This window comes from Toxorhynchites rutilus, chromosome 1 (genome assembly GCF_029784135.1).
Source record: "Toxorhynchites rutilus septentrionalis strain SRP chromosome 1, ASM2978413v1, whole genome shotgun sequence".
In the NCBI taxonomy this organism is placed as follows: domain Eukaryota; kingdom Metazoa; phylum Arthropoda; class Insecta; order Diptera; family Culicidae; genus Toxorhynchites; species Toxorhynchites rutilus.
In genome coordinates, this window is record NC_073744.1 from 136,312,578 (window position 1) to 136,456,756 (window position 144,179).

General features: G+C 39.3%; 1 protein-coding gene across 1 annotated transcript; it reads right to left on the reverse strand.

Annotated features, from left to right (window-relative positions):
* Nucleotides 1-16,984: 16,984 nt before the first annotated feature.
* Nucleotides 16,985-73,236, reverse strand: LOC129761466 (tyramine/octopamine receptor-like). Its single transcript, XM_055759190.1, has 3 exons — nucleotides 73,075-73,236; nucleotides 54,151-54,309; nucleotides 16,985-42,736 (listed from the first exon to the last, which is right to left on the reverse strand). Exons 1-3 carry the CDS (start codon nucleotides 73,234-73,236, stop codon nucleotides 41,699-41,701), a joined length of 1,359 nt encoding a protein of 452 aa, XP_055615165.1. The 3' UTR covers nucleotides 16,985-41,698.
* Between the last annotated feature and the right edge of the window lie 70,943 nt (nucleotides 73,237-144,179).

The window sequence follows — 144,179 nt, forward strand, 5'->3', positions numbered from 1 at the left end:
ATAATAGCAGAGGCGCTCGTCGAAATGGATTTCCGTCATTTTTATCTGCTCTGGGCCACCGCCGCCACCTTCTCGGCTGCCTCTCTGGCTCTGCGTTATCCGAGCCGCTGCGCATCGCAACCTCCAATGATCGACATTCGCTGGGGAGAGCTGTGGCGACAATATCTGCGGAGTACACCTCACCGAACCCAATTTCCGGGAACAACATATCGTGTGGCCGGGGTGCAAAAATAAATCAGTCGCACGGCAGCACACAATAGCCCGAAAAAATTTATGCAAACACCAGAATAATTTTTCAATTTTTTTCCTGTTGCTGTCATCGGATGTCGGAGTAAGTCGGTGGGTGTGTGCTGCTTGGCTATATGTGTCCCCGAGTCGAAATTGATTGGATTTGGGGGCAACGAAAAAATGTTCTTATCCATGGGAGAGTTGGTTTGTTTATTTTTGTTCTCAGTATACCTGCTTTGTAGGCCAAGTTTATCTAGTAAATTGCTTGGGAGCGTATATTCTATCAATCAATTTGATTGTTTCGACTTCACAATCGAGATTTCATTTCGTGGAGAATCTCACGTCACCGAGAATTCGAAAGAATTCCTATCGCCTCGCTGTTCCATCGTAGAGTCATTCCCTTCACGCTTTGCAGTTTCCTTTTTCGGCGAAATTCGATTGAGATAAATGCCAAAACATCATTTTTCCTCTCGAGTGATCTTTCCGACGTCTGAATACGCCAATTCGCATCAAGCGAGATGGACTGGCCAGCAACATCTTGGAGAAGGAGCAAACAGAGAGTCAGAGCGCCACGAGAAGAGGAGAAGCATCCTCTTACAGCACAGCGTTACAAACACAATAAAAATTATTTTCTCCTCTCACTCGAAAGAGATAACACCGATGACCGGCGTTTGAGCAGAAAAAAAAATCTGAAGTGTACTTCCAAACCGTCAGACTTTGCAGAAGATTTGCTGCTTCGGAACCCGTCTCCTCCTAACCTTCCCCCGACGGATCGCTTCAGGCGATGAGAGTCATTTTAGAGTGTCGATTCCCGACAGCCCGATCCTAGATAGCGAAGGTGGCTGGCACATTTTCCCCCGCCTACCGGCCAACACTTAGGGGTCGGTTGGGAAAGCAACTGACACATAGCGAAGGCACCTGTAACCATACCAAAGTTCTGCACCTCCCCCAAGTCCCATTCCAGCGGGCGAATTTGCTCTGCGATTGACGTCGATTGCATGGGGAAGGGAGGCGCCTGCTGAAGGTTGTTATGTTTCAAGTGGAACATTGAAGTGAAGAACCATTACGAACGCATTGCTACTCAATCTAGCGGCATAAGGAATCATCTTCTCATTGGGACGGGGTACGACGTCTTGGGGGTAATTGAATGCAGTGAGAATGGTAATAAATGTTTACTTTTGTACGCAAGATTCAGCAATATGATTTGGAGCCTTTAACGATTCATAAGTTCGTAGCGAAGCGCGTAAATCGGATTAAATAACAATAAAATGATAATTCAGTTGTCTTTAGTAGTGCTATTATCAAGCAAGCTCGTGTTAAGCAATTGGGCACCGAAGGTAGACTGTACAGGTTTTCTTAAGCGAGCAAAAGTTCAGATTTATCATTGAAGAGTGATTCAGAGTAACTGTCAGTCCCAAAAACTTTTATATAAAAGAAACGCTTTTAATTATTTACATTGTACGTTTGTTGACGTAGAACTACGTCTTTCAGGAAGGGTGCGAAATCAGAAAAAAGGTCACGTTTTTATGAAATAAAGTTAACGTAAATACCTATTTTCACTGTGAACGAATTCTCATGATTTGCATACCAATCGAATCGGAATTCTCTAAGATTTGTTTGATATGCTATACATTACAATTCGCTAATCTCTAAACGGTTTAAATTCATGAAAACTGGAAGAACTTCCTTTTTCCCATACATTTGTTCTGCCGATTTGTGTGCTATCCGTATTTCGAATGCTTATAACTCGAACATTTCTTAATAGATCGGAAAGATGTTTGCATCAATTGATAGGAAATATTTCTACGCGTCTATCACAATTAATAAAATCTTATTTTTCATGAGATGAACAATTGAAAAACTGTAGAATATCAAGCGTTACTTAAACACTCTAACTACCAAGTTTTGATTGGCCCGATTTACGGTTTCCCCAACACAGACTTCCAAATCGATGTACCTGTGGAGATCCGCTAAACATGTAAGTCGGGGGTATTTTTGTTCCCTTCGAGCTGTATTTCCCTAACACGGGCTTCAAAATCCACATGCCTGGGGGAATCCGCTTTGTCAAAACATGCAAGTCGTGGGTACTTTTTTCCCACTGAGCTGTGTTTCCCTAACACGGACTTCAAAATGTATGTGCCTGAGGGAATCCGCTTTGCGAATACATGCAGGTCGGGTTTTTTTTGGTGTTGAGTACTTTTGTACTCGCTTGTCGTTGTGCAGACCGGAATATGTTTCCCCAAAAAGTACTTTTAAACTGAGAATCCTGGGAAAATCGTCATTTCAGATACTAGAGGTGAATGAACTTTCGCGGTTCGAAAACTACGTAAACATGAGATGTGTAGTATTTTCAGAGAGAAATGTAAAATACAATGATCATTTTTTCACATATTTTTATTGTCCTAGGCATACATTTATGAGAAGTCGTAGAGTTCTCTGCATCTCTCTTAAGTAAATGTCGAACTAACGTTCCTTCCCTTTCCTTAGCAGTTGCAAGGACGTGGCCAGGACAATTCTTAACTGTTGGAGAAAACATGCCTCCATCTAAGAGATATTACTAATCATCAGCAACGGATGGAGGCTAGCTTTTAACTAAATAGTTCTGAATTCGTACCACCTACGATATTGTGCGACTTGCTCAATGCTAATGCTAATGCTATTTTGGTAGTCCTAGGCATCATATCAAACGTAAAAGGACGTTCATCAAATTTATTTATAACGAAGAACATAATAGATTATGTTATGACAAATTTCGATGTATTCTAAAATAATATTCGAAGTGGTAAACAAGTCGATTGCATAATATAATTGCGTAGTTCTACGACGAAAATATGCGGTCGTGTCTTAGATACAACCCCTTACAATTTTTTAGACAAGTTAGATATAATCGTTGGTTACAGGTGCAGTTTGGGCTCCACCCAAATTCCATATATATATATATATATATATATATATATATATATATATATATATATATATATATATATATATATATATATATATATATATATATAAATAAATTCATTCCTAGCCGCTGGTTGCTGGATAATATTGTTCCACTCACAAACGGTTTGAGTCCTTGGTAAACAACGCCCACCGCGACTCACTGTTCAGTTCACGGGCTTTATTTCCGAATACACTACACGTGAAAACAATGCACAATGGTCCAGGAGTTGCATTTAAGTGAAAATTGGCAAACTTTTATATTTCAAATTTTACATGCAAATTGTCTTCGAAAATATTTTAGAGCTTATTAATACAAACATTTTTCGATGCAGAACTTGTCAATATCTCAACTTTACTCTAAGTTGTTGATATTTCTTCCCAAAAAACATGCTCTTTTCATTAGTTTGTAATTCTTTCTGGAGCAATCGTAAATGAAGTTTATTGGCGGCATTTAAAAGAGCATATTTTACTCTACATGATGTGTGATTTTCAAAACTATGTTATTTTTTGTGTTTGAGTAAATTAAAATTGAAATCATGGGTTTTTGGGTAAAAAACCATCAATAACTTTGAGTAGGATTAAGATATAGACAAGTTCTGCATCTCAAGATGTTGGTATCGATAAGCTCTAGAAGTCATACGAAGACAGACAGAAAAAAGGCGCTATATCGGTTATTTCAAGAGATAGAGAAATACTTTGTTCTACAAAGATGCCTCAAATAATTGGAGCTACAACATTGTCGAGCTATGCTTACCCCTATCTATAAAGATAAGAAAGTTAGATTTTTTATTTCATCGACAATTTTGGTCACCCTTTTTTTAGCAACATAAAAACGAGCGCTCTATCATGAGTAACAACTTTGTCTAAGACAGTTTTTGTCTAGAGAATAACTGTCAAGCTCTAAATGCTAATTCCCACATAAATGTACAACCTTGTTCCGGATTGCACGCCACTGTAAACATTTGGTAGAATTCATTATGAATACATCGAGTTCATCCACCGGTGTTATTCTGGTTTACACTTCATGATCTCGTTTGTGTAAACAGAGCGATTCCTCGTGCTCATCAAAATCGCCGATCATACACTCTCCCGAAAAGTTGGCATATATGACGAGCTTTTTGGTAACCATCAATATTTAGTAAATTTTTGCAGTACGAATTCTTCGTACATATTACGCGATAACAATAGTAAACAAATGTCGAATCGGCCAGTATAACCCATTATAAGCAGTCGGTTCAACGTTGGTTTAACATAAACCCTAAAAAGTTTATGTTAACCCAACCTTTATGCATATATTGTTATGAATATTTTTTTGTATGCATCCTTATTCATTTATTGAACTATCCAATCTATTTAAATTATTTATTGTATCTAAACTATCGACAACTGATTCTGCATCGATCGGGCCTGAGCCACGGCTACAAATTAGGAAAAAATACACAATCATTACTACAAATAGCTATGACAGACTACTCAATTCTCACTATTATCCTCTCCCAGCCAAACACATTCGGGAAATATCACGAAGCTGACGAATCCCAGGCGGCATTAAGTGAGGCCAGCTCTATGCCCCGTTGCAACATTGACTTGACGCGCAGCAAAACGTTTATGAAATTGTCCTTGACCAAATTCAACAGCATAAAGGTGGAACTAGGACTCGACATGGCTCGTTTTTGTGTCTCGAAGTACCCAGATTCCTTATTATTGAAGTAATGTCTTCGTATTCTCCCGCAGCAGACGAGCGAGAATCATTGCTATCCAATATGTATCAATATTAATTAAAGAATATAAATTGAATTGATTTTCAAAAAAAATATACTTACCTGTCCCGAATCGGGGTTAATTCGACCTTCTTCTGCGAAGAAATCAATATCGGAAAGTAGTGCCCTTCAACTCAATTTACAACTCGGTAATTAGGCTAATAATGTTATATTTACATTTTCTTCGCGGTTGTCAGTAAGGGGTTGTCCACATACCAAGTGGACAACTTTCGGGGGGGGGGGGGGGGGGTGTTTAGGGGTTACGAAAATAGGTATAGATAATGTCCACGTGGACACGTTAAATACATAATTTGAAGCAAAATTACATCTGTATTTAACAATAATTAAAATTTATTTTGCATTTCCGAGAAATTTATTGGTATTTATCAAAAAAAATATTGAGCTGTCTGATAGTGCTTCCCGGACCAAATTCCATATTTTCCATATCGTTGAACATCTTTGCTAAAATTTGTTTGAGTGATTGGAAAATTATTCTGTATTTTGTGTTCATACCAAGCAACCAGTCGATAGATCCCAACACGTACAGTACGCTAACGAACTAAACGAATCAAAATCAGTGATCCAGTGATTACCCATCATGATAGGCGTCCTGTTCCACCAGAATAATACCAAATCTAATGTCTCTTTGACAGTACGGAAAAAATCTTGGAGTTGGGCTGCTCCCACCGTATTTTTCAGATATTGCGTCTTCAGATTATTTGGGCTGATGGGCAAAATAATTGAAAAACAAGAATTTCGACTCATTGGATAGATTAAAAATCACGTTGCACAAAAAAAAAATAAAGAAGTTCTGCGATGATGGAATTTTCAAGTTGCATGAAGGATGACAAAAGATTGCATCAGATATTAGGCACTGACTAACGTGTATTAATTTGAGTAATTTAGGTGCTGATCAAATCAAAACTACATAACATCACATAGAATTTTAATATCTTGAACAGAGTGATGATATCCGTATCTATTTTTTATGACACTGAGGTCTTGTTTTGACTAACTGAATTCCACCAACGAAATCCTTGATTTCATTGTTTGATTTTCTCCAAAACTTAAGCAGCTCAGCCTGTATACGCCAGTTCATGCTACAAAATGTCCGAGATAAAATTCACAAGTGATGCTTTAATATAACGTAAATATAACGTAAGATAACGTAATAACAACGTATATGGAGTTTTGAAGAAACTAAGGAGTTATACAAATAACTCCACGGGCAATGTTGGGAAACAAATAAAAAAAATTAAGTACAAACCGTTACTATTAATAAATAAATGTTATACTTTTTCCAATAAAAAAACATAGTATACAAAATAGAAACAAACTAAAAATAAATTTTACGCGCAGTTCAATTACTTTTCCGATTTTTATTCAACAATAGGGGGAAGGGTATTGAAAATGTCCACGTTTGTCCACGGAGAAAGGAGGGCGTCTAAAATCGTACTTTTTCTGTCCACGTGGTATGTGGACATGATGATGATGATGATGATGATGATGATGATGGTCCCGCCACCTTCCCCTACAAAGACGAGTTATCTAGAAGATAATATTTTGACGTAGGACTACGTCTAACCGGAAGATATAGGGGGTGAAATGGAAATCTAGGCACTGAACAAGTAGGAAAAAATGCAAGATTTGGAACGCTTATAACTCGAGCATTTCTCAATAGATCGCAAAGGTTTTTGCATCAATTGATAGGAAATATATCTACGCATCTATCATAACGAATAACATTTCATTTTTCTTGAGATAAATAATTGAATAATTGTGAAATATCAAGCATTGTCAAAATGCACTATGTGCCCATTTTTGATTGGTCCATTTTGTGCTCCTCAAATCGTATCGACAAAAACAGGCAACCAGAGCAGCAGCGAAATAGAATGAAGCACGATTGGAAAAGAAAAAGAAAAAAATGAACGAAACATTGGTCGCGGTCTCACACATGCGTAATTCTCGAGCCAGCCAGTCAGCTTAAAAATCCCCGCTCCGCTGCCGTAACGATCATTCTTTGTGTGGACACCGACTGGACAACATCGTTGCTGGACGGCGAGGGATCGAGTGCCTTTCTCAAGGCAAGAGGGCGGAGGTGGTAGCGCTGGAGTAGAATAGAGTAGAGTTTTCAAAGGGCCTTTCTCAAGGCTAGAGACGAATGAACTGCAAAAGTTTAAAGTCTCTATAATACAATACCTTCCTTCCTTCCGTAACGATCATTCTCATTCAAACCGTACACCACATCAGTTCGCATCACAACACATCAACAAACCAACCCAAGCAGCCATGTCTGGACATGGCAAAGGAGGAAAAGTGAAGGGAAAGGCAAAATCCCGCTCGAACCGCGTTGGTCTGGAGTTCCCCGCAAGGGTAGCTAGGCCGAGCGCGTTAGTACCAGTGCACCAGTCCACCTAGTCGGCGTTATATAGTTTCGGCCGCCGAAGTGATCGAGTTAGCTGGCAAAGCTGCTCGCGACGATAAGAAAACCCGCATTCGGAACAGAACAAATTCGGTTCGGTGGACATCAAGACAACAGGCAGTTGCAGCGAGTGGCGAGTGGCAAACGCAATCGCAAAACGGCAGCAGGTAGCAGAAGAAAAAAGTTTGTTCTTGGTGGCAAATCCAGAACAAGGCGGCATCGAGGGCGTTCGAAATGGTTTTTTTCAAAACCAAAACCACGTATGTGAATTTGGCAGTTGTTCTGAGCTTATTGATAGTTGGGGACTTTCCTGATTATTCAATTCAATTCAATCACCAATTCTTGAATTGTTTCCAGATTGAAAGTACAGTAATTTACAATTAGTTCGACATTTAGCTAATTGGACGGACACGGTCCCAACAGCGATTATAGAGTTTCGGCCGTCGGAGTGCCTTGCAAAGCTGCTCACGACAATCAGAAAACCCGCATCAAGAACAGAGCAGCTTCGGTTCGGCGCTCATCAAGGCAACATTTAGTTTCAGTGAGTGGCAAAGTGTTTCTCCGGCACGTCGCATTAAATGTAATTTACTGAACAACATGTCCCAAGCTGGATGGGAAAAAAATTTCCAACTGTGAAAGCTGTGGCGAGTGGCAAACGCAATAGCTAAACAGGAAGGTTTAACCGAACAAGATGGGAATATCGAGTGATAACAAAAACACAACACCAAAGGTTGTTTTCAGAACCATCAACATATTCATAAAGAGTAAACAGTAAACTAATCCATTTTTCAGGTAGATAGGTAGGTATTCACGTAGGAGAAGAAAATAAAACAATATATTTAAAATATATATTTAACAAAAGCTGTCCCCTTTGTGTAGTCCTACGTCACTCCGGTTATGTCCCCGACATTACCCACCCGTCTTTTTTTCCTCAGCTTTGAAATTAGTTTAACAAAAAAAAAATGAACTGATTTTACTTACAGATATAAACTCAAAAAAATAGTTTATTACATTATCAAAAGAGAAGCCAATACTCAGTCTTGTCCGCCATAGAGCCGATACGATCCCGACCAGACCCTTGCAGCCAATTGGTCCACCAGAGCATAAGTCCAACCGCCAGCCTAGTTTTGGATAGACAATGAATACCCCCATACAGAGATGTCGAGAAATTTTCCATCACGAAAAAATCCTAGACCAGCCCTCACAAAACTTATATTTATATTCTTTATATCTGTGCGACGCTCGCGAGGCTCAAACTTTTGTAGACTAGTTTTATTTTTTTTAACTACTAAAAAAGAAAACAACAAAAATAATAAATAAAAATAGTCCATCATCACCATGATCATGACAGACATAATACTGCTGAATACAATTTTGAAAAATAATATTAAAAAAACAACAAATTCTGCACAGAATAATCCGTTCAAAAAAACCTCGTCAGGTACAATATTCATTGAAAATATATATATATATATATATATATATATATATATATATATATATATATATATATATATAAATTCTACAATAAACTGTTCACACTGAATTATCCGTTCGTATAAAACTTCGTTAGTTACAATCTTCGTCAAAAAATTTAAAAAAAACATTTTTCAGCTGTTAAGAAAACACAGCTTTAATGTGAGAAATACAGTGGCTCTTGAATTCTGTAAGTGTTGTTGCACATTTAATATGTCTTGGCATCGAGTTGAAAACATTTAGTCCTTCGAAGTACAACGAATTTTGTGAAGCACATGTCCCTAATGACAATCGTAAAAGTTGCTAATACCTCGTAGTAAAATTAATCAATCGTTGGTAGGGATGTGTATTGCATCTGACATTCATTTTACAAACGATTGGTAATATTTACAGAAAATATGTACATTCTACTAATGTTTGCATCACAAACAATTTGGAAGCTTTTTCTAGTAATCCATTTTCTGGGTGTATGTATCGAAACAACTCGAAGATAAACAAAACAAAATACAACTGACGTTTCTCTTAGGAAATGAACACGGGGTCATTTTGGTATCCACTCCACTTTCTACGCGAAGTTCATCTTTACACTTCACGATCGGTGGGAACGGGAATATGTGCAAAAAAGTGAAGTGAGATGTAAGCGCAGTGGGAACGTAAGTGTGAGTGGATACGGGAATAAGGCCCCACCTATCGTCAAAGAACCAACTAGGCAGAGGAAAAAACATTGTTTCCCCCATACATACAAAAAAAAAAACAGAAAGCTTGGTAAGAAATGGCAGTGCCGGCAAACGACTTCTACCAATCAAGGAAGTAAGAAGTGCGCGCCGGAACTAATTAAATTGAAAATGTGAAAAGATAGAAAGTGTGAAAAGAGGCGCAAGAGGAATACATAGAGAAAGTTTAAAGGTTAGTCGAAATCAAGAATTGGAAAATGTTTGTTCTATGTAGTTATGTTTTACAGAAACTTGTAATAAAGAAAAGGTTTTTGAATGAAAAGGAAGGTCAGACAAAAGAAAAGAGGAGATAAGAAGTAGAAACTTAAAAAGGTAACATGTGGTCTTATGTAATAAGTATCGTTTGTCTATTGAACTTGATCCATAAATTAACTCTTTGTGGTCGTTTGTCTGCTCTCAGCCACCACAGCAAGAAATCATGCTAATCTTAAATTTTACACAATCAAGTATCAGTTTACGCTTTTCCTAAAAGAAGCTTGATGTCTAGTGAACGTGTTCACAAGTCAATACGGTGCTCCTATGAGTAATAGATAACGGTACTCAGTGTCAAACAAAGTAATCACCACATAAAAAAGACGGGTGGGTAATGTCGGGGACATAACCGGAGTGACGTAGGACTATACAAAGGGGACAGCTTTTGTCAAATATATATTTTAAATATATTGCTTTATTTTCTTCTCCTACGTGAATACCTACCTATCTACCTGAAAAATTGATTAGTTTACTGTTTACTCTTTATGAATATGTTGATGGTTCTGAAAACAACCTTTGGTGTTGTGTTTTTGTTATCACTCGATATTCCCATCTTGTTCGGTTAAACCTTCCTGTTTAGCTATTGCGTTTGCCACTCGCCACAGCTTTCACAGTTGGAAAATTTCTTCCCATCCAGCTTGTGACATGTTGTTCAGTAAATTACATTTAATGCGACGTGCCGGAGAAACACTTTGCCACTCACTGAAACTAATTGTTGCCTTGATGAGCGCCGAACCGAAGCTGCTCTGTTCTTGATGCGGGTTTTCTGATTGTCGTGAGCAGCTTTGCAAGCCAACTCGAGCACTCCGACGGCCGAAACTCTATAATCGCTGTTAGGTATACTGGTGCTCCGGCACCAATCCGTTCGGCCTAGTTACCCTTGCGGAGCAATCAGTGAATGCGACAGGGAACTGGAGACCGGCACGGTTCGAGTGAGACTTTGCCTTTCCCTTAACTTGTACTCCTTTGTTACGTCCACGATGCCGATGCCGTACAACCACACGGGTTTACGGTTTGAAAGAAAATAAGATATTTTTTTGGGGTCCGCGTGTTTTATACTCTAGCGGTACACACTCACAGGATAGAGACAAATCGGCAGACTCAGCCAGAGGGGCGAGTCCAACGAGACGAACGAATGAGCGTTAAAAGGGAGCGATGGCAAAAAAATACATTCATTACGATTTGTTCGCTCGTTTGATTCACATGCAGGCTAGAAAGGGTCCTTTTCAGGATCACAAAATTATCTTCAATCTAAAGAGTTTATTGTTTTGTTGTCACTCGATATCCCCATCTTGTTCGGCTAAACCTTTCTGTTTAGCGATTGCATTTGCCAGTCGCCACAGCTTTCACAGTTGTGGAGCCGATCTGGCGTGGAGGTAACATCCATACTTCTCACGCTCAAGATCACGAGTTCAATTCTCACTCCCGACATTCTTCCAAAATGGAAGGTAAAAGTGACGAACCAGCCAGAAGCGTTGAAAGTCACTATAATACAGAAAAAAAAAAAAAAAAAAAGCTTTCACAGTTGGAAAATTTCTTCCCATCCAGCTTTTGACATATTTTACAGTAAATTACATTCAATGCAACGTACCGAAGCGCCACTCAGTGTTGCATTGGAGGCGATTTGAACCTGCAATTGAACATTTGCGATGACAGTGGTACAGTGTCGACTTTCAATGTGGGGTCAGAATTTGGATCTCTATGTTTACAAAAATGTCTAACTAAATAAGTCGCATTACATGTCCGTCCAATTAGCTAAATGTCGAACTAATTGTAAATTACTGTACTTTCAATCTGGAAACAATTTAAGAGTTGGTGAAAATTGAATAATCTTGAAAGTCCCCAACTATCAATAAGCTCAGAACTACTGCCAAATTCACATACTCATCAGATCCTGGCAAACAAATTATGAAAACATCAATTTGTGTTTTATTATTATTTTGGATAATGTTTTAGAACGCATTGAACTTTATTTCCTAAACTCTTTTTTGGAAGGTTTAATGGCCCTGAAAAGCGCCTTGTTTTATGGAATGGTTCCAATTTAGAAAACTTAGTACTCGTGGTTTTGAAAAAAAAAAACCATTTCGAACGCCCTCGATGCCGCCTTGTTCTGGATTTGCCACCAAAGCAGATTGTAAAAAGAACAAACTTTTTTCTTCTGCTGCCTGCTGCCGTTTTGCGATTGCGTTTGCCACTCGCCACTCGCCACTCGCTGCAACTGCCTGTTGTTGTCTTGATGTGTTCTGTTCTGAATGCGGTTTTTCTTATCGTCGCGAGCAGCTTTACCAGCCAACTCGATCACTTCGGCGGCCGAAACTATATAACGGCGGCTAGGTGGACTGGTGCACTGGTACTAACGCGATCGGCCTAGCTACCCTTGCGGGGAACTCCATATCAACACGGTTCGAGCGGGATTTTGCCTTTCCCTTCACTTTTCCTCCTTTACCATGTCCAGACATGGGTGCTTGGGTTGGTTTGTTGATGTGTTGTGATGCGAGCCGATGTGGTGTACGGTTTGAATGAGAATGACCGTTACGGCAGCGGAGCGGGGATTTTTAAGCTGACTGGCTGGCTCGAGAATTACGCATGTGTGAGACTGCGACCAATGTTTCGTTCATTTTTTTCTTTTTCCTTTCCAATCGTGCTTCATTCTATTTCACTGCTGCTCTGGTTGCCCGTTTTGGTCGGTACGATTTGAGGAGCACAAAATGGACCAATCAAAAATGGGCACATAGTGCATTTTGACAATGCTTGATATTTTACAATTATTTAATTATTTATCTCAAGAAAAATTAAATGTTATTCGTTATGATAGATGCGTAGATATATTTCCTATCAATTGATGCAAAAACCTTTGCGATCTATTGAGAAATGCTCGAGTTTTAAGCGTTCCAAATCTTGCATTTTTTCCTACTTGTTCAGTGCCTAGATTTCCATTTCACCCCCTATATCTTCCGGTTAGACGTAGTCCTACGTCAAAACAACGCACATTGTGTTGAATGCATAGGAATATGGAACAATAATCATAAGAGCAGAAAATGTTCGTAAGTATGAACATTTTTTTCCATCACACCAAAGTGTTACAATGGTTAAATTCCGCTCTTATGATTCAGATGGATTAAACAAGTTGGACCATCGCTGGATCAAGTGTATCGAGCTAGAAGAAAATTATGTTGAGAAATAAATCGTCAATTTTCCAAAATTTTTGTTTTTTTAGGCTTAGTACTTATCGGACTGCCCTCGTAGTTATTATATCACACACTTTAAACTTCAATTCAACCTTCCTCTTACATATCTCTGGAAACTCATAAAAATTGAGTGGTTCTATAGTTATGAAACGCAGTGTAGTATGTCATATATCACAATAACGATTTTGCGTAATTTTGTTACATTTTTCGTAGTATTTTTCTATATAGGGGGGTCTATATAGAAATCAAGACGTAGTCCTACGTCAATATAAATCTGAACCCTATAATCCCGCAACCCCAAGAGTGCCTAGCCTAGATAATGTAAACTACGAAACAACTGTCTATTTCAGCGCGTTTCGCATCACCCTTTGATTTTCATTTATTTGTCAATTCATCAACAGGCTGTAAAGGCCTTAATGATGTAGCTTAAATCTCAACACGAATAGTGCATTACAAAAAATCATCACATAGTCATCACATAAAACAATAGTCACATGGAAGTCTGTTCGTTGCACCCGTGGCCGAGTAGTTAGCGTCTCACATTATCATGCCGGGTGTTCGGGTTCAATTCACGTTCTTGCCTGGGGGATTTTTCGTCAAATAAATTTCCTTCGACTTGCACTGTGGTCACGCGTATTCAAGAGCTTGCCCCTCGGAATACATTCAAGGCGTGTTATTTGGCTTAAGAAATCTCAACTAAGTATTAATAAATGACGCTAGTTAATGTATACGTTGAGACGGCAAAAGTTCCACAGGGAACGTTAACGCCATTCAAGAAGAAGATAGAGGTCTGTTCCTTAAAGAAAGAACTAAATCTCCGACGAAGAAGCGTTCGGGATAGATGAAAGTCGAACAGCCTGGCTATACTGTTAAAAAGTCTCTGCAAACCGTTGAATCCATCAAACATGCTATAACTCGTGCGTTGTACAGGCAATCGTAGCATCACATTATTCCGAAGAGCTCGAGGTCGAACGTTGATGTTGATGTTTTCCAAAAGAACGGGACAGTCGATGCATCCTTGCAAAACATCAGCTATCAGCAAAGCTCTGGCTGTGCCTCTACGAACCGACAGAGATTCCAAGTTGATTAGCTGACAACGACTCTCGTAACTCGGTAGTCGTAGGGGTCTATCCACGGCAAACTACGAAGTGCGTATCTCACGAATCGTCGTTGAACTGATTCAATTCTTTCGACGCCGTCGTTATAATGAGGAGTCCAAACTGCTGAACCGTATTCCAATACAGAACGAGTTAGAGAGCAATAGAGAGATTTAAGGCAGTAGATGTCGGTGAAGTTTCTGGCAATCCTGAAGATGAACCCCAGAGTTCTGGACGCTTTATTGACCATGAACGAGATGTGCGGTTTAAATGAGAGTTGCGTGTCCAAAATAACTCCCAGGTACTTGACTTCACTGACTCGCTCAATTACCGTGTCAAACAAGACATATTTGTACGATATGTTCTGTCTCGTGTGCGCAAACGAGATAACAGAACACTTAGCGGGGTTTACATTCATTCGCTTGAGTACACATCAATCGGCAAAAGCATCCAGCTGTCGTTGAAGGAAGTGACAGTCTTCAATTGAGCAGACCCGAAGGTAAATTTTCTAATCATCTGCATATGATAGTCGTGGTCCTTCGATTACCAGATTTACGTCATTGAAGTAGATCAGAAAAATTAACGGTCCCAGATGGCTGCCTTGTGGTATCCCGGACGTAGCATCAAAAAGAGAGGATTGGCAATCACCAATAACGACGGCCAGTTAGGTATGAATGAAACCATTGCAGAAGGTTGCCGTTAATCCCATGCCTGTCCAGTTTAGCGTTAGCTATACGGTGGTTCAATTTATCGAAGGCTGCTGTCAAATCAGTGTAGATGGCGTCCGTTTGAGCTGTCAGTAATGTAAAGCACATCAAATTTATGGTAGTGGGGCGACCTGTCGTGAATCCGTGTTGTTCGGTGCTAATGTACTGATTGCTGAGAGCATCTAGCGGCTCCATAATAACAAGCGCAAACAGTTTTGCCAAAGCACAAAGCGAAGTGATACCACGATAATTGTTAACATCCCGTCTACTTCCTTTTTTATGGACTGGGAACATATGGGATAGCTTCCAACAGGTTGGAAAGACACCGGTGGCCACTGAAAGTTTGAATATGTGGAGCAGCGGGGGCAACAAGTCATTCTTGTGCGTTTTGAGGAAAGCAGATGGGATTCCGTCCGGTCCCTGATTAAACGACGTTTTGAGCCTTGAGAATGACCTAGAAATCATCTCCGTACTGATGTCAATTATAATCAGGGTTTGGCTAGAAAGAGGGACGAAACTAGCGGCATTCCCGATGTGGTCGTCGCTCAACCTTTCATCGGTGAAAACACTGGCGAATTTTTCATAAAATAGGTTGCAGATATCTTACTGGGTAGAAGCCACGCTTCCGTTGAACGTCATAGACGATGGCAGCTCAGCTTCATGGCGTTGCTCGTTCACAAAAATTCCAAAGCTGCTTTGGGCGTAATTTGAGTTTTCTTTGTTTTCCACGCTGATAATGCTGGAAAGATTGCTTAGCAATACGTTTGTATTCGTGGTTGATTCTTGCATATTGGCATTGAAGAGTTTGTGTTCGGTGTCTAGTGAACCTTCTCAATGCGGCCCTCTTTAAAGATTTCATTCGTCGTAGTACGCCAGTCTGCCATGGTCTCGCGTTCTCGTATTCGGTCAGGAGGAATATACAACGCACATAGATATAGAGTACGGTCGCCAAGTGTGATTGCCGTCCATACCTGTTCCAAGCAAATCCATTTTTGGTTTTCTACAGCTCTCGCCTTGAGTCTGGAGTTCACAGCCACTAAATCCCTCCGCCTCTGGCTTTACGGTTATTATCGGTAGTCCTATCACAACGAAAAACTTCGTAGTCGTAGCCAAACATTTGGTGAGAAAGCGTACGTGAGTCTAACCAAGCCTCCGTGAGTACAACGATATCGTAGCATTGGTCTGAGATAGCTAATCGGAAATCGTCAACATTGCTGTTGATACCGCCGACGTTCTGATAATATACCATGATCTCTTGGTGACGATTGGCAGATAGAGCGTTGGATTTGTTAATATGGTAAATGATTTTGATTTGTCCACTTTTTTTAATGCTCTAATTCAGGGCAAATGCGTCAAATCAGTTATTCAAATGTTTCTAAACATATAGATAAAATTGTCTTTTTCATGATTTACAGTAGTTTCATAGCATATTTTTAAGGATTCACATGTTTCAAAGGATTATAAAATCCACCTTCTATTGGTGTCAACGCGCTCTCAATTTGAGCTAATTTTTATTCCATCACCATATGATTATTTCGCACATATTCAGACCTTTTATGGATTATAACACTTACAAATATTGTAAACAGAATTTTTTCGTCCAAAATGGTGATTTGTAAAACCGGGCAAAACATGATCATTTTTCGAACAAACCATGATCATAATTTCGCTTTGAGGAAAATCGCCAAAAATATAAACATTTGATTAATTTCAACGCTTTATGGTAGTATTAGCAACTAGAGACTTGGGGCTTTTCAACAAATCCAAACTCGTCTTTATTTATGTGATTTTGATGAAGAAAAACCGATCAGCGTTTACTAGTAGCGTTAAAACACCCAAAATCGGACAAACCAAGATCATTCCCCCTACCATCGATATAAGAAAACCAGAGAACAACCCGTTTGATGTTCAGTTCAGTTCACATAACAAACGGGTTTTCCAGAGCCACCATTTGAAGTATTGAATGGGTTAAACTATCTCAAATACTCACCTTTTCATCTATATTCCTGTGATTTCCCTGGATTGGCATTATTCTCGCAGAAAAATTTCATCCGCCGTAAGTCGAAAAACTCCCTTGAAGGTATGTATAACAAACATAACCTGCAATTCTTTCGGATACCTTTCCAGATGAAATAATGACGCAACACCATTTTTTGAAATTAATTTTACTGTGTGTATTTTTTTCCTTCCTTTGTTTTCACCGTAGACTATATTTATTGAGATTCCTTCCGTCCTTCCTGAACTCATCAATCACACTTGCACACGAACCGAACCGACTATCTACCATTGATACTCCCCGTCTCCAAGTGTGACTCGTACCGATTTCCTACCCTCATTCCCCTCTTACCACCGGTGCACGTGAGTGAGATAGACAGTAGTTTCTGTTTTGCTTCAGCATTGAGTTCGTGTAAGTTTTTTTGCGATTGTATTGTTTTGTTTTTTTTTTGATTACTTTTTTTGTTTGTTTTGTTTTTAATGGTAGTTATCTCGAGTTTTCAATAATTCAACATTTTAAATTCACTAGTTTCCAGTTACTTTTTTTTTTCTTTTCTGTGATGAAAAACGACAGCGGCGTTCTATGGACAGTTGATGAAGTTGAATTTGATTCTTTGCTTTTACGACGATGAATGCTTTTTTGGTGATGTTTTCTTTCTATTTGTTAAATTCCATCATTTTTGTTTAGTTTTGTGTTTAATTTTATATAAGATACTTTGTTTTTTTCTTCTTCTTTGTTTGGTACACATTATTATCACGTAATATGGTAACAATATACATCAGTTTGAATTTCCTCATAATTCCTCTAGTTTTATTTCATCTGTTATAAAATTTCAAAAATCATTACACAATAGAAAACTTGAAATTATGCTACTGATTTTCCTAGTTAATATATATCTATATATATATATATTTTTGTTTGTTTGTTTTGGTTTCTTCTTGACAGTACAAATCTAACAGAACTGTTAAAATTGTTTGCCCTCTAGTCATTTTCACTTACACTTGTGTATTTTTTTCCTCGAATATTTGTTTTATATAGATGAGAGATTGCCTAACTGCGTACTTCCTGTTCACTTTATTCGCCCCATTAACATTCAGAATGTTGCCACATTCGAACCTGTGTGATTAATTTCATTCCCCGATCCTAACAGTATTTGGCATTCTGGTGGGGATTAGTTTCGACGCTCGTGCGTTTATTTGTGTGGGTATGACTGTGACTGTGTATGAGTGAATTTGTGTTCGACGAATTATATTATACAAGATTAACATTTTTAAAATTAGATTTCTCCTACCGATTTGATTGGTCTTTGTGTTAGCGCTTCTTTGCTTTAGAATCCATAACGAAGTAACGATTTCGCTTCCAAAAAGGTGTGCTTCTGCTCGGACAGAAGAGAAAAAAAACTATATATAATATATATAAACTCTCAGATTGTTCGTTCAACAGTAATTATACGTTCTCTTTGTGCTCGCTTATTAGTAGGATAGAAGAAAAGGTTTCATTCAGCGAGTTTCGATCCTCCTCTTGTTTATGGCCACCATTCGGTCTAAAAGGACAACTGGGCTCTGTGTTGCCTTTTTAGACCGTTGCTTTCCAGCCCGCCTTTTGTTCGAGCGGGGAATCCTTTTTTTTGCTGCCCTTGTCTATTGCATCCTGAAAAGCTACTTCTTTCAATGATCAACGAACGGAATTTGACGACCTGTTTGTTTTCCTTTGTTTGATTTTGGCGTACTTCTTTCTCTTTTCTCGCTTATTTATTCTCAACACGGCAACGACAATTTTCTTAAATAGCACCACTATAATTCGTTGTTTCGCTTTGTGTCTGTGTGTGAGTGTTTGTTTTCGGTTATTTGTTTAAATCTTCCACCTTCCCGGCTTTGGCTGGAAGTTTGGAGTATTTTCCCTAACTAGCTCTTCTGTGGGTACATCTACTTAATATCTACGCGGTCATTTTTATACACATCAGTTTATGCGTTGGTTGGCAAGTATTTGCTTCGCTTGAACTTGCTGAGAAGAGGGCGTTTTCAATGCGTTCGTTGATCATTTTTGGTAACCTTTCGGCTTTCCTTTCTCGGTTTTTTTTTCGAATGTGGAAATCTTTTGCGTGTCATGTGCTGTTGTGGTTATTAAATAAAATTAATAGTGTTGAAATGAGATATTCAACCTAAATTCAAGATTTGTGGTCTATTTGGGCGTAAGGTTCATCCAAAATCATCAGCAAAATACAGCGCGAATGTTTCAAAAGAACACAGCGAAACACATTTTAGAACATATAGGTTTAATTACTATTTGACATCGATAATTCAACGATTGTTAACTGGAAACACTGTGTCGACATGTTTTGTTTTGATTTTCACTTGCAAATTATATTAAGATGAGCTGTCGCGATAATTTCAAATGATTCTATTTAAAAAAATATAGAAAAATTCACCGAAAATGAAAAGAAAAAATAACCGATGTACGGGGAATTACGCTATCTATAGTGAATTATTACACTTATTCGAATGAAAGAAGAGGAATCCAGGCTTTCCTCAAAATTGTGTTTGACTCTACGATATTTAAAAAACCTTGATGGCAGTTTTAGGCAATCAGATTTAGATGTCGGAATGAGCACTAATATACATCATTACACCAATTCATACGAAGTCAACTTGAGAATTTGTCCAGAATATAAACTATGGTTCATATTGTCACATCCACTAATTTTTTTTTCCAGAGATATGTAGAAGGCCGGTTGAAATGATGCATATAGTGTAAGATATAATAACCATCTTCATTTATACGACTGTCCATCTGAATTTATTGTTTTATCCAGACATGAAACATTCAAATAACAAAAACGTCAGTGTTTCATAACTATAGAAGAGCAATCCCGCGCCAAATCGAACAAAAAACACCAAATTCTGACCCGACTCTCTTCGATTTTTTTTTTGAAACTTGGTACTTATAATGGAAACTACCTGAAATCACAATTTTCATTGTCATATGAATAATTAAAATTTCGAATGATTTCTTAAAAGGGTGTATTCAAAATCATTAATCCTTATTTCAAAAAATTGTAACTCAGAATCCAGAAGTTTAATTGACATATGATGTTTGACAAAGTTGTTGTGGAATCAATGAACTATTTATGAAAAATAGCATTTTGGATACACTGATCTCTTAATCTTACTCCAAAACTAAATTTAATATGAAAAACTTTTATATCTCAAAACACCCCCCCTCCGCTATTTTTCTTGTGTATTTTTATTGGAAAACACTTCTAATTTTATGAAGTTTGAAGTATAGTAGTGGCGTTTCGAACTCAGCGAAATGGAGATATGAATTTTTGAAAATTTATGTAATTTGAATACTTGTTGAAATCATGACTACTTGAGAAAAGTCACATAAAAAATAGAATCTACATGCGATTTAACATAGAAAACTATGTTTTACCCTAGGACCAACCGTTCTCGCGATATAAGATTTTTTTTTATAATGGAAATAATGTTTTTTTATTATTCCATTTGTTTATATTTTTAGGCTCATTAGCATTTGAGCTGTAACAGAGCCGGGTTTTAATCGTGTACATGTACATGTTTATGGTATTTTTTTTCTGTTCCATTACATTATGGTAAATTACACAGTGGCATCCATTTAGGCGTAAGGGTATTCTTTCTGTTCTTCCATTGTTCAGCAGATCAGACAGCGGAGACAGCTGATCATTGTTGTGCTATTTATAGCACAACAGCCCGATGTTTCTTGCAGAGAAGAGCAGTTGTATGGATGAATCGATTTTCATCGCTGATGATGGTCAATTGAGGGCGCTGAATTTGAACTCACGATCGATCGCTTAGTAAGCGAACGCGCAACCAAGTGGCTACGAAGACCCCCGTAAAATAATGTTAGTAAAATGTCGGAACCTCAGTCTTAGTGTCCAACAGAAGCGAACATTTCTTGAACATGATTCTTATTATATTAAAACGGTTATAACTCGAGAACGGTCAGTTCTAGGATTCTTTTTTTTATGTTACTTTTGATAAACAAACACGATTTCACAAAGTATTGTAAAAATAGTATAAATTTCATAAATTAAAAAAAATCATATCTTCATTTTGGTGAGTTCAACACGCCACCACTATACGTCAAATTTTGTAAAATTAGAAGTATTTTTCAATTAAAATATAAAAAAATATCCAAGGGTGTTTTAATATAAAATTAAATTTTTGAGTAAGATTTTTTAACAGTGTATTTAAAATGTTATTTCTAATAAATAGTTAATTGATTTTCTAATAACATTGTTAAACATCATATTTCAATCAAACTGTTGGATTTTGAGTTACGATTTTTTGAAAGCAAGATCAATGATTTTGAATACACCCTTTTCAAACAACAGTCGTAATTTAAATTGGTCGTATGACAATGAAAATTGTGATTTTAGCTAATTTCCATTATAAGTACCATGTCCCGAAAAAATCGGAGAAGGTCGGGTTAGCGGTCGGCCGATTTGACATGAAATTGATCAGAACTAGATGGTAAACTATGGCAAACTTTCATTTTTGGACCCGTAAGCCCTGTGGGAGATAGGGCTTACAAAGTATGTCAATTAAGTTCCAAAACTCGAACAAATCTTAGAAATCATACGTGCCAACTAAGGAATATGTTCCACCATCCCAAAAGATTACTAGAAAATACATGCTTATAGTTTTGAAGCATCGATGCATTTCGATGAATTCGATCCGAATGTCCAAAAAATTGGGCTTTCCTATACAGTAACAAAATTTGTTCGAAATCGCGTCTGCGTGTCACCATATTTTGGGTTCTTCTTCAATATTGACTTCATGCCCACCTGCGATAAGAAGAAACCGTTTCTCCGGTAAGTGTGTTCTCCCTGTATTCGTGCATTAATTCTCCAGTACGCGCTCTTTTTTTTCCTACTTTCTCTGAGCACATAATATAGATGCCAGATGTGAAGACATGTTTTCGTTTTGAAGACATTTAATTTTGGGAAAACATACTGAGGTCATTTCAAAGTATGTGAAAGCAATTGTTTGTGTGATTTATCGAACATGATTTAGAAATATCGTGAGGGTTTGCTCATTTTTGTTCATTATGATTACAATTGAAGACATCTATTCGTGTCATTTGAAAAAATCATCTGGCATCCCTCACATACAAGCAGTTTCTCTCGTGAGAATGCTATCCGGCCGAAAGCGAGCAAATTGCCCCGATCGAGGATATGCCGTACTGCCCGATGGTAAGCTGATGCGGAAAATATCAAATTGAAAAGGAAATGAATCCTTTCTTACCGTTTTCTTCATCTGAGATATCCACTGGGAACTCGATTCAATAAATATGACTCACAGTTATCGCCTCTGAATCGGTTGCAAGTAACAAAAACTTTGTAGAAATGATGTAGAAAATTAAATCGAAAATCGCTCCCAAAGAAAATTATGTTTCTTATTGTTTTAAAGCATGTTACAAATGTAAAACTTGCTTGGTAGGATTCTATCATTGATCAGCACGATTGCCTATAGCCATTGCATTTCTATTCTTGCTGGTTTACGAGAAAATCAGGCGGATCAAATTGCCCGGCAGGCGCGTTTAGACACATCTCTCATTCATACAACCTGTTTCTCTGAGTTTTACAGTCTCTGAGAGAGTGGAGGCGATCTGGCGTAGTGGTAACATCCATACTTCTCACGCTGAAGGTCACGAGTTCAATTCTCACTCCCAACATTCTTCCAAAAATGGAAGTAAAAGTGACGAACCTGCCAAAAGTGTTGAAAGTCACTATAATACAGATAAAACAAAAGTCTCTGAGAGAAACAGCTTATGAGCATCTTATACTTCTCAGCATTCATCAACGTATGGTATATAATTTGGGCGCCTTACAAAATAAAATTCGTAGCACTTTTGTTATTCAGTATCTAAAATACAGAACGATTACAGATGACTGAGAGTTAACTAATCTACGTACGGACGTAGTTGTTACCTTAAATTTTAAGAGCACGGTCAAGATAAATCCATTCTCGCTTAGGGGGTGCTTATTACACACTTCTCCAATATATTTCATTTACTAATGAGCAGACATTCTCCGATGAAAACTCAAAACAAGTTTCATTAGGCGTCGTGCACAAATTACGTAACGCTAAAAATCCGGATTTTGAAGCACCTGACTCCCCCCCCCCCTACGTAACGCAATTTACTATCTATCAGATTTATACAAAAACATATTAAAAATACATTTATCTCAAGAATGCGTGATTTATGAATAGATAAATAGGATATATGTAACGAATAAAAACTTCGGAGCATAATGTCATGTTCAGGAAGTGTCGATTACCGATATACCTTTTTGATGACATCATGATTTTAAGCCTACAAAAAAAAACAAGGCGCTCTAATTTGAAAGAATTTCAGTATGATTTTTCGTTACATAAAACTTGCAAAAGAGATTTCTCTGAGAACCATTTTTTAAACAAAACAGCACATGATCTGCAAAAACGATTTCAGGCTTACGAAGGCAAAAAAAATAGATTAAAAGTATAGAAAAATTCCTTCTAAACCTATTAACACCGCACACGCGTCTCTGGTGTCTATTTTGTGCATTTTCGATTCTAACCTATCTTCACGGCACGATTTCATTACACATAGCAACTCTAAACCTCCGGTTATCGTTCCTAACGGTTAACACTCGTTCCGACTGGATTTGATTAATTACTGTTTTCCAACTTTGAGCTGCGATGTGACGTTTCCGAGCTGCATGAGCGTTAAGTGAGCTTTTGGGGGCATGTGTTTGTGAATGTGTGTGTATGTTTGTGTTTCGAGATAAGTTCTCGTTGCTACTACTGCTTTTGACACGTCTGCACCGAGGAAGACAAATGTTTGTGAGTGTTTTTGTGAAGTGTTTCAGTCCGAAGGGTCTTTCAAAGGTAAACAAAATGAAAACTGTTGCAGGTCCGAGAAATGGTTCCCAAATGACACTCAAGCTGGGCGTTGTGAGTGTTGCTCTACAGATACTTGCATATTTTCGTAGAAACGGAGGGAGAGGATACCAAATGGAATGGTTTCAATTAGGCACCAAAAATGACACAGAGTTTATTATTAATAATTGTGAGTCCCCAACTGCACTAATTAAACAATGTTGGGTACACTTTCAACTTTCCCAATTAAACAATTCCTCAGAACGGAAACCTACCGAGAAAGCAACAAATTAAACTCAAACATCACCCGATGGTCCCACACGTGGGCACTATACACAGAGTCAAATTTCGTTTATTTACTGTTTCACAGACAGACTCTTCGCACAAAGTAAAATCCTCGGTAGAAAAAAAAATCATTCAGGATGGGCCCGACAAAGACAATGATGGCACAGGAATTCACCTTGCGGCGGATACACAAAGACAGAGGATCCGGCATTGGCCCCCGTCTACAGACCGAGAGAGCACGGAAAGCCCTGAAATCAAATTAAAAACTTCATTTTTCATATTTCCATTTTAGCACCTTTCCTGTTTTGGCGCGTTTCCGCGCGGTGCCCATTGTCACCCGGTCAAGTACCATTCGGGGGTTCCCCAAACGGTCCACAGATCGGAATGTCAATAAATGGGTGCCCTCGGTTTCACCCCACCACGTTGCGTCCATTTGCTGAACTTGTTTGTCTTCGGATAATTTTGGATGAAATTTGCAGCCGTCTCTGAATGAGTGAGGACTTCCCACAGTCCTAAGGGGTGAGTACTTGACACGTTTCATTAAGGAAGATGACAGGTTTATTCCTGGCAAAAAGCAACAAAGTTGTTTTTCTGCAGACGATATTGCGCGCCAATGAAACAGAAAAGGAACCGAACAAAAAACAAAAAAAAATCCAGTCATTACCGGCGGATGTTTGGAAAGCTTTCTCCGTTGCTCTCGTTTGTGCCCACTTGCCAAATTTATTGTTTCGACTTGATGGAGATTTTTCCGCTCAACTTGACAAACAGTACCAGGGCAGATGATTCACATTTCATTAGAGCAATTTCTGTTTGATTAGTTCGCTGGCCTCGGATGCCTTTTTGTGACAACACAAAAATGTGGGCAGGGATGCGCGGTTTTTTTTGTTGGTCGTTTGGAAAACTTGTTATTAAGTGAATGAAAATGTTGGCGAAACACGGATAGGGAGGATGATGATTGTGGAATTTTTCTTAGAACATTGATGAATAGAATGAAGTTGTTTCGTTGTCGCTGCATCCAAATGACCTCCGAATGTTCCTTTGTTAACGCGATTTTTTTCCGCAGGTGAATAATAAAGGAACTCTACGTAAGCGAATAACCTCTCGTGATACAACCTAATTGAAAGGAAGTTTCCAAAGTGCCAGAGTGCTCGGTCAATTTAGTGTGCAATCCACACATCCATGACACATGTATTGACTCTAGTCAACTGTTGATCAAATTACACAAAAAAGTTGTTCGAATTTAGTGTGATTTTAATAAATATTCATTCAAATTTTCAGTTATCTCAATTACATCGGTGCACCCCTCGTATTCCGTAGCGTTGACATTTCATTACTTACATTCATCACAGAAGTCATCAGTGTAGCTTAATCCAAAGCGGGAGGACTTTCAATACAGGTGTGTCAGTTTTTTTTGTATCGAACACAACATTTGAATACATATAAAAACATTGTGAAGTGTTTGAAGTTATTTCTATTTTTATGTGAAAGCGTTAATTTAAAGTTTACCCGAATTTAACGTTCATCCGAAAAATAATATGAATCACAATGAATGTATACGTTGATTGGTGTTATTTGACGGCTCAGTAGAATAAACAATTTTTGTTTGACTTTCAGCTCTTCAGAGGACACAACAGTGACATAGGTAAGTGATTTTTAGATGGTTCGGTACGAACCCAATCGTCTTTCAGGTAAGAATATTTGGCAATTTTTTTTTTGCAATCAATTGATTCGACTACGATACGGTCAGGGTTGCCAATAATATTTTTAAAATAACTGGAAGATTGCTCTTAAAAAAACTGGAAGAAAACTGGATCCAGTAAAACCGTTTTGTTTTAAGAAGATCAGCTATGATTTATCTAAACAAAATTTTTGCCCATTCCAATACTACAATTTTCTTTGAAGTTGCGTGTAATATTTATATGCAGTTCATAAAATGGCGAAATAAACTATTAATTTATGATATCATTCGAGCACATCAAAATTGCGTTTCCCACCAATCGAGCATAATATTTGAGAAACTGTTTTATTTGGGCAAAACTTGACGCAAAAACGTCAAACTGACGTCTCCATGCACTGTTTTGTGTAGTTACCTATGTGTTAGATTTCTAGAAAAATTTCGTACCATGTTATAACAGCACATGATGAATATTTCTGAATTGAGCATTTTAAAAGAATATTAGAACATTTTACTTAGGTGTATCGTAGTAGATGAAAATGAACACAACACAGTTCGACACCCCAAAAAGGTACGGATTAGCATGAGATTCGAGGTAAAAGAACAAACAAAAATCGCATAAACAGCTTCCCACAATATTATTTTAATACTAAAATAAGCATATTCAATGCCAAAACAACTGAAATATTACTGTGGTATTGAAATCATCAAATTTTGGTATTGAGAAGCTGTTTCTCTCAAGTTTTATATCAGGCTTATCCAAACCTAATTTTGTTATCAAGATCAAAATGAGTTATCCCTCAATATTTCTTCTAGCTCGAGAAAATATTTTTGAAAAAAAAATGCATAGTATCCGTTCTTGCAAAATAAACACTATGGTACATACACATTTTATGCAAAGTGTGCTCTTTAAAGGAAATTCAGATTATGCGTATAATTAATGATATTTAGTACTAAAAATCCTTTGAGTGACCATGAGAAACCAATATCCAATTGATGCAAACGAAAGCAAGGTTACTTGGGTTTTATATTCATATCAATTAAATACATTGGAGACCATTTACTCTACGACCTTCTGAACTTTAGAATGATTTGGAGGATCTACAACCTTTGATGTTTATATAAACTCAAAGCCAGCATAGATCGCGGGCTCTATGAACTTTTTTGGGTAAGTTTTCTTGTGAACATTGACCAGTCGCTGATGAAATGGTGGATCAATTGGTCTGAATTTCAGAATGGTTTGGAGAACCTAGAACATCTGATAATTATATAAATTGAAAGACAGTGTAGCACGTTGCTTCTTGGGTAGGTTGTTAAATAAGATAAAAAATTGAGTAATACTCTATGTGGAAGCGATCTGGTGTAGTGATAACATCCATAATTCTCACGCTAAGGTCACGAGTTCAATTCTCACTTCCGAAATTCTTCCAAAAATTGAAGTAAAAGTGACAAACGAGCCAAACTGTGTTGAAAGTCACTATAAAAGAGAAAATAAGAGATACCCTGTTTTTGAAGTAGTTTAATAAGTTTCCAGTGTTTAGGAAGCTCTTAGCTTTGGCATTTTCGACAAAACATCGACAAATTGAACGAATTGGAAAGGACCAAATTACAACCTTGCCTGTCGCGGTGGTCCAGAGGGCGATAAAACACGACTGAAAAACAGTATATTTTCATCCAGTTCACTGAGTTGACTGTGTAAAAAAAAAGGAAATTTATTTTACATAAGACGGGTAAAACTAGAGCACACATATAAAAAAATGGATAAAACTGGAAGATTTTCAAAAAAACTGGAAGATTTCAGGGTTCAACTGGATGACTGGATCGAGAAAAAAAACTGGAAGACACCGCTGGATACGATACGCTACTTTCTAATTTAATGTTCGCTTCGTGACGGCTGTATTGCTGCTACCGACCCAAGCGAATGAACCAATAGAGAGCTGTGCTTCAACAATGGTCTCTTTTATATCGAGGAGTCCCGGAAATCAGATTTGCGGCAGGCATCGACGCGGTGAAACAATGCCATCGATGCCCAATACAGTTAGCGATCGATTCACTGCTGACAGCGAACAGTTGATTAGCGTTGACGCGTTTATGCTCGATTCGTCGTATTCGAACAAGGGTGGATCTTCCATTGCGCCGGCAGGAAATATAGGAAAGATACAGCTAGCGAATCTAACGATCACGATCCACAATTTTCACCGAAGCATACAACTTCTGTACAGAAGAAAACATATTCGGACGCAACATTTGTGGCGTGCTATTGGAGCATCTGTCTTCAACTGCCAGTAGAACTTCGCCGTCTCGAAGCCTCACTCCCGGCTGCTGAATAATAACTCATCATGTTTCAAGCCACAACTCTTAACTTTGTTCGTCCGTCGCCATATTCCATCCGCCATCCGGATTGGAAGCGAAAATCTTCGAATGAAAAATCCCACTTGACAGCTGCAATTTTCCGCGTCATTCGTCAGCAGCAGCATAACTTTTCGCAATTTATCTGTCCCCCCGAAGTTATCGTGTTGTCGTGCGGCGTTGAGGCAGCATTGGAATGGGAACGGATGCATTCGAACGAAGCGAAGAAATCTAATTTTTGGACGCTGTCAGTTGCGTACATCCCTTCGTTCGTCCTTCGCATTAACACTTATTTCTTCTTTTGAATGGGGGGATTCATCACTTCGAAATTGAGGTGATCAACCCGGTTGAATTTCGAGAAAAGTTTGTCTCCGTAGGCGAGGGCTAAGGAGACAAACAGAATGACCTCCGGAATGGAATAACAATCTATTCTGGTGGGAGAATCCCAAGTTAATCCAAAACCTTGGCCCGGAGGATGAGATTGAAAGCTGTGATGATGAGTGCTGCTGCTGCTGCCGTTTGCCCGATTAGGAACTTTTTCGCAGTCACCTCAACGTCTGGTCGTCTCGAACGGAAAATCGAGAATAGCGAATTGATGCGTGTGGAAGGGAAGGAGGTTTGTCACTTTGCGTTGGAACGAACATTGCGAGCTAAGGCAGCTAGGGAATGTGATTCCTGTTTTTTTCTCAGTCTGATGAGATCCCAGAGCTGATGAAGAAGTTTGTTGACTCAATTTTGACTTGGTAAGATTTTGTACAATGAATGATATGTTCAAATATTTTCAATTAATGTTTGGAAATTTTCACTCCCGGTCGGCATTCGAGCCTTCATTTTGAAAAGTACATTTCAGTGAGATTGGCAGATTAATATTCACGTGCCTTCAAGAATGTTATCTAGCTCGCCCATGATTTTCACAATCAGCATAAATTCATATCGATTATATTTTGATAGATGGTCGCCACTTCATCATTTACATCAGATCCTATAGGAGTGTCATTATCCAAATGGATATACAGAAAATTTTAGAAAAAAATTGATTTAACACAATTCAATCCTTCGACAGTGGAACATCGGTGGGTTGTATAATAGCCTGGAAGACCTGTAGATCCTTGACCGTCGATCATTGCACTCCATATGGGAACTCGAGCAACACCAACGAATGTCCAGACAATACTCGGAGGTAAATTTCTTTGGCGCACAATTTGGAGCCTTGTTCTTCAATAGCAGTGCTGTCAATATGCATTCTGGAGTCCACACATCCTCTCCCCATTCTAAAAAAAAACAAATCCTGGGAATAAAAGAAAGAAAATTTGCCTCTCTTCAGTTCTTCCCCAAAAAATTTATGTTGCCCTCTTATAAAGCAGCATTATATTATCATTTAATTCTTTCTTCTGCTTCCATAATATTACCAGCGCAGTCGTCTCGGTCCGCTTTCAATTTATACCACCGTGGTCATCGCGATCCACGTTCACTTGTTCGCGGTCGTCCCGATTCGCTTTCAATTTCTACCAACGCGGTCGTCTCGATCCGTTTTCAAATTATACCAGTCTCATCTCAATCCACTTTCAATTTATACCAGCGTAGTCGTCTCGATCCGTTTCAACTCATACCAGCGCGGTCGTCCCGGTTCGCTTTCAATTTGTACCAGCGCGGTCGTCTCGATCCGCTTTCAATTTATACCAGCGCGGTCGTCTCGATCCGCTTTCAATTTATACCAGCGCGGTCGTCTCGATTCGCTTTCAAATTATACCAGTCTCGTCTCGATCTGCTTTCAATTTATACCACCGTGGTCATCGCGATCCACGTTCACTTGAACCTAGCGCGGTCGTCTCGATCCGCTTTCATTATACCAGCGCGGTCGTCTCGATCCGCTTTCAATTTAATCTTAGCGCGGTCGTCCCGATTCGCTTTCAATTTATACCAGCGCGGTCGTCTTGATCCGCTTTCAATTTATACCAGCGCGGTCGTCTCGATCCGCTTTCAAATTATACCAGCGCGGTCGTCTCGATCCGCTTTCAATTTATACCACCGCGGTCGTCTCGATCCGCTTTCAAACTTAACATGATTCCAATCCCTTCCACAAGCCCGATCCTATAAAAAAAGTACATCACTTCACATCTTCGTCTCCTTCTTCTAACTAACGTGTTCCTAGAGGAACTTCGCCGTTTCAACGGAGTATTATTTTCATTAGTACTTAGTTGAGATTCCTATGCCAAATAACACGCCTTGAAAGCATTTTGAGTGGTAAGCTCTAGAATACGCGTGACCCCAGTGCAAGTCGGAGGAAATTTCTCTGACAAAAAATGGTAATCGAACCCGAACTCCCGGCATAATGATGAACCCCAAAATTATCCTAGAGGACCTCAACGCTCACCACCATAACTGGGGAATGCAAACACCAGATGTATTCACCCTTCATCGCCCCATCATCGCCGAGCTCTTGGAAAGTGTTGGATCTCTCGGTCTTCAACGATGTGGCATGGACACCATCTGTCAATGTACAAGTAATACAGCCATTGACGTTTCCACAGCCTGCCTCAACTTAATGGTTAGGCTGAGGTGGCACACGGCCGACGATGGTACCCGATCTAAAGCTGCCGCTGCCTCAAAATAGATTTACGATTAAGCTGACTGGGCAGCCTGCAAAATGTCCTCCGACTTCTTGATCAGGAAGGCGAAGCAGGACAGCTGGAGCGGTTTCTGGAATCCATAAAAGAGAACAAATCCTCTGTTGGACTTTGGAGCCGCGTCAACGCACTAAATGGGAAATAGAGACCTCACAACCCCATTTTGCAAGAGGATGACATTACTCTCAGCGATCCGACAGATGCAGCGAACTAGCTCAGGGAATACTCTACGGGAATGCCGGCGACAGTATTGTTTGGAAATCTGTCAACATGCAATGTACCACAATGTGTCATGCTACTTAACCCTCTATAGCCCAAGCCCGCCTTTCCTTTTTCCTGGAATTGGTCACACAGGACAATTCCTTACACGAGAGGTAGCGCTGAACGATGTGAAATAACGATTCACCTACTCATTTCGCACCGTTCGGGCCGAAAGGTTGGTCGTAGAAAGAAGCCAATTTTTTGCAGTTTTTAATCAAGGGGAACAAGGGCCTAAGGGGGTAGTCAGAAGAGGATCGTTCTATATAAATTGGTTGCGTGTCCGCCACAAAGCGAACGATCATGAGCTCAAAACTCAGGGCCCTCAATTGTTCATCTTTGTGCGTTATCCTAGCTACTACATCCACGCAACAATCATCATGTGATGGTGATCCCAGCCTCTCGCCGCTCATATATAGTCTGCTGAATCGATAATTGGTGCTATTAATAACACAACAATGGAAGCCTCGTATCAACTCTGTTCCGCGGTGTACGGCCTAACTGTGAATATTCGAACAACAGGAATACTCTAACGCCGAAAAGGCGACATTGTGTACATGTTATCGATACTACATGTTATCGATAAGATAAAAATGTACACGAATAAATTCGGCTATGATACATCTGGAACGCTAAATGAGCCTAAACAAAAAAACCTTCTTACAGCGAAAATTTCTCCCTACTGCCCTGCTTCTTAGGGAGGCTGAGATGTAACTGGGTGGCGGATAAAGCAGGGGTGGCTGCAATACTGGTGATGGGAAGGTATCCCATTCAAGAATGGGTAGAGAGCTCACAGGAAAGTTTCGTGATCGTCAAAATCAGCGGAATCTTCATGGGTAGTTGCAATGCACCCCCAAGATGGTCAGCGGAGCAGTTCCACGAGATGCTGGACATACTCACAGATAAGGTCAACGGCCAACCAGTCATTATCGGAGGAGACTTCAACGCTTGGGCTGAGGAATGGCGAAGCAGATATACCAACGCCAGGGGGTACAGTCTACTAGAAGCTCTCGCTAGACGTCACACTTCTGAACGTAGGCCCCAGCAGGCCCTTCCGAAAGGACGGCCGCGAATCCATTATCAATGTCACTTTCTGCAGTCCATTACTGGCGGCGTTAGGAAATCCAGCCGGTATACCACGCCACGCGGCACATCCATCGTCAGCGGTATGCGATATGCATACTCAGCAGAATGAAATAATAAAAAGGCCACAGCCATGTGGCTCGCTCTCTTTTCTCACACTGGACGTCGGCTAGGGAATAAGTAGGTTAGGAATTTAATAAAACTCTTTTTTAAAAAGTATATAAACAGGAAGAGTTTCCTTACTGGCGCAGCCGGTAGGATCCCATCAGGAGGTTTTAGAAAAAAAGTGACAAAGTGACAGTGAAAGCTTAGTAGTGATCACCAGCAGCAGCACCGAATAATCATTCTGGAGCATCGCTTGGACATCGCCCCTAGCAGAACGACAACTATTGCCCGCCTCCTCGGGGCCTACATATCAGCATATCGAATGCTGGAAATAATCGTGTAAGTACACACATTTAATTATACTTAACTACCGAAACAATGCCAGACGAAAAGTGCAGTGAAATTGAGCAGCTCCGTAACACGGTTGAGGAGCTTAAAACAATGCTCGCCGGGGGGCAGAATGACGATCTTTATCGCCTGCCAGATCCCATCAAAAATTTGTCCGAGTTCACGGGCAACAAACGAGAATTAAACTCGTGGTTGGAAGAAGTTGACGAATTATACGATACCTTTAAAGTGAAGGGACGAAAGGGTGCTCCTGACACATTAAACATGTTCTATCTCAGAGCAATAAGAAACAAAATTAAAGGTGAGGCACGCACCATTCTATGTGCCAACGGGAATCCCAGTACTTTACAGGGGATTAAGAAAATTTTGGTCGAAAACTTCGGTGACCAAAGAGATTTTACTACTAACCTTTCACTTTTATTCCATATCCGTAAAGGTGACGAAAACAATTCGAGATTCTTTAACGAGGTTAAAGAAATCAATACTAAGTTGAAGGCTAATCTTCAAATGAACCCGCTTTCACCAAACGAAATTATCGAGATGATAACAGTCTCAAAATATTTGGACAATATAGGGGAGCCACTTGCGTCCATTATTAGAAATTCTAAACCTTCTACACTCGATGAAGCACACTCAGCAGTTATGCTTAATGCTAACGCCGAGACACGCGCAAAAGGGACGGTAAAACCAAAAGCATTCGGAAATCAAGCACACCAAAGTAAATTAAATTTTAATAAACCCCCACCGCAACAGCAACAACAACAACAACAACAACAACAACAACATAAGAAACCATATCAGCAATACAGAGCGCGGGTTGAGCATAATAATAATGAATCAAATGGAGCGCAAAGCGCTATAGAGGACAATGACTCGGACGATGACAATGACGATGACGATGACGACGAATCAGATATCGCAGTGGAATCCAATGAACTAAATTTTCACGTGGTCAGATTGAAAAACTCTCGAACTTGAATTTTATACCATACATTCGTTTTACGACTTCGAAAGGTTATTTAAACTTTCTGGTCGACACAGGGGCCAATAAGTCGTATATAAATCCGGAACATGTCAAAACCGCTAGCAAGGTATCTAATCCTGCGGTTGTAACAAACAAAAATGGTAAATTTGTAATAGATAGCGTTATACATGCTAATTTGTTCGCAGAATCCTTCAGTGAAAAATTGCCATACCACGTGTTTAAATTTCATCCATTTTTCGATGGCCTTATAGGCTACGAAAATTTAGCGCGCATGAACGCAATCATTGATACAACACATCATTTTTTAAAAATTGGTAACAGAGAGTACTCTTTCACAAAGTACTATCCTTCAAACATAAATTTCCACAAGTGGCGTGAAAAACTTGGTGATATTTGTACTACATCGAATGGCACATTTTTAATTGAGCATGAAACAGATATCAACTCAAATGTCACTGTAAATCCTGGCTTATATGTAGCCGAGGATAACAGGGCAACAGTATTTCTGTCTGCAAATGGAAAGAAAAGAAATCACAACTTGAAACCATTCGATAATGATCCTTACTTGTTGGAAGACAAATGCAGTACAGGTAAACTAAAATTTCCTGCCGATCATTTAAACAAAGAAGAAATCCGCCTACTGGTTAAAACCATGAACCATTAACAAAAGAACTAAAATTGACAGACGCCACTGGCAGAGTGACCCGACAACGGCTTTATCTGGAACAGTTCGACTTTCGAATCATTTACAAGAAAGGAAAGCAAAACGTAGTCGCGGATGGGCTTTCCAGGATTCCCCGCATGGAACTCAATCTTCAAACGTTGGAAAGCGAATGCTTTGAAAATCACGAAGTATATGGTCCAGAAATTATCAACAAATACAAGAACCAGCTTATATTAAAAATTACTAAGGATAAGTCTAAGAGCCCACATATAATATATAATACTTTTCCAGGTCAAGTAAGACACATTTTTCATAGAAATGGATGGAGACCTAACAAGGATTTTGAAGGATTATATGGATCCAACAACGAATAACGGTATCTTTGCGCCACTCGACATCAAAAGATCTCCTATCTAAACCCCTCATTTATATGATCTTCCTTCCAGACTATGTCTACTACTCCAGGGCGGACACTGCGATGTCCGCATACACGATTTAAATCAAAACCCTCTAGCTGTTGTGTCATTAGGACCTGCGAGAATAAGCCATAACTATGTTAGAATTATCCACCGTGTAAATGTAAGTTCTATTGAATCCATTATTGAAAAACTGATTGTAATTGCAAATGAAAAGATAACACATAGACACATCCTGAGCCCACTTATAAAATCTAAACAAGAAAAATTGTTAATAACTTTTGAAAAACTGAAAACGCCAAATATTAGACGATTCAGACGATGGGAAACCCTAGGAAAAGCCTGGAAATATATATCAGGCAGCCCGGATGCCGAAGATTTGAAAATCATTAATACCACTACCAATACACTAATTGAACAAAATAATAAGCAAACAGCAATTAACAAGCAATTTGAAGAAAGAATCAATAACTTAACAAAAACTATCTCTTTGCTAGCTACCGACTATTACAAGTCATATAATGAAACAATGGATGGATTTGAATCAGTTAATCTTTTATTTAATTTAGATGAGCTCATCAAGAATTTAGAGATAGTAGAGGAGGCTATAACTTTAGCTAGGTTTAATATACCAAGCAGCCGCCTCATCAGCCCAGAAGAAATCTTCGCAGCACAACAGTTTCTCACCAGCAACAATTTCGAACTAGATTCCTTCGGCACTATTCTGGACATCGCCAGCGCTTATGTTCTTCGAACCTCACATTCAATTATCTACACCTTAAAAGTTCCAAGAATTAAGGATGTCATTTATGAGCTACACTACATCGAACCAGTCATAACCAATGGTACACGTGTTCATCTATCTTCAAACTACTATCTAAAAGGACCCAAATCTTACCATATGCAAAATTTATGTCCTAAAACCAGAGGACTTTACATTTGCCAGGAGTCGCAGTTAGAAGTAGCAGGAGCATGCATTCAACAACTAATGAGTGGAAGTTCTGCCCAATGTATGGTTGAGAAAACGTATGGTCAAAATTTTGTAAAGAAAATCAACGACGCCAATATCGTTGTAAATGATGCAAACATGACTATGTCTTCAAGCTGTTTCAAACACACGAAAGACTTGCAGGGATCTTTCTTAATTCAGTTCTCCGGATGTACTATCCACCTAAATGGAGAGGAGTATACAAATCTCGACGCTGAAGGACCTGCAACGTCTTTTATTCCAACCACCGGGTTAAAGGTAAACGCCACTGAAATCATCAATCGTATGCCTCTAGACTACTTACAGAAACTTCATCTAAATCATCGAGAACACCTGCACAAGCTCAACTTGACGACGACAAACATACACGGAAGTTTGCGCACCTTCAAGTGGATATCCTTTGGTTCATTCTCCGTTACAACTCTAATCATCCTTGGAATCATTTTCACCTTGGTCATCAAAAACATACTTCCACCATGCAATAGAACCAAAATCGTTATCAAGGGAGACACGCCAACGGGTAGTATGGAGGACATTGTAGATGAATATATTCAGAAGAAACCGAGGGTTAAGTTCATACCACAGCAAGATAATTGAGGAAAGCCGAGGACGACTTTCGACTAAAAGGGGAGCCGTTAGGAAATCCAGCCGGTATACCACGCCACGCGGCACATCCATCGTCAGCGGTATGCGATATGCATACTCAGCAGAATGAAATAATAAAAAGGCCACAGCCATGTGGCTCGCTCTCTTTTCTCACACTGGACGTCGGCTAGGGAATAAGTAGGTTAGGAATTTAATAAAACTCTTTTTTAAAAAGTATATAAACAGGAAGAGTTTCCTTACTCGGCATACACGAAATGGAGAGTCCACCAGCGACCACCAGGCAATTCTGTATAGTGTCTGCCAACGGAATCCTGCGGTGATACGGAGAACAAGAACCTGTGACCGGAAGTGGAGGACAAAGGTTTTTGACAAGATGCTCTTTGTCGAAGCACTACGCATAAATAGCGGAACTTCTAGTCTGAGCGCCGACGAACTGACAGGAACATTGAGGGCATGCGATACAGCGATGTCGAGAAGACTGGACCCGACGAATAACCAACGCCCAGTCTTCCGGTGGAACGAGACACTCAGCATCCTCTGCGCTAACTGTCTACGAGCCAGAAGAAGAGTCCAGAGGGCACGAACCTATGTAGAAATAGAGGAGTACCGCGCGTTGTTCCGGGCGACCAGAGCCGCCTTTAAATTGGAGGAGCAAACCAAACTGCTATAGGGTGCTGTGTCGAGACGTCGACGCAAATCTTTGGGGTGGAGCATATCGCATTGTTCAACGACTCCCATGGAATTATGTCCGGAAAAACTCGAGGTCATCGTGAATGGACTCTTTCCGCAGCACGACCCACCGACGTGGTCACCCAAATTGTACGGTGAGGACGAAGGCGAGAATGCACAAGTCACCAACGAAGACATCATCGCGGTGACAAAACGTTCAAAGATGTAAAAAGCACCCGGCCCCGACGGAATCACCAACGTGGTCCTGAAATCGGCAATCCTTGCTGTCCGCAACATGTTCAGAATGGTGCTGCAGAAATGCCTGGATGACGGTCTTGTGTGGACTCCAGAATGCGTATTGGCAGCACTGTCCGATATAATTGTCTCACCATACTTGTTCATCCCACCATTCATATATACACCTTTTATAGCAAGCCGACAAGCAGACCTGGAGCTCGGTCCGACAGCTCATCTGAACATGTCAAACGGAAAAGGGGCTTCCTTGTTCCAGTCATAGCAGAGGTCAGACGTGTTTACCGAGCCCCGGGGCGAAACCGTAGACTCCAAGTAGCCCGGATATTCACATTGGCGATCCTGTCAGGAGCTGGAGTTTTCTGTAGCACAGCTACTTGTTTGAGATTGAGTTTGGCCGGTTGTTTAACGTGGTGATAAAGCGAAATCAAATACGTAAATCATTGTCGAAAATCGAAGTGGAAATTAGTGTCGAATTGAAAAAAAAAACATGGCATGGTCCGGACTTGGTAATCGTGATTGTTTTGCTGTTTTTGGCGGTTGTAAAGTTGTTGAATGCGGGTATTATTATTATTGTTTTTACTTTTCGTTTCATGATGGATCGTGGTGGACTGCGGTGAATGGAAGTGTTGCGTTCAAGTACGGTGTGAATTGGGTTGATAGTCATTGGTTTCCCTATATTGTGTTGTACGATATGATTATGCAGTGGAGTCCATGCTCCGTACGTTGCTGGATCCGATTAGTCGATCTGTACAACATTCTACAAAAGACGTACCGCGATTCCAATCACTAATGTCACACAGCAAAGCGCGATAACGTAAATAGATTTTATTCCATCCTCTTGTGGAATAACCGGGAGTAAGTTCTGCTGTGATTGCTGTTGCTGGTTGATGACAATTTTCTCATGGGGGGACTTGGATTCCTCGTTCCCCATGCCCAAGGAAGCAAAGTTACTCCAAACAATCTAAACTTAACTAATTTTTTTCTATCAGTATTTCTTACAGACAGTTGATACAAAATGCCTCATGCTAAGGCGTGCAGTTTAATGATTTAGATTAACGGACGGGTATTTGACTTTGAGATATGATTCAATGCTGATTCAAATGTGGGTAGGCCAGAACGTGTGAATTGAATCGCTGGTTTCGCACAGCGGGTTAAAGTAACAAAAAAAAAATGAATATGAAGGGAAGTGATGTGCTTATATGTAAGATCAGATATGTAGAAAGTGTCGGAACTACCACGTTCGATAAAACTGAAAGCGGATCGAGACGACCACACCTGGTTTATTTAAAAACGGATCGCGACTACCGTACTAGTATGAATTAAGAGTAGATCGTTACGACCGCGCCAGGTTTAATTAAAAGCGGATCGAGACGACCGCGCCAGGTTTAGTTGAAAGCGGATCGTGACGACCGCGCCAGTTTTAATTATAAGCGGTTCGCGACGACCGCGCTAGTATAAATTGACGGCGGATCGAGACGACCGTGCTTGGTTTCAATGAAGTGGATTGCGACGGCTGCGCTAGATTTAATTCAATGAGGATCGCGACGACAGCGCTATGTTGAATTTGAGATCAGTCATGTTACAGCGAATTATGGACAGCTTGACAAGGTAGTAGATGCTCAAGAAACAGCCAGTAAAAAAAATGAAAAGATTTGAAATGCTGTGGAATTGGAATGGAATTTTGATCGAAACTGGTAATGCAGTCTTACCACAGATCCTACGCCAGAAGTCGCTACCGCTCATGAGCGTCACCCAGCCATGGCTAAATTTGTTAGAACTTATGTTTTCTGGCATGTTGAAGGATGCAGAGGCATGGGCGAATCGTATCCTGGTATACAACACAGTCAGGGAACCGATACTGAAGAACATCTCGGTTTCAAGGTTCCATCCCAGGTCCAACGCTTTGGAACACGAGAACACTGAAGCTAGAATGGTATAAGCAGAATCATATTGACTTGAAGAAAGAATGAATCCACCAAATTGTCTAAATTTTTGGCAATTGGGCAATTGTCCAGCGTGGTGGAAAAATATGACAGATTCGGTTGACAATGTCACTGTGTTGAAAATGATGGGAGGTACTCAGTGAGAAATTCGCAAGTTCATTAGAAAAGCAGAAGAGTTTTTTGTTTGAAAAATTCTAAATGGGAAATACTTTACAACCAATTTTGCGAGAAATTCTTTGAAGATCAATTTCACTCATTGTCCAATCAATTTCTAAACTATGACTATGTTTATGAGCTTCAAAGGAACAATAATTAGTATTTTGTATTTTGACTTTATAATTCTTCGAACTATTTGAATCCTTTATCCGCTCTAGTTCCAACTCCTCTCAGGTTTATTTTTTTTTTCTACAGATTAGAACATCACGAAAATCAGTCAGTCTGAGTAAAGTGAAAACGTGTCAGTTTGTGTGTACATGTATTTATGGGGAGTGTTGGTGATTGAATTACTTTTTTTTTGGAAATTCACAGAAAATCGGTAATGATAAAGCGGCTTTTGGTAATCTGCTTAACGCTGCTCGATCACTGTTTGCTTGTTTACCATTTTTATACTCCAATTATGTAGAAACCTTTGGCGTTCATTTACATGTATATACCTATACGAGAAAAATACAACATCCAATTTGCGTAAGTGTGAGTTCTATCTTTGCACCTTTGTTCTGTGTGACTGTGCCTTCGTCTCCGAGTGACGCAGGAAAACATAGAGAACCGTCTCTAGTGGATGACGAAAGTAAATATGAATATGGCAATGCTTTTGGCTATTCTTGATTTGCCTCATCCCCTAAACACCATAACGTCAAATTGTATAAAAATAATGTTTTCGATTATTATACTTACTATAGACCCTCCGTCGAAATGCTCTAGTTTACGATAGTTACGCGATCGTGAGTTTCCACTGTAGGTTTATTCAGGTTTTAATTTAAATAGACACTAAGCATTCACCAGCAAACTCTCTCGTGTTCTCTCCGTTACTCACTTCCTAAACTGTTATGTTGCGTTGCGCATTAACACACCAAAAATGTATCCTCTTTTGTTCGCTAGCATATTCGTGTGGAGAAAAATGTACACTTAGCTGATTATAAGTCGTATTAATTTAGAATGCTAACTTCCATCTGGTTAATTTTTTGTAATCTGTTTTTAACATTTTTACGCGCGGCGTTCTCGCTCCGCTCACCTCCGCTTGTGCCTAATTGTGCGCCCCCGCGCGGCCCGAGTCGAGGGAAACGGTCCGACTGTACAAGCGCCAGCTTCCCAGGCCCCCTCCCGCTCCCGCTCCCGCGGAAGGCCTGGAAAAACTACTTCCGCATTTCCAACGCGTCAACTCGGAAGCCTTCGGCGCAGGGGGCGCTCTAGTTTTCACTTAGTTTCTTTCATGGTTTATGTCAGCCTCCCGCCAACAACCCGCCGAGTATCCGACCGTAAAAAAAAGTTGGGGGAGCACTTTGGGGTCAGCGGGGTTCGACTAAGGGGTTCCCTCACCAGGGAACTCCTCTCGTACCTATAACGTTAGTTTTTTTTATACAATTTCTCTGTGTAACACTTATCGAAGTACCAAAATTATAGTGCAAAACAGATGCTTGCTTGCTTGTATAGGAATAGCTATCGATACATGGGAGAGTAACAGTTATTTACAAAATGAACTTTTTGATTATATTTTATCCTTTTATCATCTTAAAATTTGTCAAAGAATTTCCAACGAATCTAGAACCTATTTACAGGGTCAGATCCACGCTTCGACCCGTTTGCTGCAAGACGTGGATTTATTGCTTGATTAAAACATGGTATCCATCCGGTGAAGTGTTGGGTGCGTCTGTGTACGTGTGTGTGTATATGAGTGATGAATCGAAGTTATTTACACTATTCACAGTCGAACAGAATCGCATGGTAGGCTTACTAATAGGGGCACATTATTCCGCCAGACGATTCCTTCATTTTTTTAATTAAAAATCCTATCTGCTCATCTCTTTACCAGTATTCACCATCTAAGTTTATCATTTTTACACGATGATTTTTTGGTTTCTTTGGTTCGATCCTTAAGTAATTCCGAAATAAGTGGTTATACTTTTGTTTGTATTATAACAATTTTTTTCCTAGAACATAAAACATGCCTTCAGTGACTTACCACGGAAGAATTAGATAGTAATTATTGCTCATGCTATCGTTTGTTTGCGGTTACACTTCAATGTGGATGAATCCTGTCCCTCGGGGTATCCTTCCGCTCATGGGTCCAGCCCTGCTGCAGAGAAGGGTTGGAACTGTGTGTATGTGTGGGTGTGGGTGGTGGGAGGCGGGCATTCACATCTAAACTTGAGCACAGTAGAAATTCGTATAAAATTTGCGAGTTCCATTTGGTTGTTTTGATTTCAATTTGCCTTAACTAGCCTTTTCGGTAAAATCGAAGACCTCTTCGGGTGGGATTCGAGCCCCCAATGCTCGTATTCCTAGCTTGGTGTTAGTCTTGTATTGTGACCGCCACAGCGGGCAAGGCCGCGAAGAAATAGATACTGGTGGGTGGTATGCGAAGAGATGCCTAACAACGAGAGCACCCTTAGAGGGGTTATCGCAGATAACCTCCCCGGTAGCCTCCGCCGCCGAGCTGTGCACCACTGACCGCACGCTCCGTAGCCTTTTCGATACTCCGGGAAACGCAGCGGTAGCAGCACACGTAGGCCAAACATCACTTGAACAGTATGCGTCGAAAAGCCCGTCTGAAGTCTTTGTTGAAAATAGTGTAGATCGCTGGATTCAACGCCGAGTTCATGTAACCCAACCAGAAGGCTAAAGAAAACGCAAAGTCCGGTATGTGGCAATCCGGACAAATCGGTACCAATATGTACAGGAAGAAGAACGGTAGCCAGCACGCAATGAAGCTACCCATGATCAACCCCAGAATCAGCGTAGCCCTCTTTTCTTTCTTCCTCGCTATCCTTCGTTTTTCCTTCTCTGGATCACGCGGTTTTGGCTTCGGCAGTGCCGGTTCCATCTCGCTACAAGCACTATCGTTCTGTTTGGCGGATATGGAAATTGCTTGCTGACCCATTCCCATGCCCCCTGCACCCACACAGTTCCCCTTGGCGTGGTTATTTTTGTTCCTGCCTTTTGCCCCCCGCCTACCGAATATCGGTTGGCACAGTCTAAATTTCAGCGGTTTGACCACCGCACACCTACTGACAACCCCCGAGTCCGAACTAGAGGGATCGAACTCACTCACCATATCCGTTTCAATTCCTACCGAAAGTGCCCTATTCCTAGCTAAACCTGGCCGAGCTGCCATACTGGAACCATTGTTCCCTCTCAGCAGCGGAAGAGACGTTAGTCCGCCGCCACCGGCATTTCCCACCTTCAGCGTATCCTTCATCTCCTGAACCACGGCCGCATGGTCATGATCGGCAGCCTCACTGGTGGACATATCGGACGCGAAATCGCACGTCACCACCGGTATTGGCATTGGGCCGCCGCCGCCGCCACCACCACAGCTAGCGCCACCGGCAAGACCCCGTGGCGGAGGCTCTATCGTCGCTATTTGCTGCAGCGGTGGTACCTGCAGGGGTTGCTGGTTGATACTGCTGCTGAGATTGTTGTTATTGCTGTTGCTGGTCGGATGCTGGCCGTTGACGCTGGCGGCCGTCGGCCCTACTGCTACCGCCGACACGGATGAGGCACTGGGAAGCGATGGCATCGGGTTGGTGCCCGTTGGACGTGTGAAGCTGGTGTCCTGGAAGGAAGTAGAAAGAGGTGAATTAACACAATCAATGGTGAAACGCAAATAATTCGACGAAACCAAAATCTTGCATAGAATGATGCAAGTGCAAGCGCAAGTGATGCAAAACATAAGACCCGTTTTTTAAATTTTTTCATAAGGGTGCCCATTTCCATATTAAGGTGGTCCAAAAAATAAATTTTTTCCACTTTTCCTAAAATTTTTTTTTCCAAAATTATAACTTTTGAACCACTGAACCGATTTAGAAGATCGATATATCAAAATTAAGCCAATGGGCCTTTCATTAAAAAAATATTGAACTTTCAAAAATAATGGATTTTATTTTCGTAATTATTGATTGAAGTCGTTTTTTATTGTTTTCCTGGCCTTGGACTAGAGGGCGCTATATTTTTTTAAATATTTTCTTGGAAGCTGAGGATTACATAACATTTCTCGATATCAGAGACGCTATTTTTTTTCGTTTTTGAGATATGATTTTCCAGGTTAACTGGTGGTTCAAAAAATAATTTTCTCCCTTTATCAAAAATTACTTTTTTCAAAAATTCATAACATTTGAACCACTGAACCGATTTAGTTGATCGACATATTAAATTGAAGCCAATAAGCTAACCTTCTTGGAAGAAAAAAATCACACTTGCGGGAAGACAGCATTCTAGTTGCATAGGCCCAGTCTAGTCGCATAGGAATGTTGAACAAAGACTTAAAACATGTTAAATTTTCAAAATCATAACTCAAAAACGAAAAAATTACATCTTATCGAGATATGTTATGTAAAAATTCCTCAGCTTTCAAGCAAAAATATAAAAAATATGGCGTCCTCAAGTCCAAATTCATGGCTAAAAAACGACTACAATCATTAATAACGAAAATAATATCCATTTTATTCGCAAATTGAATATATTTTAGTGAAAGGCTAGCTCATTGACTTAAATTTTATATGTCGATCATCTAAATCGGTTCAGTGGCTCAAAAACTATGAATTTTTGAAAAAAAAAACGTTTTTGGGAAAAAGAGGAAAGTTGATTTTTCGGATCACCCTAAAATGGAAACGGGCTCTATATAAATAAAAATGTAAGGCAAAATATGTTGGTGAGCGGAAAACCCGAAGAAGGGATGGTCCGATTTTAGCCTCCTGTATTTTGTTGTATTCGTTTCTTCCCGTAGATCAATACAGTGGAGAGAAAAATCGGAAAACTTTCGGAAAATTCTGAAGGAAGATCGGAAAATTGAATTCCCACATGTTCGAAAATTACATCGTAATAAGCGTTGTTAGTCCATTCGATGTTTGCGCTATCGAAATTGATCTTTGTTCGTAAGTGGAAATGGATTTTCAGACGGAGGGTTGGTGTGGTGTGGTGGTGTGCGTGCTAGCCGCGAACCCTTCCTAGAACGAATGCAGCTTGTGAAATATTTAAAATATAACTTATCTAAATAAACACTAGTAGACCTGGCGAACTTCATCTCTTATGCAAATAACATGTCGGATCAATACGAGACATTGCTGTAGGTTACGTTCTTCGTTGCAAGTCAGTCATTTCATACCAAATCGATATAGTGGTTCTCAGAATTTCGTCAAAAGTGGTAATTTTATTCTTTATCGCAAAACATTAGACTCATATTTTTATTATTTTTCGTTTGGGTGACCATTTCCGTTTTAGGGTGGTCCGAAAAATCACTTTTTTCACTTTCCTCCCAAAATGACTGTTTTCAAAAATTGGTAACTTTTGAGCTATTGGACCGTTCTAATGATCGACATATCTAATTGAAGCCAATTACCTCGTCAGTTGCAGAAAATTGAAATTTTGTTTCCGTTATTATTGAATGTATTTGTTTTTTTTTATGGTTTTTACGGTCTCGGGACCAAGAGGGTTATATTTTTTTATATTTTTTTTTAGAAAGCTGAGGGTTTTTCACATAAAACACTGGAATTTTAGTTCTTTGAATGTTTCGCGTCTGAACACAACAGTAAAGTTCAAATGACCAGTCTTCTATACAGGGTGGGCCATTTAAAGTGGAAGCATCTGGCAACCCCATAACTTTTGACAGAGATGTCAGATTAACAAGTGTCATACCGCGTTGGAAGCGTCATTTCAGTACAATTTTAACCATGGAACAATACACACCTAAACAACGCGCTGAAATTGTTCAGCTGTACATTCAAAATAACTTCTTAATTGTGTTAACTAAACGTGCGTGGAAAAATAAAAATAAAGTTAAAACATCGCCTGGAGACAACACTATACGTCGATTATATGCCAAATTTATATCGTCTGGTAGTGTTGGTAATGCCAGTCATCTGTCCAGACAACGACCAAGACGTTTCGACGAGAATATTGATGCCGTTCGAGCCAGTGTTGCAGAGACTCCATCGACATCAGGTCGCCATCGTTCGCAAGAGTTAGGCATCGCTCGAACCACTCTCCGACGCATAATTCGTGTTGATTTGAAAATGTTTCCGTATAAAATTCAAATGGCTCAACAACTTAACCCATCTGACTTACCACGTCGACTTGATTTTGCGAAATGGACCATCGAAATGCCCAAAAATGAACGTGGCTTTTGGCAAAAAATCATAATGTCTGATGAGGCGCATTTCAACTTGAATGGAGGAGTGAATAAACAAAATTGTCGGTTTTATGCTACTGAAAACCCTCAATTCATCGAAACGCAACCTCTTTACGACCAAAAAGTTACTGTGTGGTGTGGCATTTATGCCGATAAAGTCATCGGCCCGTACTTCTTTGAAAACGAAAATGGAACAACGGTAACCGTGAATGGGGAGCGTTATCGGACAATGATAACCGATTTTTTATTGCCATTTGTTCGTGAAAATGAATTGGACAATTACTGGTTCCAACAGGACGGCGCTACATGCCATACAGCGGCTGCCACGACCAAATTATTGCGCGAAATGTTCCCCGGAAGATTAATATCGAAAAACGGCTATGACTGGCCACCGAGATCACCTGATTTGACGCCTCCTGACTTTTGACGTGGGACTACGTCTAACCGGAGTATATGGGGGTGTAAATTTAAAATCTAAACACAGAACATGCAGGAAAAAATGAAATATTATGAAAGCTTATAACTCGAACATTTCTTACTGGATCGGAAAGATGTTTGTATCAATTGATAGGGAATATTTCTACGCATCTGTTGCAATTAATAAAATGTTATTCTTCATTAGACAAACAATTGAATAACTGTAAAATGTGAAGCGTTATCTAAACGCCCTAACTGCCTCGTTTTGATTAGTCCGATTTACGGTTTCCCAACATAGCCATCATAACCAAGCGGCCTTGGGGAAATCGTCATTAAAACTACATGAAGGTACGGCGGCTTTTGTTCTCACCGAAATGTGTTCCCTAACACAGACTTCAAAACCAAGCAGCGCTGGAGAAAACGGCATTGCAAATACGTGAAAGTCAGGGGTATTTTTGTTCCGGCTAAAATGTGTTTCCCTAACACAGACTTCAATCTATGGAGCGTGGGGAGTTGGCATTGCAAATTCATGCAAGTCGGGACCATTTTTGTTCCGACTGAAATGCGTTCCCCTTACACAGACTTCAAATTCATGGAACGTGGGGCATTGCAGATACATCTACGGCGACCTCACAAAGTGACGCAAGCGCCAAAAATTGAAAAATTACTTTTTATGTTATAGATCGATAAAGAATACCAAATCCTTTCAAACGACTGCGAAGTTTTACAGAAATGTGAAAAAATGTCCCCGTAAATGCTTGAAAACGGAATGGCTTAAGCGCCATTTCCACTGCGATGTGACGCAAGCGCCATTTACCTTATGATGTGACTTAATTGGAATCTGATGCGATGTGATTTTTTTATCTGTTCTGATGGCATGGAATGAACGATCAGGGACAGCAAATTTCACATAACAACATCAATCAAGGGACAAAGCATCTTGACGGTGTCCACTTACCTCACCTGTTCAATTTCGCTCTCGGATGAATTGAAGCTGAGTGTCGATCAAAGGGTAAATGTCGGCCTTCTAAAATCTCCATCGAAACTCTTATAACAAAACTCAAAACATCCGATGTATTTGCTTTACATCGGATAAATTTGGACGGCATTATCTTTTTTAACACGGATGTTTTCAGTTGCATTTTGGATTGGAAAAAAAGGTATTGTCCATAATTGTTACAATCGGGTTCTCAACCACGTTAGCCCGCTAAAAAGTCGGAAAATGTGTGGAACTCTTCTCCCTGATGCTACCTCATGCTTCGGTGGCATGTTGTGAAAAATATTTGGTAACAGATTCTCCCATACTTTGATGGATGAACGCCAATCGGTTGTGGAAACACCGATTAAAATTCTCTGTTTCCACAAAAAAACTGGCGTTAGTAACATAGCTTAAATAAAATCAAAATCAAAGCCGATGGCAATAATTTTCCATCAAGTGTACATATTTTCAGATCAGATTTTCGTAATGCACGTGTATGTTGATTATACATGCAATTTTAAGAAAAGCTTCGTACTGAAAATTCTGCCCTCTGGCGCTTGCGTCACTTTGCGAGATAACGGCAGTCATGGTGCCTGGGGAAATTGGCACTGCAAATTCATGCAAGTCGGAGGCATCTTTGTTCCGACTTTGTCTAACACAGACTTCAAAACCAAGGTGTCTGGGGAAATCGGCTTTGCGAATAAATGCAAACTGCGACTAGTACTAGACTGCATTTGTGCAGACTAGAATATGTTTCCTGAACACGGTCTTCTAAACCTAGGAACCTGGAAAAATCGTGCAGACGTGCAGTTTGAAGCCTCTATAGTATAAAAAGTAGAAGTTGAAGTTGTTGGTTCATGCAACCCGGGGATACTTCTGCTTCTACCGGTTTTTTTTGCACCCCGAAAAGTGTTTTCCTAAAAAGGATTAGAAAAGCGGGTACGAACACAACGCTTTGGCTCGGTTATCTGAGATTGCATTGAAGGATACGCCTTCATATCTTCTGCTCACTGAATTTCTACGCATACCATTTGATGATTAGGCAAAATGCTATAATTTACTTGTAATGAAGGACATAATCTATTACAATGCATGAATTGACCTTACATGGCATTTATTCAATCTCTTTACTCTCAAAGCAAATATGTTGAATTCAATTGAATTCGGAAATTGTTTCATTCAATCCAAAATTGATTCAATACAAACGATTGCTAAGCTAAGATAGTCCCACGTCAACCTTGCGGTTACATCATATATATAACCCAGCCATTTTTTTTTATGGGGATATTTAAAATCCAAGGTATACACTGGTAAACCAAGGACCCTGGCTGCGCTGAAAGACAGTATCCGACAAAAGGGTAAGGGCAAAAAGGGTACATTTTGCGGTCAAGGTCAGAGGCGGTCATTTACGAGATATCATAATCAAAAAGTAGTTAGAACAAATCTCCTTGGACCAAAATAAATGAATTTCAAAAAAAATTGTTAAAATTCCACTTCTTTACTTTGCTATTGCAAAAACAAATCCTTCCACTTTAAATGGCCCACCCTGTATGAAGATAGTTATTATGTCCTACACTATATACTTCAATTCAACCGACTTCTTACATATCTTTGGAAACTCAGAAAAAATGGAGTGGTTCTATAGTTATGAAACGGAGTGTGTAACGTGGACTTCCAACATGTGAGAACGTAAAATATTGTATAAATTCGTATTTTTCATTCGCTGGCGGAAACAACGTTTGTAATTTCTAAATTGGTGAGTAACTATTTTCTGTTCGCAGACCTGAAGAGAATGCTCGATGGCAGGAAATTTAAGACCGAAGATGAAGTGATTACCGAAACGGAGGCCAATTTTGAGGAAAACCCGAAAGTGCTAGTATGTACTATAAAAATGGTATCGAAAAGTTGCAAGACTGCTATAATCGCTCGAACTTTTCCGCCGAACTGTTAGGTCAAAGCTAGCCAGTACTGATTGAACAGACGGCCGATAGTTTGCCGACGAAACAGTTTGAATGCAATCGGGAAGCCCATCAAACTTTTGTGTTGACCGATACTGAATCGGTGTAGTGGGCGCATACACATATCGCTCCGTACTGATTAAGTCGGCCGACCAAACTATCGGCCAACAATAGTCTGCAGTCTGCGGGGGCTCTAAATGTCGAATTAAATCCACTTTCCTTAACCCTTTCCCGTACAACATCGAGTCTCACTCGTGGGTACTTGAATAACATTGGGCGCTAGAACGCTCACCGACTAGTGGAATCACTTGATGTGTGACGTATTAAATAATACGGGAAGGGGTTAACAGTACTCGCACCGAGTGACGTCATTTGGAAGCCACTATTTGGCATACGTCGGACAACTTGACTTGATTTTGATGAGTGGCAGCAAAACAAAGGGAGCAATGGCTCCGGTCGTTGAATTAACTTGACCTTGCACCTGCACAACACAATACTGGCAATATTGACATATCACATCCTTGAACCTAAACAATACAGGAACAGATCGCTGTATTCTTTTTTGCAGCCACAGTGGAAAGCGGTGCGTTTTTAGGACATTTTCGATAACGCCACCCCTTTTTTCGATAACGCGTTTTGAACGGTGAACAAAATTCTTCATGCACAACTCTAACATTATTTCTCCTTTAAGTTCCTCCAAATTTTGTGGCTTATTAACATAGCAACGGTCCTTCACGTACCCCCAGGGGAAGTAATCGAGGAAATGTTGAAATTCTTACCATAAGATGACAAAGTTTCATTGAGGCTTCGGTTGCTCGAGTAATACGATTTCACTAAAAATATACGTTCTTGTAAATTGCACATCTTGACACTAAAAATTATCCGATCACACTGAACGAGTAGCCGAATATTATTGTCCCGAAGTGCGGAATGCAGTGTTACCATCGACGGAGCGAAAAAAAAAATTATAAGGAGCTATTCGATTTTTTTTGCGTGAGCGTTTAATCTGAAAGACCCTGTATCTAAGTACATAAACATGGAAGGTTAAATGTGTTGGTAAGCGCAAAATCCGAGGAAGAAATCGTCCGATTTGTGCCGACTTTGTTTTGTTGTATTCGTCATTTCCCGTAGATCAATGTTATATTCGCTTGAGAGAATGTTGTGAAAAATTAATTCTTATATGTTACCCAACGACATCGTTATTAACTCAGTTGGATTTCGTGTTTGCAGAATTAAGCTTCATGTTCCGTTGGTGTGAAGTGAAAATGGCAATAAATTCTCATGCGGACTAACGCACTTCGAAAATGAAAATTATGAATGAAAATTTAGTTTTCTGTATCAAACACGATTCCATGTAACGGAGAAACATGTTATTTGCAAGTGAATCAAAAATCTTGAGCGAAGATTGTGTCTGACAAGAAAAATTATATTATAACTAGCTGACCCGGCAAACTTCGTCACGCCCAAAATTTATTTTTCGTAATCACATCACGTTTTCTTACTAAGCGCACGTTCATGGGTCCAATCGCAGAAATGTTTATTGATTGATCTTCTAATCTACTCTTTAAAATTACCATTTGCTATAAAATTCCTAGTACTTCTACCAAAATTCGTCATTATAATATCAGATTATTTTCAGACACAATTCTCGTTCAAGATTTCTCAACCACCTGCAAATAACATGTTCTCCATTACACGGCATAAATGTTTAATACAGAAAATATGATAGAATAAAGACAGCCCTAAATCGGACAATTCCTTTCTCGAGTTTTGCAACACATTCGGTGATCCATTTTTATTTATATAGATATAAGAAGATCTAGGAATGAGTTTTATCACATTAAAATCCATTTACACTTTCGAACGAAGATAAATTTCGCTATCGCAAGCATCAAATGAACTAACAATGCTTGTCACTATGGAATTGTAGATCATATGCGAATTGAATTTTCCGAATTTTCGCATTTTCCCCCTTTCCTTCAGAGTTTTCCGAAAAAATTCAATTGTCATGTTTGGTTGAAATATGTTTGAATGAAATATGTGTATTATTTTTACGGGACCCCCTCTCCATTCTAGAGGAGGGAGGAGTGTCATACCATCATAGAAACATTTTTCGTACCCAACAACCCTCACATCCCAAATTTGGCTTGAAGAACTATTCAAATTTCTCGAATTATGCAGAAATTTGTGTTTTATTTGTATGATAGCCTCTCCTTAGAGAGAGGGGAAGAGTGTCAAACCACCATATAAACATTTATTGCACCCTAAAACCTTCACATGCCAAATTTGGTTTCTTTTGCTTGATTAATTCTCGATTAATGCAGAAATTTGAATTTCATTTGTATGGCAGGCCCCCCCCCCTGAGAGAGGGGTGGAGAGTCCAACCATCATAGAAACATTTATTGCACCCTAAAACTTCGATATGCCTAATATGGTTCAATTTGCTTGAATAATTCTCATGTAATGCAGAAATTTGTGTTTCATTTGTATGGCAGCCCCCCTTAAAGAGGGGGTGGAGAATCTAACCACCCTAGAAACATTTATTGCACCCTAAAACCTCAATGTGCTCAGTTTGGTTTCACTTGATTGATTAATTCCCTAGTAATGTAGAAATTTGTGTTTACTTTGTATGGCAGCAAATCTGGACACGAAAATATTGTTAGGGTTTGAAAATTTGTTCTATTAGTTCTTAGCTCTATGTAACAGCTATAGGTATAGTTTCTGGAAGATGACATTTTTGTATGGAGACCTCTGAAAAAAAAAGTTATACTCGTTACATTTTTCTGGGTAAATTCTGTTATGTTCAATTGAACAACTTCTCAATGTTTGAAAGACTTTCGTCAGTGAATGAAGATGGAACCGGCGACGAAACAGTACAGAAGACTTTTTATACGAGTTAAACTTGAAACATATTCTTTTAATATCAAAGATCATGATTTGGACATGGTTTGAAATCCCTTCCGCATCAATTCCAGAACAAACTCACCGATCTACAAATGAACGATTTTTATCCTGATAAGCGTTACAAGGGTTGTTGTCTTTTATGTAAATAGTATTAGAAGTATTTATGTAAATCTGGATTTCCTACAATACTGCTGATAGAAATCAAACACCGTAAAATAGTAGATATCGAAGATGACATGAGGTATGCTTTTCGACAACGTTTTCAAGAATTCCGATTTTGGCGGAAATCGTTCAGGCGCAGGTGTCGAACTGACTGAAACACTGGGATTAATTTTCGTAAAGGGGGGGAGGGGGGCTACTGGAGAAAAAAGATCGAAAAACACTACCTTAGAATAAGACTAATAATAAGAACAAGACAATGGAAAAAAAATTACAATACCATAGCTATCCATTAAAAATGAAGCAACTTCATGATTTTATTTGTATTTTACCTTAAAAATATTAGGCTGTCAAAAAAGTCCTGCGGTATTTTTTTTTGAATTTTCATTTGTTCATAAAATTAGTTACAATCATCTGTTTTAAGTCAAATATGCGCCGTTTTGTTCGATGACTTGTTCCCAACGAGATGTCAACTTCATAATACTCCTGTTATAGAAGCTCGCTTCCTTATTGGCAAAAAACTCGGATAGCCAATTTTCACAGGCCTCTATTGTGGCTAACTTCTGCCTACCTAGCTCCTTCGTCATGGACAAAAACAGGTGGGAGTCACATGGTGCAAGGTCCGGACTATACGGCGGATGCAAAAGAACCTCCCATCCGAGCTCCCGGAGCTTCTGGCGCGTCACCAAAGAAGTGTGTGGCCTGGCGTTGTCCTGATGGAAGACAATGCGGCCTCTGTTTATCAAAGATGGCCTCTTCTTCATGAGTGCTACCTTCAAGCGGCTCAGTTGTTGGCAGTACAGGTTCGAATTGAGCGTTTGGCCATAGGGAAGCAGCTCATAATAGATTATTCCTTGACAATCCCACCAAACACACAGCAGAACCTTCCTGGCCGTTAATGAGGGCTTGGCCATCGTCTGAACCGCTTCAGCGGGCTTCGACCACAACCGTTTGCACTTCACGTTGTCGTAAGTGACCCACTTTTCATCGCCAGTCACCATCCGCTTCAGAAACGGGTCGATTTTGTTGCGATTCAGCAGCGATTCACATGCGTCGATACGGTCAAAGATGTTTTTTTGCGTCAACGTGTGTGGCACCCATACATCGAGCTTCTTTGTGAATCCAAGCTTCTTCAAATGGTTAATAACGGTTTGATGACTTATCCCCAGCTCTTGGCCGATGCTACGGCTGCTACTATGCCGGTCTTTCTCGGCTAATTCAGCGATTTTGTCGCAATTTTCGACGACAGGCCTTCGGGAGCGTGGCGCATCTTCGACGACCTCTACACCAGAACGAAAACGTTGAAACCATCGTTGTGCGGTGGAAATGGAAACTGTATCGGGTCCATAAACTGCACAAATTTTATTGGCAGCTTGAGATGCATTTTTGCCTTTGTCATAGTAGTACTGTAAAAAATGTCGGATTTTCTCTTTATTTTGCTCCATATTTGCGACACTATAACTCACGAACGACTTAACCAAACAAAACACTGTCAAGGACTATATTATAGCGCAAAAATACCTTTCCAACAAGCTATAGTATGACTCGATACAATGAATACAACTAGAACTACGCGCTTACAACGACACCTCGCGGAAATACCGCAGGACTTTTTTGACAGCCTAATATCACGAAATCGTAAGTATTTTCAACTTGTTTTTTGTTTCTTTCCCATAAACTTCATATTCAATGTAATCAATGACGATATTTTTGTTGTTTACCTATCCGTATATACTTCATCTACCATTCCACCCTGTTATGTGTCACGCTGATATTCATTAATCATTTTCAGTTAGACAGTTGAGCTTCCTACCAGAAGCTAATTTTCTTTATTTGTTCGTTTTTAGGGTTACTGTTTGGAGTTTCAAAAGAGTCCGATCGATGATTACTGGTTGATTGTAATGTGCAAAACTGAAGAAATGTTTATAAATAATAATTTGGTTGCCAAATAAGTGGGTAAACAGCTGATACAAAGAATGATGGGTTGTGTTCGGAGACAAGTTCGAGCAATGGGTTATTGTAAGGTAAGGCTAAAATAATGGTCTTGCAATAAGCATAAAACCCAGTACCATATAATTGATACAGTGAAGAACATGAAAACAAAACGCAAAATTTCACTCTCATAATTTTAACTAACTCTAACGATTATTTTCGTGTTCAAACTCCAAACCTTTGTTTATCATTATGTTAAATCAGATAACAGCATTACCCGAAACAATTAGGAAACTATCTCGATTGGCTATCATTAGAAAAGGAACTATATGACACATGTAGAAGTAGCTAATATAATCATTCGCCATTCCTATATAGATTATTATATCCTCGATACTATCAATGCGAACATTACGCAATCTGCTATTTGTGTTAAATCCACACCCCCCAAAGCGGACACTTTTATTGTCATGCGATGATCAGAATCAACTTACCTGTTCACTTGGTGGCTTGAGTGGCTTTTTCCGAATCCCCCGCCGCGCACGTGCTTTCGCCGCGTAGTAGATCCTAATGTATACGAACACCATAATGCAGCTTGGAATGTAGAACGACCCGAGTGCCGAGTACAGCACGTAACCAATGTCTTGGCTCAACTGCAAATGGAAAAATGGAGAGAAGAAGAAAAGGAAACTGTTAGAATTCAACGGAAACTTTGACACTGACGTCGGACGGGCGGAAAAAAAATATAAAACCCAACCATTGCAACGCAACAGTTCTCAAAAGTCCATTAGCCGACTGCTCGGCAATGGAGAGAGTAGCTGGTGGCACGAACTTCTTCCAAAAATATAATTTCATTAATCTCCCATTTTTCGCATTCTCATAACGCGCGGAGTTTGGGGGAAAGTTTTCACGAGCTCCACTTTTTCTCTAATTGTCACAATTTGATAGAATTAATTTTCATTTTCTCCCGTGTAATTTATTTGCCCGGCAATCATAGAACGGTTCCCGGCGAAACGTGACCAGCGGACGCGCACTCCTCCATCGGAGGAACGTAATCGCGTGCGGCACCAGAAGTTGGAAGTTAGTTTCCCGAAAGAGCATACCCGCACATCCGCCGCCGCCGCTGCTTCCAGTGAGTGGATCAAATCATCCTGTGAAGTGAAGGCTTGCGCGGCGGCACCGGCGAAATGAAAGTTAATTCAATTAATGGTCTCCTGATAATGGAAGGGAGAATGCAGTTTTCTGAGCAGTGAACCGAATATTGGTTCCAGAGTATGAAAGGAAAAGTTTGCGATTTATACAGTGCCTAATTAGCTAGCGAAAGTTGACGTTGCCTATCCCGGGCTGTTCGACGGGTTCTGTTTTTTTTTCGTTATTACTGCAGATGGAAAAGTAATACTTTCTGGATGTACCAACTTTTGACGTGGGACTACGTCTAACCGGAATATATGGAGGGTAAAATGAAAACCTAAACACAGAACATGCAGGAAAAAATGAAAGATTTCGAATGCTTATAGCTCGAACATTTCGTACTGGATAGGAGAGATGTTTGCATCACTTGATAGGGAATATTTCTACGCATCTATCGCAACTAACAAAATGTTGTTTTTCATTAGATAAACAATTGAATAACTGTAAAATATTAGGCGTTATCTAAACGCCCTAACTGCATCGTTTTGATTGGCCCGATTTACGGTTTCCCTAACACAGCCATCAAAACCAAGCAGCCTTGGGGAAATCGGCATTGCAAATACATGAAAGTAGGGGGACTTTTGTTCTCATCGAAAAATGTTCCCTAACACAGACTTTAACACCAAGCAGCGAAATCGGCATTGCAAACACACGAAAGAGCCTAGAGGCGAACTGAAAAGTTTAAACCCTCTTAAAGCCAAAAAGAAGAAGAAGAACACACGAAAGTAGGGGGAGCTTTTGTTCCCACCGAAATGTGTTCCCTAATAGAGATTTCTAAACCAAGGTGCCTGGAGAAATCGGTATTTCAAATTCATGCAAGTCGGGGGTATTTTTGTTCCGATTGAAATGTGTTTCCCTAACACAGACTTCAAAACCGAGGTTTCTGGGGAAATCGGCTCTGCAAATAAATGCAAACTGCGAGTACTTTTGTCCTCGCTTGCCTTTGTGCAGAGTGGAATATGTCTGTCCTAACATGATCTTCTAAACTTAGGAACCTGGGAAAATCGTGCAGACACTAGAAGCGAATGAACTTCCCAGTTTCAAGCAAATTCGAGATTCGAGAAGTATGTACACTTTTGGGATGTAAACTTCAGAGGGAAATGTAAAATAAAATAATCGTTTGATAATTTTTTTTTGTCTTTATTGGAAAGATTTTCAGCCTTAGGCTGGTTCATCAAACGTTTGATAAGTCTTCCGTACATATATTTTGTTCTAGTCATCATACCAAACGTAAAAGGTCCGTCATTAAATTTACTGGTAACGAAGAACAATCAATCACAATAAATGAATTGACTTTACACGGCATTTGTTCATTTTTTTCACACACAGAGCAAATATATTGAACTCAATTGAATTTGGAAACTGTTTCATTCAATCAAGAATTTGATCAATACAAACGAATGATTGCTAAGCTAAGGTAGTTCCACGTCAACCTTGTGGTTATATCATAGATATAACCCACTCATTTTTTTTAGTGTGGAGTGCGATAGGGAATTATTTTTCATGAACTCTATGACAGAGCAGTTTCCGATTTTGGGATGATAATAATCGTTCGGTTTTTTTTCACAATGTTTCGTTAAATTGAAAATTTGATTGTTTATTTTTTTGTTTAGTTTGAAATCGATTGACCCAACTCTAATAGAATTGAAGATAACCCAGATTCAACAGTGAGCACTATTCAGAATAATGGTAGCCAAATAGTGAGCTCGAATGGATCGTTTATGGTTCTTTCATACATAAGTACAGGTCGGACACGATTATCCGGAGTATTGATTTTTTTTTTCACTCCGGATAATCGAATCTTCCGGATAATCGAGTCAAAACAATTTTCGACGTAGAACTACGTCTTTCTTTAAGGGTGCCAAATCAGAAAACAGGTCACATTTTTATGAAATAAAGTTAACGTTAATAACTATTTTTCCCGCTAACGGATTTTGGCGATTTACATACCAAACGAATCGGAAATTCCCTAAGATTTGTTTAATATGCTATACATTACAATCCCATAGTCTGTATATGGTTGAAATTGATGTAAATTGGAAGCATTCCCATTTCCTCGTACATTTGTTCTATCCATTTGTGTGCTTTCCCGAACAGAGCTGTCAATAACGAGCAACTTATCGACGAGCAACGAAGGGGAAATCGTAGGATGTAAAGTCTCCGTGAACAAAGGAAAAGAAGAAGAACGAAGAGGAATATTTGCCTAGAGCATAAACAGTGGATCTCGCTGAGGCAAACTTTCATTCTTCGTGAGGAAATCGGCTGAACAACATCGTTGTTGGGCGAGCTGGATGGTGAGGGATCGAATGCCTTTCTTAAGGCAATGGGAGTGGAGGAGTAATATGATGGATAAAGTAAAGTTTTCCAAGGGCCTTTTTGAGGGTTAGAGACGAATGAACCTAAGAAGTTTAAAGTCTCAAGCAAGGAAGAGAGGCCAACGTTCAGTATCGTTCTATATTGAAAGCAATGAATATCGCTTGTTCTTCCTTGTTTTGCGTCATCACAGGTCTTCGTTTCGGATTGAACTGTGGACGCGAACAAATTACTCACTCGCTGATGTCTCTGGCATTGCAATCATTGTATCAAACTGACGCCATTGCATTAAGGTTCTGAGCTACACAATTGTGTGGGGAATCATCGAACTAGGCTATCTTCAGCTCACCAAGAAAATAAATGTTCTGGAATATCGTCAGTGATTTGGTTTCTCATGACGGTAGGAAAATTCTCTCCACAAAGGATGACAGCTAAGCTAATCTAGACTGGAAATATTAACAGAAAGGGCTTCTGTTGAGAAGAGTGCAAAACGGAGATAGTGTATGTATATTTAGTTGCTTCAAGCCAACGATATATGGATATTTTGTGCGTACGTGCGTGCGTTTGGTGTTGTATATTAAGCAGTTGTAATGATAAATGGAGGGGAGATAGCGGAAGGAAAATAATGTATTAGTAATGAATCTCTCCTGAGGCAAATATTCATCTTTTTTCCAAGCAGTTAACATCGTTTGTTTTCTGTCATCAATGCATTGAACTGACGCTACGGTGAAGCAGGCGTTATGGTAGTGCACTAAAAAATTATTTGAGTAATACAGAGTAACATCGATATAACGTACATTTTACTTTCAAAATTGTACGTTGTATCGAATTGTACGTTATATCGAAGCATAATAAAAAAACTCTGAAACGTAGCTTGTATTATTTTATTGTGTTGCTGTTTGAGTAAGGTTAATGAATAAAATCAATAAGAAGACGAAGCCAACTTTTCTCATGATGTTTTCCTTCGTTCTGTTGATTGAAGTTTGATGCATTCAGAATCCGGAAACACAACACAGTTGTATTTCGGGATTGGTTAAAGTTACAATACAAGTTTTAGTATCAAAATGCAGATAATTAATTGTTCTTTCAGAAAACAAAAAAATAAAAAAATATCTGGACTTCGATAATGTGTATACGAGGTAAAATGTACGTTATATCGAGTGACGTTATATCGAGGGTACGTTATATCGAAGTTTCCCTGTACTAAGTTATTCAATAATTTATATTAGGTTATTAATTTATTTGAGCTCGCGCGTCACAAAACTGCTTTCAACTAGGATTGCATTTGCGCTAATCTTGATCATATTGAAGCAGTGCTACGTTTTTCGAGGTTGTTGACATTAACAGACAACGACCAAGAAAGTAAATGTCGTTCTGGAATTTTGTATGTAATTTGGATTCGCTTTCCAGTAGCAAAACATTCTCCACTAAGGATGACAGCTGCGCTTATCTCGATCATGTATTGTTCTGCGAGCACAAGAATGAATCATCAAACAATTATCGTCAAATGATTCTACAATAAAAAGAACATTTCAGGGCGACCAAACTGGTAGAGTGGTTGTTTCTAAATTTTCGTAGCATTATAAAATAATATCCGCAGTTATAAACAAGCGACTTGAATTAAACCACAGCGTAGTTCTACGTCAATAATGCGGTCGTGTCTTGAGCACATCCTCCTATATTTTTTTTTCTTTATTTGCTTTTTTTTGCATGTATATTTTGTTTTTTCAAAATAAAAGAGGAATTTGATTTTTGATTCATCCCCTTAAAGTCAGAAAACACCTTTCTCACAAGAAAAAAATTAATTTATCCAGATTCTCTCAGGAGGTGATAGACGATCATATTTGATGAAAAAAATCCTCCTACGCATATGTTCGAAGTTCAACAATGACAGAGTTATAGAACTTTTTTTTGGTTCCGGACTCTGTTGCTTCATACTGGCTCTACATTACAAAGTACGCTACGGAAGACGATTCTGATGCTTTCATTTGAAAGCTGAGCAAATTTAGTACAGGATACAGTAGCGGAACAACTAAATTAGTGAATTTAATAACATTTTGAAAGTGAAACGCTTAAAAGTTAATAAGTTTTAATGTGTTATTATTAATTTTATCCTGATAAATTATATTAAACAATATTTTTGCTATCAATTAAAATGAAGTTCTTTGACGCACAACTTCTATCTTTCTTAATTTGGTTGCAATATTGATATAAACAATTCCTGGTGGAAATTCAAGCAAAATCTTCAAAAATCACGATTTTTACCCCACTGTACATGTAATAGCCACTTGAACTTCACCATAACGTTGATAGGTTACATTACTTCATTAATTAAGTCATATTTAAAATATAAAACACAGGAAGTGGGTTATATCTATGGTATAACCGCAAGGGTGACGTAGGACTATCGTTGATTTAGAGATCATTTGTATGAAGTTGAATCTGAATTCATTCTGAATGAATGAATATTTGGAGAACTTCGAAAACGAGAGCGTTACGTTGGAGGCACAAGGTTTTATGCATCCAATATTGGATACGGAAATATCCTACTGATGGGGAAGAATAATCTTCAGAAGCTATCCTGTTGATTGCGATTGATTGAAAAATCACAAAACCTAATGTATTTGGTCACAGTGTTACATGGATAGAAAATATTAAAATAAACTCTTTCATATGAATGTAATTTTAAATTCCCAGAGGAACTGGCAGATTATTTTCAGTAACGATTAGATTTTTCCACATTTTCCTCGATACTGGAAGCCTACCAGTGGTTAATGCTAACTCGATAACCATCTGTTAATAGCACTTGATTGAAACATATTTGGTCACAGTGTTACATGGATAGAAAACATTCAAATAAACTCTTTCACATGAATGTATTTTTAAATTCCTAGAGGAACTGGCAGATTATTTTCCGGATCTTTCTCGATGCTGAATGGCATCCAAACGGAAAGAATTCCGTGCGTGTATGTGTGTGTGTGTAGCGGCTGCTTCGAGATCTTCCCGGGGAACCGTTTGTAGCATCACTCTCCTCCTGATGGATTCCCTTCTGGCCTAAGGTGCACAAACAGGCTCTTGGTGACACCGTTCATCCGCGCTTCATGATAAATGAAGAGCTTCACCACAACAGCGACAACATGCTCCAATCGCTGTTCAATTAGAACTGAGTGGATTTCCGAGCGGCGCTCGCTTATATACCGATTGGTGATTTCAATAGCCTATTTTGAAAGCAAATTTAAGACTATTGAAACAAGTTTTTGGATCAGAAAGTAACAAGTATAGAACGCGTAGACATTTTATCTTTCGAATGAAGTGTTTATCATACCATTTCGTTCAGTTGTTTAGGAGCTATTAACACTCAAAATCTCGGTCTCCGGCGTAACGCTTTCGTTTTCGAAACTTTGATTTTACACCCCGGTATAGAAATGAAAGACGTAGTCCTACGTCAAAAAATATTTTTTTCCAAACTGAATATAAACGAGTCCAAAATTGTATATAATCGAATCACATATAATCGAGTCTGTATATAGTCCGACCTGTACTGTATTCTATTGGTCAAATCATTTCATTTGATACCAATATTGAGGGGATTGCAAAATATATATAGTCGACCATTTTGTGGCGGCGACCTTTCCGAATTTATGTTGTTCATAGTGTAGTGTATTCTTCAAATCAAGCCATTGAGCCATTTTTGCGGCGGCCAAATTGAATTTTTCAAGATCATGGAATACGCAGTTTTATAATGACATTAGAATTAAATGTATGTTCCAAATTTCAGGTACGGTCAACAGGTACAGGTTTCAGGTCAACAGGTACGGGGTCAATTTTCTATTAATGTGGGACAACCCAACAAACATTCAAACATACATAGAAACAGGTCAAGCTGAATGAAACCATTCAAAAAGTAATTAGTTGTTTGAGGACTGTGGCCATATTGAAATTGGATTTTTCATTATCTGCATGTTCTACTAGTCGAGAACTTTCTTTTGATTCATTTTTATGCATTTTCCATAAATAACTGTGTTCTACTAGTCAAGCCCATTCATTTGATACCCATATTGATGGAGTTCTGAGAAAATATGCAATCCGCCATTTTGTAGTGGCTGCCATCTTGGATTTGCATTTTTCATAAATAACTGTGTTCTACTAGTCAAACCCTTTCGTTTGATACTCATATTGATGGGGTTCTGAGAAAATATATAATCCGCCATTTTATAGTGGCCGTCATCTTGGATTTGCATTTTTTTTTAAATAACTGCATTCTACTAGTCAAGCCCTTTCTTTTGATACCCATATTAGCTATTCAATATAGTATTATTATACAAATTATTCAAAATTTCCAAAAATCAAAAATTAAATACTCCGGATAATCGAGTCTAAAATTCCGGATAATCGAGTCTCCGGATATTCGAGTCCGTCCTGTATCGCAAAATTGTTTGAATTAATCTTTTCGATTCTTATAATCGTTATTTTATCATGGTTTAAATGTGATGTTACATACAGGGTAACTTCGATATAACGTACATTTTACTTTCAAAATTGTACGTTGTATCGAAGCATGATAAAGAACTCTGAAACGTAGCTTATATTACTTTATTGTGTTGCTGTTTGAGTAAGGTTGATGAATAAAATCAATAAGAAGACGAAGTCAGCTTTTCTCATGATGTTTCCCTCCGTTTTGTTGATTGAAGTTTGATTCATTTAGAATCCGAAATCACAAAACAGTTGTATTTCGGTATTGGTTAAAGTTACAACACAAGCTTTAGTATCAAAATACAGACAATGTATTGTTCTTTTAGAAAATAAATAAACAAAAAAAAATTTTTTTTTGGACTTTGGTAATGTGTACGTTATATCGAGGTAAAATGTACGTCATATCGAATGACGTTATATCGAGGGTACGTTATATCGAAGTTTCCCTGTATATGGCGAAAATATTAAGCTATTGAGTAAAGATACTTTGATTAAATAATTTTTCGAATTTCTTTTGAAATTTTCCATTCAGAATCAACTGGAATAACTCAGAAAATTAGTGACACACGAAGCTTAATGCTTCGTCAAAGCAATACATGAAACTTCTAACGGTAATATTTGGTTGAGGAAAAAGTAATCGATTATTTTTGGGTGAAATTAAAAACTATTTTTAATATACTTTGGATTGTCCTATTTGGGTCAAATAAGCACCGTTTTGTTGTAAAATTTGTTGCCATTCTAAAAGTGGCTTCATAATGTCTCTATCATAGAGGTATTGGTCCTTATTGACGAAAAACTCTAGCAATAGATTTTGACGTGGGACTACGTCTAACCGGAGTATATTGGAGGTAAAATGAAAACCTAAACACAGAACATGCAGGAAAAAATGAAAGATTCCGAATGCTTATAACTCGTACATTTCTTACTGGATCGGAGAGATGTTTGTATCAACTGATAGGGAATATTTCTACGCTTCTATCGCAATTAATAAAATGTTATGTTGCATTAGATAAACAATTGAATAACCGTAAAATGTTAAGCGTTATCTAAACGCCCTAACTGCCTCGTTTTGATTGGCCCGATTTACGGTTTCCCCAACACAGTCATCATAACCAAGCAGCCTTGGGGAAATCGGCATTGCGAATACATGCCAGTCGGGGGTATTTTTGTTCCGACTGGAATGTGTTTCCCTAACACAGACTTCAAATTCTTGGAGCGTAGGGAAATTGGCATTGCAAATACATGCAAGTCGGGGGTATTTTTGTTCCGACTGAAATGTATTTCCCTAACACAGACCTCAAATCCATGGATCGTGGGGAAATTGGCATTGCAAATTCATGTAAATCGGGCGTATTTTCGTTCCGACTGAAATGTGTTTACCTTATACAGACTTCTAAACCAAGGTGACATCATATCGAACATAAAAGGACTGTCATTAAATTTACTTGTAACGAAGAACATAATCATGAAACATGTACCGTAGGAATAATATTTAACTTAAGAAAACATTGTATCATTAATATATAAGTATGTAGCCTACATTTGTTTGACGAAAATGAATAAATAAATCTATCACAATTCATGAATTGACCTTACATGGCATTATACAATCTTTTTACTCACAAAGCAAATATATTGGGTTCAATTCAATTCGGAAATTGTTTCATTTAATCAAAAATTTAATCAATACAAACAAATGATTGCTAAGCTAAGGTAGTCCCACGTCAGCCTTGCGGTTATATCATAGATAGAGCCCACTCATTTTTTTACAACCTTTTCTTGGTCCTCGTTTCTTATCACCCTGGAAATTTTGCAATACGAGAAAAAGGTATTAATCGCTTGGTGCCCGGTTCGTACTATATTTTATTGCATGCACATAAAACATCCCAATGAAGCCCTAGGAATTGTGTAGCTTTGCGTTGTCCTAATGGAACACAACACCTCTTCTGTTGACCAATTCGGTCCATTTGTCGACAGTAGAGATCTTAATTTAGTGTATTGCATTAAAAAGAAAATTCAGAAAAAAATTTGAAGTCCTAGCAGGCCTAGTTCTATGTTTTAATAAGTCATCGGAATAGCTTTGCTGTTGCACTTAAACAGACTCTCGCAACTTTTTCTCTTTACTTTTACTCAATGTTTCTTTTTTAGTCCAAATGTCTCTATGTCTCAAACTTCTACTCTTTCTCTGCGATCAATTTTTGCTATTAATTTTACTCAATGTTTCTTTTTTAGTCCAAATGTCTCTATGTCTAAAACCTATACTCTTTCTCTGCAATCAATTTTTGCTATTAAAATTTGACTTTGACTATCAACTCTCTACTCTTCATTTACTACCATCTACTCTATACTTTGTTCTCTCTTCTCCCTGCTCTCTGCTCTTTATTTTAAACTCTATACTCTACACTTTCTGCTTTCCACTCTCTACTCTCTACTCTCCACTTTCTCTCCACTTTCTCTCCACTCTCTCTACTCTCTACTCCCTCTTCTATCTACTTTCTCTACTCTCTACTTTCTCTAGTCACTCTACTCTCTATTCTCTCTATTCTCCCTACTCTCTACTCTCTACTCTCTCTACTCTTTATTCTCTCTACACTCTACTCTCTACATTCTACTCTCTACTTTCTCTACTCTCTACTCTCTCTACTCTGTACTCTCTCTACTCTCTACTCTCTTTTATTTATAGAGGTGAGGAACGCTCTACCTGCCTTATCTGGGAAGGGTTAACCCAGACGTCGAGTGGGGATCGCGCCCACAAAAACCAAGCCCTCTACCTTTTGCCTTATTCCCCCTGGGACCACATCTAGGCGACTACTTCAGGGGGTGGCTGTGCTTATGCACTCTTCGAGTTTTCAACGCTGACTAGCGTTGTCCTTCCCTTTTTCTCAATATTTTTTCCTCTCTATCCGCTTTTCAGTTCGCTGCGCTTACGTCCTCTTCGCTGGCGTCCACTTACCCGTCGAGACGTGTACCGATTAGGAATTGCCCTCCAACTTGCCGCGCAACCCGTCACAGTCACCCTCGCGGGGTTTATCACCTGTCGAGACGTGCACCGATTAGGAAGCGCCCTCCAACTTGACGCGCGCCCCGTCACAGTCACCCTCGCAGGATTTCTCTTCCCAGCGGAGCGCCGATTAAGTAGTGCCCTCCAACATGACGCGCACTCCGTCACAGCTACTCTCGTGAGGTATGCAAAATTTTGATCATGGCTTCATCCTTGATGCTCGCTCCTTCGAAACGTTCGCAGTGTTTCTCCATCCAGGCCACGATCAGGCGTTGCCAGGCAGGCATTTTTGCTGTTCTCCACGGCAGTATCCGGTTACCTGTCGAGACGTGTACCGATTAGGAAGCGCCCTCCAACTTGACGCGCGCCACGTCACAGTCACCCTCGCAGGATTTCTCTTCCCAGTGGAGCTCCGATTAGGTAGTGCCCTCCAAAATGACGCGCACTCCGTCACGGCGGCTCTCGGGGGATACTATCCGGTACTACAGCCGTCTCAGTTGTTCATCTTTTATGGTCAAGCGTTATCCGCATGCTGGTCGCGCCTCCACTTCCGCTGTAGCTCGGACATGATATGTACGATTGCACTGTTTACTGCGTTCCAGGTGCCCTCGTCACGACACATTTCCTCCACGATGTTCCTGTTCGATGATACTCTCTACTCTCTACTCTTTACTCTCTACTCTCTACTCTCTACTCTCTAATCTCCCTACTCTCTACTCTCTACTCTCTCTACTCTCTGTACTCTTTACTCTCTACTCTCTCTACTCTCTACTCTCTCTACTCCCTCTACTCTCTACTCTCTACTCTCTACTCTCTACTCTCTACTCTCTCTACTAAAAAAAAAGTACAAAAAAAAACACACACGGAAGTATGACGTAGGACTGTGATTGTTCAGAACAGTTATTTTTTTAATGTAATGTGTTCAGAAATCTGATAATTTAACTCTTTGAAACTCCAAATAGTAGCCCTCAAAAGGGCCGTTTGTTATATGTACTCAAAACCGTCTAATAGTTTGTAACGAACAAGAAAATATAATAAGCTTCTGGCAGAAAGTACAACTGTCTAACTGAAAATGATTAATGAATATCAGATCAGTGTGACATATCACATGATGGAATGATAGATGAAGTATGCGTAGTTCGGTAAACAAAAAAAAATATATATATATATATCGTCATTGATTACATTGAATATGAAGTTTATGGGAAAGAAATAAAAACTAAGTTCAAACTACTTATGAATTCGTGATATGTTGAGGTAAAATACACATGAAATAATGTTCGTTTGCAGACTATCACAATCAAGTCGTATTGGTTCGTCTGCTCAATCTATCATAGAAGGAATTGAGTCGTTGAGAATTATTAATATGAGTCATGAAGATTTGATTATTTAATTTCGTTTCATTTTTGTGATGCGATGTAATTCCGATCTCAATAAGCCCTCGCATAATAGGCGCTGCCATCCACCTATTTTTTTTTTTAATTCGTTTATTTTTACAGGCTCAGTTACTTAAGTTTAAAGGAGCCGAATTCTTAAATATAATTTTAAAACTATATATATAAACAATTTTCTTACATCTATGGTTAGTAAGGTGGAAAACCGATTACTCGCGGTGTACTCGAGTTTAGGAGGGTGACATATTTTTAGGAGAAGGATGGGATATAAGGAAATTGTAACAATGTTGATGAACACTCAATTTATAAATCTATATATCTATAGTGTATTTACATTTCAACTTATTCTACTATTTATAGCAAGGGGACGAATTACCCGCAAAGGAAGGAAAGGAGGGTATAAGGATGTAGGGGCAATCACACACGAAGATCTATAGCTTTAAGGAAAACATATATATGGGACATGTAATCAAGGTCTAACCGAGCCAACACATCTCTCACCGGCACATTGGGCTGTCTTCCTCGGGTCCGAAGGGAGTTTTTTAAATTCGATCTGGCGACCAGATACACCTCGCACGACCAAACAATGTGCTCGATGTCGTGATAACCTTGGCCACAAACGCAGAGATTGCTGCTGGCAAGATTGAAACGGAAGAGTAGTGCATCTAACGAACAGTGATTGGACATGAGTCGGGAGAAGGTGCGAATAAAGTCCCGACTTTTGAACCAGTTTGAGGCTAACCTTAGGGATAATCGAGTGAAACCACCGGCCCAATTCATCTTCATTCCACTTGCGTTGCCAGGTGGCGATGGTATTTTTGCGGACTAAAGAATAAAATTCATTGAAGGCGATTTGACGCTGATAAATATCGCCTTCAATTGCACCTACCTTTGCTAATGAGTCAGCCCTCTCATTACCCGGAATGGAGCAATGTGAAGGGACCCAGATAAAGGTAATGACATAACAGCGTCTGGATAAAGCACTCAAAATTTCTCGTATTCTCTCAAGGAAGTACGGCGAGTGCTTTTCCGGCCTCACTGAACGGATAGCTTCGACAGAGCTAAGACTATCCGTTACAATGTAATAGTGTTCAACAGGTCGTGAGGCGACGCTGTCCAGCGCCCAATGAATTGCTGCCAATTCAGCAATATACACTGAGCAAGGATTCTGAAGACTGTGGGAGGTGCTAAAAAATTCGTTGAACACTCCAAATCCTGTGGACTCGTTTATAGTGGACCCATCAGTAAAGTACATATTATCACAATTGATACCCCCATACTTTTCATCGAAGATCGTTGGAGCGATCCTCGATCGTTGGTAATCTGAATATCCATGGATATCTTGCTTCATGGACAGATCAAAATGCACAGAGGAATTGATGTAGTCAGGGAAACAAACACGGTTGGGAATATACGAAGAAGGATCAACCTGCATGGAGATGAATTCATGATATGAACTCATGAATCCGGAGTGAAAGTTTAGCTCGATCAGCTGCTCAAAATTTCCGATCACCAATGGGTTCATGACCTTACACCGGATGAAGAACCGAAGAGATAATAAATTGAAACGATCTTTTAGTGGGAGTAGGCCTGCCAAAACCTCGAGACTCATGGTATGCGTTGAGGGCATACATCCCAACGCAATACGGAGACAAAGATACTGAATTCGCTCGAGTTTAATGAGGTGTGTTTTGGCAGCTGATTGAAAACAGAAACTGCCATACTCCATCACTGAGAGAATAGTTGTTCGATACAACATTATAAGATCTTCTGGGTGGGCTCCCCACCAGGTGCCGGTAATTGTACGGAGAAAGTTTATTCTTTGTTGGCATTTTTTACTCAGATACCTAATATGGGCACCCCAAGTACATTTGGAGTCGAACCAGACCCCAAGATACTTGAATGACATAGCATGAGTGATCGGTTTACCCAAAAGTTGAAGCTTTGGTTTTGCTGGTCTATGCTTCCTAGAAAAAACCACCATCTCTGTTTTCTCCGTGGAGAATTCGATCCCTAGCCCAATGGCCCAGGTTGAAAAATTGTTCAAAGTATCTTGTAAGGGTCCTTGCAGGTCGGATTCGTTTGATCCTACGACAGACACCACTCCATCATCTGCAAGTTGTCTTAGGCTGCAATTTTGTGTAAGGCAATTGTCAATGTCGCTTACATAGAAGTTGTACAAAAGGGGGCTTAAACATGAGCCCTGGGGGAGGCCCATGTAAGAGACCCGACTTACTGCCGAATCTCCGTGAGAAAAGTTCAAATGTTTCTCACAAAGCAAGTTATATAACATATTATTCAATAGAGGCGGCAGACCCCGAGAGTGTAATTTGTCCGACAAAACCTCTATTGAAACAGAATCGAAGGCCCCCTTTATGTCCAAGAATACTGAAGCCATTTGTTTTTTTTCGGCGTAAGCCATTTGAATTTCTGAAGAAAGCAACGCAAGACAATCATTCGTCCCCTTGCCCCTGCGGAACCCATATTGTGTATCTGAGAGTAGGCCGTTCGTTTCAACCCATCGATCAAGGCGAAACAAGATCATTTTCTCCAACAATTTCCGTATACAAGACAGCATTGCTATTGGGCGGTACGAATTGAAGTCGGACGCGGGTTTTCCGGGTTTTTGAATAGCTATAACTCGTACTTGTCTCCAATCATCCGGAACAATATTATTCTCCAGAAACCGATTGAATAAATCCAACAAGCGATGTTTCGCCACATCAGGGAGGTTTTTCAGCAAGTTGAACTTAATTCTATCCGATCCCGGAGCAGAATTGTTACATGAAAGGAGAGCAAGAGAGAATTCTACCATCGAAAACTCGGAATCAAGATCGCACCTACCTTGTGGTATATCTCGAACAATTTTTTGCACAGGAGCGGAATCAGGACAAACCTTCCGTGCAAAATTAAAAATCCATCGATGTGAATATTCTTCGCTTTCATTCGTTGAAGAGTGATTTCTCATGTTTCGAGCCACTTTCCATAATTTTTTCATTGACGTTTCTCGTGACAAACCTCCCACGAAATTTCGCCAATAAGCACGTTTTTTCCCTTTGATTAAGTTTTTAAATTGATCTTCAAGGGCTAAATACGTTTGAAAATTTTCAGGGGTTCCACGTTTCCGAAAAGCTTTAAATGCGTTCGATTTTTCTACATAAAGCTTGGAACATTGGCTATCCCACCATAGATTGGGACGCCTTCGGGAAATGGTGGAACCTGGGATGGGTTTCGTTTGAGCGCGAACCGCGCTGTCATAGATCAAACGAGAAAGGAAGTTATACTCCTCCAATGGAGGTAAACCATCTCTGGAATTGATGGCTAGAGCAATCGCGTCCGCATATTTTTTCCAGTCAATGTGTCTTGTGAGGTCATATGCCATGTTTATAGATTCAGAAGAATTCGACCCAATGGTGATGGAAATTTTGATTGGCAAGTGATCACTACCGTTGGGGTCCTGGATTACATTCCACTTACAATCTAACGATAGTGAATTCGAGCAAAGCGAGAGGTCAAGAGCACTTGGGTTAGCAGGAGGTTTAGGTACACGTGTTGTTTCCCCAGTGTTCAAAACGGTCATATTGAAGCTGTTACAAAGGTCATATATCAACAATGAACGATTGTCGTCGTACTGTTCCCCCCAGGTAGTTCCGTGAGAGTTGAAGTCTCCCAAGATCAATCGTGGCTCAGGAAGGAGTGAGCACATGTCATCAAGTTGTTTGCGGCTAACCGCAGCTCTCGGAGGCCAATACAAGCTGACAATACAGAGGTCTTTGCCTCTGATGTTTGCATGACAAGCATCAGCTTCGATCCCTCCAATAGGTGGAAGGTCAATTCTAAAAAATGAGTGGCACTTATTGATCCCCAAAAGCACCCCTCCGTATCTATCATCACGGTCCAAGCGTATAATATTAAAATCGTGGAAAGAGATATCATCTCGCGAAGAAAGCCAAGTTTCGGACAGAGCAAAAACATCACAATTGTAGTTATGAATTAAAATTTTGAATGTATCCAATTTAGGGATAAGACTACGACAATTCCACTGTAAAACAGTGATATCTCCGACCTCTCTATTTGAATTAGACATCAAGAGAGATAATCATTGCAAGGAGGGGCCATGTTTGCATCAATTGTTGCAAAATTGTCTTTAATACTGGAAGCATTGAGATGACAAGGGTTCTGATGGAGTCGGAAACATTAAAACACTTGAAGATTTGGTCCAAAAGGTCAGACAACTTTATAAATCCCGATTGGGAAGTTGAACTGGACGGAAAAATAGGGACAGTTGGGGTTTTTGATGTCCCCTCGAGTGCTGGGCCATTCGAAGGTGAATTATTCCCACGGAAACCAGGAGGAACCTGATTTTGCTTGTCCGCTGCACTCGATTTTTTAGGCATGCTAACAGGGGGTATCACCGGAGGGGCTTGTCCTTGAACTTTGGGAGTGGTCACATTTTTGCGCCGGGGATTCCCTTGGAAAATGAACGGTGTGCCCCCGTTAGCTGTGTCCGCTTCTATTTCGTCAACGGGCAACGTGGCGAAGACATTTTGTGTGTTGATTGGTTGTTGTTGTTGGGCCAGTGGAGAAGCGCCCTTTAAAATATCCGCAAAAGTGCGTTTCGAGCGTTCCTTCAAAGAGCGCTTATGTTTCTCCCAGCGACTCTTGTAATTTTCACAAACTGAGAGCTCGTGTGGGGATCCCCCGCAATATGGACATTTATGCTCAGTCGCACTGCAGGATTTCCCCTCATGTTGCTCTCCGCAAGTGGCACAGCGCTCCTTGTTGGCACAATAATCCGAAGTGTGACCAACTGACTTGCATTTGTTGCAAGTCATGGGCTTTGGCACGAAGAGTCGCACAGGTAGTCTCAATTTGTCCACCATAACGTAGTCAGGGAGGGCGGCACCAGCAAAGGTGACTCGAAACGAGTCGGACGGCGTAAATTTAGTTTGGTCCCCATCATGGGAAAGTTTCCCGAGTTGGCGACAGTCCAAGATTTTCACTTCCATTGAGGGGAGCTTCTTGAACTTGCCTTTTCCTTCTGCTTTTATTTGTTCGCTCGTCAGACCCGTTTCAGTTATCACCCCCTCAATTTCTACGTTATGGGAGGGTATAAATGTTCGATATTCGAGAGTGAAATGTTGATCAGCAACAATCTCGTTTGCGTGTTTCCGTTCATTCACAACAACTCGCAATTTGTTCGGTCTAACCCTGCGAATTTCAGATACAGAAGTGTATCTGGCCAGATCTTTCATGATCTGAATCACGTTAAGGTTTTTTCCTTTCGGTTTTGGCCGGAGGAAAACAACCCAAGGGCCAGTTCCAGGTGCATCTTCTGGATAAACTCTGACACGTGGAGCGGAGACAACAGAGGGGGAAGACGAGGACGAGGACGAGGACGAGGATGAGGATGAGGACGAGGACGAGGATTGGGTTGGATCGGAAGCATCAGAAGGGGGAAGCGAAATCGATGATGGGAGAGGGGGAGTGGAAGTAACAGTGGGTTGAGAAGGGAGGCTTGCAATTTTCTTAGAGGGGGGCTTGGTAGGATGAGCGGATTCGTCCACAGAAGAATTATCTTCCTTATGAGGGACTCGTTTATGTTTTTTTCCCAGATCTTATATGAGATTCATTATCGGAGATCTCCATCTCTGGAGATCCTCCACTATTCTCCATTTTACAAAAATTTCTGTCTTATTTCTAAATTATTTCTGATTTTAACAATAATCTTAAAAAAAATAGCAAAAAAAAAATTATGATAATAATATCAAACAATGAACAAATGAATTGAATAATAATATTAATAATAAATATGTGTACCTTAATATATAAGTTGTTCCAATAATGCGCTCTACTGCCCTAATCAGGGAGAGACAGAGGCTACGCGCTACGGAGACAACACAATAGCGCAAGAATAGCTTACGCAGCCACGTGATGATGAATCCCGTTTGCGACAGTCACGCGATGGCGATCCCGTTATGCCGAATCAGTTCAACAGCCGCAATCCGGCTCGCTGCAAGAGCGCTGCTTCCTTTGTTCCTTCGTTCCACTTCACAAAAGGTCAGGTCGAAAGCGGACAGCAATGACCTTCACTCGTACACGATTCACTCGTACCAATAGCACAATAGCAAAAGTGGCAACGCACAATACCGACACTGAACTTTACTCGTCAAGAGTTGGATAGCGAATGAGCCATCCACCTAGTATTATATCATTTTTCGCTGTACAATTGCCCATGTTGCCGCAGCCCGGAAGACACTCGCTTAAGATGTTCGTCACACCGTCATATACAGAAGATATTCGCTAACTGGACTATCTTCAACTGGACATATATAGAACAGGGCTTACGTTAACTTGGCTATAAAGCAGTTATGTATCAATAATAGATGTCATCTTAAATTTGAAGTATTACTTTTGCTGTTTTGCAGCCCAGTTGGAGAGTCAAATTCAATAATTGTATTGATTTTCCGGCCCAATTGACGAACGATCACTGTATGGGCGACACTTTCCTCGTTACTTTGATGAAATCTTGCATGTTTACATTCGAAAATGTTCTGGCTAATTTGTTTGATAGAATGAATTATTGCACACAATTTTGTGTTGCATACATGAAAACGAAGTTGAAAGAAAGAATGCATAATACATGATTTACCTTCGCATCCGCTCGCAAAACATATCTCCTTTATTTGTTAAATTGCTCATTTGTTCTATTATTTCCACCTTTACAACGAGCCTAAATTCGAAATTTTATGATCGATATTATGTGAGATATTGATCACTAAAGCCTGCTACAGAGAAAATAAAGGATAACTTTTTCCCCATCCTAATATATATTGAGTTATATTTGAATTATATTCTAGTATGAGTTATACGTTCAATTCAACCCCAAACATAACTTCATGTTAGCGCTATTTTACCCACCAGTTTAAATATTTGCATTTGAAATTCAAACAGTACCGATTTCAGCAAAAGTAAATTTTACATAACCCTCAAAATCCAAGCGATGAAAACATTATCATAACCGTCACTATCACTATTATCATTACCATCAACATCAGCGGCAGCAAACAGCAACAGTACCTGAGAATCGTAATACTCCGCACATCATCAACTGGGAACTGGGAAGAGTCGAGCATCGACCGCCGTTTGAAAATACCGAATGGAGCTATTTCCCTCCATCGACTGCAGTGGCTGCAGTCGAGCTGCATTTTAGGATGTTTGGCCCGATTCGTAGTAGTTGTTCCGCTTCCCAACCACCCGGTGGTTCTACCCTTGACGTGGTGCCCTTGCCCGTGGCAGCCATGGCGGTGATTCGATTCGCACTCCAACAATAAATAGTTATCAGCGTTCGGTGTTCTGTGTTTACCCAAGTTCCGGTGTTCATTTTATTTTTCTTTTACGACTTTCACATTAAGGTTTTATCGTTTCGATGCACCGGAGCTCGCTTCACATAATCAGCGTAGGGTAGAGGAGGGCTAAATGTGCACTTCCTAATCGAAGTCTATTGACAAACAATATTGTTTATAAAAACACATTTCAAGGACTGTTTATTTCATGAAGTGGATACTTGTTTTTCAGTGGTTCTGAGTTAAATCTTGACAAAAACGTAGATTCACTTTTAGAGTGTGTATTGAACCCTTTCACCTACAACACTTGCGTATCATAAGCGCTAGGACGCTCATCAGAGTAGTGAAATTACTCGATACATGACCCTTCAAAGCGTTCTTTTGAAAATTAAGGGGGTAGTTCCCTATGAACACCATAAAAAGTATTTGATTTCCGTGATTCTTTCCAACGAGAAAATAATTTAATATGATTAATCTGATATCACAGTTATATTCAGATATATATTACTTAACCTTTTCACTTCGGCCCAGTCTCGGAGAAATCCATCAGCAGGTACGGCGCGTTATGCGCATGTCAGTCGTTGTGTTGCGCCAGATCAGTGACTATTGTGAAGAAGTGAAAGACTGACGAGAGCGTATATATACGCCTTTCGTAGTGAAAAGGTTAACAAAAAAAAAAATTGGGGTCAGTTGGACTGCAATAACTGCAACCCTTGTTGCCAACACCTTATAAACTGGTGGAAGTTTTACAAGTTTTTCTAGTGGATTTGTTCTGTCCATTTGTGTGCTTTCCCGAATAGAGTTCACAATAACGGGCAACTTATGCAGCCGTTAGAATAGAAACAACGAAGAGCGATAGCGAAAAGAGAATATTCGCGAAGTAAACTCCACCCTTGCATAGTAAGTAAGCTGTCGCTAGCGTAAAAGTATTACCTCTCCTCTGAGTAAAATTCTCAAAATCTTTCTGTGTCCAAAACAACAAAGTTCGCTTATTCTGCTCGTTTTGTGTTTTATGTTTCCCCTCGAGTTGTGAACGCTAGCTAATATTTCACTTGAAGTGTATCTGACATTGCAATTAATACAACCATCCGAGCCATGGCAGAGCAGGCGAAAAAAGAGAAGAGTGCAAATGATTAGAGTAGTGCGGAGCAAAGGTGCGCTAGGGAAAAAAACGCGCATTGCCCTTTTTGAAGCAAACGAGTATAAAAATTCGACAACAGTGTATTCGTTTGATACATTATTACACCAGCTCACACATATAAACAAGATACATTTCATGAATGTGGCAAAAAGTGATGAGGTAAAAAGAGTTTTTCGATGTTTTGATCTACTTATTTTTTAATTTTTTGGATGCCGATTTACTTACCTAAAATAACTGGAAAGTTCGAAAATACACCGTCTCAACGTAGTATTATTTGCGTCATTTTTATTAGTACTTAGTTGAGATTTCTATGCCAAATAACACGCCTTGAATGCATTCTGAGTGGCAAGCTCTAGAATACGCGTGATCACAGTGCAAGTCGGAGGAAATTTCTTTGACGAAAAATTCCCCCGACCAGAACGGGAATCGAACCCGAACACCCGGCATGTTAGTTATGACGCTAACCACTCGGCCACGGGAGCACAAGGGGCATATGACTACGCAATCTTTTTTTTAAATTTGTTAGTGTATCATTTCGGATTTTTTTGGCAATACGTTGAAATTTCTTAAAAAACTCTATAGTAAAAAGTTCCGGGGACCCTGAAAAGGTTTAATGGCTTGCGTGGTTTTGTAGAATCATTTCGAGAAGCAATGATTTTTTCTTGCCTTCGGGAGAACAATACACTAATTGGTCATATGTCGTAATTTGTTTCTTTATATCAATGCACGCATTGCACTGAGTATTCAACGACAGATATCTTTCGTGCATCGTCATTCAATGAGCATCAAACACGCATCTAACAGATGCACACAGTTGCAGCGATAAAAAGGAAACATCACGAGAATGACCGTTTATGAAAAATCGTTTCTCGACTCTTGGCACGAGAGCAAGTACGATTGGCAAATAAAGTATCGAAGGTGTGCTATTCAACACAAAACTAGCAGAACAAACGACCTTTGTTGTTTCGGGCACAGAAAGATTCTAAGAATTTTCCTCAGAGAAAATACAATACTTATACGCTAGCGATAGCTTACTTACTACTCAAGGGTGAAGTTTACTTCGCAAATATTCTCTTTTCGCTATACCCCTCCGTTGTTTCTATTCTAGCGGCTGCATAAGTTGCTCCTTATTGACAGCTCTGTTGGGAAAGCACACAAATGGACAGAACAAATGTATGGGGAAATGGGAATGCTTCCAATCTTCATCAATTTAAACTATATACAGACTGTGAGATTGTAATGTATTGCATATAACACAAATCTTTGAAAATATCCGATTCGATTGGTGTGCAAATCGGTGAAAATCCGTTCGCAGCAAAAATAGTTATTAACGTTAACTTTATTTCATAAAAACGTGACCTGTTTTCTGAGTTAGCACCATTAATGTAAGACGTATTCCTACGTCAAAAATCTCCTTCACGAGAATTTTTTAAAATAGAAGATAATGAAGAATGCACCAATCGCTGGCATTAGCTCGGGATATTTTACTCCGCTTTACCTTATCTGCATGCTATGCTGTTATGTACATTTACCGAGAAAAATTCAGTGCAGTAACGCGAATGGAGAGTGCAACTGAATCACCGGTGGAGATTTCGTAAATCTGTTTTCATGAATGGTTCTATTCCCGGTCGAGCGTAATGAAATGAATACGCGAATACATCGCCGATTTGGGCTGTTTTGTTGTGGTTTTCATGTGCTGCCCACAACGGGTCACCGTTCACAATCAAACACCAAAATGCTCGGTTCAACACATTCGTGTTTTTTTTTTAAATGACAGAGCTCACAAATTCAGAGTACGTGCAGTTATTAAATCGAAGATAATCATATGTAGTAAAACTCACAGAGAAACACTGGCAAGACAAATTTATCTAATTCTGATTCAACACACAGAAGTGGAAGGGCGGAAGACTGATGTTGAGCTGACACTACTGGAAACAATCTCGTTCCTCGAATCAATACCATCAACCATCACGTTCTCGACCCGGGAATCGAGCCTCTTTCGTGACTCGGCTTTCAAAATCAAAATCGTAGCCGCGGCGTTTGCATACTGTTACAAGCGATGAATGGAACAATTGGGAAGGATACTTGTGTGCTTCCTGATTTCCGAACATTGTGGTGCTCTGGTATCATCTCCATCTCCCCATATTTGCACAAATTTCACAGCCCAAGTTGCGTTGCCTTGGTCGGGATCGGCATCGAGACAATGCGGAAAAACAATGGGCCAATGTTCGACCTTATACATTTCGTTTGCATGATTATGGGCGGGATCGAGCGAACATCGGAGAGGGACGGTTCGACACAATGAACATACATACATACGCACTCGAGTGCGTGGGATTCGACCATATCTTGGGAAGCCGAGGAATTGAGAAAACTGCTGGAATTGGGAATGAACATCCAAATAAATGGGATTAGCAAAGGATGTTATCGAACCGGGTAAAACATTCGAAAGGGGTGGGGGGGGGCGGTGGTAGGGGTTTGATTGGGAGGGAAAGTAAACACTCACCAAATGCTCGCACACACAATCTCGAAAAGCCGAGAGGAGCACTCGATGCTATCTTCTTTTTTTTTGCGGGGGATTGCCGACTCTCGAAATTGGAAGGAATTGCATTGACACTGTTAGGCGTTTGTCGAACCGTCGTTGGAATGGCTGCGGCCATGACTGTTCGGTTTTTTTTTATGTTTATCCCTATCAAGCAGTACCGAAGCCAGAGGATTTATTATTTTCCGATGGGGTATTGATTTACCGATTCTTATTTAATTGGAAGGTCCATCCATAGGGTATCAATCAGCTCGAAGGGAGAGTTTTAATTACGAAAACTGCTCGGCTGAGTCATCGTTTCTTGGTTGGATAACATATTCTGTTAGGAGCTTCCATTTTTTGACGTAGGACTACGTCTTTTATTTCTATACCGGGGTGTAAAATCAAAGTTTCGAAAACGAAAGCGTTACGCCGGAGACCGAGATTTTGAGTGTTAATAGCTCCTAAACAACTGAACGAAATGGTATGATAAACACTTCATTCGAAAGATAAAATGTCTACGCGTTCTATACTTGTTACTTTCTGATCCAAAAACTTGTTTCAATAGTCTTAAATTTGCTTTCAAAATAGGCTATTGAAATCACCAATCGGTATATAAGCGAGCGCCGCTCGGAAATCCACTCAGTTCTAATTGAACAGCGATTGGAGCATGTTGTCGCTGTTGTGGTGAAGCTCTTCATTTATCATGAAAGCGCGGATGAACGGTGTCACCAAGAGCCTGTTTGTGCACCTTAGGCCAGAAGGGAATCCATCAGGAGGAGAGTGATGCTACAAACGGTTCCCCGGGAAGATCTCGAAGCAGCCGCTACACACAGACACATACACGCACGGAATTCTTTCCGTTTGGATCGAGAAAGATCCGGAAAATAATCTGCCAGTTCCTCTAGGAATTTAAAAATACATTCATGTGAAAGAGTTTATTTGAATGTTTTCTATCCATGTAACACTGTGACCAAATATGTTTCAATCAAGTGCTATTAACAGATGGTTATCGAGTTAGCATTAACCACTGGGATCGTGGAGCCGATCTGGCGTGGAGGTAACATCCATACTTCTCACGCTCAAGATCACGAGTTCAATTCTCACTCCCGACATTCTTCCAAAATGGAAGGAAAAGTGACGAACCAGCCAGAAGCGTTGAAAGTCACTATAATACAGAAAAAAAAAAAAAAAAAAATTAACCACTGGTGGGCTTCCAGTATCGAGGAAAATGTGGAAATATCTAATCGTTACTGAAAATAATCTGCCAGTTCCTCTGGGAATTTAAAATTACATTCATATGAAAGAGTTTATTTTAATGTTTTCTATCCATGTAACACTGTGACCAAATACATTAGGTTTGTGATTTTTCAATCAATCGCAATCAACAGGATAGCTTCTGAAGATTATTCTTCCCCATCAGTAGGATATTTCCGTATCCAATAATGGATGCATAAAACCTTGTGCCTCCAACGTAACGCTCTCGTTTTCGAAGTAATCCAAATATTCATTCATTCAGAATGAATTCAGATTCAACTTCATACAAATGATCTCTAAATCAACGATAGTCCTACGTCACCCTTGCGGTTATACCATAGATATAACCCACTTCCTGTTTTTCTGCCATCTTCCATCCCGGAAAATAGGACAATTACAAATCTAATTAACCAAATTATGCATTCTCATGCGCATAATGATCTTGAGAAGCTAGGCGAAGGATTTTCAATCAAATGAAACATCTACATTTGTTTTATGAAACACTAAATTGAAGGAATTACATACAAACATTTGGGAAAAAGGGTTTTGGTACACGTAAGATGTGGGGGAGTAGTCTAATACACGCAAAATGGACACAACATACTAGGAATTAGTATACGAAACTTCAAGAATACTATTTTAGACGCTTTCATGTCAGAGTGAGCCACTCAAAACGGCCACTCTGAGGTTTATGAGATCATTAAAATATTCATATATTAAGTAACTAAGTGTGAAACGAATGCCTTGCGGAAGCTTGTTTGAAAATAAATCCAAATGAGTCTAAACTGTTTCATGCAAATGACCATTTGCTACATGTTATGTGGGGAAGAGGGACACTAAAATAGTAAACAAATTGCGTTACGTAATATTTGATCGATCCCTAGTTGTAAAGGAAGTTCGTTACCAAATTTTCAAAATTTTGAAAAATATGTAAGGGGTTGTATCTAGGACACGACCGCATATTTTCTACGTAGAACAACGAATTTATATTATGCAATCCACTTGTTTACCACTTCGAATATTATTTCAAAATGCATCGTTTTTTTTGTAATATATTATGTTCTTCGTTACAAATAAATTTGATGAACGTCCTTTTACGTTTGATATGATGCCTAGGACTACCAAAGTATGTGAAGGGAAAAATTGTCAAACGAGCATTGTATTTTACATTTCCCTCTGAAATTATTGCACATCCTATGTTTACGTAGTTCTCGAACCGCGAAAATTAATTCACCTCTAGTATCTGAAATGACGATTTTCGCAGGCTTTTCAGTTTAAAAGTACGTTTCTACGGAACAGGAACTGGCTCTCACCGAACCGATGCTGACTTGGGGATTAATTCAAGTGAATTCACTTAAAAATTCGAACGACAGACTTCTCGATTTGGCGTTCATCAGTGAATCGGACATTGCGAATCTCCTTGAGCCTCCGGTCCCGTTATTGTCAGCCGATGATCATCACAAACCCTTCATCTTGAACCTGGACGCCCTCTCCAGTTCTGCCAACGTTTCTGACTGTGTGTCTCTTCCACCTGCATTGAATTTCAGGTTGTGCAACTTTGACTCGCTGAACAATATATTGTCCTCTATCGATTGGCTTGAACTTCTGGACGGAGGCTCGGTCGATGCAATAGTCGAACGTTTCTACGACAAACTGTATGAAGTTCTCTATGCGCAAGTTCCCCTCCAGCGATGTGTCGAGAAGCCATTTCAAACGCAACCTTGGTGGACACCCGATTTGCGCAACTTACGGAACGTGCTGCGAAAGTCGCGCAAACGTTATTTGAGAACTAGATCAATCGACGCTAAAAATAGTCTCAGATCAATCGGAACCAACTACAACGCATTATTGAGGTCCAGCTACGATGAATACATACAACGAACGCAAGCGAATCTGAAGCAAAACCCACCGGCATTTTGGAAGTACGTGAAATCACATCGCTCAAGCAATCGCATCCCGGGTACAATGGAGTTCAACGGAATCACTGCCAGCTCCCCAGACGATGTCGCTAATCTTCTGGCGAACTTTTTCCAGTCAGTGTACAGCTCAACTGCACCTCCTCTGCACGTTGCAAGTTTTGATCGCATCCAGGAGCACAACTTGAATATCCCAACGTTGAATTTCTTTCAGGGTGAAGTCTTGAAAGCTTTGCATAACCTACACGCATCTAAAGGGCCTGGAGTTGATGGCATTCCTACATCTCTGTTGAAACACTGTGCTCTGTGCTCACTCGCTCGCTTTTCCAGTGTCTTGCCTATTTAACCGTTCTTTGAGGGAAAGAATTTTTCCAAGTGTTTGGAAAAAAGCTTCAATTATATCAATTTACAAAGCGGGTAATCGGAACCGCGTGGAAAACTACCGTGGAATATCGCTTCTCTGCTGCATTAGCAAAGTCTTTGGAACGGTAGTTCACAACGCTTTGTACAATGCGATACATCCAATTATATCGGAGTTCCAGCACGGTTTCGTCCAGCATCGGTCCACCACAACGAATCTGCTCTGTTACACGAACACACTGTTTCGCGAGGTCGAAGCCCGGCGGCAGGTCGACTCCATCTACGCCGATTTTTCGAAAGCGTTTGACACCGTTCCGCATTTGTATGCATGTAAAAAATTCAGTGCTATGGGATTGCCAAGTTGGTTAGCTGATTGGATCTTCTCCTACTTGACCGGTCGTCAATCCTTTGTGTCAATCAGTTCTGCGCGCTCGACAGTCTTCTCGATCACTTCAGGAGTTCCGCAAGGAAGTGTGCTCGGGCCTATGTTATTTGTTTTGTATGTCAACGATTTGTGCCCCCGAATTTCATCTTTCAAGCAAACGGTCGCTGATGACCTTAAAATGTATAGAGTAATCGTGACAACGCTCGATCTTCTCGTCCTCCAAAGTGACATCGACGACATGTTACTGTGGTGCAAGGCAAACGGCATGAGAGTCAACGTGAGAAAATGCAAGGTGATTTCGTTTACCCGCAGGATCGCCGCCGTAGAACACCATTACAACATTGGATCTGTGCCACTGGAACGTGTTTATACAATGTGTGATCTTGGATTTACTATTGACTCCATGTTAAGATTCAACGAACACGTTGCGCTCATCACGGCTAAGGCCTCTACGGTTCTTGGCTTCATTAGTCCGAAGCATTCTGGAATATGCTGCACCTGTGTGGGCACCTTACCACGCATCGCTGATTATTACGGACCCAGCTCAGCCAGGAGAACAAAGCGCAATTAGGAACAAATGAATAAACAAATTGTGACCTGCGCGTATTACTCATAGTGTAGCGCAGGCAAACAAGTGTTCATTTGGGACCGTGAGCAGGCAGCATAGAGAAATAAAGCGACAGGCATTATATGAAAACCATTAAAAAGGTTGAGGGAAGGACGAATTTATTGTTGGTAATAAACCAAGATATTCTAAGCCGGCGATAAGTAATAAAACCTTTTTTATTTTATTTTACTCCTGTAGCGAGGGCGGAGGACCGCAAGAAACAAACGGATAGAATTATAGGCTAGAATTAGGCAGGCAAATAAGCCGACGTAGTCTCGGTTACCTGCAAGAATAGGAAAGGGAGATTGTTTTCTCTCCTAGAAAAATTATATAAACTCTAAGTTTCAAAGAATCTAGTGAGTTCAATTGGTGGTCTCAAGTTGAAATGTTCTGTATAACAATTAGTTCAATTGGTGGTCTCAAGTTGAAATGTTCTGTATAACAATTAGTTCAATTGGTGGTCTCAAGTTGAAATGTTCTGTATAACAATTAGTTCAATTGGTGGCCTCAAGGTCTCAAGTTCAAATGTGTAAACGAATAAAGGAAGTTCAATTTGAAGTAAAAGAAAGTACAAGTGTATAATTCATAAATAAAGTTTATTGAGTGTGGAAAAACGGCATTTTGTGCGACCGTACGTTGCTGCTTGTTTGTGCCAGCGAAAAGCTAAAATCGCGACTTACATCCGGAAGAGAAGTGTAATCCAGGGAAACAACGAAATAACATTCGCCAGTGTACGACGGCAGGAGCAGTGAAAGATCTATAACTTTTAGATTATACACGCCGAAAACTTGGGAACGTGTGACCAGCATTTCCAACGAATTCTGTGGAGCAACTCACGTCAGCACCACGGTAAGCGAACAACATTTTTCTTATTCCTAAATACAAACAGGTACGTGAAAGAAAGTCTTGCTTGAAGCAAGCTTCTAGGGGAGAAAACCATCCCTTAGAATTTTACACTGATCATCAGAATCGAACGTATACAGAAGCGCTTCATTCGATTTGCCTTGCGGAATTTGCCAAGGAACGACTCTTCTAACCTGTCTGATTACTCAGCACGTTGTACGTTGATCGGTATGGAATCATTACGTGCGAGGCGCGCCGTCATTCAGCAACTGGTGATCTTCGACCTACTGCGTAGCAACATTGACTGTTCTCAACTTTTAGAAAATGTTCCATCACGGCAGTTAAGATCCACACAGTTCATCTCTGTACCTGCACATCGGACCGGTTATGACTACAACAATCCTCTGGACTCTTGCCTACGAGCCTTCAATGAAATAAGTGAATATTTTGATTTTGTGACAAGCAAAACTGCTTTCAAAAATAGTATTAGAAATATAAGATAGAGTAGTCTATACGAATTTTATCGAAGGCGAAACAACAACAAATAAATAAATATCTGGGTGACGGGGCGACAAACGTGTTAAACAGAAACCTAGCATAACATAAATCCCCATAACAGCGTTGTCAACGTGGTACACACAGAAGAAATTTTAACTTCGTTCGCCATATTCCTACTGGTAATTCCCATTGTTCTCCGATCTTGGTAACATGCTTCAGTAAGCGGACCCATCCTTATCACGATAGCACACATAAAAACAAATTCGTTAATAATTATCTCACACCACAATCAACCAGCGACACAATGGCAATCAAATTTCTCATAACCGTTGTCCCCTTGGCTACAGACCAGCTCGTAGTATCAAAAGCGTCGTAACAAGCGTACCAAAGATTACGATATGCGATGGAGTTGAAAAGCGTTCGTCCCTTTTACAACATATCCACATATAACCATATCAGTAACACAAAACCCGCATTCTCCGCGAAGGGACCCAAACTTTGACACTGGCGTTTCACTGTTCGGTCCGAGTGAAATTGCTCAATTTTCAGCTGCAATGATTCAATTTCTAATTAAGATGCACGTAAAAGTTGTTGACCGTTGCAGAACAGTGAAAAGTTTTAATGAACCTTTGTGCGTTGGAGGTCTTGCCGTCCATTCACCACACATGCTAGCCACCCTTGGAAGCCCTTGGAAGTCTTGTCACTGGCAGCTGTGAGGATAAATTTTGCGCCGTCTAGACGACAATGGACACCCTTTTGCAACGGAGAATAATCGTCACTTTGTAACCGTGTATTTAAACCGAAGGTGTGTTACATTTGTTTTATTTCGAAAACCATAAACTCGCTCGGGTTGAATGAATGTTCTTTATTTCTATGTGCGTAAACCCAATTATCCAGGTTTAGCAAACTAAACAAGTTAGTTTCCGGATGGTACTTTGCATTCACTGCACGGATCAATTCTCGGGGGTGGAAAACAGACTATCCCCGTGTTATGGTAAGCTATAAATCATTCTCCAAGATGTTTCGGGCTCGGTGCAAACCTTTTCTGCCTCTGCCAACCATTTGCCTGTAATGACATAATAGCTTATCCTTTAACGACGCCAGACCTCCACGTTCGTCTTCGGGCCGCTTGAGTAGCTTCCATTAGAACACTACGATAACTAGAATTTTACTACCGTACCATAACCCCGATTCTCGTACCCCCGAGATCTGATCTTGCTCTCTCTCACTATATGCCACCTTCATTCCATCATGTCCGCAGAAGGCGACAGACACGAGATCCAGAATGCTTAAGACAGAATGCTAGTATTCCATCACCGATTCGTAAAGTGTTTTATTGCGCATCTACACACAATCAGCCTCGTCTTCTTCGCCACTACTAGCACTCATCACTCATCACACTGCATCATGGACTAGTTCCGACCACTAGGGCTTCTGTTTTCTGTGCCACTAGCAGCCGAATGCCGGATGACGTCGATAGTCATCGTCGTCTCGCCGTCCGGTCCACTCACCCCTCGGCAGGATAGTGAACCACACGCTGATTAAAGACCAGAGTCGAACCGTGTCAAAGGACAGAAATAAAAGATGAAATAAGACGGGAAAATTAAATTAAATTTTTATGTTAATTACACCATCATCCCAGATTTCCTGCCGCTCATCTCGTCGGGAAAATCCCTAATCCGGGGGTTCGAGAGAATGGCACAGAATGGCGAAGCTGTCGTCTCCTCCCATTGTGTGTATGGCATGTGGTATGTGGCAGGAAGGGAGAGGACACGACGTTTTTTTCTCTCTCACATTACCATCATTATCACAATCGTTATCATTACTAGCGTTGGTTTTTTCAGCAGTTCTCTAATTACGACGGGGTGGTGGCGGTCATGCGATGGTTCACTCCATCTGGCAAGATTAAAACGGCTAGCGTCGGCACATCTTTCTTGGAAAAATTAATTACGGAGATATGTGCACACAAGATTTTTTCCCTTACCATTTTGCATGTTCCTTCCAATCTTATACGATGCTTTTGTGGGGGAAAGAGCACAGTACAACAGTGGCGTATACATCTGAAGCTCCATTCTGAAAAAATCGCGGAAAATCAGAGACTATAAGCGCATTTATCAGAAACACAAATATAGAAGATAGTGTCCAACGCATTCTACAAAAGTATTAAGTAATTTTTTACAATGATTTGAAAATATGCACATAAAATTTAGCTGTGTTGAACAAAACTGACGGTTTACCATAGCAAAGATGCTATTCGGAACCTTGGCTTTTGATTCTTCTCACCACTGACTCTGACTTTGGAGGATTACGTCTAACTTTTGGCACATGACTATGTCTTTTATTTCTATATGGGGGGTAACTTAACTAAAAATGTAACGATTTATAAAGAGTTTTCAAACGCATATTACCTAAAATCGTTATTGCAACATATATTGTGTTGTATACCATTAGACAGGAAATTTATCCAGAATTTTTTTGTTTGAAATACGAACAGAAAATATAGTGAAAAAAAAAAAAACAGTGTGACGATTAAAATGGGTTTATTTTACGATTGCACTAACCACTCGCCTTACGCAACGAGCAATCTTTTTGCCTACATTCGGGCGTTAGTTCACAACGTTAATCGATGCATATTATGAATTATTCTCCATTTGCCGATAATAGGAATTTATCAGTTGTTGCATTGTATGTTCTCCAATCAATTCATGCTCAATCCACGTTTTTGTCGTGTAGGTCTTGCTACTAACAATTTATGCAATGTTGGTCCAGGATATCATGATAGCATGTTGTTTGGTAATGTGAAAATGCAAATAAAGAATTTAGGATACTTAATGTATATCACCTGGCTATAAAGTTATTACAACCTCCTACAAACAATGTTCCGGACAACGTGGCAACGGACGAGAAATGCTATTTTTATCTATAACTAGCTGACCCGGCAAACTTCATCTCGCCCATAAGCGAACGTTTATGGGTCCAATCGCAGAACTGTTCATTGATTGATATTCTAATCGACCCTTTAAAATTTTAAAGGGTCGATTTTTATTATAAAATTCATAGTACTTCTAGTACTTCTACTTCTAGAATAAAGACAGCCCTAAACCGAACAATTCCTCTCTCGAATTTTGCTCTTACCAACACATTCGGCGATCCATTTTTTTTTGTATAGACAGATGAAGATATAGGAGTGCGTCTCATAACCTGAAAATTCATTTCCAGTTTCGAACAAAAATCAATTTCTTTAGCGCAAACATCAAATGGACTAACAACGCTTGTCACTATGTAATTGTGGAACATATGGGAATTGAGTTTTGCGAATTTTCTCTTTTTCCTTCAGAGTTTTCCGAAAATTTTCATTTGTCATGTTTGGTTGGAATATTTTTGGTTGAAATATGTGTGATATTTTTATGGGAGCCTCTCTCCATTCCAGAGGAGGGAGGGGTTCCATACCATCATAGAAACATTTCTCGTACCCAAAAACCCTCACATCCCAAATTTGGTTCAATTCGCTTGATTATTTCTCGAGTTATGCAGAAGTTTGTGTTTCATTTGTATGGCAGCCCCATATAAGAGAGGGGGAGGAGTATCTAACCACCATAGAATCATTAATTGCACCCTAAAACCTCCACATGCAAAATTTGGTTCCATTTGCTTGATTAATTCTCGAGTAAGGTAGACATTTGAGTTTCATTTATATGGCAGCCCCCCCCTCAGAGAGAGGAGAGGAGTGTCTATTCACCATGGAAACGTTTCATGTTTCATTCACCATGGAAACATTCGCATGAGAAATTTGGTTCCATTTGCTTGATTAGTTTTCGAATTATGCAGAAATTTGTGTCTCATTTGCATGGCAGCTTTCCCTTAGGGAGGAGGGTGGAGTGTCTAACTACCTTAAAAACTTCAATTGCACCCTAAAACCTCCACATGACAAATTTGGTTTCATTTTCTTGAATAATTCTCGAGTTATGCAGAAATTTGTGTTTCATTTGTATGGCAGCCCCCCTAGTGTGGTTCAGATAGGTATTTACGAGCAGTTTGAGGATATGGCGAACCATTGCAGAGCACTGGACAAAGCTTTCTATGGTATGACTCTCAAAGATTTACGTTATCTTGCGTTTGATTCAGCGGAAGCCAACAACCTCCAGCAGAGATTCAACTAAGTTGCAAAACTAGCAGGAAGAGATTGGGATTCTAGTTTCATGTGGACCCACCGTCTGTCTCGAAGCAACTGCGCTTCAAGGCACAGCGTCGGAATCCTCAGAACCGAAATCCAAGATGAGGAATAAAAATAAACAATTGCTTAAAAATAATTCAAAATGAATTTCAAATGAAAAATGTTTTTATTTTCACCATGCATTCAATTCAATAACGGTTATGTTTCGTTTATGTTTATGTCGTCACAATGAATTTCAAATAAATATTGTTTTTTGACGTAGGATTACGTCTTTCGGGAACATATTGGGGTACAAATTAAAAATCTAAAATCGACCACGTCGTGAAAATTGTCCAATTTCAAACTATTATTGCTCAGTCATTTAATGATGGATTGATGAAATTTTTGCGTCAATCGATTTCGGTACTGCAGAACCATTTTTCATATTGAAGAAAATAATATATGTCATGAAACTAACTATCGAACAATTGAAAAATCTCAACCCCTATCCTAACGGAAAGACCCACTTCTGATTGGTCGAAATTGACGACACATGAGGCGGGTTCCTAACAGAGACATCAAAACCAAGCTGTCTGGGAGAAATCGGCAATTCAAATACTTGAAACAAGGGGAAGCTTTTGTTCCTACCGAAATTGTATTCCTTAACAGAAATATCAGAACCAAGGTGCCCGGGGGAAATCGGCATTGCAAATATATGCAAGTAGGGGGCATTTTGATATTGCAAGTAAGGTGAGTGATACGATTAATTCTAGCAAAAAAAAATTATGAACTTTAATGTTGGTTGCTTCGTGAAATTTCACATCAATGACCGATCGTGTATTGTGAAAAATTTAGCACAAGTGTATGTGTAAAATTGCATAGGGTAGCAGTTGTGTTAAAAAATTTTATACGGCGAGAAAAATTGGAAAAGTGAAGAAATATTAGAAAAAGTGATTTCCCATATGCTCTACATATAGTATAGCATTGTTGTTAGTCCAAATAAAATTTGCATTGGGTTGAATAAACACTCAGAAAGTAGAAATTAAAAAAGAAAATTACCTTTTTCATTTCAAATGTTTTCTCTATATTAAAGTAACATGTTTTTACTGATGAGAATAGTTGATAATTGTGTTCGGTATTGGTAATTATCTTATGTTATATTGATGAGTTTTTTTTCTTCATTTCATCCATAAATAACACAGGAGGCATTTCGTCTAGGATCACAGAGGGCGGTTTTCATCATATCTCGTTCCACTTCGGTATCATTTATCTGATACGTAAAAACCAACGACTATTTACCATCCTTCTGTCATCATCACTCGGTAAACACTGGTGGAGTGAACAAACAATACCCAAACAAAACGGCCCTTTTCAGAGCCACCAAATCATTATCAAAGAGTTTAACGGTGTAATTCTTCAAACATATTCAAAATCAACAGATTGCCTAACGGAATCCTACGTCAACTATGCGGTCGTGTCTCGGACACAACCATCCTGTAACTTTTTTTTCAACAATGAGTTTCAAATAAATCAAGTGAAGGTAACTATGTATTTATAAACTTGATGCATATAAATAAAAATGATTTGGTGTCCGTTCCTCACGGTTTAACTCAAGAACGGAGCCACGGATTTAAACAGTCAGTATCAGGATTGATGCGTCTTAGTCTGCATCAGGTTTATATGTCAAAAAATAAATTATGTACCGCGAGTATAGATTACGTACATAAAAATAATTTCTGTGGGAACTTGGGTGTTCGAAATTATTTATATCAATATATGAATTGTGGGTTGGACGAAATTTGCTGGGTCGGCTATTTTGTTAATAAAAACGAATTCTGTTTCAAATGTTGGACATTTACGGATATCTTATATTGTCAGTCTCCTTCCTCCCAAAAACTTCCACGTGGTACGTTCGACTATAACACCCACTCTTCTTCACCCATAAAAAAAACACAGCGCACCCTCCTGCCTACTGGACGGTACCTACAGTATCTAGCAATGATGCTTCTCCCAGTTCTGATGATAAAGCATCTATTTTTGGTAAAAGTTATCTCAGAAGTTCAATTCAATAAGTGCGCATTTGTCTTTTTGTATTAAAATAGGTATTTGTCCAATTACAAACACAACTCGAGAAATTCTTGTACTACGTTTCGAAGGTAATATATATAGTTACAATTTGGTAAGCAAACGGAATTTTATTTGCTTTTATTTCAAGAGTTATTGGACAACAACAGTTAGGTGTGCACCTTTGCCCCGCATTACTCTACAATCGAACAATGATCGCAGAACGATGGAGACTAGCCGTTAGATCGTTCATATCACGTAAAGCATGCCGAAGTGAAAAAGATATTCTAAAATCTTCCCTCCGTGGCCCTAGCCCTAGACTACTGCGTTCATTAAGAACTAAATAATGGAATGTTTATATGGAGAGCAAATAGTTCCTCCATTGCCATCTTCGCTTCAAACCAACGGAAATAGCTTAATGCGTCATTTCAATTGTATTAGTAAAATAACAAAACTAGAAGTGGGTTATATCTTTGATATAACCGCAAAGTGGACGTAGGACTAACGTTGACTTAGCAAAAAATAAGTAACAAGCATATAAATCTCAGAAATTTCATCTCTTAGACATACCACTTCGTTTAGCCGGAAAAGAATCATTAACGCTCAAAGGGGGCGTCGATTTCTCCTCGGAAATACCCAGCGCAAATAGTACCCACTCCCTAAGCCCCGACAACTGGAATAATCGTTGATCCGGAGCAGCATTATCAACTCTTGAGAAGGAATGGATTTCTCCTAGAAATTACACAGTAAAAATACGGCCTCCTACCCAACATTTCCAACTTCCCAATAACGACGATCGATTGCAGCATTCGTAAACAAATATTGATATGTAATATAATATTCACTACACCATATCATATCGTGTTCATCACTATCAAACCCATAGTCAATAGCACCCATCGATACCTCGGTTTTCGCTAAATGCTCCGTTAAGGCGCGTCCACATTATGCCGAATGATGCCGATCGACCTGTACCAGGCGGCATATTCGGTTCGTTATGTAATGTGGACGACCCATCGGGTGCACGAAGCCGAAGTCCCATCAGATGCACAAAGCCGTCACGAACACAAGAAGCACAATGTCGTCAACGCTAATTTACTTCGTTTTGTTTTGGTTCGACTTTCCAGAACCAGACCCACTTGTTTCGGGTTGGGTTCGGTTTGATTCGAGTCGGTTTTCGGCACGTCGGCAAGCCCGGGCGGTACGCCCACATTTAGTCGGCTTTACCGGGCGCCCAAGGCCGATTGGCGGAATGTGGACGCGTCTTTAGCTCCGACTGCAGAGGAGAAATGGAATTGAAAAGCGACAAACGGGAAAGAGAGATGTTGGAAGTTGAAAGGAGATTGGCAGAAAGCTTCAGCATTTTATCATTCGAATAATGTGATTATCATACAACTTCGTTTTGCCAGAAAGAGATTATGAATGCTCAAAGGAGGAATCGAGACCTCCGAGGCCACAGCCGGGCCGAAGCCACATCGATACCATCTCTTCGCGTGAAATTCGTCGCTATCAGAAGTCGACCGAATTGCTGATCCGCAAGCTACCTTTGCAGCGTTCTCTACTGATGGGGGAAAATAATATTCAGAAGCTTTCCTGTCAATTGCCGAAACCGAAAAAACCAAAAAACCTAAACCAAATGTATTTGGTTGCAGTGTTGTATGGATAGAAAACATTAAAATAAACTCTTTCGCATGAATCTATTTTTGAATTCCCAGGGGAACTGGCAGATTATTTTTCAACAACGATGAAAGCAACGAGAGTATCGCGCGTGTGTGGCGGCTGCTTCGATGTTTCAAACGGAACCGTGACATCACTCTCCTCCTGATTTCCCTTCTGGCCTAAGGTGCACAAACAGGCTCTTGGTGACACCGTTCATCAGCGCTTTCATAATAAACGAAGTTAGCTTCACCACAACAGCGACAACATGCTCCAATCGCTGTTTAATTATAACTGAGTGGGTTTCTGTTCTGTTCTTGTTTTTGAAGGGACTTTGACCCAAAGGTCATTCGTTCCTGTCTGAGTGGGTCTACGAGCGGCGCTCCCTTATATACCGATTGGTAATTTCAATAGCCTGTTTTGAAAGCAATTTCAAGGCTATTGAAACAAGTTTTTGGATGAAAAAGTAACAAGTATACAATGCGTAGACATTTTATCTTCCGAATGAAGTGTTTATCATACCATTTCATTCAGTTGTTTAGGAGCTATTCACGCTCAAAATCTCGGTCTCCGGCGTAACGCTTTCGTTTTCGAAACTTTGATTTTACACCCCGATATAGAAATGAAAGACGTAGTCCTACGTCAAAATATACAGTTCGATCGTTTTGAAAAGTATTATTTGACGAATGCTCAAGGATACGGTAAGAAGGAGAGAGCTCTACGTAAATCGAAGCTCTCTGATCGGGATAAGCGGGAAATAGTTAGTACAGCTTCGAATACCTCCAAATCGCTTATGCAAACAAAGCAATATTTCAACTAGGGTGACAATTCGTCAAATTTTGGTAAAAAATCCTCACTTAAAGAGGGTTTAAAAGGTTAAAACTCTTCATCTTACACCATCTCACATCGGAAGACGTCTGAGTTTTGCCAAAGCTCACATGAACCGACAGTGGGGCATGGTATGTTGTGACAAAGAATTCTTCCAAAAGGATACATTTGCTGTATACCATAACGAAAAGTTCTTCAATGTATAGGTTATCTCCACTGACGAAAAAAAGTTCAATTGGGATGGTTCTGACGGTTTCAACGGGTACTGGCGTGATTTACGGAAGAAAGAACAGTATTTTTCAACCAGGAATTTTGGTGGAGGTTCGTGCATGGTTTGGGCGGGATTCTGTGCAACCGGAAAGCTCAAGACAGCTTTCATATCATTCAATTATTACTGTCATGTTCTGGGATCCTCTCTCCTACCTTTTTTGCGTGGATATCGTCACAAAAAATTCACATTCTAGCAAAACAATGCTACTATTCATATCAGCAAAGAAACTAATCAATGGATTAAGGACCAAAAATTTCATTTTTTGGACTGGGTGACTCACTCTCCAGATTTAACTCCTGTTGAAAATCTTAGGGGGATCCTTGTACGCAGAATCTACACTGAGGTAAAACGGTACACCACGATTGAAGAGCTCAAGATCGCAATTTCGGAAACATGGAAAAATATCGAGAAATTCGCTCAGCAGCATTTGGTAAATATTATTCCAACACAAATTTTCCAGGTTATTAGCCGAAATGGCAAGGTTGCCAATTATTGACATGTTAATCAGCCGATCGTTTTGAATTTTTCATTGATAACCCTTATGAATTTTGAAGTGGTCTTCTAGAAACTGGACAGCTGAAATTGTCATATTTCAGCACAATAAATAAACAAACAACTCTTTTGAACGAAATTGACATTAAATATACTTCATTCTAAGCACTCAACAATGTATGAATCTATTTAGAGAGGAGCTGTTCTAACTTAGTATTGTTACTCTTTCCTGATAATTTTCTCAATAGTACAGTTAAATGTCCGAATGGCGGTGCAAAATTCTAACATCACATCATTTATGATGATGGCTGATTTGAAGAGCACTGCTTCATTCCAATACACATTTTTCATTCCCTGCAGCGCAGCTTCAACGTGATTTGCCATCGCCCAAAGAAAGTAAATCCGGCGAAAGCTTTTCTCTGAACAAGTTTGCAACCAATTTAATAGACCCATCCGTCTTTATTTCCTCACGCAGTAAAACATTTATTAAGAACGTGAGCATTTTTGTACGCGATACCAAAATACCTCTCTAATCCTTTCGATTGCCGCTAAAATCATAATACTTCCCGGAAACAGCACATCATGTTTGCTCCTTCGGCTTCGCTACGAATACTTCGCAACGAACGCTTTTTACACCGTTGCTCCATTAGAACGAAATAAAACTCACTCCGGATTACGGGCAGCTTTCAGTGCTGCCATTATGGCTTTAAACATTACAACCGGACCGGTTTCGTGGGGATGATCTGGGATAGCGGATGTGCGAATGTTGTGTCGAGTTCATTGCTCAACTTCTTCAAACCGGAGGCGTGGCAACAAGAGGGGGGCATGATTCGTAAAAAATCGCTCCTTTCCCACGACAGGGGCATCATTAAAAATGACGAGGATTTATGAGTGGTTCTTGGTCCCGAGATAGAACAGTTGTTTCATGGAAGCGCTACGCTGCGCTGCGGAAGTGAAATTGATTTTGTTTAAGGGAAACAAGCTCAACGCTTGATAGAGCGACATGTTTCGAAACCATATTCGTTTGATGAAAACCCCAATTCGTCTCTTTCGCGACGAGTGGAAGGAGGAGTGCCATGCGAACATTCGCCGTGGGATGAAAGTGAATTTGTCATATCATCAGTTCGACGGGAGTGAGCAAACATTCATCCGAAGCGACAAAAGACAAGCTAAACGTACCGTTTTTCCTTTGTTCGCGCGGTAGAGTCTCGAGAGCAGTCTTCAAACGGCATTGGTTCGGATGTAAATCCTTTCAATTCATCGTAATTTCATCTCACGAGCGATGCGTTCCGAAAGCAGCTCCGTATGCGATAAGTGATCCATCAAGATTTGAACAAGGCTTAACCATTGTGAAGCCATCCAGAACCGGCTGACGAAATCTTCAATCCCTACCCGCTGTCATCATTCGGAATCGCTTCGGCTTTGTGGAATCAGTATATGCGTGATGCTGATAAATTCATCCACCCCAACCAAACCCAAACACACAGTTGTACCACTAGCTCAATGTGAATAGACCTGAAGATCTGGATCCCACATCCACCGCTTCGAAGCCCGCAAGTTACCGCCAGCGCAGCCCAAGCGATGGTATTACTATGTCTCACTCGGCACATTCTCGCACATCCCACCGAACCTTTGGATCCTCCCCACCATTGAGGGGTTCGCTAGTCTATTTCTGTTCGTTTTCGTTTCATATGCTTGCCTGCCAGCTTCCATCCGGCGACAGCGTCTTAAGATGTCACATGTCATTGTTCTTTGCGAGTGGTTGTATGACGAAGGGACGCTTATGTTGCCTCTCGACTGTTCCAAAACAAACGACGGAATCATATTCATCCGTTTACCTGGCTCATATTGTCAACCGCTCCTCGGTGGTTTCCCCGTTTTCCCCCCGGTGGAACGCGACATTCAATCAGCGGTCTGAACTCGTTCTCTTGTTCAGTTTGATAACGAAGATATTCGCGTTTGAATAGGTTGCTGACCCGAGGGGGCAAATATCCTACTTGATGTATCTAAATTTTGAGAGTTGTGGCCTGTCCTGAAATCCTGAGAAAAGATCTTCTCTTTCAATTCAAACAGTTTTTTTTGTTTACTTTTGACTTCGTGAAACTGTCTACTTTTCCCTTTTTTCCATTTATTCATTTATTTAGGCTCATCAGCAGCTTAAGCTGTAACCAGTGCACAATGGTTAAGGAGATGCATTTAAGTGGAAATTAGCATTTAGAGCTTGACAGTTATTCTCTAGACAAAAACTGTCTTGGACAAAGTTGTTACTTATGATAGACCGCTCTTTTATATGTTGTCAAAAATAGGGTGACCAAAATTGTCGATGAAATAAAAAATCTAACTTTCTTATTTTTATAGATAGAGGTGAACATAGTTCGACAATGTTGTAACTCCAATTATTTGAGATATCTTTGTAGAACAAAGTTTTTCTCTTTCTCTTGAAATAACCGATATAGTGCCTTTTTTCTAAGTAACGTTGGGGTCACCATGAAAAAAACTGTTTTTTGCTCTAACTTTTATGTTCCAAATTTTACATGCAAACTGTCTTTGAAAGACTTTTAGAGCTTACTAATACAAATATTTTCTAATACTAATACTAATACAATATATCTCAACTTCACTCAAAGTTATTGATATTTCTTCCCAAAAAACATGCTCTTTTCATTTGTTTGTCATTCTTTCTCTAAGAGTCTTTCGAAGACAGTTTATATGTAGAATTTTAAGTATAAAAGTTACAGCAAAAAAACATTTTTTTTCATGGTGACCCTAACGCAACTTATAAGAAAGGCGCTGTATCGGATATTTAAAGAGATAAAAAAAAACCTTTGTTCTACAAAGACGTCTCAAATAATTAGAGCTACAACATTGTCGAACTATGTTTACCTCTATCTATAAAGATAAGAAAGTGATATATTTTATTTCATCGACAATTTTGGTCACCCTATTTTTGACAACATAAAAAAGAGCGCTCTATCATGAGTAACAACTTTGTTTAAGACAGTTTTTGTCTAGAGAATAACTGTCAAGCTCTAAATGCTAATTTCCACTTAAATGCATCTCCTGGACCATTGTGCAGTGTTGCCACACGTACAGATTTATCTGGAAAAGTACAGATTTTATCGTTATTTTTTGGTACATCTTCTGTACGGTACAGAGTACAGATTTTCGTCAAAAAGTACAGATTGGTACAGATTTTTTCCGCGCGTGAAATTTCTTACATTTGAAGGAAGCAACATTAAGGTACATGACGACTTTTACACCACAGTATCGCTTGGTACTGCTGAAGATTTTTAATCCCATCTGGTACAGATTTAAATGTGGCAACACTGGTCACATGTTTTATGGTTTCTATGAATTGTAAATAACACAGTAGCCATTTAGGCGTAAGAGTACAGAGCGGACTCGATTATATACAGTTTCTGATTTCTTTTCACTGTATATAATCGAGTCAAAAAAAATTTTTTTTATTCGTTTTTTTTGCATGTATTTTTCGTTTTTGGAATATTATTTGGTTTTTGATTCATCCCCTTGAAGTCAGAAAACACCTTTCTCACATGAAAATAATAAATTTATCCAGGTTCTCTCAGGAGGTGATAGACGATCATATTTGATGAAAAAATCCTTTTACATATATGTTCGAATTTCAACAATGACAGACTTAAAGAACTTTTTTTTTTGTTTCAGACTCTGTTGCCTCAAACTGGTTCTACATTACAAAGTACGATACGGAATACGATTCCGTTGCTTTCATTTGCAAGATGAGAAAATTTAGTACAGAATATAGTAGTGGAATATCAAAATTAGTGGATGTGAATAACATTTTGGAAGTGAAAAACTTAAAACTTAATAATCTATAATGTGTTATTATTAATTTCATCCTAAAAATTTGTGTTAAACCAGATTGTTTCTATCAAATGATTGAAGCTCTCTAACCGCTCTAAATTTGTTCTTTGACACCCAACTTCTATTTTTCTTAGTTTGGCTGCAATATCGATATAAACAATTGCTGGTGAAAATTCAAGCAAAATCTTCAAAAATCACGATTTTCACCCCACTGTACATGTAATAGCCACTTAAACTGCACATGAACGTTGAAAGCTTACATTTCTTCTTGAAAATAAGTCATATCTGAAATTAAAAAAATAAACTAAAATTTCCAAATTGTATTTAATCGAGTCCAAAATTGTATATAATCGAATCACATATAATCGAGTCTGTTTATAATCAAGTCCGACCTGTATTCCTTCTGTTCTTCCATTGTTCAGCAGACCGTATAGCGGAGACAATAGATGTGATCATTGTTGTGTTATTAATAGCACAACAGCCCAATGTTTCTTTTCTTGCTGCAAGCAGACCTTCCCCAATAGCATAACTTGCCTGATGATTGTTGCTCGGATGTAGTTAACCACACAAAGATTGTCAATTGACATGCTGACCAAACGTACTGTTTTTTTTATCCATTTTTGATTGTCCCGAACTACACCGAGGCCTGTCAATTTCGATAACTAATCGAGTATCCGAGTAATTTTTCGTTACCTATTAGCAAAACTACATCTCCAACGACGTCACTTCTAATCAGAGTTTTTTCGGCATAAATTCGTAGAAAATTCATAATCGATCTGAATCGGATTATCATCGACCAATAAGTCCAAAAACACTCCCAAAATCACACAAGCTTTCCCCAAGAAAACAAAAATTAGTTTCATTTTGTTTTGTTATTTCGGATATGACTTCAGAATGCATCGAACTGTTGCATTAAATTGAATTGTAATAACCCTTTTGTGAACGGTTTGGTGGTCCTGAAAAAGCGCCCAACAAACTGCCTTATGTCGAAATTTGTGTCCTTATTTTTTGCCAATGCACTCTTCCAGACAAACTGAATGCAATTTCACATCAGTATCATTACTGTGTGCTGGATCGATTACTTGAAAGCGATGGGTGACGGTTGTATCTCAAAATATAAATATTTTTCATTGTGATAGAAGCGTAGAAACATTTCCTATCAATTGATGCAAACACCTTTGCGATCTATGAGGAAATGTTTGAGTTATAATAATTCGAAATCTTCCATGTTTGCTACATTTTCAGTTTGTAGATTTTCATTTTATTTTTATTATGTAGTCCTACGTCAAAATATTATACTTTTTTTTGGCTTACGTGTCCCATTTTTAATCCTGAACTATTTGTTCAGCCTATCAATTGAGAACCTCGAGTTTTGAAACTCACGATGTCATATTTTGTCATATTTTCGTGGATATTTGAAAATTTCACCCGATATTGGACCGATTTGAAAGCACCTGAAATTTATTTTGCAATATGTTATTAGAAATATCGACTAACTGATATTGAACTATTTTATTGTAGTTTTGAAACATTGTTTCATTGTAGAAATTTGATGACAGTACTTTACGATGACCAGAAACTTTACGGAGAGCATTTGTTAAAAAATACATGAACATGCTCCATCTCAATACGAATTGTGAACGATGATTTTATCGTTTCGAAAAATGTGAATTGATGTTGCAGACATCTGAGAAGTCACGACACGATCTGGTATTGCAACGAGAATTAATGAATCATAATCACAAAAAATCACAGGGGCGTTGTGTCCGAGACACGACCGTATAGTTGACGTAGGATTCCTTTAGGCTATCTGTTGATTTTGGATATGTATGAAGAATTATATCGCTAAACTCTTTGATAATGGTTTGGTTTTGATGTTTCTGTTAGGGAACACATTTCGGTGGGAACAAAAGTTCCCTATAAAAAAAATGTTGTGGAGTGCCGAAATCGGATGACGCAAAAATTTCATCAATCATGAAATGGCTGAGCAATAAGCGTTTGAAATTGGACAATTTTCACGATGTGCTCGATTTTCGATTTTCATTTTGTACCCCAATTTGTTCCCGAAAGACGTAATCCTACGCCAAAAAAAACTCGAAGAGCAATTGGAAGCTTTTCAAAATATTGTATTGTACGACAGACCTCGTTCAATACTCGAAGCAGCCAACATTGCCCCTCTAGCTGTGAACGCGAGTCCGTCAACTCACTCGCTACTGCTCTATAGTCAGTTTCTACCGTACTAATTATTGGCATATCCTTCGAGGAGAAATTGGTAAGCATATATGTCAAGCAGAACCATGATTCGTAAGCCCAATATCGGGTACACCGATCAAACATTGAATCGCGTAACTTGACATATTTTAAGTCACGTATAAAGTGAGATCGAATCAAAATCTTATATTGGCGATCTAAACCTAAAACTCAAAAACAAATCACGTATATTTTACTTCCGGGCTTTCCAAGGTAGTTCTCACATGCACGAATCGTGCATTTTTCTACTTGTGTTCTACTTGTGTTGTGTTCTTGTGTTGTGTTACTTGTGTTCTTCTTTAGTTCAACCATTGTCAACATTTTTACAATTTTCACTATTTAAGGAGGTAAATAAATAACATGTTATGTATAAAATTGCGCATAATTAAATTTCATCCAAACTCATCACAATCAAATAATCTTTTATGATTATAACATTGTAATTTATGGAAAGAACTACAAACCTTCCATAAGCTCACATGGCAAAATTTAAAACCATCATCACTTTCACCGCAGCGCCGCCTAGGTGTAGATTTGTACGTTAGATCGCCAATAGGGCCTGATTCTCGAATACACTTCACGGTGGAAACGGAATGAAACGTATCCGCGATGACAACGGTACGGTGTCGACATCTGGATACGAGATTGGTTTCCCACTAAACTTATCATTATAATATCAAATTATCTTCAGGAGAATTTTTTTATGAGATTATTATATCACATGAAGATAACAAAGTTTTCCACTCACATTGAATACCAGTTTGATGCGAAGAAGTTAATTTTCATTAATGATTTTTTATTTGAAAAGTGCCCATTCCGCCTGAAAACTCATTATTATCTTCGACACTTCACTAACTCGTAAAACGTAGTTCAATGGCGAGCCGTTTATTTCGTTTCCACCGTGAAGTGTATTCGAGAATCAGGCCCATATTGTCGATCAAAGGATGTATTAAGTACATAATAAATCGTAAAAAATGCGAAAACCTAAATTTAATTTATCACTACATATTAAGTCTCAATTCGGTAAATCAAGCATCGGTTTTATAATATAATAATCGTAAAATCAATCTATGTGAAATCATATATGCATATCAGGCTGATGCAGTTTGTGAGTCACATGAACATATAAATTGAATCAAAGTAGTTTCGAAAACGAAAGCGTTACGCCGGAGACCGAGATCGAGACAAAAATTGTAATACATGCTGTGAAAAATCGCTCAACAGTAAATCATATTAGATCCGTAATTGAGGTCATATTACATCATATTAGGTATTTGGCAAATCAAGATCCTCGATGTCATATGTACAGTGCCGACGTCTGGTGGTGATATGGGGATTTAGGGAGGCAAATTTATCTCTAGCAGACGAGCAGGCCCGAAAGCAGCTTCAAATTGATAAATTTTCATGAAAATTTTTTTTCTTCATGTTATTCGATTATTTAAAACACGTAGCACTGAACCTTTTTTGACCGTTTCTACATAAATTTCTAGAAATTTCCACTAAAATACAATAGACCACCAGCAATGACGTTTCCGATTGCATCTTTTTCGAACTATATGAAAGAGTTTAAACTGTGCTAGAATTATACTCCAGATAGCCGTGCGAGATAGCGGTTGCTCATCATCCAAACATCGGAACAAATTTTCTTAACCATCGCCAGCTCTTATTTTCAATATACAGTGACTCAAATCCGTAATCGTACTCCACCATGCAGATCTCTTTTCCTTTCTTTTGCAAATCGAAAACAAGCTCTCGGAACATTCTATTTAGATAAAGTCATTGTGTCATATGAGAGTTAAAAGTTTTGCTATCTGTTTTCAGAATAATTGTTTTTATTTCTCTACAAATGGCGAATATATTTGCTAATGTTTCACACATTTGACTCAAACTCATAATCGTACGCTGGTTGAAATCCCAACTCCAATTTCCGAATTCCATCATTAGTATGGTATCCCTTGTTCATTGCAACTATCCTCTGTCTTTAGCCTTATCTACGAGTTTTTTGGTGTATTCGGAAGGTATATTTATCAATTTTTTTCATCAAGTGGTTTTTAAAATCATTATTTTTAGATATTTAATGGTTTCTAAATTTCATACACAGATAACTTTTTTAGTTTTGACGTAGAACTACGTATTTCAGGAAGGGTGCCAAATCAGAAAACAGGTCACGTTTTTATGAAATAAAGTTAACGTTAATAACTATTTTCACTGTGAACGAATTCTCACGATTTGCATACCAATCGAATCGGAAATTCTCTAAGATTTGTTTGATATGCTATACATTACAATTCACTAATCTCTAAACGGGTTAAATTCTTCAAAACTGGAAGAACTTCCTTTTTTCCCATACATTTCTTTTGCCGATTTGTTTGCTATCCCTACCCGTATTTCTAATGCTTATAACTCGAACATTTCTTAACAGATCGGAAAGATGCTTGCATCAATTGATAGGAAATATTTCTACGCGTCTATAACAATTGATAAAATGTTATTTTTCATGAGATGAACAATTGAATAACTGTAAAATATCAAGCGTTGTGTAAACGCCCCGACTGCCAAGTTTTGATTGATCCGATTTACGGTTTCCCCAACACAGACTTCCAAATCGATGTACCTGTGGAAATCCGCTTTGCAAATATACATGCAAGTCGGGGGTATTTTGTTCCCTCCTAGCTGTGTTTCCCTAACACGGACTTCAAAATCAATGTGCCTGGGGGAATCCGCTTTATCAAAACACATTTCTTTGTGTGGACACCGACCGGACAACATCGTTGCTGGACGGGCTGGACGGCGAGGGATCGAGTGCCTTTCTCAAGGCAAGAGGGCGGAGGTGGTAGCGCTGGAGTAGAATAGAGTAGAGTTTTCAAAGGGCCTTTCTCAAGGCTAGAGACGAATGAACTGCAAAAGTTTAAAGTCTCTATAATACAATACCTTCCTTTTATCAAAACATGCAATTCGGGGGTATCTTTTTCCACTGAGCTGTGTTTCCCTAACACGGACTTCAAAATTAAAGTGCCTGGGGGAATCCGCTTTGCAAATACATTCAAGTCGGGGGTATTTTTTGGTGCTGAGTACTTTTGTACTCGCTTTTCGTTGTGCAGACCGCAATATGTTACCCTAAAATGTACTTTTAAACTGAGAAACCTGGGAAAATCGTCATTTCAGATACTAGAGGTGAATGTGAGGAAAACTTTCGCGGCTCGAGAACTACGTAAAAATGAGATGTGCAATGTAAAATACAATGATCGTTTGACAATTCTTCCGTTCACATTTTTTGATAGTCCTGGGCATCATATCAAACGTAAAAGGACGTTCATCAAATTTATTTGTAACGAAGAACATAATCTATTACAAAAATTTCGATGCATTCTAAAATAATATTCGAAGTGTTAAACAAGTGGATTTCATAATGTATTTGCGTAGTTCTACGTCGGAAATATACGGTCGTGTCCTAGATACAACACCTTACAATTTTTTACTGGGATTGATGTCGGAAGATTGTGGAGGAATATCAATAACTTTTGAGCAGTTGTAATGTAACCATGTATGAACTTTATATGTCTTGAGCTCTGAGTCTTGGCAAAACCTGAATCCTCGATTCCATCACATTTTGTTGACACTTTGCTTCATATTTTCCTTCAGAATGTTCAAGTAGACATTCTGATTCATTACACCAGTCACTGTGGAAGGGAGGTACATCTTCCACTAAATAGAAGTCAACTGAATAATTCCTATCTCTTGAAACATTATAGTTGTCGTATATACAAATGGCGGTTCGTGAGGTTAAAAAAATGAATAGAACCTCTCGAACATTTTCCGCCATTTTTTGTTTTGTTTGCCTATAGCAAATCGTACATACGTATGACAATATTCGTACTAAATGCATGTGTAAGTCGTATATTCATTCAAACTAATTCGCATGGAACTGTCATATATGTATATCAACTGCACTTTTGCATGTACAGTGTCGGACTTAATGTTTTTTGCTGAAGCAAAAAAAGGAAGTGACAAAACTTTGAGAAAAAATTGTAAGGGGTTGTATATAGGACACGACCGCATATTTTCGACGTAGAACTACGCAATTATAGTATGCAATCCACTTGTTTACCACTTTGGATATTATTTTAGAATGCATCGATGCATCGTAATAGGTTATGTTCTTCGTTACAAATAAATTTGATGAACGTCCTTTTATGTTTGATATGATGCCTAGGACTACCAAAATATGTGAAAAAATAAAAAAAATATGTTCTCGAACCGCGAAAGTTAATTCACCTCTAGTATCTGAAATGTCCATCCCAGACTTCTCAGTTTAAAATACGTTTTAGGGAAATGTATACACCAAAAAATATCCTCGACTTGCATGTATTTGAAAAACGGATTCCCCCAGGCACATCAATTTTGAAGTCCGTGTTAGGGAAACACAGCTCAACGGGAAAACAAACCCGACTTGCATGTTTTGACAAAGCGGATTCCCCCACGGCTTACAGAGACAAGGCTAGTTCTTTAGCGAGTAAACATTTTTTTTTGATGACGTCATCCGAATTGTCAGTGTAAACAGTCGCCAGTTGTATTTTGTTTTCCGACTTACGCGTAAATGTTCCTGAAATGAAAAAATCGAAAATGGTTCAATGCGCTGTGAGCGGGTGTATAAATTTTGAAAATGACATTATCGGGCCAAAAAAGAGATTCTTTCGTTTTCCGAAAAACCGAGAATTATGTTCTTTGTGGATAAATGTTTTATCAAATTATCATGGTGTTAAATATAATCAACTATATTATCAACGCATAAACTTACAAAGCACGACAAATAAAAAATAAGAACACATTGTATACTCCAACGACTCAGATGACGTCACTAAAAAATGACTGATCCGGAGTAGCTAGCCTTGTCTCTGTAAGCCGTGGGATTCCCCCAGGCACATTGATTTAGAAGTCAGTATTAGGGAAACACAGCTCGGTGGGAACAAAAATACCCCCAACTTGCATGTATATTTGCAAAGTGGATTTCCACAGGTACACCGTTTTTGAAGTCTGTGTTGGGGAAACCGTAAATCGGGCCAATCAAAACTTGACAGTTTTGGCGTTTAAATAACGCTTGACATTCTACTGTTATCAATTGTTCATCTCATGAAAAATGATTTTTTTTTAATTGTGATAGACGCGTAAAAATATTTCCTATCAATTGATGCAAACAGCTTTCCGATCTGTTAAGAAAAGTTCCAGTTATAAGCATTCGAAATACGGGTAGGGTTAGCACATAAATCGACAGAACAAATGTATAAGAAAAAAAGGAAGTTCTTCCAGTTTACATGAAATTAAACCGTTTAGATATTAGCGCATTGTAATGTATAGCATATGAAAGCAATCTTAGAGAATTTCCGATTCGATTGGTATGCAATTCATGAGAATTTGTTCACAGTGAAAATAGTTATTAACGTTAACTTTATTTCATAAAAACGTGACCTGTTTTCTGATTTGGCATTTTCTATCTGATTTGGCGTTTTATATCACTGAGAGTTGTTGGTGGTTACGTCAACCATACATATTTGCACAGCGCAGAATACATCCAAAAGCAAGTAACGCATACGAATTGAAAGCGAGAGATCTCAAATATTGATTTTGCATGTTGGAAATGTTGATCCATTTAAGGGGGGACACCTGTCTAAAAGGTCGAAAAATAATGAATTGTCGTGATTTTTTTTTCGGATGTTCGGAATAAAGTTAAGTGTTTGAGTATGTTGGTTTATAATTAAGGTATATTTGAATATGTATTTTCCACTTTTTGAGTGCACGAATAATGATTATTAAGCTGTTGACAGCTGCATGCGTAGATGCTGTCTGAAAATGGTATCGGTTCTAAAGCATAGGGGGTCGCAGAACGAATTCCAATGAATATTTTGAAACTTTAGAATAATAATTAAAGCGTTACATAGGAGTTTTTTGAAAATTCGGAAAATTTCCAAAATGGCGGCCACTTTTGTTAAAAATGAGTTATTTTCCATAAAAATCGCTGTTTATAAGCTCATAAAAAATATCAAGAAATGGCTATGTACGTTTTAGATAATTCATTTTTACATGCTGATAAAAAATTTCAGCCAAATCGATCGAAAAAAACGCGTTTAAAAATTCGTACAGCAATACTATATACTTTGAGGTGACCTCATACTTTTTGCTGTAACTTGCAAACGAAATCAAATATCGATAAATCCTTTCAGGACAACACTTCTGAGGTCATAAGCTTCCCAAAAATGCAAAAAAAATCAGTTTCCGCCCTTTAAAGTCATTTTTTTGCGTCGAAATCTGCAAAAGTTCCAAATAATGGGAAAAAGTAGTGGCTAGCGATAGTCAATACTTTGAATAATTAAGTTTAATTAACACCCAATATCTACAAATATTCTGAGCGATCTTTTTTTTCCACTATCAAATCTAAATTTTTGTTTCAAACAAAATTATCTCTGTTTTATTAGGTTGGTTCGTTTGCTTCTATAAATAGTGTTTGATATTTCCTTTTAATACGATCGCGATGAATGAAAATATATTTTTTATGCCTTGAGAAAAAAAACGTGGAAATAGTATTTGGTATCTTTCCCGATATTTTTGTGCACCCACAACAAGTTAAAAATATTTGTGTACGATATTCCAAAACATGAATTTTTCAGCATATCCATGTATCTCCATGCTTTAAGTTATAATAAAAATACAGCGGTTCAATTTTTTTTTTCAATTCCGATGTCGCACTTTCTTTCTCTATTTTTTTCATGAGTGTATTTTTCGTTAACAGCTGTGGTCTGGCTAGTTATTTCTACCAGGGTAGCAAAAATCTCTTATATATTTACAACTTCATCCAATTACGATGCTCAAATCTGTTTGTTTCCAATATATTTATTTGTAATCTGTTAAAATCTGCTCCAAGTCATTCGAACTTGTCGCGAACGATCACAATACTCCGCCCAAAAATTCGAGGAAAGGATGCCGGGCAAAAGTTTACAGCCATCGGCCTCCTAAATACGACATAATAACGTTAACCAATAAATATAATTATCATTTTCTACGAACGGAGCCGGAATCGTGGATACTGTCTTCGCCAACGATTTCACACTTTTGGCGATTTCCTAGAAGAACCTTCCAGCACTTCTCGGAAGCATTGGAGTGAAATCGATCCTTTCCTCTCTGAATCTGATTGACACTGATTACCCATCGACGCCCGAGAGAAACAAAAAACAGATTTGTTTCCAATTTCATTCGAGAGACACCAATTACGAATGGGCTTCGCCCAAAATGGGTTCAACCCAAACTGTGAAACTGATTTTAATCCGAGAAACAGTAAAAATCGAAAAGCATCCGATCCCAGCCAGGCTGCTGCCCGAGAGAAACCACGATAAAATCTTCGTTTGTCACTGTCCAACTATCGGCAGCCCGGGTCTCACTAAATGGAAAAATTTAAGAATCGAAACCGAAGAAGCTCACTTCCGACTTTTCTTTTATTCGTCCGCTCACGGGCGCCGGAAATTCGCAGGGAGGCAGAATAATACGTGCGGTAATTTATTACTATTCGAGACTGATTTATGTCATTTTGATATTACTTTTCCGATCAAGGATTTCTTTTCTCGCTCGACCTTGCCCTGGGCCCTGGGCGCCTTACGCCGATTCGATTGGGGGAAGGGCAGTTTGGGATTCGATCCGAGCGAACGAACGGAAGGTGACAATACTGAGCGGGGAGTGGCAGCGAATTGATTTTCACGCGGTGGGAATTGGAATCGACTTCGTCCACCCCCTCTCCCGAAAAGAAAGGTGAGAAAAGTGCGGTCTGGTAGCGCCGTAAATCTTGGAATCGCCGACGAATCGTTTGATGCTTCTAGGAAATAATTGCCAATCAAATTGGATGGCATGTTCGAGTGTGAATGGGGTGGGTGGACACAGGCTGAATTTGAGGATTATTTCTTTGTTTTTGTAGATAGAAAGTGTAAGTATCTTTTATTTCACACTTTAATCTGTGGGATTGCATTGAGCACTCGGTGCCACGATTAAAACTATGAGTGACTTTTATTTTCTCGATGGTTAATTGACTATTTAAAACAGTGCATTAAAAAATCTACGCTTCAGTGTTGCAATTTACTGTTCATGTGTATGACGATAAAAAAGTATCAGGTAAAATGTATAAAAGATAGACGATATTCGATCGCCATATAGTGTTGTTATGTAAGAGTTCCACTAACAGAGTTCTTTTGTGCTTTACTACTGATTGCCACTTTCAACTCGTGCACTGCGGATGAGCGGGCGGACCGCAACAAAGTCCTGTCACGGTCGCCATGTATTGATTCAAGACGTTACCTGGTTCGAGGTGGAACTTCAACTTTAATCTGGCTAACCAAATATCTTGAGAGTGAGTATTATAATTTTTATATTTGTTATTCATTTGCCAGAGCCATGCGGGGTTTCTCTTATATGGAAATGTTTTAGAATTGCTGGCACTGCATGGGAAAAGTGGACGTTCCCCTTTTTGACGTGGGACTACGTCTAACCGGAGTATATAGGGGGTAAAATGAAAACCTAAACACAGAACATGCAGGAAAAAATGAAAGATTCCGAATGCTTATAACTCGAACATTTCTTACTGGATCGGAAAGATGTTTGCATCAATTGATAGGGAATATTTCTACGCATCTATCGCAATAAATAAAATGTTATTGTTCGTTAGATAAACAATTGAATAACTCTCAAAAGTTAAGCGTTATCTAAACACCCTAACTGCCTCGTTTTTATTGGCCCGATTTAAGGTTTCCCAAACACAGCCATCATAACCAAGCAGCCTTGGGGAAATCGGCATTGGAAATACATGAAAGTATGGAAACTTTTGTTCTCACTGAAATGTGTTCCCTAACACGGACTTCAAAACCAAGCAGTGTTGGAGGAATCGGCATTGTAAATACATGAAAGTCGGGGGTATTTTAGCTCCGACTGAAATATGTTTCCCCAACACAGACTTCAGGTCCAAGGTGTCTGGGGGAATTGGTATTGCAAATTTTTGCAAGTCGGGAATATTTTTGTTCCGACTGAAATGTGTTTGCCTAACACAGACTTCAAATCCATGGAGCGTGGGGAAATCGGCATTGCAAATACAAGCAAGTCGGGGGCTTCTTTGTTCCGGCTGAAATGTGTTTCTCCAACACAGACTTCAGAACCAAGGTGTCTGGGTAAATTGGCATTGCAAATAAATGCAAATTGCGAGTACTTTTGTACTCGCTTGCCTTTGTGCAGATTAGAATATGTTCCCTTAACAGGGTCTTCTTAACTTAGGAACCTGGAAAAATCGTGCAGACATTAGAGGCGAATGAACTTTCAAGATTAAAGCATCTATAGTATAAAGAGCAGAAGTTAAAATTGTTGATTCATGCAAGCCGGGGGTACTTCTGCACCCACATGTTTTTTTTGCACTCCGAAAAGTGTTTTCCTACCACGGTTTACAAAAGCGGGTACGAACACAACGCTTTGGCTCGGTTATTCAAGATTGCCTTGAAGAATATGTCTTCATATCTTCTGCTCACTGAATTGCTACGCATGGCATTTAATTATGAGGCAAAATGTTGATAACCATTTGCTGCGATAACGCCTATTGATTAAAAAATATGCGTTCGACGTACTAATATTCGTTTGATAATTCTTCCGTTCACATATTTTGCCCTAGGCATCATACCAAACGTCAAAGGACTGTCATTAAATTTACTTGTAACGAAGAACATAATCTATCACAATGCATGGCATTTATTCAATCTCTATACACACAAAGCAAATATATTGATTTCAATTGAATTCGGTAATTATTTTATTCAATCAAAAATTTTATCAATAAAAACAAATTATTGCTACTCTATGGTGGTCCCACGTCAACCTTGCGGTTATATCATCGATATAACCCACCTTTTTTTTTTTTGTATGGAAGTCATTTATTTATTGAATGTTCGTTCTTTCTTCTTGTGATGGTTTACAGATGAGTGTTTTGTTGAATGAGGTATAAACGTAAATACTAGCTTTTGGGTTAATTAATGTGTGCTAGTTGGAAAAGGAATTTAGATGAGGAGCATTGAGTATTTTGAATATTTTGAATTCCCTTTTTTAGGAGAATGATATAATCATTAGGAAAAGATAATAAAAGAAGAGAATACTAGCCGAGTTCTTCTGCATAACTCGAAAACTAATCAATTAACTGGAGCCAAATTTGGCATGTGGAGGATTTAGGGGGCAATGAATGTTTCTATGGTAGATGGACAATCCTCCTCCTCTCTAAAGAGGGGGGGAGACTGAATAACTCCAGAACTAACTGTGTGGGACGTGAATGTGATCCTCCTATTACATCCAATGTATTTCACTTGCAATGCGTTGCGTTGTCCCTTTTATACATACCGTGCCTATGCGATGCAGCCCTGCCGCCCATATTTCGCCGGCTATAAGGTTTGCTCCAACCCTGCATCGCCCGACCTAATTACGCAGCACGAGATCTGGCCCCTCGGGATTCTGGCAGCGGTAAAGGCAAGACGTGTGCTCTGCGGACAAGGATAAAACATCTCCGAAGTGGCTGGACTTTTGGTGGCCAAAACCACAAACTAACCAAGCAAATGGAATCAAACTTGGCATATAGAGATTTTGAGGATCGATAAACGTATCTATGATGGTTCGACACTCCTCTCCCCTCTCTAAGAGGGGGCTGCCAGACAAATGAAACACAAATTTCTCCATAACTCGAAAACAAATCAAGCAAATCGAGCCAAATTTGGCATGCGAAGATTTCAGGGGGCACAAAACGTGTCTATGGTGAATTGACATTCCTTTCCCCTCTCTAGAGGAGGACTGTCATACAATTGAAACACAAACTTCTACATAACTCCAGAGCTAATCAAGCAAATGGAGCCTGGCCGGGTAAGGGAGTAAAAAGTGCCCCCAAACCAAATCACTAGCTGTATGGCAAATATTGTAAAGGATATTAAATAATAAATTTTGGCGGTTTATTTGAACCCCTATGTGGTTTGACGTAGGATCTATAGTGAAAAACGTACTTTTTCGTTTATTTCACGCCATCCTCAATAGTTCCGAGATAAAAATTTGAAAAAAAAACTGAATGTGCATCTTACCACGGTGTATCAAGAAAAATTATCAAAAAAAAATTTCATCAAAAATTTTAGTACTAAAAAAATATTGAAATTCTGAAAAAACTTTTTTTGGGATTTTGAAATTCAGTACTACTCTGTGCTCTTACCGCTTTTCTAGATTGATACATATCTTCAAGCTGTTTTTTTCTTCAAATATCTAATAATAAAAATAAAATAATTTAAAAAAATACACAGTACAAAAAAATGTTATATAGATTTTGTGGCATTTCGAAATTTTGAAAAAAATATAGCTTTCAGACCACAAATCCGATTTGTTTTTTTAAAATTTTAATCTTGCAATTGAAAACCACGAATACAATAAAATAATCGATTTCAAGAAAATAAAAATAATAATGCAGACGATGAAGAAAATTATTTTTGTGTCACACAATGATCTTAAAAATTCAGGAAAAATTACGCCACATGTAGAAAAAAAGACACATACGAACGCATTTAAATAAAAATTTGAGCAGAAGTGGGTCTCAAAGTTGTATTTTCTTTTCAAAATTTCGAAATGCCAGAAAATCTTTAACATTTTTTGTACTGTTTTTTTTGACGTAGGACTACGTCTAACCGGAAGATATAGGGGGTGAAATGAAAATCTAGGCACTGAACAAGTAGGAAAAAATGCAAGATTTGGAACGCTTATAACTCGAGCATTTCTCAATAGATCGCAAAGGTTTTTGCATCAATTGATAGGAAATATATCTACGCATCTATCATAACGAATAACATTTCATTTTTCTTGAGATAAATAATTGAATAATTGTGAAATATCAAGCATTGTCCAAATGCACTATGTGCCCATTTTTGATTGGTCCATTTTGTACTCCTCAAATCGTACCGACTAAAACGGTCAACCAGAGCAGCAGCGAAATACAATGAAGCACGATTGTAAAGGAAAAAGAAAAAAAAATGAACGAAACATTGGTCGCAGTCTCACACATGCGTAATTCTCGAGCCAGCCAGTCAGCTTAAAAATCCCCGCTCCGCTGCCGTAACGATCATTCTTTGTGTGTACACCGACTGGACAACATCGTTGCTGGACGAGCTGGACGGCGAGGGATCGAGTGCCTTTCTTAAGGCAAGAGGGCGGAGGTGGTAGCGCTGGAGTAGAGTAGAGTAGAGTTTTCAAAGGGCCTTTCTCAAGGCTAGAGACGAATGAACTGCAAAAGTTTAAAGTCTCTATAATACAATACCTTCCTTCCTTCCTTCCGTAACGATCATTCTCATCCACACCGTACACCACAACGTTTCGCATCACATCACATCAACAAACCAACACAAGCAGCCATGGTATGATATGGCAAAGCAGGAATAGTGAAGGGAAAGGTAAAATCCCGCTCGAACCGTGTTAGCCGAGCGCGTTAGTATCAGTGCATCAGTCCACCTAGCCGGCGTTATATAGTTTCGACCGCCGAAGTGGAAAAGCTGCTCGCGACGATAAGAAAACCCGCATTCAGAACAGACCACATTCGGTTCGGTGGACATCAAGACAACAACAGGCAGTTGAAGCGAGTGGCAAACGCAATCGCAAAACGACAGCAGGGAGCGGAAGGAAGGAAGGAAGGTCTTGTATTATAGAGACTTTAAACTTTTGCAGTTCATTCGGCTCTAGCCTTGAGAAAGGCCCTTTGAAAACTCTACTCTATTCTACTCCAGCGCTACCACCTCCGCCCTCTTGCCTTGAGAAAGGCACTCGATCCCTCGCCGTCCAGCCCGTCCAGCAACGATGTTGTCCAGTCGGTGTCCACACAAAGAATGGGAATGGTAGCGGAAGAAGAAAGTTTGTTCTTTATAGAATCTGCTTTGGTGGCAAAACCAGAACAAAGCGGCATCGAGGGCGTTCGAAATGGTTTTTTTTTAAACCACGAGTACTAAGTTTTCTAAATTGGAACCATTTCATAAAACACGGCGCTTATCAGGGCCAATAAACCTTTCAAAAAAGAGTTTACGAAATACAGTTCAATGCATTCTAAAATAATATACAAAATAATAATAAAACACAAATTGATTTTTTTATAATTTGTTTGCCAGGATATGATGAGTATGTGAATTTGGCAGTTGTTCTGAGCATATTGATAGTTGGGGACTTTCCTGATTATTCAATTTTCACCAATTCTCAAATTGTTTCCAGATTGAAAGTACAGTAATTTATAATTAGTTCGACATTTAGCTAATTGGACGGACATGTAATGCGACATATTTAGTTGGACATTTTTGTAAACATAGAGATCCAAATTATGACCCCACATTGAAAGTCGACACTGTACCACTGTCATCGCAAATGTTCAATTACAGGTTAAAATCGCCTCCAATGCGACACTGAGTGGTGCTGCGGCACGTCGCATTGAATGTAATTTACTGTACAACATGTCACAAAGCTGGATGGGAAGAAATTTTCCAACTGTGAAACAAATCGCTAAACAAGAAGGTTTAGCCGAACAAGATGGGGATATCGAGTGATAACAAAACAATAAACTCTTTAGCTTGAAGATGATTTTGTGAAAGGGTCCTTTTCACCTTTTTAGCCTGCATGTGAATCCAACGAGCGAACGAATCGAAATGAATATATTTTTTTGCCATCGCTGCCTTTTAGCGCTCATTCGTTCGTCTCGTTGGATTCGCCCCTTTGGCTGAGTCTGCCGATTTGTCTCCTGTGAGTGTGTACCGCTAGAGTACAAAACGCGCGGACCCCAAAAAATATCTTATTTTCTTTCAAACCGTAAACCCGTGTGGTTGTACGGCATCGTTTAACATCGCATTGCATCACATCATTAAAAGAAAACAAGTAGCAACGTGGACGTGTGGACGTAACAAAGGAGAACAAGATAAGGGAAAGGCAAAGTCTCACTCGAACCGTGCAGGTCTCCAGTTCCCTGTTGGTCGCATTCACTGATTGCTTCGCAAGGGTAACTAGGCCGAACGGATTGGTGCCGGAGCACCAGTATACCTAACAGCGATTATAGAGTTTCGGCCGTCGGAGTGCTCGAGTTGGCTTGCAAAGCTGCTCACGATAATCAGAAAACCCGCATCAAGAACAGAGCAGCTTCGGTTCGGCGCTCATCAAGGCAACAATTAGTTTCAGCGAGTGGCAAACGCAATCGCAAAACGGCAGCAGGCCGAAGAAGGAAAAAGTTTGTCTATACAGACTGCTTTGGTGGCAAAAGCAGCCACCATAAACCACGGCGCTATTCAGGGCCATTAAACCTTGCAAAAAAGAGTTTACGAAATACAGTTTAATGCTTTCTAAAACAATATCCAAAATAATAATAAAACACAAATTGATTTTTTCATAATTTGTTTGCCAGGATATGATGAGTATGAGAATTTGGCAGTTGTGCTGAGCTTATTGATGGTTAGGGACTTTCCCGATTATTCAATTTCCACCAGTTCTTAAATTGCTTCTAGATTGAAAGTACAGTAATATATATTTAGCTCGACATTTAGCTAATTGGATGGATCTGTAATGCGACATTTTTGTAAACATAGAGTTCGGGGTCCAAATTATGACCCCACATTGAAAGTCGACACTGTACCACTGTCATCGGAAATGTTCAATTACAGGTTAAAATCGCCTCCAATGCGACACTGAGTGTTTCTCCGGCACGTCTCATTAAATGTAATTTACTGAACAACATGTCACAAGCTGGATGGGAAGAAATTTCCCAACTGTGAAAGCTGTGGCGAGTGGCAAACGCAATAGCTAAACAGGAAGGTTTAACCGAACAAGATGGGGATATCGAGTGATAACAAAAACACAACACCAAAGGTTCTTTTCAGAACCATCAACATGTTCATAAAGAGTAAACAGTAAACTAATCCATTTTTCAGGTAGATAGGTAGGTATTCACGTAGGAGAAGAAAATAAAACAATATATAAAAAAAATAATATTTAACAAAAGCTGTCCACTTTGTATAGTCCTACGTCACTCCGGTTATGTCCCCGACATTACCCACCCATCTTTTTTATTATTTTATTTTTATTATTAGATATTTGAAAAAAAGCAGCTTGAAGTTATTTATCAATCTAGAAAAGCCGTAAGAGCACATTTAAATATGAATTAGAGTAGTACTGAATCTCTAAATCCCAAAAAAAAATTTCAGAATTAAAATATTTTTTTTAGTACTAAAATTTTTGATGAATTTTTTTTGATAATTTTTCTTGATACACCGTGGTAAGATGCACATTCAGTATTTTTTTCAAATTTTTATCTCGGATCTATTGAGGATGGCGTGAAATAAACGAAAAAGTACGTTTTTCACTATAGATCCTACGTCAAACCACATAGGGGTTCAAATAAACCGCCAAAATTTATTATTTAATATCCTTTACAATATTTGCCATACAGCTAGTGATTTGGTTTGGGGGCACTTTTTACTCCCTTACCCGGCCAGGCCCTTTGGGATGTGAGAGTTTTTGGATACGAGAAATGTTTCTATGTTACTCCTCTCTCCTTTGAAATGGAGAGGGAGTCCAGTAAAAATAATACACATATTTCAGCCAAACATGACAATTGACAGAAAACTCTGAAGGAACATGGAAAAATTAGGAAAATTCAAATTCGCATATGTTCTACAATTACATAGTGACAAACGTTGTTAGTTCATTTGATGTTTGCGCTAACGAAATTGATTTTTATTCGAAAGTGGAAATGGATTTTAATGTGATGAAACGCACTCCTATATCTTTTTCTATCTATGTAAAAAAATAATCACCAAATGTGTTGATAGTAGCAAAACTCGAGAAAGGAATTGTCCGATTTAGAGCTGTCTTTATTCTATCATATTTTCTGTATCAAACATTTATTCCATGTAACGGAGAAATATGTTATTTGCAAGTGGATGGAAAATCTTGCACGAGAATTGTGTCTCAAAATAATCTGATATTATAATGGAGAGATTTGGTAGAAGTACTGGGAAATTTGTAGTAAAAGATAATTTTAATGGGTACATTAGAAGATTAATCAATGAACAGTTCTGCGATTGAACCCATGAACGTGTGCTTAGTAAGAAAACGTGAATGTGATAACGAAAAATAAATTTTGGGCGGAACGAAGTTTGCCGGGTAAGCTAGTAAATAATAAATGTGCGACTTTCGTCTTTGTGCACAACTATCCGCTTGAGTTTTAGCAACGCTCTTGGAAAGCTACAGGTATATTTTCAAAAAGTTATTGGTCCATTCAGCTGAGATTGCGAGTTTTGAGGGTATCAAACATTCCGAGATTTTTGACGACTTTTCCTAACGTTCCTTCGTTGGCTTCGTTGAGAAGAATGCTGCTTCAGCTTTTTGTGAATGTGTATTGTGTTATTTAGTATACCGAAGAGTTTTGTTCCCTACTTTCAAGGGCATGTAACACATTGTTATGCAACTCCTCAACAAGAAATTTCATCGTTAACTTTTGATTCGTCCGAATTTAAAATTATCTTCTGAATGTGTTTTCTGTTGTATAGGAAAAATATTTTCAAAAATTATCAACTCAAACAACGATTTGGTTGTGTAACAGGAGTTATAATTATTCTGCAATTACAATTTATATATTTTACAAAGTATTATTTTAATTAATTTAGATTCACGTTTATTTTCAATTGAATATATTTTATATAAGAACGCACGGAAATTTTATAAAACTCTTTGATTTCGCTAACTTCTATTGTTCCGTATCCAATTGTTTTTTCCTACTAAATATTTTTTAACTTCTTCTTTGTTCCTATTCTTCCCTAACGTTCACTCTTACCAAGGTTGTTCTATGCGAGCGTTGTTTATACTGTGGAGCCAAGCTCATAAATACAGGTGCGCGTTGCGATGGTATGCAACAGTTTTCTATTCCGGACAAAACACAAATATTTGTTTTGATTTTTGACATTTTTTATTATGCTCTAACCTAAATTAATTTTCCTGGTCTAATTGTCTATTTCCCGTGATTATGCGTTACGATCAATATATGTTTAATTTCTTCCCAAAATGAACTTTAAAAAAGTTTCTATTGTTCCATCTAATATCCTTCAATTCCTTTTTAAAAAAATGGGTGGGTTATATCTATTATATAACTGCAAGGTTGACGTGGGACTACTTTAGCTTAGCAATCATTTCAGTAAGCAGAAGATATGAGGGCAAATCCTTCAAAAAAAAAAAATTTTTTTTTTGGGTTTTTGAAATTCAGTACTACTCTAATTCATATTCAAATGTGCTCTTACAGCTTTTCTAGATTGATAAATATCTTCAAGCTGTTTTTTTCTTCAAATATCTAATAATAAAAATAAAATAATAAAAATAAATAATATCTAATAATAAAAATAAAAAAGTCACAGGAGGGTTGTGTCTGAGACACGACCGCATAGTTGACGTAGGATTACGTTAGGCTATCTGCCACATGCTGATTTTGGATACGTTTGAGAAACTATATTGTTAAACTCTTTGATAATGATTCGGTGGCAAAACTGTCTTTGGGCCTGCTAGTTCGATGGGAGATTAATCTGCCTCCCTAAATGAATATTGCTCATGGCGTCGCTTGGTGCCGCCGAAAGAAGACTCGTTTGCTGAGGAGTGCTGAGCGACAATGAAAATGTCTTTCGAAAGGTAGGTCGAGAAAGAGTATGAACTAGTTTTCTTCGCAAGGGCCCTTCTCAGGGCTAGAGATGAATGAACGTAAAGTCTCTATGTTTCAAAAGAAGAAAAATATTGCTACCGGATGTCACGAACTTCGACATTTGTTGCTACTATGGTGCTACTCGCCCGTGTAGATGGCGGAAAGGCACAGCAAAAATATTATTTTATAGAATTCCTTCATGCATTTGTTTGATATGGGTTGTGTATCGTTCGTTCTTGTTTTTGAAGGGACTTTAACCCAAAGGTCATTCGTCCCTAACGGGCTGTGTATGACTGGAGCGTTCCATTATATACATGCATGCATATGTCCTTCGCTTCTTTTGTCAAATCCAGTAAAAGGTGGTTGATGAAACGTATGTTTTTGACGTGATACCTTCCATGTTAGTTGTTAGTAGAAAATGTAAAAACAAACAGTATTTTTGATCGGTTTTATATAGTTTTTGTGGCAAGTGGAAAACAGTAAAATAAACTCTTTTGTTTCAAAACAAATTGAAAGTCCGGAGAAGGACTGGAATGCTTTAATGGGTTGTACGGAATTTGCTGCGTTTCAGTCGGATGTAGCAGTTTAGTTTTGGGAGCGGTAGCTTTTACGGATTCGCTGATGCTTTCCTTGACTTTGGCGCCATCGGCTTCTGTGCGTCGATTTGCGAGGGTTTGATTGGCACCACCACGACGAGCTAAACGACGGATAGCGGGTGTGATACGATGCGATGCAATGCACTTAGCTCCTCTGCCTCCTTTGCCGCATCCAATTGTTGATGTGAAGAGGAGCGCACCAGCAATGCACACTAGATTTAATTCGATGCTCTCTGCTGCTTCCTCTTCTTTGCTCCCTTTGCCGCACCGCATCCATCGTTGGTTGCCGATGGCTTCCTCTCCTTTGCCGCACCGTATGGTGTTGGTTGATTTGTAGAGCACTGCACACTAGAAGCCCAGATGTTTGCCGATCTGAGCGTTGAACGAGAATGAGAAATCCAAAAATGCTACCGTCCTTTTATATCAGTTGGTATGTGAGAAATAGGCGCCCCCACTTGCTCTCCATGCAAATATTTGACTTATCGGGGAACGAAAGAAGCGAAGCAGGCGAAAAAGAAATGACGTCAATTTCGACCAATCAGTACCGTTTGGATAGGGGTTGAGATTTTTCAATTGTTCGATAGTTAATTACATGATATATATTATTTTATTCAAGGAGAAAAATTGTTATAGAGTGCCGAAATGTTTTGATTTAAAAATCTCATCAATCCGTCATGAAATGACTGAGCAATAAGCGTTTGAAATTGGACATTTTTCACGATGCGATCGATATTCGTTTTTCAATTTGTACCCCAATATGTTCCCAAAAGACGTAATCCTACGTCAAAATGGAAACACGCAGAGTGTTTCCGAAACCGAGCCAAAGCGTTATGTTCGTACTCGTTCTTGTAATCCGTGTTAGGAAAAAACTTTCCGGAGTGCAAAAAAAACATGCGGTTGCAGAAGTACCTCTGGCTTGCATAAATCAACAACTTCAACTTTTACTTTTTATACTATAGAGGATTTAAACCTGAAAGTTCATTCGCCTCTAGTGTCTGCCCGATTTCCTCAGGTTCCTAAGTTTTGGAGACCGTGTTAAGGAAACATATTCTAGTTTGCACAAAGGCAAGCGAGTACAAAAGTACTCGCAGTTTGCATTTATTTGCAAAGCCGATTTCCCCAGACATCTTGGTTTTGAAGTTTGTGTTAGGTAAACACATTTCAGCCGGAACAAAAATGCCCCCGACTTGTATGAATTTGCAATGCCAATTTCCTCAGACACCTTGGTTCTGAAGTCTGTGTTGGGGAAACACATTTCAGTCGAAACAAAAATATCCTCGATCTGCATGTATTTGCAATGCCAATTTTCCTACGCTCCATGGATTTGAAGCCTGTGTTAGGGAAACACATTTCAGTCGGAACAAAAATACCCCCGACTTTCATGTATTTGCAATGCCGATTTCTCCAAGGCTGCTTGGTTTTGATGGCTGTGTTAGGGAAACCGAAAATCGGGCCAATCAAAACGAGGCAGTTAGGGCGTTTAGATAACGCTTAACATTCCACAGTTTTTCAATTGTTTATCTAATGAAAAATAGCATTTTATTAAATGCGATAGAAGCGTAGAAATATTCCCTATCAATTGATGCACAAATCTTTCCGATCCAGTAAGAAATGTTCGAGTTATAAGCATTCGGAATCTTTCATTTTACCCCCCATATACTCCGGTTAGACGTAGTCCCACGTCAACAAACGAAAGGTTCTGTTACCCTCAAATTGAAAGCAATTGCTCTTTCCATCAGCTATAATGTCGCTTTGTGTTCCTTTTTTTTCGTGAAACAGGAGCATGTCTCCAGGATCATGAAAATTTTATCCATACCGCGACTATATATAGAATAAACACACCATCTCCATATTTCTATGACTTGTGGACACCCTTTCAACCAGCGATGATTGGAATCAACTAAATTCAAAATTTTCCCGATATTATACGCTTGTATTAGGTGTATCGGTAAGTTTCTTCGGTTTTACAACAGATGGCGTAACTTGATTATTATTCCAGTGAATCAAATTTCCAAACATTCGTTGGAAAGCTACTGTCATTGCGCGTCCTTTTCAGTATATGTTAAAAAGTTGAAGCGTAAACAACATAGTTTTTTACCATTTCGAATTTCCTACCAACGAGAGTGTTTTTGCGGGGAGTGTTACTTCATTACTTAAATATGAAGAAAAAAGCTGCGGAAAGTCATCGCATTTTGGTGGAAGTTTATGGTGACCATGCTCCAACTGAGCGAACGTGTCAGACGTGGTTTACACGGTTTGAAAGTGGCAATTTTGACTTGGAAAACGAAGAACGTTCCGGACCGCCAAAAAGTTTGACGATGAAGAATTGGAGGCTTTACTCGATCAGAACTTGCAGATACACTTGGAGTAGCTCAGCAAACCATATCCGATCGTTAAAAAGAAATTAGAATGATCCGAAAGTGTTACCGTTGTGGGTAGTTTGCCCTATGAATTCGGCAGAATAGCAGATAGATGACACTAATTATAATTATAAGATTTATAACAGTTACGGTAACAGAGAAGAGGATACACAAAAACACATACAGACATGAGTAATAAGAGAGATGGAAATGATCGGGTGGGTGAACTGGAGGGTCACGAGGAAAAAGTAGGCTGTGAAAATTACTAGGAGTCCTGACTGTTTCTTTTTCACTGCGACCAGCAAGCTAGCAGCACATACAAACAGAAATCTCCGATTTGAAGCTCGAAAATTGAAAGAAGTGTCTGGAATATTCTAGAATTCGAAAAGAAAAGTTTTCAGTTGCAGTGAAAATTGAAGCTGAAATTACAAGACAAGATGGAAGACGATAGTGGAAAGGACAGCTTGAAGAATCAGGTAGTTGAAATAAAAAAAAAGGTGGGTTATATCGATGATATAACCGCAAGGTTGACGTGGGACCACCATAGAGTAGCAATAATTTGTTTTTATTGATAAAATTTTTGATTGAATAAAATAATTACCGAATTCAATTGAAATCAATATATTTGCTTTGTGTGTATAGAGATTGAATAAATGCCATGCATTGTGATAGATTATGTTCTTCGTTACAAGTAAATTTAATGACAGTCCTTTGACGTTTGGTATGATGCCTAGGGCAAAATATGTGAACGGAAGAATTATCAAACGAATATTAGTACGTCGAACGCATATTGTTTAATCAATAGGCGTTATCGCAGCAAATGGTTATCAACATTTTGTGTGGAGGCGATCTGGCGTAGTGGTAACATCCATGCCTCTCACGCTGAAGGTCACGAGTTCAATTCTCACTCCCGACATTCTTCCAAAAATGGAAGTAAAAAGTGACGAACCAGCCAAATGAGTTGAAAATCACTATAATACAGATGAAAAAAAAAAAAAAATTATCAACATTTTGCCTCATAATTAAATGCCATGCGTAGCAATTCAGTGAGCAGAAGATATGAAGACATATTCTTCAAGGCAATCTTGAATAACCGAGCCAAAGCGTTGTGTTCGTACCCGCTTTTGTAAACCGTGGTAGTAAAACACTTTTCGGAGTGCAAAAAAAACATGTGGGTGCAGAAGTACCCCCGGCTTGCATGAATCAACAATTTTAACTTCTGCTTTTTATACTATAGATGCTTTAATCTTGAAAGTTCATTCGCCTCTAATGTCTGCACGATTTTTCCAGGTTGCTAAGTTAAGAGGACCGTGTTAAGGGAACATATTCTAATCTGCACAAAGGCAAGCGAGTACAAAAGTACTCGCAATTTGCATTTATTTGCAATGCCAATTTACCCAGACACCTTGGTTCTGAAGTCTGTGTTGGAGAAACACATTTCAGCCGGAACAAAGAAGCCCCCGACTTGCTTGTATTTGCAATGCCGATTTCCCCACGCTCCATGGATTTGAAGTCTGTGTTAGGCAAACACATTTCAGTCGGAACAAAAATATTCCCGACTTGCAAAAATTTGCAATGCCAATTCCCCCAGACACCTTGGACCTGAAGTCTGTGTTGGGGAAACATATTTCAGTCGGAGCAAAAATACCCCCGTCTTTCATGTATTTACAATGCCGATTCCTCCAACACTGCTTGGTTTTGAAGTCCGTGTTAGGGAACACATTTCAGTGAGAACAAAAGTTTCCATACTTTCATGTATTTCCAATGCCGATTTCCCCAAGGCTGCTTGGTTATGATGGCTGTGTTTGGGAAACCTTAAATCGGGCCAATAAAAACGAGGCAGTTAGGGTGTTTAGATAACGCTTAACTTTTGAGAGTTATTCAATTGTTTATCTAACGAACAATAACATTTTATTTATTGCGATAGATGCGTAGAAATATTCTCTATCAATTGATGCAAACATCTTTCCGATCCAGTAAGAAATGTTCGAGTTATAAGCATTCGGAATCTTTCATTTTTTCCTGCATGTTCTGTGTTTAGGTTTTCATTTTACCCCCTATATACTCCGGTTAGACGTAGTCCCACGTCAAAAAAAAAAATGGAAGGAAGGCAGTAAGATTTATTTGCGAACTTCGCATATTAGGACACATTATTACAGGCATATGCCTTGTTAAGCCTTGCGGGCAATCGGAAATTGCTCCACGTCCAGCGACGTAATCCAGTTCATCCCACTCCCGAAGCAGCACACCGTAGACCAGAAGAACACCGAAGCAGGCCGGCCATCATACACAACACACACTCACCTAAAACTGTAAGTTAGATTAAAATAAAAGAGAAAAAAATAAGAAAAAATTGGTGTTAAATTTGTGTTTCCGAAAGTGTCCTTGTGGGCCGATTTTGGTATTTCCGAATCCTACGCTCGAGCTAGCCGATAAAAGAGGCATTGTAGCCTGCCTCAGACGGTCTCCGTGGCTAGACCAGAGATTAGAGGATTTTATCGAGGTCCGTTTGACCGAGAGCAGAGAGAGTAACAAAAGATAGGACATTGGGTGCCGTATGAATTGAAGCCACGAGACGTCGAACGTCGTTTTTTCACTTGCGAATAACGGCATTAAAGAAAGAGTTTTTTGCATCGAATCGTTACTGGCGATGAAAAGAGGGTCCATCACGACAATCCTAAACGTCGGGCTACGTACGGATACTCCGGCCATGCATCAACATCGACGGCCGCGCGTAATATTCACGGCCAGAAGGTTTTGCTGTCTATTTGGTGGGACCAGCTGGGTGCGTTGTACTATGAGCTGCTGGAACCGAATGAAATTATTACGGTAGACCTCTACCGACGACAAGTGATGCGTTTGAGCCGTGCACTGAAGGAAAAACGGCCACGATACGAGCAATGACACGATAAAGTTATTTTGCAGTACGACAATGCTCGGTCGCATGTCGCGAAACCGGTCAAAACATATCCCACCCGCCATATTCTCCAGACATTGCTCCGTCCGATCACTCCGATTTTTCGATCGATGCAGCATGGTCTGGTTGACCAGCACTTCTCCAATTTTGATGAAGTCAAAAATTGGATCGATTCGTTGTTAGCCGACAAACCGGCCGATTATTTCCGCAAAGGGATCCGTGAATTGCCAGAAAGATGGGAAAAAGTTGTGACTAGCGGTGGGCAATACTTTGAATATTAAATTTGTAACCATTTTTGCAAAAAAAAGCATAATTTAAAAAAAAGAAACTTACCTGTACTCCTATTAATTTTCCACGATATGGAAGAAGATCATTGTCAAACTCAAAAACTTTGGAACGGCCTTTAGTGAATTCTAGCTTCATGAGGAACCATCGTCCGTTTCTTCGAACTCACAACAGCGCTCCAAGACAAAGCGTCGGAATCCTCAGAACCGAAATCCAATAAACAATTGCTTAAAAATAATTCAAAATGAATTTCAAATAAAAAAATGTTTTTTTTCACCATTTCAAACTATATACAGGGTGGGCCATTTAAAGTGGAAGCATCTGGCAACCCCATAACTTTTGACAGAGATGTCAGATTAACAAATGTCATACCGCGTTGGAAGCGTCATTTCAGTACAATTTTAACCATGGAACAATACACACCTAAACAACGCGCTGAAATTGTTCAGCTGTACATTCAAAATAACTTCTCAATTGTGTTAACTAAACGTGCGTGGAAAAATAAAAATAAAGTTAAAACATCGCCTGGAGACAACACTATACGTCGATTATATGCCAAATTTATATCGTCTGGTAGTGTTGGTAATGGCAGTCATCTGTCCAGACAACGACCAAGACGTTTCGACGAGAATATTGATGCCGTTTGAGCCAGTGTTGCTCGAACCACTTTCCGACGCATAATTCGTGTTGATTTGAAAATGTTTCCGTATAAAATTCAAATGGCTCAACAACTTAACCCATACAGCGGCTGCCACGACCAAATTATTGCGCGAAATGTTCCCCGGAAGATTAATATCGAAAAACGGCGATCATGACTGGCCACCGAGATCACCTGATTTGACGCCTCCTGACTTTTTTTTATGGGGATATTTAAAATCCAAGGTATACACTGGTAAACCAAGGACCCTGGCTGCGCTGAAAGACAATATCCGACAAGAAATTGCTGCCACATCGGCCGAAACATTGGACAAAGTGATGGAAAATGCCGAAAAAAGGGCACATTTTGCGGTCAAGGCCAGAGGCGGTCATTTACGAGATATCATAATCAAAAGGTAGTTAGAACAAATCTCCTTGGACCAAAATAAATGAATTTCAAAAAAAAAATAATTAAAATTCCACTTCTTTACTTTGCTATTGCAAAAACAAATCCTTCCACTTTAAATGGCCCACCCTGTAGATTACGTAAATAAAAATAATTTCTGTGGGAACTAGAGTGTTCGAAATGATTTTTATCAATATATCAATTGTGGGTGGGACAAAGTTCGCCGGGTCAGCTAGTTTGTTAATAAAAATAATTCTGTTTCAAATGTTGGACATTTTCAGATATCTTATATTGTCAGTCTCCTCACTCCCAAAAATTTCCACGTGGTATGTTCGCACATAACACCCACCCATCTCCACCCATAAAACATCACACAACACCTCCCTCCTGCCCACTGGATGGTGCCTACACACTGTGATAATGATCCTTCTCCCGCTTCTGATGATAATGCAGACATACATACTTAGAAACATTGAAATGGGAGGTCCTATCCCACCCTCCGTATTCTCCAGACATTGCTCCGTCCGATCACTCCGATTTTTCGATCGATGCAACATGGTCTGGTTGACCAGCACTTCTCCAATTTTGATGAAGTCAAAAATTGGATCGATTCGTTGTTAACCGACGAACCGGCCGATTATTTCCGCAAAGGGATCCGTGAATTGCCAGAAAGATGAGAAAAAGTTGTGACTAGCGGTGGGCAATACTTTGAATATTGAATTTGTAACCATTTTTGCAGATTAAAGCATAATTTAAAAAAAAACCATGAAACTTACCGGTACTACTATTAATTTTCCACGATATGGAAAAAGATCATTGTCAAACTTAAAAACTTTGGAAGCATCTTGAGTGAAAATTGTGAGAAGCGGTTTTCCCAAACGACTCTTATATTGGCAGTCACACTCAATGCTCAGTGGCTGTATTGGGGATTCTAGGAAATGACCACAATGATTGCTATATTTTGTGACAGTAGCGTATTTCAGCCGACCATTGAAATAAAATTTACACAATACGATTATGAATGCGTTGAAAACAAAATTCGTTACAGAAGAATTCTTTGAACATTTCTGCAATCCATATTCCAACCAAATGACCGAACGTTGTTAAAAATTATCTACAGACAAGCTTCTGGATTCAGATAGCATCTCGATAATAAATCACATTAATTCTCCACTGAATTTATGAGACTTTGTTTCGTCAATATTGAAAATCGTTTTACTTCCATGAAAAAAATCCGTTGATGAAGCGGTGAACCGGATGAAGATATTCATTTGCAGCGATTGTTGCTGTTTAATTTATTTATGTCATTCGGAAACCCCCAGCAGACTTCGAAGGCTGCCATCGATGCCGTTCGGATAGGCGAGCACTGATTATTTTATGGCAGTGTCCTGCTTCGAACCGAACAAGCCAACAAAAAAAAAGAACACAAAATCCAACAGTCCGTGTCCAAACATTTGCCCCCGCCAGATTTCCCAGAATAATTTTACTTAATGAACGGACGCGTCGATTAAATCCCCCAAGATTTGGTCCCTCAGCTCGGGGAACGTTCATTTTGCGATTGGATCCGGATCACGTTCGCCACGAGCTGGCTCGAAACCACTGGCGACTTGTCACAGACAGTGGGAAGTCAAATAAACAACTTGAAATACGTGGCTCTCCCCGGTCCCTGGTCGACGAAAACTTCTGGTATTTCGTGCAAAGTTTCGGTCTGCGCCGTACGGTTTGCTGTTTTTCTTACAGGCGCAATCAGGATTCGATAATAATCAACGTGACTTCCCACCGGCACCCACCCGCACACACATAGGATGGTTCAAGTATCGAAGGACCGTTCATCATTCCCACCCAAACCCGAAGAGAGATCCTGAGGTGAACCTCCGGTACATGTATGTCTGAATAATCTCTTATCTCGTTCATAATTTAAGAAGATATTGCCAATAATTTTTGCTCGCTCCACAGACTGCACTCAACTGCTCAAGTCACGTACCGTCGGGACTCAGGAGGTAGGGGGGGAGCAACCAATACCACCGCCCACTTGTGCAAAATAAATATTTGCTTCCAATTCCGGCTCGAGTTTATTTGGGTCGCTCTTTGAGTATCATGTTTGGGGATTTAAACGAATCGAATTAGGTTCGGTGTGGTGAAATTTTTCGGAAAATCTTCTGTTCGTGCCGATTCCGGGATTCATGACAAAACTCGGAACGGAACGATGTGTATCAGTTATTTGCGCAAAGATAAAAGCCTTTATTTGTTGGAAGCCAGCCCGAAATCAATTGTATGGAAGTAAAACCTTCCGGACCAATTTCATCCGCCACTTTGAATCGCTTCCCTTCTCTCCTTCTACGAGGCGGCGTCTTAGTAATCACTTCATCAGAGCCCTCCTTAACAGTGGGTGGGTGGTGGGTGTTTGGCGAGGAAACGAGGAAATAGAATACGGAGCTTTCTGTGATATTTTTTCTTATTTCTTTCCCAGCCTGAAAACGGATGCCAGAGATTTACTTGCTCGAAATGAGGCAAGCTGATGGGTGGCGGATAAAGAAATGCAATAATGCGATTTCTGTCTTTACTGAATATCCTTCCGCTCCTCTTGAAGAGTGATTCGCATATGTGCTCAGCTCCCGGATGGAATTGCTTTTTCTTACGAAACGACTGACCCAACCCATCCGTCCTCCAGCTCTGCCTCCCCCCGCCCTTTTCCTCACAATCTGATGGGTGGAAAACTTAAATTGGAGTGATGGGAGAGAAATGGCATTAGATTTATTTTAAGGCGAAATTTATGGATTCGAGTTAGGTCGAGTGGCAACTCCACCGAGAGAAGGCACAGAATCACGCTCCAAGCGCTCCCAGACGGACCGGGGCTGACTGATGAAAGGACTTTGGCAAAATTAAATGTAGATAAAATGGGTGAGATAACTAACACTGCGTGGGAGGAGGGCAAGTGAGGGAGGGAGCGAGCAAGCGATGACGATGGGAGTGATGGGAACTTTCTGACTTTATATTAAATTATTATGATAATAGTGTTTGATTATGGGACGTCCGGAGGAAAGTTTTCGCCATGCTCGAAGAGGAAGTGTGTGTGTTTACGATTGTTCCCGTGTGAGATTGTGTTGATGCGAGAGCCATGGAGTGCTGTTATGGCAGAACAAACTTCGTGGTTAATGCTAACCCATCCCCATCACCCATCGCTGTGATCACATACAAGTTTACGATAAAAGGTGTCACTCGTATCCTTTTATATCAGCACTTGCAGTGGATATAGTTTGCAACGAATTTGGACGAATAAAATGAGGTAAACTTTGTCTCCTGCTTAAACAGAGAAGAAAAATTGGAGAGGCCAACACACGAACGTATTGTTGACGTCAAATTATGGAATTATTTCAATTAATTTGCGGAATTAAATCTTAAAATTAACGCAATCATGACGCAATACAGACGGCGCCAGTGGTTGTATGGTTAGCGTAACAGCCTCACAATCCGATCGGCCTGGGTTCAATCCCAGCTGGCGTCGTTGGGATTTTCTGAGGCGAAAAATCTCTGGTTACGTCTTCCTTCGGAGGGGAAGTAAAAGAAGTTGGCCCGGCTCATGAGTTGTTGAGTCTGATAGGTAGAAACAGGTGGAGTCGCCTCCCTGATGTCGGTGATTGGCACTAAAGTGGTGGAAATAGGCCGACGAAAAATAAGCGAAGATAAAAAAAAAACGCAATACTCACAGGTACGACAAATATTAGCTGAATGCATACCGCAAGTCGCACACATCATTCATAACCTGAACACCGAAATTCATATATTTGGCCTAGATACAAACACATGCTCCTACACACAAACAATTGGAAGATTAAACTAACTTTATTTTTCTTCGTTTCTGAAAGGGTTGTTTGAAAATGATCTCTTAGAACCAATTTACACAGTGCTATTGGTGGATCTGTGTACATCCGTGGCCGAGTAGTCAGCGTGACACATCATCATGCCGGGGTGCGATTTCGGTTCGAGGGATTTTTTATCTAAGAAATATCTACCGACTTGCACAAGGCGTGCTGTTTGTTCCTCCCTTTTTTGTACTAAAGAGGATTTACACTTTTTCAGTTCATTCGCCTCTAGCCCTTGTGGAAGACTTTAATTCAAACTCTTTCTTCACTTGTCTTGAGAAAGACAAGCTGATAAGCGTCGTTCTCGCTCGACGCTTATCAGGAAACGGTGTTCGATAATCTAAATAGAAAATCTAGAACAATAATATTAACATTCCAATTATTATGAGGTGGGAAACCAGTTGAAATCATCTTCGTGTCACGTGACAGATGACATGCAAAATTCGATTGATTTGATATTCACAACTAATGCCTTCTGGCACGGGAGTCTTCATAGGTATTTGCACAAAAACAAAAGAAACGCGGGATCTCGAGAGGTCTAGTTCCCGAAAACAGGGAGTGTGTCTAGAAAGAAACAATGGGTAACCAAACCTGATTCAGACTCGTACAAACGGAGACAATGGAAAGTGTGTGGAAGCCCACTGCCCTTACTATGGCCACAGTTATAAACACTGCAGAGGGCCCAGAATATGTACAAGTGCGATTTTCAACCACGATGTAAAGTATCCTACACGGATGGTATGCCGTCGAGCCGTCAAGAGCATCACACTCTCTCGAACGAGTGTCCAACATAGCAGTACGATCTTGAGATCTGCTACCAGAGAAATTCTCCATCCATGAAGTCACCCGTAAACGACGACTTCATGTTCTGCATCTGATTCCACAGGGGCTGATGAGATGTTTTAATACAAATTTTGAAATGATCAACGAGAGAACAATACCCGAAAAATTTGCTGCTTTTGTTATTGCAACTACTGTTAACGCTCTGCTCAGCGTAGCAGCAAGAGAGAGATTGCGAGATAGAAAGATAATAAGAAGAGAAGGGAAAGAGAGACGGAGAAAGAGAGAGAGATAGATAAAGAGAGAGAGAGAGAGGAAGAGATAGAGAGAGAAAGAAAAGAAAGCGAAGAGAGAAAGAAAACTGATTGCATTTCTCAAGTTTGCGTACTCATCGCGAATTTGCTTGGTTGAATTTCATGAAGTTCAGGTATTCTGATCAGATTGTGACATACATGCCAAATGCATACCTTTGGAATAATCGAGAGTATCGCAGTGAATAATTATCAACATTCTGCCCTATCATCAAATGGTATAGAGGAGTAACATCAAGGGAGGAGTATCTAACCACCATAGAACCATTTATTGCACCTTAAAACCTCCACATGCAAAATTTGATTTCATTTGCTTGATTAATTCTCGAGTAATGCAGAAATTTGCGTTTTATTTGTATGGTAGCCCTCCCTTAGAGAGGTACTGGAGAGTCTAACCACCATAAAAACATTTATTGCACTCTAAAATTTCAATATGCCAAATTTGGTTTCATTTGCTCGATTATTTCACAAGTAATGTAGAGATTCGTGTTTCATTTGTATGGAAGCCACCCCTTTGAGAGGAGGTGGGTTCTCAAACTATCACGAAAACCTTCTCCGGCCCCAAAAAACCCCTACATACCAATTTTCATGTTGATCGGTTCAGTAGTTTCCGAGTCCATAAGAATCAGACAGACAGACAGACAGACAGAAATCCATTTTTATATATATATATAGATATTAGTACCGGCGAAAAGAACGTTTCTATGCGAAGAATACCGGGCCGAATCGGCGAATTTGCTGAGGTTTACGAAAATGCTCGTAGAAACGAAAGTAGAAGTGATATTTACAAAATATAAAAAGCAGCATATTCTGAAATAAAGGGAAATAAAACGATACGAATTGTGTTTCATTATTTATCGAAAATAATGAGAACAACATGAACATAAGACATAACAAAAATCGTACAAAAGTGATTTCTCTTTTTCAAATGGTAAAAAAAGTCATCATTTGGTCATAGCTCTATATACATCTTTTAGTAAAGGGTGTGTCACATCAAATTGCATCACGGAAAAAACGCTGTAGAAATTTAATTTTTAGGAATTATATCTTCAGCTTTCGCTTTAAAATCAGATAAGAGTGTAAATATCACGTTGGCCATGCTTCACTGTCAATTTTTCGTAAATTTGGAAAAATGTCGTCGAACGAAAAAGAGCGTCGTGAATTAATTCTGCGCACTCATTTCGAGAATCCGGAGTTGTCACATCTGGACATCGGTAAGATGCTGGGAATCGTCCAATCCACGGTCAGCAGAGTACTGAAACGATACTTCGAGAACCTAACCATTGACCGGAAGGTGAAGAACGGTAAAAATGGATGCTCCGTCAGTGAAAAAGATCACAAGCACGTAGTTAAGCAGTTTAGATGTGATCCGAGAAGTTCGGTCCGGGATGTCGCCAATAAGCTGAATTTGTCAAGTTCATTCGTCCAGCGGACCAAGCAGCGGGAGGGCCTGCGTACATACAAGGTTCAGAAGGCTCCTAACCGCGACGAAAGGCAAAACATGGTGGGGAAGACGCGAAGCTGTACACCGAAATGCTGACGAAGCCGCATTGCCTGGTAATGGACGATGAAACCTACGTCAAAGCGGACTTTCGTCAGCTGCCGGGCCTGTTGTTCTTCTCCGCAGAGGACAAATTCAGCGTTCCGGAGGAGATTCGCATACAGAAACTATCCAAGTTTGCCAAAAAGTACATGGTGCGATGTACTTTTGCGAGCGATCTGCTCTTGCGGAAAGCGGAGCGCCCCCTTCGTGATGACCGGCACGGTAAACGGGCAGGTTTACCTTAAGGAGTGCCTACAGAAGCGCTTACTACCACTATTGAAGCAGCACGAGGGCCCGACCATCTTCTGGCCGGATCTCGCTTCGTGCCACTATTCAAAGGACGTGTTGGAGTAGTACGAAGCCAACGGGGTCACCTTCGTGCCAAAGGAAATGAACCCGCCCAACGCGCCGGAGCTTCGCCCAATAGAGAAATATTGGGCGATTATGAAGCAGGCCCTCCGGAAGAACCCAAAAGTTGTCAAATCGGAGGCGGACTTCAAGAGAAAATGGTTTTCTGTTAAAAAAAACTACAACCTGACGTTGTACAGAACCTTATGGACGGGGTAAAGAGGAAGGTACGAGCATACGGGCTTGGGCTCGAAGTATGAAAATGGAAAATGCCAAAAGTTGTTTAATAGTTTTTATTTTACTGTCTAAAAATTTCAAAAGGATCGGTCTACTGGGCGAATTTCTACAGCGTTTTTTCCGTGATGCAATTTGATGTGACACACCCTTTATAATGACATAGACATAGACATTGGGCCTGATCACGAACGTCACTTCACGGTGAAAAGGAAGTGAATTGTATACAACGTTATTACGGCTGCCACCGTGTGTGTAGAATCCGGAAGAGTTCTTCCGTCGTGACAACTTTGATTAACTCGGTGTTATTATGAATACCACGATACTGTCACGTCACGGGGAAAAACAAGTATATTTGTCACTTGTGTTTCAGAGGGTGAAAGCTAGTCACGCGGAATGGAGTAAGTTTAATTTCGGATTTATTTAGCTTTCTTGCTAACATTTTGAATCTTGTCTTGCTTTTAGAGAAAAAAAAAGATAAACAAACAGCAATTTACCCGGTGACGTATCCAGAGAACGTAAATTTGTTTATTTGGATTCGATAAATGCGCTATGGGATGTAATTGAGGACTAAAAATGTAGCTCCCATAGACCGATTAAAACATGGCGAAAGGTCTGATTTCGGTTACCCTAAATGAATAGATTTTTTTTGTTTCTATTTTGAGGATAAGACTAACAGAGAGTTGCAACCCCATAAAATAGCAATGGAGGCCACTGACCCAAAACGATCATTATGATTGAATCTATATATATAAAAATCTCGTGTCACGGTGTTTGTTACCGAGCACCTCCGAAACGACTCGACCGATTTTGATGAAATTACACTCAAAATACTTGGTAGGTGTGAGAATAGGTTGTAAACTATATATGATACCGGTAGGATACCGATAACCATACATTTAATACCGAATAGGGTGGCTCTATGCATAAAAAAAGATCTGGATATTTTTTTTCAAAAATTTGACTTCATACCATACATATAACCTTAAATTTTGACCCCAATTCCCTATTTTTAATTGCGATTTTATTATTTTTGTTTCAAAAATATTCTAATAATTTAACCGTTGTTCGTTTTTTCAGCAGAACGAATTCATTTAAGTTGTTCAATGACTGATGGCGTAACGCCCGCTTCATTGAACATCCATCTACAAATACACAAGCAACATCAATTCATCTAAAGCAGGGAGCATCTCCGACGAGCTGGAAGCCTTTTTGAATGAGCACAATGAGTTATCGAAATTCTTCAAATCACATTTGCTCGGATTACAAAATGACAATCATTCTATTGCCATCAACCCTGATAAAACATCAGCTGGAGAGCACGTGTGTAGATCCAAAGCACAAGCGCTGCTGGAATCATGATAGCACGGTGACACGAGAAATTTAATGCGAAGAAAAAACAATAATCTGGAATTCATCGTTGACACACACCGTTCATACGACCCTCGCTATGTTCTTCTTCAATGGCACTAACGTTCCCAAGGTTTGCCTTCTCAACGTAGTACTACTTGTGTCATTTTTATTAGTAAATAGTTGAGATTTCTATGACGAACAATACGCCTTGAATGTATTCTGGAGTGGCAAGCTCAAGAATACGCGTGACTACAGTGCAAGTCAGAAGGGTTTCTTTAACGAAAAATCTCTTGCATAAACATTAGACCAACGAGACCCCGTCACAGATACTTAATTCATTATGAACATCATTTCTCATTTTGATTTAATATTTATGAACATGCGACTAAACAAACAGAGGGCGCGCTCGAGGGATTTTTATGTTTATCATATGGTGATTTGACATGGTCAAGAAACGCCAATTCAAGATATCGTAAGCTGTGCCAACAATTTATGGTCGACATATACGCGAAGGTAGAGTTTGAACGACTGCAATTCTTACTACACAATCAACAAAAGCGGTGCGAGGAATAATACATTCACTTGCGAGACACTATCATGAGCAACGCCGACACAGCTTTAGTTATAGCCAGGCCAAAGCGCAATGCATTGTCATGACATTGCGCGTGTGTTCAAACGCAAAATGAAGTTCGATCGTATTCGTCCACATATATTGTTGGTTGTATTCTGTTGAATGGAAAAAGCGCAATTTTGCATTCTGTTTAAGCTCAAGTCCAATCGAGTTGAGCAAATGTGACAACCTTGCTACGCAATTCGACGTAAACAACATTGGTCTTCATGTTCCATTTCTCTGAAGCAAAAATAGTAATGGTTTTTCGGGAGGAATAAACACGCAAAATTTAGCATTCAAACACATTCAAAACAAATTTAGCATCCAAACGAAATCGAATAATAAGTTTCATTCAAATTTCAACAATTTAGAACTATTTCCGAAATTATGCCGATCAGATAGAGAGTAAATTGAACCACAAATACGGATGACTTATTTTGACCATTGTTTCTCGACAAGGCGAACGAATTTAAGAGTGTAAAAGTCGATTTCGATCGAATTGTAAAATCCGATCACTCATATGCATATATGAATATTGAGTTCTACAAATCGGTGAAGAGTAATAAAAACATCCATGAGTAAAGGAAGCAATATGGCTGTATTTCAAACTTAGATTACCGATGTGAATACTCCTCGATTGAATGACAACGATAAAATAACGCGATTCCAAACAGGCGGATTAATCAGCTCCATTGAAGTTAGCTAGCGTATCGCTGTTTTCCAATTTATGAACGAGACCAAGCTGTTATAAACTAAGCCATGTTGAAAATCACATGCACGTATTTTCTAACAAGGAGACAGCAATAAATATTGATTTTTTATATTTAATTTTTTCTACTTTACGACAAACTTATATTACTTTTTTCAGTTGACGTTTAACTTTTAAGAGATCAAACATGTCAGTTACGTTAATGAAATACACCAAGAAACATCATATAACCTTTCGTTCAAATCATTTAATTCGTTTTGTTATCGGTCACATTCGATTTATTTTAAAGATCGTTAAAATATTCAAACACACTTACAATACATTAGTGTGTTTTATTCAACACCCAAAATATTCACTAGAAATAATTTATTTGGCAGAACAACGTTTGCCTGGTCAGCTGGTATGTATATAATTTATTTGTTGATATTTTGAATGTAAAATAATAAATGTAATGTTTTTCCAACATTGCAGAGCTTTGCAGGTTTTTGTAATTCAAACATTCGCAATTGGTGGACAAGACCCGAATCAGGACGATAGTTACATCGAATAAGGCCATTGATCTTTTGTTTTTACGTAATAGTTATTTTCAACGATATTGTTTTGAGGACATACTTTGAATGAAAGAATATTTATGTTTCAAATAAGAAAAAAAGAATCTATCATTGCAAAGCTTTTGAATTAATAATTTTTAAATTATTCTCTAGTTTGAAAGTTGCCGTTTGCTCGCTACTTTGCCCAGCTAGCTCACCTGTTCTTTTCTCAGGGTCGGCTTCCGATCTTGGGAGGACTCACACAAAGACGCACGAATTTCGAAAGAACCGATTAAACACCACCGCAGTAGAAAGGACTGATGAGATGAATTATAAATGGAATTAAATGAAGATATATTTTTTTATTAATTTATCTGATTAGTAAGCCCAATGTGCTCCTTCGTCGTCGGTCGTTGGGAGGGGGAGGAAGGAGTGGCGTACCTTATAACGTTCTCGTTGGTGGCAGGCGAAATGTTGGTCTCGGTTCGTCCAGTACCTTGCCAGGCCGTTCTTCCCTAGGTCCAGGTATCTCGTGTTGAAAAATTCCTTGATTCAGTCAAACTCCACAATGGCGGTATTTGAGTCGGATATCCTGACGATGTGGTTCCCACACTTTCTAGGCCATTAGCAATAGGTCCAGAACAAGTGTGGCCAGAGATTAAATTCCGGGGTCACACCTGAGAGCAGCGGAGTGTGTACCGTAACGTTCCTAGAGTACAAGGCTATCAGCGGATGTCTCCCTGTTGTACTCCTTTTTTACCACACCACTATTCACTTGCTTCTAATTTTTCTCAAACTTTTCTATTTCGCTCTCTATCTCTGGTATTAATGGTCGAGCCCATCCTGTTTGCTTTCCTTCAAACCTCCTTTCTCTCCCCTTCCCGTTTTCTCCCTCCTCCCCCCTTTCTATTCCTTCCTTCCTTCCTGTTCCGGTCACTGTCACTAGTGACAGTGACAGCTTGGCGGGAATTATAATCTCGCCCAGGCGTTATGCCGTCCTTGTGACACAGTGGGCTTACCATAGTGGGGTTAATAATACAATTTCAATTCAATTTAATTCTAACTACAATAATGATAAACACCAGTCCAAAAACAGATTTTATACAAAGAAAAACAAAATCCACCACGGTGACGTCTAATTGTTCCGTATTTCAACGGTAACAAGTTCTTTTTCCATAATTTTGATACCCATATAAACAAAATCTGAATCATTTTCTGCTTTTGGCAAATTCCTTGAAACTCATTAGATGTTTCATATGAAAATTATGCTTCTGACCGACGCTACTGACCAATTTCTGTTAAAATAATTAGATCAAACCTCATGTTCCATATATCAAATTACACGAGAATGGGAAGGATAAGAGGATTAAACTTCAGAATCCCATATGGAAGTAGCTCAGATTATACTGATCATGAGATGGATAAATTCGGGTTTATTCTGAGATATAGAAGATATTACTATTCTTCAAAATTGTAGAAACGGTTGACAGTTGTCAGTATAAATAAGCTTAGCGACAGGGGTTTTCACAGTCAGATCTAGTACTGCCACACTGAAATAATACAACTGAACAGGTTCGTGTAGTGGTAGAATAATAGGCAGCTAAATAATAGCTTGAATAACATATTCAATTTGATTTGAATTCGACTTAGCAAATAATAAGTCAGGTCCAGTAAAGCAAGTCAATCCCAATTGTACCGCCAAAGTGAACAGAAGTGTTGAATAGATGTTATCCCGAGTTTATTAGCCGATCCAAAGTGCCAACTGAATTTTTCTAAGTTCCGATTAGAAATCAACGATCCTGCCCTAACAACGGTTCTTAAAAAATGATTCTAACGTTGACCTATACTAAATTCTTCTCACTCTTCAAACGAGTAAGACAGAGCCGAGTACAAGAGTATACGAGATATCGATTATTAAACTCATGATAGTCATGTTTCATCTCTAGAGTAATTTATAGAAAGAGGAACTAAAACTACATTCCCATATGTTCAACAACTACTTTATTCAGGAGCAACCAAGTATTCCTCCTCATCTTTGAACCATCGTTTGATTCAGCAAACTAGCGCACCAAGCAAATGATTCATGAAATGAGTCCGAATAGTTGACATTGAAATGCCGAATCATCGAGGTATAATAGCAAACTTGTCATTCTAAAACATACGTTCAATTGAATGGAATGTTATCTCATATACTTATTAATTTTACCTACATAACGTTCAAACGTCCGAAATTATGCAGCCGACAAAACGTTCAAACGCCCGAAACTATGCAGCTGACATGTCTCTTATAAACGGGAATGAACTCCTTCCCTTCACGGAGTTTATTTTTACACGTGACAATGATGGTAGATACAAAAGGCCTGATTCTCGAATACACTACGAATACACTTCACGGTGGAAACGGTTTGAAACGCATTCGCGATGACAACGGTACGGTGTCGACATCTGGATGCGAGATTAGTTTCCCACAAAATTTATCATTATAAAACCAAATTATCTTCAGATTAAATTTTTGTATGAGATTATTATATCACACGAAGAAAACGAAGTTTTCCACTCACATTGAATACCAGTTTGATACGAAGAGGTTAATTTTCATTAATGATTTTTTATTTGAAAAGTGCTCATTCTGCCTGAAAACTCATCATTATCTTCGACACTTCACTAACTCGTAAAACGTAGTTCAATGGCGTGCCGTTCAATGGCGTGCCGCGTGCCCAAAAAGAGTAAGTGAAGTGTAAGTGACGTGAAAGCGTTTGTGACAGTGATGTTCGTGATCAGGCCCAACGTCATCAAAAAAATTGCACAAAAATACGGTACCATGTGCCGTTTAAGAAATGAGTTTGAGTATGCTCAAAAATTTGCCCCGTACTCAAACGGATAAATTGGTCATATGATAATGAGAATTGTTATTTCTGATAGCTTCCATCATTTGAACCAAGTTTCAATTAAATCAAAGAGGGACACGTCAAAATTTGCTGTTTTCGGCTGAGTTGGCGTAGAATTGCTCCATACATGGTGTTTTTTCAAAGAGCAATTATCAATTCAATATTAATCTATTACATGCTGAAAATGAACACCATTAACAGCCAATGTCTAGGGGAAAATCTGTCTCAATATGAATGCACTATTGTTTTACATTTCAGTACGATAACATCGATAACAAATGCTACATTTCAATTGATTCAGAAGGAATCACATTGAAACAACTCAATTGTCATTCCCACCCTGCATGTTTTCCCATCGACAAACTTTACAGCCATCTGCGCTTTGGCATCCCCCATCGATGACCCCATTCGATCACAAACTAATGTATAAAGTTGTCCAACACAGGGCCCTCTCGCTTCGCTGTTGACAACCAGTCCGCAGGCAGGATTTTACATTCTCCGAGACCAAATGAGCAAAACTTGGCCTGTCTTATCGCTTCCAGCGCGCAGCAGAAGAGCACCAGCTGCCTGTGTGCCTGGAGACACATCAATCCGAGCCGGAGTCATTAAACCACTGCCACTGTCGGGCTCAGCCACTTCAGCTCGGGGTGGCAACCATAACTAGACTACTTGAGCCACCCCCAACCCCCCACCTTTCGTTGCATTTCGCCCCTTTGGGATTATTACGTGTTTGACAACAAGGCAAGAAGCTGCTCGACGAGATTCAACTATATCGGGGGCTAATCTTGGCTTTGTACACCACCGCCATAACCGCCGCCACTGCCACAGCCGCAATCGCCATCCGGCCAGATGGATGATGTGGCAAGGAAGTTGAAGGATGTTGCTAAATCGATGTACGTGTGTGTGTGTGTGGATGAAACCAGTAACGCAGAGTGACTTTAATGGAAGCTGATGGCAAATCAATCGGAAGGAAAACATCAGGATTGAAATAAAACGATTTTCGATGGCTTCCGGGAGAAGGTGCCGCACCACAGGTTCCACCATTATAGCGGCGCGCTAATGGAACAGGTGAAACGAACGGTGATTTCTCAAGAAACGGTTGGTTGGGTTCGGCTTCCCGACAGTGGAAATTGGAGGAAAGATTGATTTTATTTTTCTCGTCCACGTTCGACGCCTCGATGTCGATATCGGTAATTTTTGATCATGATATGAGTGCCTCTTTTGATGTGGCGCTGGAAATGGCTCAATTTTGTTTGTGTTCCAAAATTGCCCAGCATCCAGCTTTTTGTGGTTTGTCTTGATTTTTTTTCCCCCAGAACTTGCGGCGAGGGACAAAAAAATCGTGGAAGCTTTTCTTCAACCTAATTTGCAATCATAATCGGCTCAAGTTCGGCGCAGTTCCCATGTTTTGCAACGCCGAGAGCGAAGACCAGCACACAGTAATGGGACAACCGGCAAGCAGAACTTATTAATAATTCATACGCCGTGCGGCAGCAGATGGCGCCACATATCGCGTTTTCGTCCGCTTCGGTTCGGTGTTTCACGAAAAAGAAAAGGAAAAAAAGCCGCCCCCGGCTGATGGATGGAGCGGAATTACGCAATCCCACACGCCTGCCGTGGGGCGATGGCTCGATATTGCGTGTTTATTCATCCATAGTTTAGGGAGGGGCATCCATAGAGCTAGAGGGTTGGTAAGGCCAAATCTCACTTGGCGGGTAAGCTGATTACGTTATTATCGGGATGAAAGCAGACACCACACCACACCAAGCGCGACACTTAGCGGCTGCCGGGGTGACTGGGATCAGCTCGGAGGAGACTAATAATGGGGCGAAAAAAAAAAGCAAATTCCAACATGGTTTCGAGAAACGACAAAGAAATATGGCACTGAAAAACACGACTTTTGCGTCACATATGTGCCGTTTTCATCAGTGCCATTATAGCGGGATAAAATTTAAACTTTTCGCCACCCCGGAAGCAGGAGATAATTGCAGATGACGTGTGCCAGTTGTATGCCAGCGGTAAGACGCTTAGAGAGTGTGAGTGTTGTGAGGATTTTTATCAAATCACTAGGAAAACGTGTGAAAGGGTATCGGGGAACTGGGTTCTTTCTGAAGGGAAAATCTGTTGGCAATTTCAGCAACGCATGGCATTAATTGGATTAATTTGTGACGGATTTTGGATGGAAATTTAAGTTTTAAATTATTTTTGAATGATTGATGGGATTAATGTTCATCCGTTAAATAAGAAAAAAAACAAAGATGTTCACATGCTGAAACGCGTACAATGACGAATGACATGACAGTTTAATTTTGTGACAGCTATTGTTCCCTTTCCGGAAATGAGTTTATGAGTTTGTGCGTAATTTTTATGTTGAGTGACAGACAATCGTTAAAAAAAATATGGTATGTCATTATTCGACAGCTAAGAAACTTTTTTGATGAAGTTTCCTACATTCAACACGTCATGGTGATGAAATTGGCATTGGCAGTATAGATTTTCAAGTTGGAAACATCTTTTGATATGTGCATCATTTTGACTTCTACTTGTTTTCTGTTTAATTTTCTGACGACCCAAATCAGACATAAGTCACGTTGTAATTTTTAACTTTAGCAACTTTTTTTAATACGAACAAATTCTGATGGTTTACATACCAATCGAAACGAAAATTCTCTAGGATGTGCTCAAAAGGCTACACACTACGATTCCTTTATCCATGAACGGTTTGAATTACTGAAAATTGGAAGTTTTTCTATTTTCTCATGCATTTGGTCTGTCCATTTGTGTGCTTACCTATCCGTATCGTCAATAATGGGGAACTAATGCATTGTTTTCTCTCCTTTCTCAACTTATTTAGTACTAGCTGATCCGGCAAACTTCGTCCCGCCCAAAATTGGTTTTTTGTTATCAATACCTTCTAACATTTGCGTTTTCTTACTATGAGCAAGTTCATGGGTCCAATCGCAGAACTGCTCATTGATTGATCTTCTAATCGACCCGATTGAATTAACCGTTTTACTATAAAATTCCTAGTATTTCTAACAAAACTCATCATTAGAACATCAGCTTATTTTCAGACACAACTCTCGTTCAAGATTTTTCAACCACTTGCAAATAACATGTTTCTCCGTTACATGGAATGAATGTTTGATACAGAAAATATGATAGAATAAAGACAGCCCTAAATCGGACAATTCCTTCCTCGAGTTCTGCTCTAATCAACACATTCGGCGATACTTTTTTATTGGTTTAAATAGAAGAAGATATAGGAGTGCATTTCATCGCGCGTAGAACATGTGGATCAAAATTTCCGAATTTTCCCTTTTCCCTTCAGTGTTTTCCGAAAATTTTCAATCTTCATGTTTGGTTGGAATATTTTTAGTTGAAATATGTGTAATATTTTTATTGGACTTCCTCTCCATTCCAGAGGAGGGAGGGGTGTCATACCATCATAGAAACATTTATGATACCCAATAACCCTTACATCCAAACTTGTGCTTGATTAGTTCTCGAGTTACGCAGAAGTTTGTGTTTGTGTGCCCCATGAGAGAGGGGAATGGAGTGTTTAACCACCATAGAAACATTAATTGTACCCTTAAATCTCCATATGCCTAATTTGGTTCCATTTGCTTGATTAGTTCTCGAGTTATGCAGAAATTCGTGTTTCATTTCTATGATCTTCTCCCCCCACCCCTCAGAAAGGTCGGAGGAATGTTGAACCACTTTAGACATGATTCTTGCCCCCTAAAACCTCCTCATGCCAAATTTGGTTTCATTTGCTTAGTTAATTCTCGTGCAATGCAGAAATTTGTGTTTCATTTGTATGGCAGCCACTTTTTAAAAAGGGGGGGGGTGTAAAGTCTAACCACCATAGACTCATTTATTGCACCCTAAAACCTCCATATGCCAAATTTCGTTTCGTTTGCTTGATTAATTCTTGGGTAATGCAGAAATTTGTGTTCCATTTATATGGCAGCCCCCGCTTAGAGATGGGGGAGGGGTCTCGAAGTATCATAAGAAGCTTCTCCGGCTCCAAAAACCCCTACATACCAATTTTCATATTGATCAGTTCAGTAGTTTCCGAGTCCATAAGAATTAGACAGACAGAAATTTATTTTTATATATATACTAGCTGACCCAACAAACTTCGTCCCGCCCATTTACTTGATTAATTCTCGAGTAATGCAGAAATTTGTGTTTTATTTGTATGTCAGCCACCCCTAAAAGAGGGGGGAGGGGTATCTAACCACCATAGAAACATTCATTGCACCCTAAAGTTTCCATATGCCTAATTTGGTTTAATTTGCTTGATTAATTCTCGGGTAATGCAAAAATTTGTGTTTCATTTGTATGGCAGCCCCCTCTAAGAGAGGGGGAAGGAGTATCTTAACACCATAGAAACATTTATTGCATCCTAAAACCTCCACATGCCAAATTTGGTTTCATTTGCTTGATTAATTCTCGAGTAATGCAGAAATTTCATTTGTATGGCAGCCCCCCCTTTGAGTGGGGGAAGGACTGTCTAACCATCATAGAAACATTTATTGCACCCTAAAACTTTCACATGCCAACTTTGGTTTCGTTTGATTGATTAATTTCCGAGTAATGCAAAAAATTGTGTTTCATTTGTATGGCAGCCCCCTCTAAGAGAGGGGGAAGGAGTATCTTATCACCATAGAAACATTTATTGCACCCTAAAACCTCCACGTGCCAAATTTGGTTTCATTTGCTTGATTAATTCTCGAGTAATGCAGAAATTTGTGTTTCATTTGTATGGCAGCCCCCCCTTTCAGTGGGGGAAGGACTGTCTAACCATCATAGAAACATTTATTGCACCCTAAAACTTTCACATGCCAACTTTGGTTTCGTTTGCTTGGTTAATTTCCGAGTAATGCAGAAATTTGTGTTTCATTTGTATGGCAGCCCCCCCTTAGAGAGGGGGGAGGGGTCTCAAAATATCACGAAAACCTTCTCCGGCCCCAAAAACCCCAACATAACAATTTTCATGTCGATCGGTTCAGTAGTTCCCGAGTCTATAAGAATCAGACAGACAGACAAACATCACTCCATTTTTATCTATATATATATATATATATATATATATATATATATATATATATATATATATATATATATATATATATATATATATATATATATATATATATATATATATATATATATATATAGATAGATAGATAGATAAACAAAGATAAACAAACCATTCGTGATTTGAAATCACAGCCTCAATCCAGCTATCGAGCACACAACATTCATTCCTAATCAGAGATGGTTAAAAATCGCATCATGCGATTAGTTATTATTATTTTTATTATTTTTATTGTCGTCAATCACAATTCTAGACCAATACATTCTTAATACTACTTAAAACTACTTACTTAAAACTAAAAAAAATAACTAAAGAGAGCTGGCTGGATAATTTATCCGTTCAATTCAAAAGACGATTTTAACACAAACTTTTAATTCATTTATTGATTTATTTATTTCTTCAAACCAGCGTAGACTAAATATGCTGCCCAAATATTAGAGTGAAATTTAACTATATCTTATTATACTCTAATAGTTTTTGAGCACCTTGCCATGGTTACATCAATTATTTCACCGTGTTCGTTACAGAGGCTCATCATACGATTAATAGGACTATATTTGGCATAATTCGTTCTTCGGTAATCTATGTAGAAAATTTTAGGGTTTCTCAGGTGCCTGATATGTGCGTAAAAATTTAGGTTTCTTAATATTTCTCCTGAGTCCACTCGTTGTGATATGATGTCAATAATAAATAGAATCATGGCATAGTTCCGACGTTCTTTTAAACTTTTCATATTGATTAGCATGCAACGTGTCTCATATGGAGTGAGATGGTATGAAGACCAGCCTAGTTTACGAAGTGCAAATAATAGAAATTGTTTTTGTACAGATTCAATTCTGTCTTCGTGTGAAGTTATGTAGGGGGACCATACAATACTACAGTATTCGAGGATTGATCTGACGTATGTTATATACAATGTTTTTATTGTGTACGGATCGTGGAAATGGTAACTAAAGCGTTTGAAGAAGCTCAACATATTATTTGCTCTATGGATGATTGTATTATAATGGTCAACGAAGGTTAGTTTTGAATCTAAGACCACGCCTAAGTCTCTTACTCGGTGACATCTACTGATGGGTTGATTTCCCAGCTTAACACCATTGTTCAATGGTGTTCTTCTTCTCGTAAAAGTCATCAAAGTGCATTTCCTAACATTGAGCTGTAATAAACTCTTAGTGCACCAATTATAAACTATGTTAACTTCATTTTGGAATGTTTGAGAATCTTCTTCATTCTTTATTTCCATGTACAGCTTCATATCATCTGCGTAGATAAGTGCCTTAACATTATTAAGAAAAACGCAAACGTCATTAACAAATAAAATGAACAAAAGTGGCCCCAAATGAGAGCCTTGAGGAACTCCGGATGTAACAAATATTGGTTTTGAAATTTTTCCATCAAACCTTACTATTTGCGTGAATAGGTATATTTCTCTTATCGGATTTATTGACATCCCCATCAGCAAGCGACACTCTTTTACTCGTCAATCTTTCACATAGAGGATATTTTGTACGGTGAGCTACCAAGATCTCAAGAGAGCAGTATGAGCAGTAAACCGCTGATGCCTGTACTCTCCAGCGCAATGCTTCTACTATGCAAGCTTTATCGTGAGCGATTGCTACAAACGATTAATCGCAGAGTATAAAGCCTGCGATGAGAACTTGTTCCTACAATGTACATTTCACGAACAACTGTAACCATAAGATGTTAGCGCTATGAGTTTGAATTTTCCTTTTGCATTGCTCCTGCATTGACCGGGTTGAGTATCGTTGTACTGCTCGTCTCCCGCCCCGAAGGCAGTTTATCGGTGCAATTAAATAATTAAAAATTCAATTAAAAATGAAAAAACAAACGTCTCCGAAACAATCCGTCAAATTTTCATCGCGTGTAAAAACGGCGAGTATCGATGTAACGCAGGTGAAAGCAGCGACCCGAAATCTCTCGTGATCTCGAACTGTGTGAGGCACGTGAGGGACCAACATCCACTTGAATATAGTCATCCTCAATTTGGGGAAGAGGATATCACATGAGGAAATCGAGACTATTTCAAGAAAGAAAAAGGCTATTGTATCTGTTATCCGGCCTATCCGATCAATATTTGTTATCCGACCGGATTCCGGATAGTGACTCACTATTCGGCCGGATAACGGAAATTAGAAAAAATCAATAATATCTTATTAACATAAGACACATTATAACAAAATAGCTTATAAGCATCATTCACACGAATTTAGAACTAAGGTGTAACATATCCGAAATGTAATTGAAATAAAAATATTATCAACTCATAACAGTGTTAGTATATTAACAGTATTCAAAATTAACCAGTGGTAAATTATGATGATGAATAGTAATTTTCCAGCAGCCCGTGGTTATAACCGATTTCGCCTGGCTCCATACAACAGGTCAGCGATGAGCTAAAGTACGTACTACTTAAACCAGGGGCTCTCAAAATCTCAATGTCGGTTTCCCAGGGGTCGACATAAACGTAAAACGGATTTCTGGAG

Bases quoted from the DNA above. Each gene is read 5' to 3' on its own strand.
- LOC129761466 (XM_055759190.1), bottom strand. From the start codon at position 73,236: ATGCAGCTCGACTGCAGCCACTGCAGTCGATGGAGGGAAATAGCTCCA. The intron at 54,310-73,074 runs GTAATGATAATA...TTCCATTTGCAG, and splicing joins TGCTGCCGCTGATGTTGATG to TTGAGCCAAGACATTGGTTA. The intron at 42,737-54,150 runs GTAAGTTGATTC...ACTTCCTTCCAG, and splicing joins TCAAGCCACCAAGTGAACAG to GACACCAGCTTCACACGTCC.